The 144,179-nt window shown below is 41.7% G+C and overlaps 1 protein-coding gene and 3 non-coding genes across 5 annotated transcripts; all 4 read left to right on the top strand.

The window, feature by feature from the left end:
• Positions 1 to 2,706: 2,706 nt before the first annotated feature.
• trnastop-uca lies at positions 2,707 to 2,793 on the top strand. Its single transcript has one exon. It is a non-coding gene; the product is annotated as a tRNA-Sec (tRNA).
• An 8,465-nt stretch (positions 2,794 to 11,258) lies between these two features.
• Positions 11,259 to 11,345, top strand: trnastop-uca. The gene has a single exon. It is a non-coding gene; the product is annotated as a tRNA-Sec (tRNA).
• Positions 11,346 to 15,355: 4,010 nt separating this feature from the next.
• Positions 15,356 to 15,442, top strand: trnastop-uca. Its single transcript has one exon. It is a non-coding gene; the product is annotated as a tRNA-Sec (tRNA).
• Positions 15,443 to 68,229: 52,787 nt separating this feature from the next.
• si:ch211-261a10.5 (potassium channel subfamily K member 13) lies at positions 68,230 to 130,951 on the top strand. Of its 2 annotated transcripts, none has more exons than XM_039768059.1 (3): positions 68,230 to 68,289; positions 98,555 to 99,747; positions 129,987 to 130,951. In XM_039768059.1, exons 2-3 carry the CDS (start codon positions 99,408 to 99,410, stop codon positions 130,865 to 130,867), a joined length of 1,221 nt encoding a protein of 406 aa, XP_039623993.1. In that variant the 5' UTR covers positions 68,230 to 68,289; positions 98,555 to 99,407; the 3' UTR covers positions 130,868 to 130,951. The 2 variants fall into 2 exon arrangements, with proteins under 2 accessions (XP_039623993.1, XP_039623994.1); XM_039768060.1 differs by lacking the exon at positions 68,230 to 68,289 and adding an exon at positions 73,445 to 73,676.
• Positions 130,952 to 144,179: the final 13,228 nt, after the last annotated feature.

The following is a 144,179-nucleotide window of genomic DNA, read 5'->3' as shown; positions in this document are numbered from 1 at the left end:
CCAAGAGAGTGGCCGTGAGCCGAAAGCAGGGGGGCGGCGCCTTCCTCATTCACTCGACAGCCTCTGTTCGAGTTGGTCTACGTCTGGTGTTGAAGCGCACCTTACCTCCGCTTAGCTAGCAATTCCTGTTTGTTCAGCAGACATTATCATCTACAGATTGTTAAGGAGTAACGGTTGACGTTTTTGAGAGAGATCAGAGCTCCATGTGTTTTACAGGGTAGCTGCTGATTGCCAGAAATATCACGGCCATGTGCTTTTCTCCCCACGCAGGGAACGCTCTCTCGTCAGAGGTGAACACGATCAGATACAAGCAGTGGTCCCCAACCTTTTTGACACAAAGGACCACTTTACTAGAAGCAAATTTTTCCAGGGACTAGTATGGGAAGGGTTAAGGATTCGAGGTGGGTTTGTACGGCAGTTTTTATACACAATTTACATTACATTTCTATTATTAAGTGATAATATCATAAAAGAAATTATACAACTTACCATAATGTAGAATCAGTGGGGGCTCTGAGCTTGTGTTACTGCAACCAGATGATCCCATTTAGGAACGATTGAAGACAGTGACATACGAAGTATGTTGCTTATGTTCAGTCTATTCCATAATCTCGTTTTGGTTGCTGTCACTGAATATGTTTCCTTACAATGATAGGATGTTGGAAATTGAAGCAGATTTTTCAGTGCTTTGGTGGTAACCTCAGGATATTCCGCCTTGACTTTAATCCAAAACGTATGGAGATTTGAATTTGTCTCAGACATACTTTTAAGGTCACCATCATTTGCAACCTCAAGCAGTTGATCCTCTTCAAGCACAGACAAAGTTGATTCACCTGGCTTATTCACAAATGGGTCACAGATCCATTCTTCCCATTTTGGGGATCTTTTGTGGTTGGGAATAATGCTCAAACTCTATTGAAAGCTAAGATAGGTGATTATGCACCAGCTGGGAGAAAGAGGGCCCTGGCTTGGTATCTTTAACAACCTCTTCTAACGTTTGAAATATATCAAAAATCCCAATGTTGAATGCAGCCACTTTATCTGCCAATTTGAATAACGGGTGTCTTCTGCCTCTGCCCCACGTGCTCCTGCTCCACCACTGCCTCAGATTTTGTTCCTCAGACTCCTCCAGCCTGGCTGGATACGGAGTCTGCAGAGTGGGTAAAGGTGGGGAGCACAATATTGCCTTTATGCCTGTTCATATTGTGAGGTTTCTGAACTCTTTTGGGATCCAAAACGGGAACATCACGCTGAAGTGCCTCCCGAAGTGCGATTGCTTCACAGTAGAGCTGTGAGCCTGCTGTTGCCCCGGCATCAGCTAAACAGTCTTAAACAGAAGTGGTGATTGCACACCGGGATTTACATTTTTTTACAGTGTTTCTGTTTGGGGATCGTTGTGCAAATGTGCGTAACTGAGCTGCGACCACAGATCTGGGATTGGCTCCAGCAGACCCCCATGACCCTGTAGTTGGGATATAGCGGGTTAGATAATAATAATAATAATAATAATAATAATAATAATAATAATAATAATAATAATAATAATAATAATAATAATAATAATAATAATAATAGATTTCATTTGTATAGCACCCAAAGCCTTCAGTGGCGCAACCAGTTAGCGCACGGTAATTCCGTCTCGATATGTATGCTCAGCAATCAATTACCGCAGCTTTCTAAAAACTTCAAGTAGTAGATTACTCTTAACAAATCTCAAACTATATGCTTTTATGCTTAAATTTCAAAGTCATTGCACCGTGTTTATTATGCTCTATTATATTTTATGTCTGTTTCCATGTATAGTCTTACTTGGAAATGTGCGCAACCTTCTGAATTTCAAAGTACTGCATAATAATGGATAGAAGAGAATTCAAGAAAAAATACATGAAAGTGTGGTATAGAACTGAGTTCATTTCTCGAAATTATTTTGATTTGATATGACCGTCTGTTTAGTTCAGAGAATCAGCGGTTTCTAAATCGAGCCTTCTGAGAAGCGGCAGGTCTAATGTGATTCTCTTCTCTCCCCCCAAAGCGCACCCCCAACCTTCTACCAACTGTAAAAGTGCGTCTTCTTCTCAGTGAACTTCGCCCATTCACCCCACTATAGAAGCATACTTCAAAATGTTACAGATTTGAAATCTGTATTGTAAAAGGTTGGCAACTAAATTTCACAGGTTTTTAAATTAAAAGCAAAGTTTCCGTTCTTTTATTTTTAATTCAGTTCTGCACCTCTGATTTATGCTGTTTCTTATTTCTAGTTAGGTCACTCAGCCTTGGGTGTGTGACAGATTTCCAGTCGACTTCCATCAAAAGTTCAGTGATACTGACAATTGTAGACCCGAAGTCAGCTTTAGGACCCTCTCAGATCCAGCGCGTTTCAGATTTTGGCCGCCTTCCCTGGCTGACAAGAAACGTCAGAAAGTCAATCAGTTAATAATTGAGCCAGGATTTTACGAGGACCAATCGGCTTTTCGCTGCTTTGCATTTATTCCCACTTTTACAACAAACATTGCCCGTTTGGTTTACATTCTCCTTTGCCTAATGATCTTTTTTAAACGTTCCCTAAGAGTCAAACCTGATTGTTTTCTCAGACGTACATTGTGGATTGCTCATTTGTTTAAATAATCTTGATGAATAGGTACCACATTGTAAAAGCTATGTTGGCACACCTAGCTATATATACTGAGAAGCCGAGTGTTATCATTTGCCCGGATGACCTTCGGTGGTCCGGGTTACAGGCTTCAAACCTGTAGCTGCCTAGCGGCAGAGTGGTTTAATTCCACCTTCCGGGCGGAGTAGCGTTGAATATTTTCAGTAATTAATTTATTTTGCCTTTTGTAAAATATTGAATGAGAAGTCAATCAAAATGTCACATTTTATTGGCTAACTGAACAGAGTACAACATGCAAGCTTTCAAGGCACCTCAAACCCCTTCTTCAAGCCAGTTGGAAGATTAACATAATGTTAGCCGTTCTGAGATTTGTTAATCCAACACTGTTGCTATACACTTTGACCAGATGAGGTCCTCAGAGCACCACATTTATAAACGCCAGGCGACAGACTGTCACTTTACAGGGTCCTGCTGGGTCTGCTGTAGCGCTAGAGGAAAAATCCTCAAGTATCGAAGGAAGTGCTGGTTGAAGCCTACATGAAACTCTAAATGAGGTCCACCACTGGTACCACCTCCCATCCTAAAAACACGCCAAAGTAACTGCATCAGCAATGGAAATAAAAATCACAGATGCCTCTGCTTAATATGGCAATCTAGTGCTTCACGAGGGAAGAAAGCAGAGCAAGTAACTATTTCTTGAATCTGGTAAACTATTATCCTTTATTCATCACAACACACTTTAATCAGCGAGTGACGCACCTCTGACCTTGTCACCTCGCTCCCTCCCATATTGTAATGCATGCGAATTGTGTTCTTGCACTAGCGCAGCACCTATAGCCACTACACAGGACCCCCAGAATTCTCAAGTACAGACATTATTGTTAACTTGGTTGGGACACACACTCAGGCAGGTTTGGGCTCAGTAGGCACAAGTGCATCAATGGCTGTAGGACAACGGTTATTAACAGGGGACGGATCTGGCTTTAGGTGATCAACTGAAATTGTTTGCCATTTGCTACATTTGTTAAGCACGAAGGCCTCGTTTCCGTGTTTCAAGACTTGGAATGGGCCATTATGTGGTGGTTTCAATGGGCCTCGGTGTGCTGCGTGCCAGACAAACACATTTCTGACCATGCCTGTTGGTATACGGACTGTTTCAATAATTTGAAGATCATACAGTGGTGTGAAAAACTATTTGCCCCCTTCCTGATTTCTTATTCTTTTGCATGTTTGTCACACAAAATGTTTCTGATCATCAAACACATTTAACCATTAGTCAAATATAACACAAGTAAACACAAAATGCAGTTTTTAAATGGTTTTATTATTTAGGGAGAAAAAAAATCCAAACCTACATGGCCCTGTGTGAAAAAGTAATTGCCCCCTGAACCTAATAACTGGTTGGGCCACCCTTAGCAGCAATAACTGCAATCAAGTGTTTGCGATAACTTGCAATGGGTCTTTTACAGCGCTCTGGAGGAATTTTGGCCCACTCATCTTTGCAGAATTGTTGTAATTCAGCTTTATTTGAGGGTTTTCTAGCATGAACCGCCTTTTTAAGGCCATAGCATCTCAATTGGATTCAGGTCAGGACTTTGACTAGGCCACTCCAAAGTCTTCATTTTGTTTTTCTTCAGCCATTCAGAGGTGGATTTGCTGGTGTGTTTTGGGTCATTGTCCTGTTGCAGCACCCAAGATCGCTTCAGCTTGAGTTGATGAACAGATGGCGGACATTCTCCTTCAGGATTTTTTGGTAGACAGTAGAATTCATGGTTCCATCTATCACAGCAAGCCTTCCAGGTCCTGAAGCAGCAAAACAACCCCAGACCATCACACTACCACTACCATATTTTACTGTTGGTATGATGTTCTTTTTCTGAAATGCTGTGTTCCTTTTACGCCAGATGTAACAGGACATTTGCCTTCCAAAAAGTTCAACTTTTGTCTCATCAGTCCACAAGGTATTTTCCCAAAAGTCTTGGCAATCATTGAGATGTTTCTTAGCAAAATTGAGACGAGCCCTAATGTTCTTTTTACTTAAGAGTGGTTTGCGTCTTGGAAATCTGCCATGCAGGCCGTTTTTGCCCAGTCTCTTTCTTATGGTGGAGTCGTGAACACTGACCTTAATTGAGGCAAGTGAGGCCTGCAGTTCTTTAGACGTTGTCCTGGGGTCTTTTGTGACCTCTTGGATGAGTCGTCTCTGCGCTCTTGGGGTAATTTTGGTCAGCCGGCCACTCCTGGGAAGGTTCCCCACTGTTCCATGTTTTTGCCATTTGTGGATAATGGCTCTCACTGTGGTTCGCTGGAGTCCCAAAGCTTTAGAAATGGCTTTATAACCTTTACCAGACTGATAGATCTCAATTACTTCTGTTCTCATTTGTTCCTGAATTTCTTTGGATCTTGGCATGATGTCTAGCTTTTGAGGTGCTTTTGGTCTACTTCTCTGTGTCAGGCAGCTCCTATTGAAGTGATTTCTTGATTGAAACACGTGTGGCAGTAATCAGGCCTGGGGGTGGCTACGGAAATTGAACTCGGGTGTGATACACCACAGTTAGGTGATTTTTTAACAAGGGGGCAATTACTTTTTCACACAGGGCCATGTAGGTTTGGATTTTTTTTCTCCGATAATAATAAAAACCATCATTTAAAAACTGCATTTTGTCTTTACTTGTGTTATATTTGACTAATAGTTAAATGTGTTTGATAATCAGAAACATTTTGTGTGACAAAACATGCAAAAGAATAAGAAATCAGGAAGGGGGCAATGTATGTGTTGTAAAATGACTGATAAAAGTCAAATCCGGACTACAGGGACACTGTTGGAAACATATTTTGTAGAAACATCAAAAGGTTTTAACTCATACAGAAAACCCAAAACACAACGAACAAGTCAACACGTAGTGAGGTGGACAAGGGGAGTTTAGGGACCTTCAGAACTCAACTTGATGTAAATTTGAGGAAATTAGGTAAATAGGATGGGCTATTAAGGTTGTTTTAATGTCCTTTGCAGTATTAAATATAGTTATTGCAACTGTAAATTTACAGTAAATTATTGGCTACTGAGTTGCATTACTTTTACAGTTGGCATGTTAAAATAAAGTAGATTAATAGAAATTGGAAATGGTTAACATACTGCTACATGACAGTAATTTTGTTCCCCAGTTTACTGTGAAGTCACTTTGTGGTATGGCAAATTTATTGTAATATACTGTAATATGATACAGTAAAATACGGTAAAAGTAATGCAACTGGTAATTTTTACAGTGAAAGGTGGCGCACGAAGAACTGAACCATCTCCGACTGGCTGGCTCGAGCTATTATACAGGTGGGTGCCGTTGTGACATGGATGGAGTGACATGTCACACTTCTCGCGAGTCACTTTCTCGAATTCACAACGTCTTCACAGAAGAACGAACTGTCAGCAAAGGTTTGTGGCCACCAAGATCACTGGACCTATCCATTTATCTTTTACCTGTGGGGCAATCTGTAGGGAAAAGTGTATGTCAATAATCCAAAGACATTAGAGGAACTGAAGGATGATATTCGGAGTGAAATTGGAAAAATTGAAGCGGCTGAGTTGCGTAGCGGTTGTGACAATATGGTGCGGCGTGCAGAAAAGTGTATTGACGCACAAGGAAATCATTTCCAGCACCTCCTCTAACCAGTAAATACAGATTTTTATATTGCATATCTTTCGTTTCGTGTACGGGCTAAGAAACGTACGTCGACCTTGAAGTCGGAGATGGTTAAATCGCTTTAAAGGTTTGGCAAAAAAAAATTGAAAAAAAGGAAGCATGATAGAATGTTTTTATGCTAATAATGAATGCTGAACTGACGTTTAATAATAGAAAATCAAATTCTGTTTTCTTTTGGAACTCTCATATTCCTGTTCAATTGACGACAGAATATGGGTCTTATAAAGAAGTCGGGAGCACACGTACCAAAAGACAATGCGAGAACTCAAATAATTTAAATCAAAGGATTTCAACTGAAAGTAAAAAAAATATAAATAAATAAGTGAAGGTCCGCCACGCCACTAATATGTGAGTTCCAAATACAGTTCTTGATGTTAACTTGGCGCCTTTCGAAGATGCGGGTGCACAGTTCACACCATCCATACGGCTCTGGCCAAGAGCAAAGCCAGCAAAGGCTGCAGGGGACGAAATATGAGGGATGAAATCCCCAGGTACATGGAGTGGCTCACCTTACAACCTTAGGAAAGGATGAGGCTTCCAAAGCCCTAACAGCAGCCACTGTGAACAATTAATCCAGTGGTCTTTAATAAGTGAGGCCTTGAAAGCTGACTTTTGTGACCAGTGAAATTGCTTGCAAAGACTGTGAGCTTGAGGGTGGTAGGCGGTGGTATGATGCAGTGTTGTCCTAAGGTACAGTGCCACCACATCCCAAAGTTATCAAGTGAACTTTACACATCATTTGGAAGTAATGAGGGTTGGTATTCCAAACCTTGCAACCCAATAGCTAATTTTAGCTCTGGCTACATTAGCAATAGATGTGGGGATCAAAGGAACTGCTTCAGCCCATCTGGCAGCCCTGTCAACAATGTTGAGCAGGTGTGTTAAGCTGTGAGATGGAGGAAGTGGGCTTACCATGTCTATGTCAACATGTTCAAATTGGTGAGCTGGCAACCGGAATGGTGTCAGTAGATCTTTAACATGGTGGTGTATTTTAGCCTTCTGGCATGCTACACAAACTGCTACCCAGTCCTGAAAATCTTTTTTGAGGCCCTAACACACAAACATGCTCGCCATTAAACATTTGGTTGCCCTCCGTGCTGGATATGAGAGACCATGTATGACATCAAAAGGGCACCTTCACCAGGTGTTAGAGATAATTGGATGAGGGTAACCTGAGGTGGTGTAGGAGCTTAGCAGAGTGCCTGTCCCTCTGACATCCTGGTTCTTAGCTTGGTCAGCCGGTCACTAGGAGTAGTCAATTTCAAAGTGTATGGTGGCAAGTTTGGGCCAGAAGATGCAGTTAGCAACCATATTGTTGAAGTTGTTCTTCTTCAAAATGGTGGACATCCGTGGTGATCTCTGACATGTAGGCCAAGTTTCGTTGCTGCTGGGTGGACTAGGGCTCACTTACTATGCACATTGTGAGAACTAGGGGTTTGTGGTCAAGAAATACAGTAAATGACTGACTTTCAAGCAAAAAGTGAAAATGCTGGTAGACCAGATACAAACTCAGTAGTTCATAGTTGAACGTGCTGTACTTATCCTCGTTGCTTCTTAACCTTCTGCTGAAGAATGCCAATGGCTGCCGAGCATCATTAGCCTACTCTTCAAACACAGCCCCCAATGTATGGTCCGAAGCATCAGTTTTAAGAGCGAGTTAAGGATTGGGTGGCAGGAACTTGAGGATGGTCTCCTCTACTAATGTCTGTTTGGTGTTTTTGATGCCTCATCCCGTTCTAAGGACCACATGACAGGGTGTTTCACTATTTGTCCCCTTAACACCTCATAGAAAGATTGCATAATGAGGCTGCCTGAGAAATGTAGCAATGTTGAAAATGAACCATTCCTACAAATATCTGGAGGGTGTCCACGGTGTGGAATTATGGAAAGTCAATGAACTTTGGAAGGCAAATGAATTGCACACACATTTGAAATTTGATGTCCCAGGAAGTCAATAACAGGCCCTCCGAATGGGCACTTAGCTGGATTAATAATCAGCCCATGTAGGCTAAGACACTCAAACAAGTGTAGGAGATGAGCGAGATGTTCAACCTTGGAAAAGATGGCAATCAGGATGTTATCTAGATAGACAAAAAGGAAATCTTGATCAATCAGGACAGAATCATCGTGATCTGAAGTCAGACCAATTCAGGCTTGACATTTCAGCCTCAGGTTTCCAAGAAATCTGACTTAAGGGGAAATTCTAGTTAAAAATTCCAAGAAGAAACTTGGAAATTCCAACTTCACACTTCAAATGGAATGCAGCATTAGTCCAAGTTCATCCGAAATCACATCATGAAGTCAATCCAAAATAGTGACTTACACCACAATCTTCAGTGTTAGCTATAGTATTACATTGTTTATGAGCACTTCTGTCTATTAGTACCTCATTACATCAGCTGTACACACAGTACTGTCCAACTTCTATTTGAAGACACGCTTTTACATGTTTTGATATGTGAAATACCATAAAATGTTTTGATTCCAGTCAGTCACTCTCTAATCAGCAGTGTCCTGGGGTCTGCTGGAGCCTATCCCAGATAGCATAGGGCGCAAGATGGGGAACAAACCCTGGACAGGATGCCAGTACATTGCAGGGCACACACACACCAAGCAAACACCAGGATTAATTTAGAATCGCCAATTCAATCAACTGCAATTTATTCCCACAATAAAGGTTTTCCTCGACTCGTCCATATTGGTTTCCCGATTTCTTTACTGACACGTGAGAACTTGGGTGTGACGTCATTCCCAGCGCCAACATCTGACGTTGGATGGAACGAAGCATATCCATCCATCCTCTTCCGCTTATCCTGAGTCGGGTCGCGGGGGCAGCAGCTTAAGCAGAGAGGCCCAGACTTCCCTCTCACCAGCCACTTCTTCCAGCTCTTCCGGGAGAATCCCAAGGCGTTCCCAGGCCAGCTGGGACACATAGTCCCACCAGAGTGTCCTGGGTCTTCCCCGGGGCCTTCTCCTGGTTGGACGTGCCCAGAACACCTCACCAGGGAGGCGTCCAGGAGGCATCCTGATCAGATGCCCGAGCCACCTCATCTGACTCCTCTCGATGCGGAGGAAGAGCGGCTCTACTCTGAGCTCCTCCTTAATGACTGAGGTTCTCACCCTATCTTTTAGGGAAAGCCCAGACACCCTGCAGAGGAAACTCATTTCAGCAGCTTGTATTCACGATCTCGTTCTTTTGGTCACTACCCATAGCTCATGACCATAGGTGAGGGTTGGAACGTAGATCGATTGGTAAATTGAAAGCTTTGCCTTACGGCTCAGCTCCTTTTTCACCACAACAGATCAATACAGAGCCCGCATCACTGCAGATCTCACGGCTGTCAATCTCACCATCCATTCTTCCCTCACTCGTGAACAAGACCCTGAGATACTTGAACTTCTCCACTTGGGGCAGGATCTCACCCCCAAACCTGAGAAGGCACTCCACCCTTTCCAGCTGAGGACCATGGTCTCGGATTTGGAAGTGCTGATTCTCATCCCAGCCACTTCACACTCAGCTGCGAACCGCTCCAAAGAGAGCTGAAGATCACGGCCTGATGAAGCAAACAGGACAACATCATCTGCAAAATGCAGTGATCCAATCCTGAGTCCACCAAACCGGACCCCTTCAACACCCTGGCTGCGCCTAGAAATTCTGTCCATAAAAGTTATGAACAGAATCAGTGACAAAGGGCAGCCCTGGCGGAGTCCAACTCTCACTGGATACGGGCTCGACTTACTGCCGGCAATGTGGACCAAGCTCTGACACCAATTATATAGGGACCAAACAGCCCTTATCAGAGGGTCCGGTACCCCATAATCCCGGAGCACCCCACAGGATTCCCCGAGAGATACGGTCGAACGCCTTTTTCAAGTCCGCAAAACACATGTAGACTGGTTGGGCAAACTCCCATGCACCCTCCAGGATTCTGCTAAGGGTGTAGAGCTGGTCCACTGTTCCGCGACCAGGACGAAAACCACACTGTTCCTCCTGTATCCGACGTTCGACTATCCGACGGACCCTCCTCTCCAGAACCCCCGAATAGAATTTTCCAGGGAGGCTTATGAGTGTGATCCCTCTGAAACGCAGCATATGATACCCCTTTATAGATTTGTTTTGCGTGTGTGGAGATCAAATATTTTAATCCTCGTTTATTAACAAAAGTACCGGTGAAAACAAACAAGCTGCATTTTACCAATCCCATCAACACTCTTAAGATGTTTGTAAAGATTTTCTATGCCACTCAAATTAGATTGTTGCGTTGCTTCTGCCTTACTTAACCTACATCGCTCACTGAAAGCGGTTGTTTCGTTTTGTGCAATTACGTGAATGAGCTGTTTAAAAACACTAGGATTATTCGATGATTCTGTTTATCCATTTTAGAAGTTTTATTTATTAATTTAAATTTCAAGAATAACCACTGACATTTTAAAGTAAAAACCAAAGTTCCGTTGTCTTATGACTCGCTAATGTTATCTCTAGTTGCGCTGTTTCTTTTGCTTTTATTTGTTGCAGTCTCGAGGATGTTACACATGTTGCACATTTTAAGTTTACTTTCATCAAATACGCAGCGACGCAAACAATTGTAGAAAGTCGTCGCTCTGCTTTAAGACCCTCACAGGTCCTGAGCGCTTCCGACTTTGGCCGCCTTAGAAAATCAATCAGTTAATCTTTGAGTCGTGATTTAAGGAGAACGAATCGGCTTCCTGCTGTTTTGCATTTATTACCATTTTAATACCAAACATTCCTTACCGCCTGAATTATCTTTATGTTTTAATGTTTTTTTTTAGTAAAGAGTGAAAGAATGAGAGATCGGGACTCGAGTATTTTTAAGTTGTTCAAAGGTGAACAAATTGCCTTGTAAAATATTTTTTGTGTGAAGTGGACACCACATTCTAAAAGTTACACACACACACCAGCTATATATACTGAACAGGTGACTTTATTATTTGCCCGGATGACCCTCGGTGGTCCGGGGTGCAGGCTTCAAACCTGTAGCTGCTTAGCGGCAGAGTGGTTCAATTCCACCTTCCGGGCGCAAGCCACGCAAAAGTTGATAATCGTGTTTTAATCACAAGCGCGTTGTGCTTCAAAGCTATAGTGTTTAGAGGCCTGTTTGCTCAAACTCTGCATGTATACTCTCTAAACACATGAGGTCCCCAGTGCACCATATAATCGTCACTTGGCGGTGTCTTGCCGCACTTTTAAAAACAATCGCTCTAAAACAGACTGACTCCGCCGTTTTCTATAATTTGCTTGAAGTTTCCGGTTGATTTTGCGACTTCTCTCATCACGCTAAGTACCATAGTTCGCTTGCGGTACCGATGTATTTATGGAAATCCAAGAGAGTGGCCGTGGGCCGAGAGCAGGGGGCGGGGCCTTCCTCATTCACTCGACAGCCTCTGTTCGAGGTGGTCTACGTCTTGTGTTGAAGCGCACCTTACCTCCGCTTAGCTAGCAGTTCCTGTTTGTTCAGCAGACATTATCATCAACAGATTGTTAAGGAGTAATGTTTGACATTTTTGAGAGAGATCAGAGCTCCATGTGTTTTAGAGGGTAGCTGCTGATTGCCATAAATATCACGGCCATGTGCTTTTCTCCCCACGCAGGGAATGCGCTCTCGTCAGAGGTGAACACGATCAGATACAAGCAGTGGTCCCCAACCTTTTTGACACCAAGGACCACTTTACTAGAAGCACATTTTTCCAGGGACTAGCACGGGAGGGGTTGAGGATTCGAGGTGGGTTTGTACGGCAGTTTTTATACACAATTTACATTACATTTCTATTATTAAGTGATAATATCATAAAAGAAATTATACAACTTACCATAATGCAGAATCAGCGGGGGCTCTGAGCTTGTGTTACTGCAACCAGATGATCCCATTTAGGGACGATTGAAGACAGTGACATACGAATTATGTTGCTTATGTTCAGTCTACTCTGTAATCTCGTTTTGGTTGCTGTCACTGAATATGTTGCCTTACAATGATAGGATGTTGGAAATGGAAGCAGATTTTTCAGTGCTTTGGTGGTAACCTCAGGATATTCCGCCTTGACTTTAATCCAAAACGTATGGAGATTTGAAGTTGTCTCAGACATACTTTTAAGGCCACCATCATTTGCAACCTCAAGCAGTCGATCCTCTTCAAGCACAGACAAAGATGATTCACCTGGCTTATTCACAAATGGGTCACAGATCCATTCTTCCCATTTTGGGGATCTTTTGTGGTTGGGAATAATGCTCAAACTCTATTGAAAGCTAAGATAGGTGATTATGCACCAGCTGGGAGAAAGAGGGCCCTGGCTTGGTATCTTTAACAACCTCTGCTAACGTTTGAAACATATCAAAAATCCCAATGTTGAATGCAGCCACTTTATCTGCCAATTTGAATAACGGGTGTCTTCTGCCTCTGCCCCACGTGCTCCTGCTCCACCACTGCCTCAGATTTTGTTCCTCAGACTCCTCCAGCCTGGCTGGATACGGAGTCTGCAGAGTGGGTAAAGGTGGGGTGCACAATATTGCCTTTATGTCTGTTCATATTGTGAGGTTTCTGAACTCTTTTGGGATCCAAAACGGGAACATCACGCTGAAGTGCCTCCCGAAGTGCGATTGCTTCACAGTAGAGCTGTGAGCCTGCTGTTGCCCCGGCATCAGCTAAACAGTCTTAAACAGAAGTAGTGATTGCACATCGGGATGCTCTTCAGCATGTTGTCCCACACAAGCTTGAAGCTTGCCGCATTAATAGGAATGTTTCTTGAACGAGCATTAAAACTCTTCAAATGCAGCAGTTCGCATATGTTTGCAACCCGATATTTTTCTTCTTTTTTTGCATATAACAAAGACATATGCATTGCATTTGTCATTCCAACAGATTACACATCACAAACATTAACACTGTTATCGTTTTTTTCGTGTCTGCCGTTTCTATAGGAGGGTGACAATAAGTTAAACTCCAATGGATGTTTTTCAAATGTTGACGAGCAATAAGCAAATGGTATCATTGAAAACCAGAGAAAACCAAAACAGCAAAAAAAAAAAACAAACAGCACGAGGAAAGTTCGAAGAAATCCATTTTTTTTACAGTGTTTCTATTTGGGGATCGTTGTGCAAATGTGCGTAACTGAGCTGTGACCACATATCTAACTGATCTTTGGATGATTCATTTAAGCATTTCAAGGTCACTTCGTTGTAATGGAAGTACCTGCTGAATGTACTTCGTAGTAACGAGATTTCTATAGACTCGTGTCATATGGGGAAACTGTCGGGACCATAAAATTACTTCGTTGTAATACTTTCTCACCTCGGTCTCTCTCCTCTCTCTGTGCCGCTGCAAAGCCCCGTCCGCCAAGCGTTCTGAAAAGTGTCCTCAGTGAAGGGGGCAGCCTTAGGCATGTGCAAACTGTACACCTGCATAGGACCGCCAAATCCCAGGGGCCGCCACGCCAATATATATTGACAATAAAACAGAAAGAGAAATTAACGACACAGCCGACAGCTGAAGCGAAGCTAGTGCAAGTGGACGAGTCGTCTTACTTAATGTTAATATTTCACCTAGTTTTAATAAAGCATTAGTGTTCGAGGTAGTTAAAGGTTAGTCATAGTGAATATCTGGTCGGATAGGGGACACAAGATATTCGCATGCCCATTCTAAGCAAAATGAAGAGATTTCGAGTACACAAATCTGGTTATTCGAAACGAAAGAGAAAGGCGGCTCAGGAGGCTTTCATTGCGTCACAGGAAGGAGCAATCCTGAACTTTATCATAAGTTAAACGCTTGTGTCGTGTCGGCAATCATACAAGGCCATCCGCCGTGCATAAGATACCATATTGGCATTGGCGGGCGAATGGGCCACCGATTCTTTCTCTTCCCGCAGGGCAGCCATGAGCCTAGAGCCGCCCCAAAGGGCAGCCAATTTGCTGTAGCCCTTCACTGAGTGAGTCTCCTTTGCCAACAGTTCTCTCATGTGTCGCGGCCCGGGGGTTGGGGACCCCTGAGATACTGTACCAAAGTCTATTGATTTTTAAAGTTTGTCCTTTTTTATTACAAAGTGGACGCAGCCACGGGGTACAGCTAGTATATATATATATATATATATATATATATATATATATATATATATATATATATATATATATATATATATATATATATATATATATATATGCACATTTATACATAATGCACCCTTTATAAATCACAATCACCTTGTAAAAATGCGTACAGGAACGCGCGTCGGACACCACCCCGAAATATCCATATATATTAAATCTTATACATATGCAATCATGACACTGCAGAACTTAGTTGGTAGAGCGGCTTCACCCCTGACGCGTTGAGACGCCACTACTTGCATACAAGAGAACCGGGCTGTGGTCTTCGACTGACCATGCAAGATTGTGCGCCACATTATAGCGCCTCTCCTCTGTGTCTGAACGCGTAACGACATGACTGATGTCAGTCATTTTCCAACCCGTTATATCCTAACACAGGGTCACGGGGGTCTGCAGGAGCACAGGGCGCAAGGCAAGAACAAATCCCTGGGCATAACGTTATAGTCCTAAATTATTGTGAGCTATTTTTGAAAGTGGTCTTACTCCATAGTTCAGCTTGTTATCATACCAACAAGCCCCCCACCACGTAAAGCACCGTCACATCTACCAAAGCTACTTTACCTCAAAGTAAATGAAAGTCATAGTCCTGTTTAATGACCCTCTCAGATCCTGCGCGCTTCAGATTTTGGCAGTCTTACCTCAACTGACAAGAAATGCTAGAAAACATTTAATCATTGATTCAGGATTTTGCGAGAGCCAATCAGCTCTCTGCTCTTTTGCATTTATTTCGAGTTGTACTTAAATACTCCTGCATTCAGCTCTTATTGAATTGTACCTTTGTTTTAGCGTGTTTACAACAGTCCAAATAATTATTTCCCTGTTATATCAAGGTCGATTGTACATTTATTTAAATAGTGGTAAGCAGTCACCACATTGTTAAAAGTACGTTCATGTATGCCGTTATATATACTGAGAAGCAGCACATTTTCATTCGCCCGGATGACCCTCGGTGGTCCGGGGTGCAGGCTTCAAACCTGTAGCTGCTTAGCGGCAGAGTGGTTCAATTCCACCTTCCGGGCGGAAGTCGACATAGTGAGTGTTACACATCTAAATTCTAAATTGTCGTCCTACCCATTTGTCAGAAAAAGCTTTCCGTTGTGATAATGCTGTTTGGTGGCTTTAAAAGCTTGTATCAATTTGGCCTATGTGGGCAAGACAGAGTCGTGTGTGCTTTATTTTAACTTACATATCAATTTATACGTAGGTCCAGGGGCTTGTAAATGGAAACAGGTTACATAAAAATCTAAAGTATTAGCCGACATCATGTTACCTGGCGAACTAAATTGAGATTCGCGTTATTCTCACCATTTCTTATGTTGATTAAATGTTTACTGCGGTGGGCTGGCGCCCTGCCCGGGGTTTGTTTCCTGCTTTTCTCCCTGCTTTTCTTCCTGTGTTAGCTGGGATTAACTCCAGCAGACCCCCCGTGACCATGTAGTTAGGATATAGCGGGTTTGATAATGGATGGATGGATGGATTAAATGTTTAATTGAGTTTTAATGCTTTTTTGAATGTGTTTACACTAACTGATTCATTTAAGATCGATCTGTTATGTTTGAAGGTCTGGTGAGTTACAGGTTTTGGCACAGACCAGAGTGTTTTGTTGCAGGGATAGTTTGTTGGGAAGAAATAAGTTAAGGAGGAGCATAGAAACAGCGCGCTTCCACACAAATTGCAGCACGCATGCACGCGCGCGCGCGCACACACACACACACACACAAACGCGGGCGCTCTAAGGAACACAAAAATAAGGTGGTCATGTTGATCATGGTGCCTTAAAGTGGCAATACATTGAATGTTGATTAGAACACGCAAGCAAGAATTTCACTGTAGCATGTACTCTTACAGCTAGTTATCACGAGATAATTTTTAATAAATATTTCAAACTCATATTCATTCATTCATTCAGTCAGTCATTCGTTTATTATTTCCTAAATCATCTTATTTTAATAACAGGATGTACAGTTCCGAACCATACCTGGACGACATGCAAGTTTATCTAAGATCACACTCACAGGCCGATGTATATGGAATTAGAATACATTTAAGTGAACTTCTTCTTCTTCTTCTTCTCCTTCTTTCTGCTGCTCCTGTTAGGGGTTAGGGGTCCATATGTTTCTGTCCTCTGCATCTAATTCTTTTACACCCATCTCCTGCATGTCCTCTCTCACCACATCCATAAACCTTCTCTTAAGCCTTCCTCTTTTCCTCTTCCCTGGCATCTGTATCTTTAACATCCTTCTCCTAATATACTCAGCATCTCCTCTCTCGCCTTTCTGAATTTGTCTCCAAACTGTCCAAACTGAGCTGACCCTCTGTCTTCATTTCTAATCCTGTCCACCCTCGTCACACCCAATGCAAATCTTAACATCTTTAACTCTGCCACCTCCAGCTCTGTCTCCTGCTTTCTGGTCAGTGCCACCGTCTCCAGCCCATATAACATAGCTATTGGAGTAATGTAATACATGTTTAATGCAACAAGTACAATATATATAGTTTAGCAGTCACTGTTTATTTTACCACTAGGTGGCAGTGTGTTATTGCTGTTTGCTGGAAGAATGTGGAATGTTCATCTTGAACTGTTGTCACTGTTTATCCTGCTGTTAGTAATAAAAACACACATGGTAGGCTGCAGCAATGCTCAGTTAAAAACATTGAGACTATTTCACTTTATTTTCTGTACTGTTTCAAGAATTCCCAATAATAGCTGGTCTCACTTCCGTCCTGTAGACCTTCCCTTTCACTCTTGCTGATACCCGTCTGTCACAAACCACTCCTGACACTCTTCTTCACCCTGCCTGCACTCTCTTCTTCACCTCTCTTCCACAATCTCCATTACACTGTACTGTTGATCCCAAATATTTAAACTCATCCACCTTTACCAACTGTACTCCTTGTATTCTCATCATTCCACTGACCACCCTCTCATTCACACACATGTATTCTGTTTTGTTTCTACTGATCTTCATTCCTCTCCTCTCTAGAGCATATCTCCACCTTTCAGGGTCTCCTCAACCTGCTCCCTACTATAGCTACAGATCACAATGTCATCAGCAAACATTGTAGTCCACAGGGACTCCTGCCTAATCTCGTCTGTCAACTTGTCCATCACCATTGCAAATAAGAAAGGGCTCAGAGCTGATCCCTGATGTAATCCCACCTCTACCTTGAGTGCATCTGTTGCTCCTACTGCAGACCTCTCCACGGTCACACTTTCTTCGTACATATCCTGTACAATTCTTACGTACTTCTCTGCCACTCCCGTCTTCCTCATACAATACCACAGCTCCTCTCGAGGCACCCTGCCATATGCTTTCTCCAGGTCCACAAAGACGCAATGTAACTCCTGGCCTTCTCTATACTACTCCATCAACATCCTCAATGCAAACATCACATCTGTGGTGCTCTTTCTCGGCATTAAACCACACTGATGCTCAGTAATCATCACCTCACTTCTTAACTGAGCTTCCACTACTCTTTCCCATAACTTCATGATGTGGCTCATCAATTTTATCCCTCTGTAGTTACTACTATCCTGCTCATGCCCAAATTCTTAAATACTGGCACCAGTACACTTCTCCTCCACTCCTCACGTATCCTCTCACTTTCCAAGATTCCATTAAACAATCGGATTAAAAACTCCACTGCCATATCTCCTAAACACTTCCATGCTTCCACAGGTATGTCATCTGGACCAATGGCTTTTCCATTCTTCATCTTCTTCATCATTGTCCTCTTTTCTTCCTTGCTAATCCATTGCACTTCCTGATTCACTAAGTCCACATCATCCAACCTTCTCTCTCATTCTCTTCATTCATCAGCCTCTCAAAGTACTCTTTCCATCTGCTCAACATACTTTCCTCGCTTGTGAGTACGTTTCCATCTTTATTCTTAATTACGCTAACCTGCTGCATATCTTTCCCAACTCAGTCCCTCTCTGTAGCCCATTGGTCCTTTTCTCCCTCCTCAGTGGTCAACCTCTCATACAACTCATCATATATAAAAATTCTATAATTTGCTTGAACATTCTGGTTGATTTTGCGACTTCTCTCATTTTGCTATATATCATAGTTCGCTTGCAGTGCCGATTTATTTACGCGAATCCAAGAAACACACAGCGGGCTGAGGGGAGGGGCCTTCCTCACTCATTTGCCAGCTTCGGGGCGTGTTTCTTAATTAGTGAACAAGAGAACAATTGAATTCAATGTTGTTTGATATTTAAAATAAAGTATTACTTAGGTCTTGATGAGTTTGAGTCCGCATATTCTCTTAAGTGTATGCCACATTGAAAAGATAGATCACAATTCAGATTGTGGATCGTGATATGATTTTTTCGAAGATCACCCACCCCTAATTTGACTAATCAAGTTTTTAAATTTATGTAGGATTCATTAACTCTTTTGCGAGCTACTTTGAAAGGGGTTGTGAGCTACCGGTAGCTCGCGAGCAGTGTGTTGGAAACCCCTGTTCTACATCCTTAGGAATGAATCCTTATGTGCTCCCTCTCTACTGTTACTAACACTTCCCTGTGTGATCGCTATGTACAGTTTTATCATGTTTTTCTTCTGCTTTTAACTATTAGATGCTACAATGCTGGTCATTTACTCACTGTCTTGCCAGCTTATGGTGCCACTCCCTGTGCTCTGTGTAACATTTACAGTACAAGTATGAGCCCAAGCTAACTTATCTTCTGTGTGATTGAAAAAAGAAAAAACAGCAAAAGAACCCTTCTGAAGGGAACAAAGCTGAAATAAGTCACACATGGCCTCATAACAGTAACCAGAAATGAAAAGAAGCAAAAAAAAAATTTTAATTAACGTCCCCACAACAGTAACACTCTGTGGGCCACCAAGGGAATGTACCAGTCACCCTACCCGACACAGAGAGGCAGACACAAGTTCAAGTCCAGAATACATGTTTAGTCCCATGGAGGGAGCCCTTACCCTTTGCTCCTCACTACACAGCACAGTACAGTACACAAGTAGCACAACACAGTCCTTTCTTCCTTTCTCTTTCCCTGCCGCCTCCACTCCTCTCCCAGCAAGCTTCGTCCTCGAATGGAGTGAGGTGGCCCCTTTTATAGGACACCCGGAAGTACTCCAGGTGCTCCAAGACCTTCTTCCGGCAGCACTTCCAGGTATGGCGGAAGAACTGCATCCCAGGGCTCAGCACCTGTCCAGGCCTCCCTGGTGGTGGCCATGGGCCCCAGCAGGGTTGAGCTTCTATGCTCCAAACCCATGACTCCACTGTTGGCCAGGTGGGGATTGCCCTGTATTGTTCTGGGAGAGGTATTGCCCTGAGTATACCCTCTGTCCCAGTCCTTCCGTCACTGGGGCGTCTCAGCTGGGCAAGGGCTCCGGCCGTCCGCCACAACTCAAACCACTACAAGTCTCAGTATATAATCTCAGCTATGCCATGTCTCTTTCAGTTCAATGCAAATCAACACTGAATTTTAAAATTAAAATTTTTTTTTTTTAGTCTAAACAACACGTTAGTTACAGAGTTGCATGCTCCTTATCTGGGCTCACCAAACAGGCAGGGTGGTCTCTGTCCCAGCCAGGAAATGGACAGAAATTGATATACAGTGGAACCTTGGATCACGAACGTCTTTTAACACGTACAAATTCGTCAAAGTTTTGCATCTGTTCACGACCACACACTCGGTATACAAACAAGTCAGTTTCCCTTTCAGTTTGTGCGTTCCGATGATTTCCTCATGTGTTCAGTCTCTCCCTGTATATTCCCTGCGCAGCAAGCGAGAGAGACAGAGAGAGAGAGAGAGAGAGACACACAGACATGCGCAAGAGGGAGACACACAGACATGCACGTGAGAGAAAGACACACGCATGAGAGAGAGAGATGGCTGGCCGCGTAAGGCCGAGAAGGCAGTTAAAGAATGCACCGGGCTTGTTTTTAAAGAGACAGATCCGAGCATTGTTTTAACCTCGTTGTATTTAATGGAGACTTTTTTCCATTAGATTTTAACCTCCACTTCACTTCTGTTTAAAACGATCTGTTCGTAGCATGCATTGTTGCAATGTTATTTTTCTTGGTGGTTTATTAAATTAGGGATTTTTCAAATGTTCATTTTTTTCCCTGTGCTTAAAACTCATTAAAAAAGGGTTTTAATGAGCAGTTTGTAGTGCTGTAGCGCAAACTCATGCAATGTTAGTTTTCTCTGTTGTTCAAGGTTTTTACATTTAGTTTACTATTACGCTGTGCATTCTACGGTATGATTAACTATATTTGTGATTAAAAATCTTAAAAAATAGTTTGTATGGTCTGGAACGAACTCATTGTATTTACATACAATCCTATGGGGGAAATTACTTCAGTTCACAACCAAATCGGTTTACGACCAGAGTTTTGTAACGAATTATGGTCTGTGAACCGAGGTTCCACAGTACTGGAATCCTGAAAAGACTTAATAAATGTCCATGTTTCCAAAAATATTTAACATGAAAATGTATTTATAATAATATTATGTGTAACTTGTATAATTGACCGAGGTTTTTGTCAATAAAGTTTTTTTTTCTATCTATCTATCTATCTATCTATCTATCTATCTTTTTTGGCTCATGATTGGTGTGGTCTGTGGTGGACATGTCTGTGGTTTTGGCCCTGAGGTGATAGATAGATAGATAGATAGATAGATAGATAGATAGATAGATAGATAGATAGATAGATAGATAGATAGACAGATAGATAGATAGATAGATAGAGACTTTATTAATCCCAAGGGGAAATTCACATAGTCCAGCAGCAGCATACTGATGATAAAATATATATATATATATTGCTGCAGATCCCCTGTATTGAAACATGTAGTGTCTTTCAGATGACAGCTTTACAGTATATGATTTTAAATAACTCAAATGATAAGCTTAATGTGGCCTTAATGTTCTGAGCAGAGGGTATGGAGTATGTGTTGTTTGTGAGTTCTGAATCAATGAAATGTTTCAATTGTGGGAGTGCAGGCCATTAAGCTATTGACTGTTAAAGAGAGTTTGTCTATTTAAGTGATGTGGATCTAAATTGTTCAGGAGTGTCTTAAGATGTTAATGACTCCTTTTCCAGGATTAGTTTTTACCTTACACTAGATACCAACAAGACAGAATGGAAGATCCTGTAGTGCAAACCAAAACTGAATTCAGAAAGGAACAAATGAATAACTCCAAAATATACAGTGGAGTCAAAAAGTGTTGTAGATTTGATTTTAAATTAATATATTTACAATTTTTGTCCCTCAATCTACACTCACTAACCCATCCATCCATCCATCCATCCATCCATCCATTATCCAGCCCACTATATCCTAACTATAGGGTCACGGGGGTCTGCTGGATTCAATCCCAGCCAACACAGGGTGCAAGGCAGGAAACAAACCCTGGGCAGGACGCCAGCCCACCATAGGACATCTACACACACACACACACACCAAGTACACATTAGGGACAATTTAGAATCGCCAGTGCACCTAACCTGCATGTCTTTGGACTGTGGGAGGAAACCAACGCATACACGGGGAAAACATGCAAACTCCACGCAGGGCTCACTAACCCATAATGACAAACTTAAAACATGTCTTCAGAAACGTTTGCTAACTTATTAAAAATCAAAAATGGAAATCTCTAATTCCTAGATTTCATGCAGCTCTTCTTGTTTTTAATGTACTTCTACATCATAAAGTAAATCTTACATTTTTATGAACACCTCAAATTAGGGAGGCTTGCGCTGATTCCGATTTTTCTAAAATTAAATCTACGACTCAATAAAGTTTTTACAGAAAGTGAAGAGGTCTGAATAATTTCAAAATCCACTGTAAAAAATATACATGCAAAAAAAAAACATTTTCAATATGAGAAAGACACTACATAAATAAAATGCATTATTATTGTATCATAAACACGCAAAGACTAGTAACAGAAAAATGTAAAAATATTTGCCATCTCTTGCCCTACATGTACGTCCAGCACCTTTCCTCTGTATTTGCGTATGTGCGTCTGAACTTCACTTGACCAGTGCTCCCCATGTCAATTGCATTTCCATACAGCCCACTTCTCGGACTCTGTCATTATTTTTATAGCACCTTTCTCGCCTCCTGTCCACTTTTATAGTTCTGGTCTTTTAAGGTGACTCGACTCTCAGCATGCCTCCTACTCTTTTTATTCTCTTTGTGTATCTCTAAATCCCACTTCCATTTTTGATCGTGTCATGAAAACCATATCGTCCAATCAAACCAAAGCTAAACTTACCAATTGAATTGCTCTGAGGAACTGGACACAAACACACACACACAGACCTTGGTGTTTTATTATTTACTGGATTATTATTTTTACTAGTGTTGTCCTTCCTCCTACGCACACGTCAACACTGCTATCCTTTTCTCTTCTGTGGGCTAACATTCCATGCCTGTGCATTGTGCCATCCTTTACTGTGTCACGCCTGTGCAATCGAGGATCTCCTTGCTGGCTCATTCGAGGTAGATGGCAACCCACCTGGGTGAGAGGGGGCGCTGTCGCTAACCGTGTCTCCTTTTTTCCCCGCAGCTCCCAGAAACTTCCCAATGAGGGAAATTAGCTCCGCCTCTTCCAGACCTCCCATTATAAAGAGCCCGGCTGCCTCCACTGTGTTGTCTTTTTGAGACCGGGTCCAGACGAGTGAGAGCTCGATGGAAGACCTCCAATTGTTGCTATGGCCAATGTTAAAAAGCCACATTTATTTTCTGTTTTGTTCTCTGTGAGGTATTACTTGGTATCAGTCAGGGAATTAAACATGACTAACTGGCTGGTGCCCCAAATATTCTTCATTTGTTCCAGTTCTGTTTGGATCAATGCTCGGCCATCTTACAACTACCTACAACAACCTTATCCACCTATGTCATAGCAGTTAATCATCTATAATACTAGGGGGCTTTGTCCCCTGCTTGCTCGCTTGCCAACCCCTGTGCATTACATGCTAGCCTCTTTGCGGATCTGTTGCTCGCATCTAGGGATGCAGTTGTACAATTTAAACAGATTTTTATTTTCATGGGAATTGTTACTAGGGAATCCATTCCAGGACGGGTTTATCCATTCCCGGGAATTTGGGAATCCCTCATGTCATTCCCAGGAATCCCGGGTTCCCGGGGATGACACAGTGCACGGGCATCTCACACGTGAACGGTTTTAGAATGACCAACACTTATTTTTAATAAAACTATTGCAATATGTTGACACCAATAAAAGACTAACCTTATCTACAAGCAGTTCATGCTGTCATATAAGTACATGTACCTAGTTAGTTGCGGTAATAAGAGCGTAGAAAGCACGTGTCCAGCGTGCGATCGTCCAGGTGAGAGCGCACTTCATGCAGAGTATGCCAGCCGCTGAGAAAGCACACTCTGCCTCCACTGAAGCAGGTGGCACAGTCATCAGATACTGATACACTTGTTCTAAACAACGCCCACGATTGCTGTTGCTCTGAAACACCGCCATTTCAGCTTTTACTGATGCATCCAGTTTCTTGTCATCATTCTGTAATGGCAAGTTTCTTGGCACAGATAATGCGGATGCAACAGACTGATATATTGCAATTTCAAGTTGCTATTCAAAGCTGTTGTCTGACAGACGTCAAAAGTCGGCCCCGTCCTGGCATTCGTGAGCTGCAGAGTGCAGACTCCTCCCAGTCCACTGTGCCCAGTCTTAGTGGGAGTCGGGAGACTGACTGCTGCTGGTCTGTTGTTGACTGAATTAATCAGCAGCACACTACACCGTGGGCCAAAAAACCGTGACACTTAATTATTTTCAACTATAACTCTGTTATTTCTTGATCAATTTTTACACTTTTACACGCTATATATGCGAGCCCAGGTTTCCTGGGAATTACAGCAGTTTCACCAGTAATCGGGAGCCCGGGAATGTATTCCCTAATTGTTACATACTGTATGTATAATAGAACTAAGTATTTTACATTACAAGTAATTAACCACATTAAAAAAGAGTAAAACATAATAATTTGAAAGTAAATTATGTTTCATGCTGTGTTAGAGGTATTCATTGTGTTATATAATTTTGTTCTGTTTGACTTTGAAATTAACGTGCAAATGACGTACATTTTCGTCAATATCGCATTGAATTTTGATTCTGTTTTTTGACTTTCATCGTGACAATGCAACATATAACTGCCCGTGATTGAATTTTGTTTCTTTCTCTCTATTAAATAAAAAGACTTTTTCTAATGTTTGGCTCTGAGATTTGTTAATTGTCTTTGCAAAAGCTATTCTAATGGGAAACTGTTAACGTTTTAATGCGAATGGCATATCAAGATCTCCTTTGTTGTGTAATGTTAACCCCTGAAAATGTACTACATTACCTTGCTTCGATACATCCTTCTTTCTACAGTAATTCGGCCGGTGGAAGAACGGATGGTGTTAACGCATGTAGATATTCTTCGTGATCTTGAAAGTTGATGTTTCACCATCACCACCAACTGTTATAGTCTTTTGAAACGCATTTAACCAATTTTCTGTATAAACGATCAACATTTTTGGTATTAATTTGTTTGACGTCATTGTTTCTCACTGGTGGCACGGTGGCGCAGTGGTAGCGCTGCTGCCTCGCAGTTAGGTGACCCGGGTTTGCTTCCCGGGTCCTCCCTGCGTGGAGTTTGCATGTTCTCCCCGTGTCTGCGTGGGTTTCCTCCCACAGTCCAAAGACATGCAGGTTAGGTGGATTGATAATTCTAAATTGGCCCTAGTGTGTGTGTGTCCTGCGGTGGGTTGGCACCCTGCCCGGGATTGGTTCCTGCCTTGTGCCCTGTGTTGGCTGGGATTGGCTCCAGCAGACCCCGTGACCCTGTATTCGGATTCAGCGGGTTAGAAAATGGATGGATGGATGGATGTTTCTCACTACAAGGATTGCCCGTGAACTCATTTCTTCTGTTGATAACCCTTTGGGGTGAAATTCATCAATAGGATTTTCACATAATACGTCTTCTTTAATTGGGAGCGTAAAGTGAGGAAAACGTTAAAATGTATAAGAGCTTAGAGAGCAGAAAATGTATCTGTCAAAAGCATGAGCGGTGAGAGTACTGTGGTTGTAAATGATTGAGAGGATGGCATGATTTGAAAAAATTCTCAAAGCCATGGTCTCGACTTGCGAGACTTGAAAAAATCTTCCAGAAAGTCTCACCTCGTCGCAGGATTGTTTTATTATAATAGAGAGAAATCATCATGTGTTCTCCTCCGGCCTGGTTATTTATCTCTGTGGTATTTTAACAGATATTGTTCCAGCTTGAGATTGATCCTTACAGCAGGGCCATCTTTTGATATTCACATCATTTTTTAATTTGCCTTGTAAATGGTTGCTGGCAGACTCCACTGCCTGCTCTTCTCCAGTGCATGGCATTCATGGAAAATGGAGTTACCCATCACAAATATCACACTAAATTGTACTCAAAAGGACATAAACAACCTCGAACGAAGAAGGAAGATATTGACAAAATGTCCTTTGATGTTGTCAAGGACTTCTTTGTTGCAAAGATTTAAGTAATTAAGTAGCATCTTCATTATCATATTTAAATAGATTTGTTCATGAGTGACGACGGCTGCCTTCTTTTGATGTCTCTTGCCATGCAGCAGGTGCTGCCTGGGGGTGGGCACAGAGATCACAGGGGGTGTTTTGTGTTTTTGGAGATTTTGAGAATGGATTGAATTGGTCTGCTGCATTTGTGTACAATGTACAGAAACAAGAGGGTTAGACCTGAGGTTTTCCTATGTCTAGAAAAAAAAAGGACTTTAAAGCTTGCATTTCCACATCACACACTCAGAAGATGACATACTTCAGAGGGATTCAAAAATAGAAGCAGCTCTGTCAATGCAACGAAACAGCAGGGATGAAAAAAGGACACAAGTGACTCGGACACTGACCTCCTTTGTAGATTCTTTTGCTTCCATGGAATAGTCCTCGATTACACAGATGTCTAAACATTTGTCAAGAAGAAAAGAGAACATTTAGTTATAAGCAAATATTGACCCATTCATTGTTTAACAATTTTAATCAGTACCTGCTGTAGACATTAAAAAGCCACAAAACATACTAAGACAGTGAAAAGGAGCAGCTGGCTGTGGGATAGAGTATACTGGCCAAAAACAACCCACCGGTGGACCTCCAATCAAGGAGTGCAACCATCTAGCAGTCATCTTAGTAAGGATGGGATAGGGACAAGGACGCCACTAAGACACTGCAGAGCCTAAATGTCAGAAGGAGCCTGGGTGAACAGCGCGGTCATACCAACGTAGACAGTGTCAGTAAGCTTGAGATTCAGCAGTTTGAGGAAAATGGTGTAGACAGTGTGGGGTAGGAAGAGGCAAAAATATTCAGCATTTTAACAGCCTATCAGGAGAACTCACCTTACAGAGTACCTGTACAAGGTAAGCTAATGGCTGCCAGAAATAAACATTCATGATGCTGATTTATAATAGATAGATAGATAGATAGATAGATAGATAGATAGATAGATAGATAGATAGATAGATAGATAGATAGATAGATAGATAGATAGATAGATAGATAGATAGATAGATAGATAGATAGATAGATAGATAGATAGATAGATAGATAGATAGATAGATAGATAGATAGATAGATTTGTTTATTTTTTAAAAACAAACTTTATTGACAAAAACCTCAGTCAACTATACAACAACTTACACATTGTATTATTATAAATACATTTTCATGTTAAATATTTTTGGAAACACAACTAAACCCACAAGCTCCCCTAAAAAACAAACCGCATTAGTACAGTCACACCATATTGTTTTAAACTTGTCCATATTCTTTGTAGATTTGTAAAAATTAAAATCTATCAAAATGTGACTAATGCACAGTATTTTAAAAACTACAGTTGGATCTTAAAGCCACTCCCTAAAATTTTATACTTTCTGGTTTTCTAAATGGCTAATTTACTTTGCCCCATAATAAAGTTTGCCAAATTCACATTATCTATGTTTTGTTTAGTTTTTTTAAAACCGAACAGAAAGCCCACCATAGTGTATACCATTTCCAATCCCCCAACAAGCCTCTTTATTAAATTAAACAAAGGCTCAAGCCTTGTACAAAACATAAAGTAGTGAAGCACGGTCTCTCTTTCCCCACAGAAACAATAACTGTCAGACACTCCTGGTGTAGTAATTGATAAGAAGGAGTTCACAGCTAAGATCCCATGTAAAACCCTCCACTGTAAATCGCCCACCCTACTGGTCAATGGTGGCTTGTATAGCGACCTCCAGGCTGGTTCTGTGAATTCTGTGCATCCGATCTTTCTCCTCCATGGAGTGTCTGGTATCGTCCTCAGGGAGTCTCGATGTCTCACTTTTATGCATATCCAGCACATTTGTTTCCCTGTAGCCGTTAGTAAAGTCAGGTCCATCAGCCTCTCCACTGAAAAATATTTGCTCTGCTCCACTGTTGTCCAGTCAACCACAGGAGATAAAAAAAATTGTTGGAAAGTAAGGATCTTCAGGTGGATGAGTCTGTTCATTGAACTTGTCTCTCAGGAGTGTCGAGCGCTCAGCTGACAGTGAAACCTTTACTTGTGTTAAAAATGTCTGCAGCACTCGGACTGACCACATTCCAATCTGTTGTGCAATTTCTTTTGCATTCTTCCAACAGAAATTCTCAGTCAATAACATGTTTTAGTTTTGTACACCATTCACTTTTAAGACAATTAATAAAAGTTTGAGACAGTCCCGTTGAACTACTGAACTTCACATTGTTAACAATGGGCTCCTCCAAAACCCAGAACAATGACAGGCTGTCCTCATCCTCTTTAATTGTCACCATCTGCCAGGCTCTAAAAAGACTCTTATAAAAGATGATAGATAGATAGATAGATAGATAGATAGATAGATAGATAGATAGATAGATAGATAGATAGATAGATAGATAGATAGATAGATATGAGGCCATGTATGACTTATTTCAGCTTTGTTCCCTTCAGAAGGGTTCTTTTGCTGTTTTTTTTGGCACCATAAGCTGGCAAGACAGTGAGTAAATGACCAGCATTGCAGCATCTAATAGTTAAAAGCAGAAGAATAACCTGATTAAACAGTACATGGTGTGACGATGTGGGTTCAGCTCCATGCTCCCATTCGCTGTTCGGGAGCCCTTCCTTGAACCCTACATCGTCGATAATATCACCCAGATGAGCTAGACAGTGGAGGCAACAACACAGCAAGTGGATGGTACAAATGTGCAAAAGTGCTTTTATTAAAAAGACAATCAAAAACAGTGTTCAAATAAAGTGCAGTGCTTTCAAAACTGTTCAAATAAATAATCCATAAGAAAACGTGGAGGTTGAAAACAACAGAAAAACAATCCTTTAAAATGAGGATAAAACGTTCCTTAGGAAGCAGACTTTAAAACCAGCAACAAGCCCAGTGCCTTCTTTTAACTGGTGACTCCTCTGCTTCTCCCTGTCCAGGCTTCGCAACAGGGGAGCCACTCTACCTGCAGCTGACCTTCTTTCCACAACTGATCTGGTGGTGTCCTGATCCCTGGTTTTGGTTCTGCTCCCTCCAGACCGAGACTTGGCTTCCCTGACAACCAGGACGCTCACGCCAGGGAGTTTACCACCCAAGCCTCCCTACTCCTGCAGCCTCCTTGGCCTTACGTGGCCAGTCATCAATCTTCCCGTCACTTCCGCTCTTCAAAACATGCTCAGCGGGAGTGACAACTAACTACAGCCAATGGGTGTCGGCCAAACACCCCGCTAGGGCTCACTGTCCAGCTGCCTGCGAGCCTAACTCTCACTCGCCCACTCGCTTGCTCTCCTGCACCGACTTGTGCGCACACTTCCTGCTTCCTGCAACCTCCGTCCTTTCTTTTTCTTTCATTTTTCTGATCTGTTTTCCCCCTTCCAACTGACTTGCGCTTCTTTTATACAGCGAGGGGCCATAGCAGCTGCAGTACATTAGCCACGGGAACAGCCCACACCGCAGATCGCCCCGAGGCTTGCTATGACTACTACGCCCCCTCATGAAGCCGCGAGCGCGGTGATTATTTATTTAAAAACTGCCTCTTGCTGAGAGCGCTGTGGACCCGCTATACCACATATAGCGATCACACTGGAAAGTGTTAGTAACAGCAGAGAGGGAGCACATAAGCATTCATTCCTAAGGATGTAGAACAGGGGTCTTCAACACGTCGCTCGCAAGCTACCAGTATCTCGCCACCCCTTTCCAAGTAGCTCGCAAAAGGGTTAATGAATCCTACATAAATTTGAAAACTTGATTAGTCAAATTAGGGGTGGGCGATATTCCAAAAAATCATATCACGATCCACAATCTGAATCGTGATCTATCTTTTCAATGTGACATTCACTTAAGAGAATATCCGGACTCAAACTCATCAAGACCTAAGTAACAAATTTATTTTAAATATCAAACAATATTGAATTCAATTGTTCTCTCGTGTGCTAGCTAAGCGGAACTTCGCGCAAATAAATCGGTATTGCAAGCGAACTATGATACATGGCGAAATGAGAGACGTCGCAAAATCAACCAGAATGTTCAAGCAAATTATAGAATAAAACCCGATCTAAATCCGTTAAGTAGTTCTCTCGTGAAAAGTGGATAGACATTGTCACAAAGATGAGACATACTCAAGATAAAGATTTGGGGCAGCCACTCGTATAATCTGGTAACCCGGCTGCAAAGTCGTTCTTTTTATGTAATACAGCACTGAAGTGCATACAAACGAGTCACGTGTTCATCACTCATTGGATCAAGCCCAGACGTGACATCAGGGGGCTGGAGCTGGTAAGGTCTGTTTCCATTGGTTCGGTCCCGGAAGTGATGTCAAGAGAGCCAGGTGGAGTCTCCCAGGAATGGTCTATAGGGAAGGGAGAAAAAGAGTCAGTGCACTCTGCCACATCCCGGCATGCCTCAGAACTACCTTCACTCAAGCCCTTTAGCTGCCTTCCATGCGCGCGTGACAAGGCCCCCCCCTCAGCCCAGACCTGTCGGGTCGGGCGACCCTAACCGAGAGGTCGGGAACCCGAGAAAGAGCATCACTGTTGGCATGGAGAGCACCCTGGAGATGAATGAGCAAAAACTTATAAGGCTGTAAGTCAAGAAACCACCGGGTGACTCGCGGATTTGACTCCTTGTGCAGGGCCATCCACTGTAGAGGTGCAAGGTCCGTGACAAGGGTGAATTCCCGGCCCAACAGGTAGTACCTAAGCTGAGTAATCGCTCATTTAATTGCTAAAGCCTCCCTTTCCACCGCTGCATACCTGGTCTCCCGGTCCAACAGTTTCCGGCTCAGGAACATGATGGGGTGTTCCACACCATCAACACTTTGGCTCAGCACGGAGCCCAGGCCTGTGTCCGAAGTGTCCATCTGGAGGATGAAAGGCAAAGAAAAGTTAGGTGCCATCAAAATAGGTGCGGACGTAAGGGCCTGCTTTAAGTCATCAAATGCAGAGCCTGTCTTCTCAGTCCATACCACAATGTTTGGGGCCCTCTTCTTTGTTAAATTAGTCAAGGGCACCGCTCTCTCCGAGAACCGGGGTACAAACTGGCGGTAGTTCCCAGCTAACTCAAAAAAGGCTTGGACCTGCTGCTTGGTTCGATGGATGGTTTTGGGCCATTTCAAAATGGCATCAACTTTGGAGCACTGTGGTCTTACGGTACCCCGACTCACCAGGTAGCCTACATATTTGGTCTCACTCAATCCAAAGAAGCATTTCTTGGGATTAATCCGGAGCTCGTCCTCACCAAGTGTCTGCAATACCACTCGGACATGCTGTAGGTGTTCCCTCCACGTGCTGGAATAGATGACGACGTTATCCAGGTAGGCAGCACTTTATGAGTTATGAAGCCAAAGCACTTTGTCCACCAGACGCTGGAAGGTTGCTGGAGCCCCGTGTAACCCATATGGAAGGACATGATACTGCCAGTGTCCGCTAGGGGTACTAAACGCGTTTTTTTCCTTCGTGGAGTCCGTTAAAGGAACCTGCCAGTACCCTTTTGTCATGTCAAGTGTGGTCAAGTATCGAGCCTGTCCAAGCCTCTCGAGGAAGGCATCCACTCGTGGCATTGGATAGGCATCAAATCGGGAGACTTGATTAAGCCGACGGAAGTCATTGCAAAACCTCCAATTCCCGTCAGGCTTACCTACGAGCACAATTGGGCTGGACCAGGGACTATAACTTTCCTCAATCACACCTAGTTCCAGCATGCGCTTTATCTCAAGCATCATTTCAGCCCTTTTTGCCTCAGGAAGACGATACAGGCGTTCTCAGTGGATTTCCGCAAACAGGCAACAGAGCACAACCCCATCTACATCAGAGGGGAGGCTGTGGAGCAGGTCAGCAGCTTTAGATTCCTCGAAGTCACCCTCACTGATGACCTTAAATGGTCAAGTCACACTGCGGAGGTAGTCAGGAAAGCCCAACAACACCTCTAGTTCCTCAGGAGACTGAGTAAGGCCTAGATGTCCCCAGCAACCCTGTGCAGATTCTACAGGTGTACTGTGGAATCCATCCTGACCGGATGCATCACATTCTGGTACAGCAAGTGTTCAGTTCAGGACCTGCAGAGCTCTGCAGCGTGTGGTGAACACAGCCCAGCAGATCCCTGTGATCCATGACATCCACACTACACGCTGTCTCAGGAAAGTGAACCATATCAGGCGGGACCTCAGCTACCCTGCACTGTCACTTTTCACCCTCCTCCCATCTGGGAAGCAACTAATGTCCATTTGGATGCGCACCTCCAGGTTCAAGAACAGTTTCTACCCAACTACAATTAGACTCATGAACAATCAGTAAACTTGTGTCACCTCCACTTCTACCTGCACGTATACTTCTGCCACTGTCTCTATTTATTCCTAGAATTCTGGTTTTATTTATTTACTTATTTATATTCATTTATTTATTGTGTGTTTTTTGTCTCTGTTCACTGTCTGTGGGGGCACATGCAAGCAAGCATTTCATTGTACATGGTACTTGTACACATGACAATAAAGAATTGAAATTGAATGCAGGCAACTGGGAGGAAGTTCCCATGAAGAGTGGTTGGCGGACACTCAGGGCAGATGGATTGGGACGCTCCTGTTGAGCGTTTCAGAGGAGTAGGAATGACCAGGATTATGGATGGTCCTCCGCAGAAGACAGCGGAGGCTGAGGAGGCTTGGGAGGGAGAGCCCCAGTTGGTCGCTGGATGACCCAAGTCTCGGTCCGGTTAGGTAACTGCATATAGCCAGGGGACAGAAGGCAACCGGACCAGAGGAAGGTCTGCTGCAAGGCCCATATGGGATAAGCAGCGGAACTACCAGTTTTTTTTTTTTAAAGGACAACTTCCTGCCATGGTTTTTACCTCATTTTTAAAGGCTTTGTTTTTTTTTTTGGATTTTAATGTCCGCTTTTCACCTGCTTTTATGGATTATTTATTTATTGAAACTTCTTTGGAGCACTGCACAATTTATTTGAACAGTGTTTTGTGTTTTTATTAATGAGGGCATTTGCTCTTTTGCACCTTCCCCTTGCTTTGTGCAGTGTCCTCATTGCACTGCTCATCCGGTCATGACTATCGACAGTGTCGGGTTCAAGATGACCTCAAAGCTGGAAGAGGGAGCATGGAGCAGGACCCTCTTCCATCACTGTCCCTCCCATCGACCAGATGCTACCATGTCTTCAAACTCCCTCCTCCCTTTATCTTGCACTCTCCACATCTTAGTTGATGAGCCATTTGGGAGTCTCCACAGCCCTCGGACCAGCTGCTTACAAGGCAATATTGAGCCAAGCCTATCCTGCCTCATTCCTACCTCTGTCACACCAGCGATCGCTTAGTTATTCTCTGTTTCCCTTGGTAAAACCTACTGAGACCTTCATATTCTTTATGAGAGCAAGTGTACAAAACACACTAGGGAGCCCCAATGAGAGATGAATAAGCTGATCAGTTGTCTACATGTCAATGCCTAATCAGAACATTCCCTTGTTAAGTCTCCATTGCCACATGTTACAGTGCCCTCCAATAATGCTTGGGGATTAAGACTCTTTTTTCCTTGGTTTTCCCCCTCTGCTCCACAGTTTAACTAATCAAACAATTCAGATGTGAATAAAGTGCACATTGTAAATTTTCGTATAACAGGATTTGCAAACATGGTCTCCCCATTTCAGGGCACCATAATATTAGGCACACAGCAATGGCTGGTCTATTAAAGTCACCAGATTTAGTACTTTGTCACATATCCTTTCCATGAAATGACTGCTTGAAGTCTGTGATTCATAGACATCATCTGGGGCCTCATGTATAAACGGTGAGTACGCACAGAAATGTTGCGTAAGAATGTTTCCACGTTCAAATCACGATGTGTAAAACCTAAACTTGGCATAAAGCTACGACCTTTTCCACGGTACCTCATACCCTGTCGTACGAAGGTTTTCCACTCGGTTTTGCAGACTGGCGGCACCCAGTGTCAAAGCAGTGCTACTGTTCCTGTGTGGTTTATCATTTTTTTTCAGATCCACGTCCCTGACACGGCTTTATAAATACACTGAAATTAATCGCATATTGTTTATTAGTTTAATGCATCTGATTGTAATAAACTAGTAACAATATAATGGTCCAAAGGATGGCCAAACTATTCTAAATACCATAACTGCTTTAACGTTGTTACCCTCACTGCACCTTCTTCTTCTTCTTTCAGCTGATCCCGTTAGGGGTTGCCACAGCGGATCATCTTTTTCCATATTACTCTCATTGCACCACTTGGAGCAGCTGATCGGAAAGAGAATTATCGGTATACAGCATCAAGCACACGCTGCCTCAGCCATGCTGTCTATTTGAACTGCTTCTCACATGGCAAATGCTTCAAACCTTTCCTGTACGGACCTCGCGGTTCAGAAAGGGTTTCATCCCAAGAGCTCTAAACACACTCAATCAGTCATCAACTGCTCCTTGTAGAACTGTTTGTACTTATAAGTACAATCACCTCACTGTAAACTTGTGATACAGTTATAATATTGTACAACCTGGTCCACTTTATAAAGCGCGTATTTACATATGATGGCAATATCATTTTTAAGATGAAATGCAGCAAAATATGTTTATCATATTATACAGATAAAAGCACTGTATGCTTTACTGAGACTGGCGTGAAGGATAGAAGAATTAAACACGTACTACGAAGATATTTCAATGTTCCTTAAAAGTTTTGAAGAATCTGCGTTATAAGCTTACAGATGGCTTAACGTCTATTACAGAGCTGATTGTGTGGCGATTGGGTATTTGGAGGAAGAAAAGGAAGGACAGGAATTGGAGGTTAGTACGTTTGAAAGAGACAGTACTACAGGGGCGCCCTTAGATATGTGCAAACTGTGCATTTGCACAGAGCCACCAAATCCCAGGGGCCACCACGCAAATATATATATTGAATATCAAACAGAAAGAGAAAATAAAGACACAGCTAAAAACCCGGCGGCAAATTTTGGCAAAAGTTAAACGCTTGTGTCATAAGCATGAGGCGGCTATGCAGTGTCCACAACAGACTTAGCCATCCACCGTGCATAAGATACCATATTGACATTGGCGGGCAAAGGAGCCACCGATTCTTTCTCTGCTCAGGGCCGCCACGAGCCTAGAGCTGCCCCTGAGTACTGCTGCAATAAATTATTCATCGAAGATTACGCACAACCACTGCACCACCATGTTCCCATGTTTAATAACGTGCTTTAACTCCTATCATCATGAAAATGATATCAAGTATACATCTCAGTATTTTAATTATTCAGAGTGCTGTAATATCACGAATGTAATGGATTCTGTGTCCTGTCGGAGGTAGAGAAAGCCTGTTTAAGAAGCACGTAGTGATTCACGCACATAGAAGAACACATACAAAACAAAGCATTTAACGTGCTACTTTAATTACGATGTGATTTGAGAAACTAGTTAATTAAACAATTTTAAAATGACGTTTATGATGTTCTACTTTAATGACAAAATAAACTAAGTAATTAAAGTGGAAATTTCGAGATTGAAGTTGACATTTTGTGCTTTTTTCCCACTGTTTATACCACTGTTTAAACCAACAAATAGTACATTTTTCTTTGCCTCCACTTGGTATTCTCTGAAATTCTTCCATTTTCCCTCTTGTTTTTCCCATTGTCTTTTCACAGAACACTTATCTTAAGGGCTATTTATATTGATTTGCATATTCAAAGAGGCGTATTTCTGGGTAGAGTTGGGGTGGGACAGCAGGCGCGTGCATGAAGGTTACTTTTCACACTGACCAGGATTTATGTAGCGGAACAACGTGGAAGTTGGCGAACGCACAGATTTATGCATCTGGATTTTTCTGTGCGTATGCACATTTCGGTTTTTGTGCTTACGTCATGTTATAGTGTGAGTTCTACGCATGGCATTATGCATGAGGCTCCAGGTGTTGAGGGTCTTCTCCGGTGATGCTCTGCCAAGCCCCTAATGCAGCCATCTTCAGCTCCTGCTTGTTTCGGGGGCTTGTCCTCTTAAATTTCCTGTTCAGCAAATGGAAGGCCTACTCAATTGGATTTACATCTGGCCATCTTGTTTTGTGATTTGTATCTTGCAGTGAGGCCTGTTCATGAAGTCTTTTGCAGATAGTCGTCTCTGACACATCCACATCTGCCGCCTGAAGTCTGTTTCTGATCTGTTGCACAGGCATTTGGGGGCTTTTTTCGTGACCATAGTGAGGATTCTTCTGTCATTAGCAGTGCAGGTCGTTCTTGGCCTACCAGTCCCTTTGTGATTACTGAGCTCACCAGTGCATTCTTTCTAATTCACCATATTAAAGACAATATATTTAAGTCTTCCTGTGGTTTTACCGATGTCTCAAATGGCTTTATTCTTGCTTGTCAGTCTCAAAATGGCTTCTTTGACTTTCATTGGCACAGCTCTTGTAAAAATATTGAGCAATTACAGAAAGGGTAGAAGCAAGCCAAGGTATCTTATGACGAAATGAAACCCTGTGACACCAATTGCCCCAGACACTATGGTGACTTGAAATGGAGAACTGTGTATAAACCATGAACCATGCCATTTTTACATAATGACCAAAATGTATGCAAATACCCTTAAATTAAAGTCTGCAATGTACACTTTCATGATGTCTGAATTGTCAGTCAGTTTCCAAAACGCTATATCCAAACATGGGGTCACGAGAGTCTGCTGGAGCCAATCCCAGCCAGCACAAGGCAGGAACAAATCCTGGGCAGGGTGCCAGCCCACCGCATGGCACACACATGCGGGACAATTTAGGATCACCGATGCACCTAACCAGCATGTCTTTGAACTGTGGGAGGAAACTGGAGCACCCGGAGGAAACACCAGACACCTGGCTGCACAGCGGGTAATGCAGGTACCTGACGTCCAGAATGCAGTTCACATCAAGCACTGCACAGAGTCTCCATATACTGTCTCCCATAGGTACATTTAACTACTTAATGGTTGCTCTTTGATGGCTCTTGAGGCTTAAAGGAAATTCTCCCTAATGTTTCATTTAAGAATCAACGTTGTCACAGATGTTTCTACTCAAATTTCTTGGAAGAAATAGCTTTGAACATAAAGTGGACATGGGATACAACTCAGATAAAAGGAATTAAAACTGAGAATTTGGTTTGAAAAGTATGGTATATTTTGTGAGATTTCTTTCTAGTCTTGTTTAAATTAATTTCCAGCGCCGCATCCAAGTGGCAGCCTTTCCAGCAGCTCCGTATAAAGATAAAAGATAAGATTAAATCAAAACAACTTGAGAGAAAATGACGTTATAAACCGTCGGTGCCTTCAGTGATCCTGGGAAATGTGAACTCACTACCAAATAAGATCGGCGAACTGGCTGTGCTGGTGAAAAATGTCAGAACCTACAGAGAATGCAGCTTGCTGTGTTTTAGTGAAACGTGGCTAACGTCTACCATCCCAGATGCTAACGTGGAGCTACCCGGGTTTAGCACAGTTAGAGCGGACAGAGACGCAAGTACCTGCGGAAAGAAGAAAGGAGGAGGACTCGCGCTCTATGTCAATACAAAGTGGTGCAACTCAGGACATGTAAACGTTAAAATCTCCAATTGCTGCAGGGACATCGAACTGTTGGCCATAAGTCTGCGTCCCTATTACTTGCCCAGAGAGTTTGGACACGTGATTGTTGTTATTGTTTACATCCCCTCAAGCGAGCGAGATGGCGAGTGACATCATCCATTCCGCAGTTGCTAAGTTACAAACGCAGCACCCTGAGGCACTTGTGCTAATCGCTGGAGACTTTAACCATGTAACGCTGGACAAAACATTACCTGCCTTCTCCCAGTATGTGGATTGTAACACTCGGGGAAACAGGACTTTCGACCTAATATATGCAAACGTTAAAGGCATACAGCGCCACCCCGCTGCCTGCGCTTGGGAAAGCAGATCATAACCTGGTTCTGCTTCAGCCTCGATACAAACCAAGAGTGAAGGCGCTACCTACAACTACACGCTCATTCAGGAAGTGGTCCCTGAGGCAGAGCAGGCTCTGAGAGACTGCTTTGGAACTACAGACTGGGATATATTGCTGGGTCACATAGTGAGAACATTGAAGAGGCTGTTGAATGCACAACTGATTACATCAACTTCTGTATGGACATTGTAGTTCCAGTAAGAACAGTATGCTGCTATGCTAACAACAAGCCATGGGTTACAAGTGACATCAAGGGCCTTTTGAACCAGAAGAAAAGGGCTTTTAAAGGTTGTGATCAGCATGAGCTCAAGTGCGTGCAGAAGGAACTCGAGTCCAGCTCAGGGCGGCGAAAGAGCAGTACAGGAGAAAGCTGGAGCAGAAGTTGCAGAACAACAGCATGAAGGAAGTGTGGGATGGGATGAAGATTATCACTGGCTGCAGCTCGAAGCGGGTGCCGCCATCGAGACAGGCGTGGAGAGAGCAAACCAAATGAACAACTTCTTTAATAGGTTTGATCACAGTAACCCACTCTCACCTCGGTACTGCATCCTCCAACCATCCTTCTGCTGATACCAGCATAGGTGAGACATCCCCACCCACAATTGCAGCAGCCCATGTGAGCAGAGAGCTGAAAAGACTTTGTGCCAGCAAAGCAGCGGGTCCAGATGGTGTATCGCCACGACTGCTGAAGGCCTGTGCGTTGGAACTGGGGAGTCCTCTACAGCGCATCTTCAACCTGAGCCTGGAACAGGGGAGAGTCCCAAGGCTTTGGAAAACATCTTGTATCACTCCTGTCCCAAAGGTATCACGTCCTAGTGAGCTGAATGACTTCCGGCCTGTTGCTCTGACGTCACATCTGATGAAGACCATGGAGCGGCTGCTGCTTCACCACCTGAGGCCACAGGTCCGCCACGCCCTCGACCCTCTGCAGTTCACATACCAGGAGAAGGTGGGAGCGGAGGATGCCATCATCTATATGCTACACAGATCCCTCTCCCACCTGGACAGAGGCAGTGGTGCTGTAAGAATTATGTTTTGGACTTCTCTAGGCCTTCAACACCATCCAACCTCTGCTCCTTAGGACAAGCTGACTGAGATGGGAGTAGACTCACACCTGGTGGCATGGATTGTGGACTATCTTACAGACAGACCTCAATATGTGCGTCTTGGGAACTGCAGGTCTGACATTGTGTTCAGCAATACAGGGCGCCGCGGGGACTGTACTTTCTCGGTCCTGTTCAATCTATATACATCAGACTTCCAATATGACTCGAGTCCTGCCACGTGCAAAAGTTAAGCTGATGACACTGCTATTGTGGGCTGCATCAGGAGTGGGCAGGAGGAGGAGTACAGAAAGTTAATCAAAGACTTTGTTAAATGGTGCGACTCAAACCACTTACACCTTAACACCAGCAAGACCAAGGAGCTGGTGGTGGATTTTAGGAGGCCCAGGCCCCTCATGGACCCTGTGATCATCAGAGGTGACTGTGTGCAGAGGGTGCAGACCTTTAAATATCTGGGAGTGCAGCTGGATGACAAATTGGACTGGACTGCCAATACTGATGCTCTATGTAAGAAAGGTCAGAGCAGACTATACTTTCTGAGAAGGTTGGCATCCTTCAACATCTGCAGTAAGATGCTGCAGATGTTCTACCAGACGGTTGTGGCGAGTGCCCTCTTCTACGCGGTGGTGTGCTGGGGTGGCAGCATAAAGATGAAAGACGCCTCACGCCTGGACAAACTTGTTAAGAAGGCAGGCTCTATTGTAGGATTAAAGTTGGACAGTTTAACATCTGTGGCAGAGCGACGGGCATTAAGCAAACTCCTGTCAATCATGAATAATCCACTGCATCCACTGAACAGTGTCATCTCCAGGCAGAGGAGTAGCTTCAGTGACAGACTTTTGTCACTGTCCTGCTCCACTGACAGACTGAGGAGATCTTTCTTCCCCCACACTATGAGACTCTTCAATTCCACCCGGGGGAGTAAATGCTAACATTACTCAGTTATTGTCTGCTTTTTTATTTTTATTTTTTCATTTTATTACTATTTAATTTAATATTGTTTCTTTGTATCAGTATACTGCTGCTGGATTATGTGAATTTCCCCTTGGGATTAATAAAGTATCTGTCTATCTATCTAAATCTATTTCTAGTCTTCATATTTTCTACTTATTAGTGGACTGATGCTTTTATCCAAGGTGACGTACAATATCTAAGATACAATCAAATCCATTACTTTTGTTTTTCAAGTTGGAGCACAGGTAGATAAAGTGACTAACTTGTGGTCACTCAGAGTAAGCAGGGGAATTTGAGCCCACAGCAGCATGTTTTGAAGTCCAAAGTCTTACTACCATGCCACACTTCCAGCTCTTCAAGAACACAGTTGTTTAATGTTATATTTCACACAAGCAGGAGGTTTTTCTTCACAGAGAGATCCATAGACACATGGATTAAGTGACCAAGTAGTGTGGTAGACAATAAGACTTTAGGGACCTTCAAAACTCAACTTGATGTTATTTTGGAAGAATTAAGTAGATAGTACTTGTGAGCTTTGTTGGACTGAATGGCCTAATCTCATCTAGATTGACAGTCAGTCATTATCCAACCTGCTATATCCTAACACAGGGTCACGGGGGTCTGGAGGAGCCTATCCTAGCCAGCACAGGGCACAAGACAGGAACAAAACCTGGGAAAGGTGCCAGCACACTGCAGGGCGCACACACACCCACACAACGGACAATTTAGGATCACCAATGTACCTAACCTGCATGTCTTTGGAGTGTGGGAGGAAACTGGAGCACCTGGAGGAGAACCCATGCTGAGAACATGCAAACTCCACACAGGGAGGACCCGGGAAGTGAACCCAGGTCTCCTTACTGCGAGGCAGCAACACTACCATTGCGTCACTGTGCCGCCCTTGTCTGAATTGTTTGATTTGTAATTTTACATTTTTTGGTGCAAAGAGGAAAAATGTGTCTTTTTCCCAAACATTATGGAGGGCACTGAAGCTCCTACACACCCCGACAGAGTCTGAGCTACATAGATTTCAAACTACTTGCATCGACACTCATCTGCCATGGACCCCATACACACTTCATCACAGGTCCTTGTGATGCTGGGCAGTAACTCTGAGGTGTTAGGCAGGTATGAGGAGCTTAAAGCCAGTCTCCAGTATGAGAGAGACAGTGATGGTTAGGGGAGACACAGGTTACATGGCTTTGTAACAGATAGAATGATCATTTTAGGTGGAGTATTACTTTAAAAGTAATGATTAAAGGATAAAAGAAAGGATTCCTACTTGTCATTAAAACTGCCCTTTATGATCAAAGTATTGAATCGGAGTAAATGGTAAGTTAACACTTCTTGAATGCCTCCCTTTATTTTGATGGGGTTTCTGTGAGCTTCAGTCGACTGCAGTCAGAGAAGCCTTCTACTGCTATTTTTTTTTTTTTGAGAATGAGAAACTGACATGATTAGCCCTTATCGTCATGAAAATATGTACTCATTGCTCTATAAAATAGATTCTTGTTTCATGGAAATTAAGTGCAAATAAGCTGTTCTGAATTGGCCGAAGCGATCTGCTAACAGCGTTGAGGATTGGGGGTAACCGTGGTAACCACAGACAACAAATCTGGATGTTACCACTGATCGCTGCACCCAGTGGAGGCGTTTCTGGGACACACCAGCTGAAAGTCTTCTTGTTCACAATTCTTATAGTCGCCTAAGAAGGAGTAAACGGCAATACCATTCATTTTTATTTAGTTAGCAGGAGATTTTATGTGTCCCATAATCATGTCTGTTTCCCTTAGAAATATCTCTGAGCCAGGGGATAGTCTATCCCTTGATCCAGGACACCAGTTTAGAGATATTTTTTTGCAATTTCTCAGGGGCCCATGTGTAAAGTACAACAGGGCCCTACTCATAAAACAAGGTGCCCCCAATTTGGATGAACCGAACACCACTTAATTCAATTTCTCAATTGCTCAAACAATGCAAACATCATAGGGCGGGTCCCAGATGGATGGGACATTGTTCCATTGTATGAGACACTCATGCGGACACCAGTTTTGGGCCAGTTTACAGCCACTAATTAATGAAACATGCCTGTCTGTGGGATGTAAGAAGAAAAGCAAGATGGACATGGAAGGAGAGTGTAAATCATACACCGATTCATGATATATAGTGGGAATGTACTGAAAAATAATGCTGTGCAGAAGTATTCATTCCCTTTCAAAGTCATCCTTATTTTCTACAAAACATAAGATTTTCACACATACTTATCCATTCAGCATTTTTAATGTGAACTCTTATGCTGTAGCAAAGCATTTCCAAAGTCAAACTAAACCATTTGTCACACACGTGGGAGTAGGAGGCAGCTAAAGGGCTTACATAATTGTAATAAATCACCCGACTAGGGGGCAGTGGGGGGGCACTGATTGTCTTTCTCAGTTCCCCGCAGACCTTTCCCGGGAAATCCTGCAAGGTTTCAAAGATGTTACTTCCGGTTCTGCCCCTTTTAATGTGGTAACTTCCGGTCCAGGCGACGTCACTGCTGTTTCTGCCCCATTTGATTTTGTCACTTCCAGTCCAGGCGATGCCACTTCCGGTTCCTGTCACTTTGATGACATCACTTCCTATATGGGCCTTTAAAGCCGCCATCTTTGCCACATTAAATAATCAGTTCTGTTTTGGACTCAGTCTGGTGAACATCTCTGTTACTAAAAAATCTTTTGCAGCCAGGGATATTATACAGGTGGCTGCCCCAAAACCTTTTTATGATGTCTGCACTCATTTATTATCACATATTGTCTGCAGATATTTAACCAAAGACAAAAAAAACTACATAAGCACTGAAGCCCTCCACATTCATACTTTGTCGAAAACCCCTTTGATTCCATGACAGCTTTCATTTTTTTTAGGATAATTATGTCCCAGTTTTGTACATTCTTCAGGAGGAATTATTCCCCATTATTCTTGGAAAAATTTAAGACAACCTCTAGGTTGGTGGGATGGCACCTCTGGACAGAAGTTTTCAAATAGTGCCACAGATTATCAAAAGGGTGAAGATCAGGGCTTTGACTTGGCCATTCCAGAAGATTCATCTTTATGTTTCTGAGCCATTCCAGTGCTGCTTTGGCCTAATGCTTCGGGTCATTGTCATGTTGAAAGATGAATTGTCTCCCAAGCTGTAGATTCATAGCAGACTGGAACAAGCTCTCCTGCAATATTTGCATCCATCCATTGTTTCTTCAACTCTGACAAGATTCCCAGTCCCAGTACATTACAAACATCCCCATATGTATGGTGTTTCTTGGAGCATGGGGTAGTGTTAGTTTCACGGCACACATACCTCTTTGAAGACTGTGTCAAAAACTTCTATTTTGGTTTCATCTGACCATAAAACTCTTTCCTACATCTTCACTGGGTCTTTCTCGTGCTTTTTAGCAAATACCATACATGCTTTTATGTGGCATTTCTTATGGAATTGCTTCTTTCTTGCTACATGTCAAGAGGTTGCTCTGCACACTCTGTCAGATTTTGATTTTGTTTTATTTTTGATTTGACATACTTGGTCTAGTTTTGATGGTCCCTGAAGTCTACCACACTATGTGGTCACTTATTCCAAATGTGTGGTTCTCTGTGTTCTTCACAGGTCACTCAGGTCACCTCTTAATCTTCTTTGTCTTAAACTTTAAAGGTTCAGCTCTTTTAATCTTTCCTCATAATTCAACCCCTGTAGCCCTGAATCAGCCTCGTCGCTCTTCTCTGGGGCTTTTCTTGTGCTGTTATGTCCTTTTTGTAGCCCAGAGACCCAAACTGCACCCAGTACTCCAGATGAGGCCTCACCAGTGTGTTATAAAGCTTGAGCAGAGCCTCCTGTGACTTGTACTCCCCACATCCATCCATTTTCCAACCCGCTGAATCCGAACACAGGGTCATAGGGGTCTGCTGGAGCCAATCCCAGCCAACACAGGGCACAAGGCAGGAACCAATCCTGGGCAGGGTGCCAACCCACCGCAGACTCCCCACATCAAGGCGCTATATAACCTGACATTCTGTTAGCCTCCTTAAAGGCTTCTGAATACCATCTGCATCGAGTCCTAAATCCTTCACATAAGGTGTACTTTCACTTTTCACATCTCCCATTGTGCATTCAAACCTCACATTTTTACTTCCTATGTGTAATTCTTCACATTTAGTGACATAAAATTTCATCTTCCTAAAAACTGCCTGAGCCTGTATGCTGTCCAAGTCCCTCAGTTCAACAGACATAAGATTATCTGCTTATCTACCTAGCTTGGTATCATCTACAAACTTCACCAGGTTGATATTTATATTCCAATATGTTGTGAAGTGAAACTTTGTATTGTGGGGAACAGCCCAGACACAGACAGGTAGACTTCGTTGATTATAACCCATACACATTTATTATACAATATATACAATAAGTGACACAAACAACCCAGTGCCACAGCACCAATCACCCCAAATTCCAGGCCTCACAATGCCTCTTCTCTCTTCTCAGGTCTGCCTCCACTCTTCTCCTCCAAACTCTGTCCTCTTCCACCTGACTCCAGCCATCGAATGGAGGGAGGCGGCCCCTTTTATAATCACCCGGATGTGCTCCAGGTGCCTCCCGACAATCTTCCACCAGCAGTCCCCAGTGTGGCAGAAGTGCCGGCTGCGCACCCGGAAGCACTCCGGGTGTCCCCAATCCTCTTCCCCCCAGCACTTCTGAGTGTGGCGGAAGCGCTGAGGGCCAGGTCTCCAAAGGCTTTGGGGTGCCCCCTGGCAGTGACCACGAGCCTGTATAGGGTTGAGCTTCCAAGCTCCGTTCCCCGTGGTCCCCAAAGTCACCAGGGCGGTCGCACCTACGTGGTCTGGGGAAGGCGTAAGCCTTCCTCAGGTCCTCCTGGGCTTCCCGGCTGGGTACCACCCCCAGCCACCTGAGACAGTATATAAGTTAATATTTTGTATGTCTTTAATGACAATGTAATATTAGTGTTTCATTGTTCAGAGGCTTCCATGTTTAAAGACCCCCCCCCACCTCAATCCTTTGGACTAAATAAGGAATTTTATGGCGGAGTTGATGGAAGTGCCTAAAACCAGTTTGGCAAGTGATTCTCTGCAGGACTTTATTAACTAACCCCCTCATGGAGGCCAAACTACCCAGCTGGCAAGCTTCACTTTATCAAATGGCATTCAGGTGTCAAAAAATGAGACACTGAGCGTCCAGTCTAATTGATCCTGGCTGCAAAGTGACTGATTTTGATTGATTTTGTGTACAATTGTGAACAGATTGTAGTCCAAAACAGAACTGCCTGGTGAGGTTGAAATGAAGGCTTTTTAAAATGCGGAAGAGGAAGTGAGGTAATTATGACCGGAACCGGAGGTGGCATCATCAGGCTCATGGCCGGAAGTGGCATCCTCTGGACTGTAGGTGACACCATTAGGCTCGTGATTGGAAGTGGCATCCTCTGGACTGGAAGTGATGTCTTTGGGATCATGACTGCAAGTGGCATCGTCTGGACTAGAAGTGACATCATGGAGTCCAGGCGGAATTTCCTGTAATGGGCCTGCAGTGGAAAGAGAGAAATGATCATTGGACTTTGTCACCCCCTTGGCATGGTATGGAATTATTTTCCTTCAAGCCCTTTAACTGCCTCCCATGCACAGATGTGTGACACGGGGCAGGTGTGAAACCCATTGTATTGCATCAGAATCCTATTGGTCTAAAGTTGGCCATTCTATACCACAACATCCTATTGGCATAATGGTTTGGACAGAGAATCTATAAATGTGCTTGCTTTATCTCTCCCTCTTTCTCTCTCACTCACACCATCATGATGAAGGAGCATCTCACAAACCATGGACTGCAAAAGAAAACCACACTGAGAAGCACAACTTGGCAGCCGCATTGAGACAGGCATGCGGCCTGTTCTGAAGAAATCGGACTAAAAATGATAACTAGGGATATTTAAAGTAACTAACAACTTTTTGTGCCACCTGAAACTACGCATTTATCAGATTGTATGGTACTTTGCTTATTGTTATTATTTTATGAATATTATCAATAAATAGCCGAAGCCCGCCGTTGCATACGGTGATATAAGAATAGGCACAGAAAACAGTGAGAAAGGAATTCATTATAACAAAAGCTTAGGAAACCACCGTCGCAGTACAACGAAAATAGCAAGGAGGGAAACCAATATCAATGGTCAAGAGAGTACCTTCCTGTAGCAGGGTATGGAAAACATAGACATATATAGATAGACGCCGCATTCACTGTGTTGCCCAGTCGACACGATAAGTCAGCGCGTCCACCCTATTGCGAGTGGTAAAAGTGCCATTTAAACTAATACAGGTAGACGTGGAAACAGGGTTTTCTGATGAAAAAGCAATAACTTTTAAACAAGTATCGTTTACATACAACAGATTTTGGCGAATCGTTTACATGCAATTATTTATATCCATTTATACACTAAATGCGTGCATATCCCATGGTCTTAGAGTTGGAGGGAGGGGCTCTGTTAATTAGCGGGCGTGGCTCACTGTCTTGCGTGCGCTCTCTGTCTTTCTTGCCCTTAGTTAGAGTTGGTGGGCGGGGCTCTGTGAGTTGGCGATCGTGGCTCTCTGTGTTGCGTGCGTTGTAAAGTCAACGTGGCTCAGAGGTGCATGTGGACTTTTGCACAGACACAAGCGACTAAAGCTGTGTTTGGTGAGTTGTTGCATGCCTCGAGAGCGACGCTGGACTCAGGAGGACGGTTACAGTTGGCGTGCATGGCTCTGTCGTGCATATCCCATGACACGGTAGGAGGGTTAGAGTTAGCGGGCGGGGCTCTGTCGAGCGTATCCCATGGTCTTAGAGTTGGTGGGCAGGGCTCTGTGAGTTGGCGGGCGTGGGTTACTGTCTTGCGTGCGCTTTCTGCCTTGCTTACCCTTAGTTAGAGTTGGCGGGCGGGGCTCTGTGAGTTGGCGATCATGGCTCTCTGTCTTGTGTGCGGTGTAAAGTCAACGTGGCTCAGAGGTGCATGTGGACTTTTGCACAGACACAAGCGACTGAGGCTGTGTTTGGTGAGTTGTTGCATGCCTCGAGAGCGACGCTAGACTCGGGAGGACGGTTACAGTTGGCGTGCGTGGCTCTGTCGTGCATATCCCATGACGCGGTAGGAGGGTTAGAGTTGGCGGGCGGGGCTCTGTCGAGCGTATCCCATGGTATTAGAGTTGGTGGGCGGGGCTCTGTGAGTTGGCGGGCATGGCTTACTCTCTTGCGTGCGCTTTCTGTCTTGCTTACCCTTAGTTAGAGTTGGCGGGCGGGGCTCTGTGAGTTGGCGATCGTGGCTCTCTGTCTTGCGTGCAGTGTAAAGTCAATGTGGCTCAGAGGTGCATGTGGACTTTGGCACAGACACAAGCAACTGAGGCTGTGTTTGGTGAGTTGTTGCATGCCTCGAGAGCGACGCTGGACTCGGGAGGACGGTTACAGTTGGCGTGCGTGGCTCTGTCGTGCATATCCCATGACGCGGTAGGAGGGTTAGAGTTGGCGGGCGGGGCTCTGTCGAGCGTATCCCATGGTATTAGAGTTGGCAGGCGGGGCTCTGTCTTGCTTGCGCTCACTGTCTTGCTTGTGCTCAGTGTCTTGCATGCCTTAGTGAATTATATATATAGATACATTATTTAAAGTTGTAACTTAACTCCTGCTTGTTTTTTACTCTGTGTAATTGCCTGAAGTCATAGATGTATAACAGAAAGTGGGGAGAATTTATAAAGTACAATACCTTATAAACAGCGGTAAGTCGCAAAGGCAATAATAGAAAAGGGGAAAGTAGAGGAATATAGAACTTTGCCAAGACAAAACACTATCCGAATCATTTATATATAGTACGGTATGGTGAGACAGCATTCTTAACATCTGCTGAGTTTCTCTTTAATTGGGAAGGAGCCTTCAGGAATTAAATTGGGAAAACCAAGTTGCTTACCTAACATTTTTTCTGTCTAGTGTGTCATTCCTCACTCAACCACAGTACTAAAAATGAAAAGAAAAATCAGCCAGTAATAAGATTCTGACTATTTCCTTACATTGCCCTTTAATAACACTGGCCAACACATTTTATGATAAAATTAGTTTCCTCTTCAATCGTTGGTGAAACCAATGGAACTGTATATGCTGAACACAAATATGTAATTTTTGTATCACGTCGGGTTTTCAAGAAAACTGCAGCTACGCATTTAACATTGTAATGTTTCCAGCAGTATAGGCCTGCACTATGATGTGTGCATATGTTATGTAAGGGACATGAGAGAAAACTAGAAATGTTTTGCCGCAGATTTTCATTTGTAGTGACTGTCTGGTGCTTTGTGTATCAGTGTCCAAAAATGGTCAGCATAGACAAACTCCATTTTCCCTGGTAGCATTTCTCCATGTTGGCAATGTCTTGGTGAATCCTTTTACCATGTTCGTTACTGATGGTGTCAAGGTTGGCTGGGAAAAAGTCCAAATGGGAATGAAGAAAATATTTCAGTGACATGTTGCAGTTCATCGAATTGTGTGCCTGGAGCAGACTTCCAACCTGTTTGACATTGTGTGGTGCCTTGTAGTTGCCCATAAAATTAGAAATGACATTCTTGAAAGTGGCCCATGCAATATATTCAACACCCTGCAGAAGGCCATCAAAGTGACTATCCTATGTCACCTCTCAGATCTGTGGGCCAACGAAGACACCTTCTTTAATCTTGGCATCACTGATATGTGGAAACATCTGTCGCAAGTATGCAAAGGCTTTACCTTGCTTTTCCATTGCTTTAACAAAGTTTTTCATTAGCCCAAGTTTGATGTGCCAAGGTGGAAGAAATATGTCAACCTGTGAGTCATGTGAGTCAACATTCTTCTGGCCTGGAACCTATTTCCTGCAAGGTGCCCAGTCCTTTAATATTTAATGTGAATCCCTCATTTGGCTGTCCTACATGCAAAGAAAACAGAAGTACTTGGAGAATCCAAGCTGCAGACTGAGTAAAACTGCAACCACCTTCAGATCGCTGCTTATATTCCAGTTGTACTTCGAGTACTGAACATGTTTCAGTAGCAGCTGCATGTTCTCATATGTTTCCCTCATATGAAGGGCATGTCCAACAGGTATGGGAGGGTAGATATTGCCATTGTGCAGCTAAATGGCCTTCAAACTTAACAATGATGAGTCAGCTGCCATTCTGTTGGATCATGTTCACATCTGAGAGCAGAAAGAAATCTATCGATATCACTGCAAAATGTCAGACCATTTCTCAAAACCCTTGCGTGATGGGGAAACTTCTAATGCTATTTCTGTGGTATTTATGTTAGGTAGAATGCCCAGAGGGGACTGGGCGGTCTCATGGTCTAGAATCCCTACAGATTTTATTTTTTCTCCAGCCGTCTGGAGTTTTTTTTTTGTTTTTTCTGTCCCCTGGCCATTGAACCTTACTCTTATTCGATGTTAATTAATGTTGATTTATTTTGTCTTATAATTGTGTCTTTCATTTTTCTATTCTTTAATATGTAAAGCACTTTGAGCTACTGTTTGTATGAAAATGTGCTATAGAAATAAATGTTGTTGTTGTTGTTGTTGCTGTGACCAGCATCACAAAATCTATCTTGCACATTAGAAATTATCAAGGAAACAAAAACCATATGAACCAGTGTAATATGCCATCCATTGAGAAATTGGCACATACGTTCATCACAGCACTGCTCTAGCACAACAAAAATATTAGATGACACCAACAAACACCAAACGGATATGAAAAATATCTAAAATCAAAATTCAAAAACATGAAGTGCAAAAAATATTCCAAACATTCTAAGAAAGTCAGAAATGACAGGCGTCTCCAAATAAAGTGCAGTCAGTTCTGTTTCATTATTCATTCAGTTTCATTATTTTAAGAGAATCCCGACTGGATTTTGAGGTTTTTGATGGACTCTTTCAAGTGCTTGTTCTTACTGTTTCTTTGTTTGTTTTCCTTTGTGTAGGTTATTGACCCTTTCCTTGTATTTCTGACCAGGCTCTTGTGTGTGTGTTTTTTTGTATTAGTTTTTTTGCCAATTGGCTACTGACCTATTGTATTTTTTATTCCTTTCCATTTCATCTTGTCCTCTTTGATGATTTTGCAGGCCATTTCAGTTCTTCTCTTAGGCTGAGGTATTTGCGCGCTTTAATCTTCCTACTAGTACATTTTTATTTGAGCTTAAGCTTCAACCAGTTTTACATCTTATAGTTTGAGCTACTGAAATTACCTTTGCATCTGCTATATCTATTTCTAAACCTTTTCCTTCAAAGTAAGGTCTCTGCCATTTAAAAAAAATAATTCTGCACAGCCTAAAGGGGAAACAATAAGAACACCTCTGTTCATTTCTTTTGTTGGTAATTCGTTTTTGAAACAAACAACCCAATGTGAGTTCGTTTATGGGCAAGAAAAGGAGCGAGTCATTAGGTTAGCAAAGCTCGATTACAATAAGTCAAAAATGTTTACTATGCAAAACCCAGCATGTTAACCAAAATTCATATTCTAAACTCAAACTCCTTGTCAATAACCCCAAGAGTGATTCAGTCTCAGAATGCTACCTTTTTTGAAACTGCAACTCCCAGCAGTCCCTGCAGTGACTCTGATTTTTCTTCTGCTGAGGGTGCAGGGGCTGTTGAAGTCAAAGGAGGTCAGCGCAGCTTTTAAAAAGGGGGCCGATGACCCAAAAAAAAAAGAAAAATGTTTATGTTTCAAGTTCCTGTGTGTCTGCCTTCTGCTGGGTTACCGGTACTTATTCGTTTTGTCCTGGATCGTTTCGTGGTTGGGGTCTGGGTTGTCTGCCGTCTACCTGTGAGGACTGTAAGTGGATTAATGGCCATCCTGCGAAGGAAGGAGTGCTCCTGAACCCACCCACCTGTCTTCACCATTTCGGGAACTACCGTTAGGACTATCTTTATATTCCCATTCAATGTGCGGATCTCTGGATGTTTTCCTATAGGGTGCACTAGCTACCTGGCTGAAATAAGTTTTTATTTAATTGCGGCGTCTTAAGTAATCCAAAACTATGTAGATATAATATTAAAAGGTGATACACCTCCCATAGTGATACGGCGGAAAGAAATCACATAAGAGAAAATAACTTAGCTTTCTTTTATGATGATTTACGCAGCATTACAGATGAAGGAAGCCATAGCAAGACCTTTGTGTAAAGTCTGCCATTTTTGTCGCTGCATTGGAAGGATTTTCAGGATCGGGTGACGTTATCTCTCATCTGTCCATTGGCTTCAAAGGTGTGCTGGGCAATGTTCCAAGGCTTTATACTCTTTTTCCATGTGCAGGCCCTTACTTAGGTAAATCATGCCATTCCAAACAAGGCAAAGAGAGGATACAGTTTCATGATGACTCTAACACACAGAAATAGTGCACGTTGCCCATTTGTCTTTGTCTATCTTATCCTATGCTTGGCCTAGCAGTTTTAAATGCTGAGCCCCAATTGTGCTAAATCTGGCTCAGCTGTGCATGTAGAAAGAAACGAAAAACAGATTTAAAATATTTGCGCAGAGCACAGTGACATTAAACTTATGTTCTGATTACACTGTACTATCTATCTCATCATTATATTTCATTTCAGTTATATTGCTGTTTTTCATGGACTTTACTGTGTGTGTTTTGTGTAGTTAATGCAGCGTTTCTCAACCTTTAAGTATTTGCGAACCATAAGTTTTAATCACGCCCCCATAACGTTTTTTTGAAACCCTAATAAAATGTATTCCTGCATTTTTTGCTGCCGATACACCGCTACAAGTTTTATTATACCTATTTAACTTTTATCGACATTTATCTAACTCTATATTTATTTTTCTAGTATCAGAATGCAGTTTAAGTTAATTTGTTTTGGTTTCAATGGATGTATTTTTTCATATTTTCGATTCTTGTTTTCTTTTTTTCTCATCTTCTAGGCCCACAGGTTGAGAACCGCCGATTTAATGCATGATCGCATTTAGGGGACCAGGGGTGGTATTGTTGTTTTCATTTATTTCATTTGTTTTCATTACATTCTTTAATTGCTGTTTGATTAATGGTTTGCTTTGATTTGTCTCTGTTTGTGATTGCTAAGGCTGGGTGCGTCCCTGGAATCTCCACCATAAAAATAAATAAATCACCATCTTCTCGATGGTGTGAATCTTAGTGGCACCGGACCACTAATACCTTGTTATGGTTAAGGCCGAGTCAGAGTCGCGTGATTTTTTTCTCAAAATTCTATGGAATTATGGTTAAGGCCAAGTCAGGCTCATGTGACTCAGAAATCTACATTATTATGGGTAGACGTGAGTCAGACTCGTGTGATTCAACCTCAGAATTCTATAGTATTCCAGTTAAGGCTCTGAGACAGGCTTGTTACATTCACTGTCAGAGTTGTATATTATTAAGGTTCAGCCCGAGTCAGATGTGATGTGTAATGATCTGCTTTACAGTGTTAAGTCTGAATAACTCTCAGGTGCCATGAGTGTACACACATTTATGAACACATGAGGTACGAGTTAACTCATATGTCATTGTACCTACTAAGGCGTGACGTACAAAATCACTCATACCTCAGTACGCAGCCAGTACACATGTTGCCAGTATGCAGGAGAGCTCTACTGCTGCGTCTCAGTTGCCTTCTGCAGTGTTGCCATCTTGTGGCTAACAATTGAATATTTTTTGTTGGTAACAGCACACAAAAAATATTGTAACAAATAAACATGCTGTTGCATAAATGTTATAAGGCTGCTGTTGTTTTGAAATAACTAGACTTGTTGCCAGATGAATATTTTGATGGTAATGACTGGAATTGATTCGGAAGTTGTAGGCTCTGGTATTGATGCAGAAAATGAGGTGACTGAGGTCTTCGATCCCTCAGTTGCAGATGCTGATAAAGACAGCAGCTCTGGTTTCATTCTCAAATCATTTACTCTCACATTATTACTCAAGGTGGACACAGCTGATATTTCAGTTGGCCCAAAGGTATTTCTTCATCACAAGTTCTTCATCTTGTCACAAGTGTTAGGACAGCACTACATGTTGTCACACATGTGCGAATAGGGGGACGTTGTGTGGAGCAAGTAAAGGTAATTCCACGCCAGGCCAGGGGAGGGCGAGGTGCAGTAAACCTTCTCCTGCTACCTCTACAGACCAGTCGCGGGAAAACCTATCTGAATCAAGAACGTCACTTCCGGTTATGGCGCCCAGAAGAACGTCACTTCCAGTTCCGGCACCCAGAAGAACATCACTTCCGGGTCCGGTGACCAGAAGAACGTCACTTCCGGGTCCGGTGACCAGAAGAACATCACTTCCGATTCCGGTGACCAGAAGAACGTCACTTCCGGTCCCGGCTCCCAGGTTGATGTCAGAGAAACATTACTTCTGGTCAACCTACATCACTTCCAGTTAACATACATCACTTCCTGTCTGACCATTTAAAACCGCCATCTTTTCCAACCTTCTGTTCTGTCTTGGACTGTCTACAATCAACTACTCTGTTGAATGAAAAAACAAACCTTTGCAGCTAGGAGTATTATACGGGTGGCTGCCCCAAACCTTTTTTCGTTTGTCGAGTCTCTTCCTTTTTACAATGTACATTTCACCACCCGTTGAGTGCAAACGGTCACCAACTATGAAATGTGTTGTGTGCAAAAAGCGTGAGCAGCGCAAAGAAACATGTTTTATTTGAGGCACATGTGTTCCTAAGGCTTCACTCTGCAAGGTGCCAGGCTTCAAGGACTCTCATTCACAGACTTTTAGCCAAGCTGCTAGTGAAAAAAAATAATTAATAGTTACTTTACATTTTTCATTGAATTTATTTACCTTTACAGAGATATGATGCTGAAATTAGAGGCCTAATCTGGAGTGTTCCAAGCAGACCCCCCTGCCCAAATAGGAATAATGAAATAGGACTCTGGTTCTATTTTGTAGGTTTCCCAAACTGGGGCCATGATTAAGAAGAACTGCCGAGGGCATTCATATTGCGCCACTAGTGGTGAAAATCTTGGACCAGCGCAAGACGAGTGAGAGCAAAAGCATTTGACAAGAAAGTTTTCATTACTCAATTATGAAAGTCAGGGGTTTTGAGATACTATTAATAATAAAACTGATGCTTTACAATAAATTTCTTTACATTTTTTATGAGTTTTGATAGAGTTCATTATTAGAACAATCTAGATGAGAACAGGCCATTCAGCCCAACAGGGCTCACCAATCCTATCAAACTTAATACTTCTAAAAAGTGACTACAGTTCTCTGTGTGAAGAAAAACATCCTAATGTTTGTGTGAAATTAACCCTTAACAAGTTTCCAACTGTGTCCTAATGTTCTTGTTAAACTCATTTTAGTCATAGTCACAGGACTACAAAAAGGACATAACAACACTAGAAAAAGTCCAGAGAAGAGCGACGGGGCTCATTCCAGGGCTACAGGGGATGAGCTATGAGGAAAGATTAAAAAAGCTGAACCTTCACAGTTTAAGACCTGATTGAAGTGTTTGAAATTATGAAAGGAGTTAGTCCAGTGGATTCAGTCTATTATATTAAAGTGAGTTCATCAAGAACCTGGGAACACAGTTGGAAACTTGTTACGGGTAAATTTCGCACAAACGTTAAGAAGTTTTTCTTTACGCAAAGAACGATAGACACTTGGAATAAGCGACCAAGTAGTGTGGTAGACAGTAAGACTTTAGGGACTTTCAAAACTCGACTTGATGTTTTCTTAGAAGAAATAAGTGGATAGGACTGGCGAGCTTTGTTAAGCTGAACGGCCTGTTCTTGTGTAGAGTGTTCTACTGTTCTAATCTCATATTCCTTTCATAATATGTTAAAATACTGCTGTGGCCTTAAGAGTTTTCAAGCAGAAAAGTCCCAATAATTACTCAATATGCCCCCAATATGTCAAACTTTGGCTAAGAACAAGTGTAACAACACAGGATATATATATATATATTCTTCAAAAAGTAAGCTCTACAAAGCATTAAAGGCAAAAAGGAGTTGCCTGAAAACCACAAGGCAATCCAAGTGTACAAGTCCAAAAATAATATCCAGAAAGCAAAGTCATAAAGTTGAGCAAAATGGTCAAAACAATTCCAATAAATAAGAATAAACACAGAAAGGAAAAACAAAATCATTCATCAGCTACAAAACACATAAATGAACCATAAAGGACTGTTGTTCTCCTCACCTTTATAGGACTGATGGCATTCCCTTGACAGGGATTGGCACGTGGCCCACTTCCTTGTGAAACCACCCAGAAAACACATGGCACATAATAAAAGATGCTTAAACATTACGAATCCAAATAATCAACAATGTTTATATAAACAATGAACAAAACAGACATAAAAATTGTATTTGAACCCCAGCCAGAGAGACGGTCCTTGAAACAAATAGGAAATTTTATGGGAAGCATTAGAGCATTATAATGTGTGGCAAGTGGCTGGGGCTGCTGCCCAGCCGGGATGCCCAGGAGGACCGGAGGAGTGCTTGCGCCTCCTCCAGACCACAAGGGGGTGACCGCTCTGGTTGCTTTGGGGACCATGGGTACAAAGCTTTGAAGCTCAACCCTGTAGGGGCCCGTAATCACCGCTGCGGGATGCCCCGATGCCTTTGGAGCTGGCTGGGTGGAAGAGGACTGGGGACACCCAGGGTGCTGCTGGGTGCACAGCCAGCACTTCCACCACACAGGGGAGTGTCAGCGGAGGAGTGTCGGGAAGCACCTGAAGCCAATCCGGGCATGTATAAAAGGGGCCGCCTCCCTCCATTCGATGGCTGGAGTCAGGTGGAAGAGGACAGAGCTCGGAGGAGAGGAGTGGAGTGGAGGCGGACCAGAGAGAAGTAAAGGCATTGCGGAAAGGCCAGGACTTAAGGGGTGATTGGTGCTGTAGCACTGGGTTCGTGCACTGTAACTGTAAATAATAGAGTGTAAATAAAGGTGTGTGGTGATAAACATCATGTCTACCTGTCTGTGTCTGGGCTGTACCCCACAAACGTTATAAACATTTTGAAGAGATCATGCCATTCAGATCAACAAAGCTCACCAGTCCTATCAACCTAATTCCTTCAAAACTACATCAAGCTGAGTTGTAAATGTCCAAAGGTTCTACTGTCTTCCACACTAGCTGGTAACTTAACAATTTTGCAGATTTGTTAAGAAGAACACAAGGTCAATATATCCTAAAATGCGCAGTACTTAACACACAGAACATTATCCTGAAAAGCATTTTAAGATATCTAAAAAGTGATTTTGATAACCTTGGAAGCATGTAAGTCTGGCATTGTCCAAACCGCTATATCCTAACACAGGGGTCTGCTGGAGCCAATCCCAGCCAGCACAGGGTGCAAGGCAGGAACAAATCCTAGGGCAGGGCACACACCCACTAGGGACAATTTAGGATCGCCAATGCACATGTCTTTGGACCGTGGGAGAAAACCGGAGTACTCAGGAAACAAACCCAGGTCTCCTAACTGCGAGACAGCAGCGCTACCCACTGCTCCACCGTGCCACCCAGTACATTTCAGAGTTCTTAAAATATAAAGGCACTTCTTTTGAGATAATCTACAATGAGCTTCACATACCTGAAAAGGTGAACTGCAGTTTATAATATCTGAAATTTATTTAACAGTATTTATAAATGCCTTCAATGGTAGTAACATTTTCAGGGTAAGCACTGAACACCTTTATGCACGTGGTTTCTTTGCTTGTTTTAGGATCAAAAGAGACACATGACCTTAACTAATCAGATATCCTATGATTTTGAAGCTATTGAATTAAACATTAGGAAGATTGCTTATTTCAGCATATATGCATGAAATCTTCCAGTGAAAAATTGACCCATAGGACAGCAAACAAGCAGATGAGCAGCTCTAGCTCTGGGAATGTTGCTTTTGTGACTTACTGTGCAGTTGGCAATGGCCCCCGAAGGTCACATTACTAAGTGGTATTGACTTGAAATTTCATGGATGAGATGCTTTACTCACTTTGAAGTTTTCTGTTTGAGGTTAACATAATATTGTTGTCAATAACATCAAGCTTGTCATTACAGAACAGCTGTTTAACAGTTTCTCATATGGTAAAGTAAGAACCTTATGCATGAAGGCACACCATTTATTTTGGTGTAGTCAACAGATTGATTTTTCCTGGCAAGGTAAAAAAGCAGCTTTTTGCAAGGGTTTGGGGGTTGGAGGGGCTGGATGCTTCAGTGACAGTGGCCCACCCAACAGGGTAACACATTCCCAAAGGATTATAGACAGGAGGCAGAGACTTTTGGGGATATGAATAAATAAAAACCTATTGAGAGGCCTATGGCTTGAGCCCCAGAGACCTCCATTCCTGAAGACCTACCTCAGTACATTGTAGCTCACTCATTAGAGCACACGTGTCACACAGGACACACATCTGCACACACAACCTTAAAAGAATGTTGAGAATTATAGGGAATATATTTGAATGGAATCACTTTACTAGTTGGGAGGCATGGTGGCGCAGTGGTAGCGCTGCTGCCTCCCCGTAAGGAGACCTGGGTTCTCTTCTCAGGTCCTACCAGCATGCAGAGGCGTAGTTAGGGTTTTCAGGGACAACTGAAGATTTTGCGCCCCCTCCTGTTTGCCAAAATGCAATGGGGAAGGGAAAGAAAATGTTAAAAAATGTATTTAAAATAATAGTAGGGCGGCACGGTGGCGCAGTGGTAGCGCTGCTGCCTCGCAGTTAGGAGACCCGGGTTCACTTTCCGGGTCCTCCCTGCGTGGAGTTTGCATGTTCTCCCCGTGTCTGCGTGGGTTTCCTCCCACAATCCAAAGACATGCAGGTTAGGTGGATTGGCGATTCTAAATTGGCCCTAGTGTGTGCTTGGTGTGTGGGTGTGTTTGTGTGTGTCCTGCGGTGGGTTGGCACCCTGCCCAGGATTGGTTCCTGCCTTGTGCCCTGTGTTGGCTGGGATTGGCTCCAGCAGACCCCCGTGACCCTGTATTCGGATTCAGCGGGTTAGAAAATGGATGGATGGATGGAATAATAGTATTTTAAGAAAAAAAGTCATATTTTTATATATATATATATCTTCTTTCTTGCCAACTCATGGTTGTTAAATAAACGTAATAAAGTTTGTAATTTTGTGATTTTGCAGCATCTTTTCTTACAAAAATCAAGAATATTGATATACAGTAATAATTAAAAATTTATATATTACTTACCCCTTAAACTATGTTGTCTGAAACAGTGAAAAAAATAGATACCACTATGTAAGAATGCATGAGAACCTGATTATTTTATTGTAGTTAAAAAGTCAAATGTTTGTACGTGTTTGTATAATTTAATAGATAAAAAGTCTCCGAAAATGATAACGCCGCCTTGTGTTCTTCTAAATGCGTTATTAGTTTTTGTAAGAAAAAAAAAAATATTTTTCCGCATTTAAAAATGATTTTAAAGAAAGTATATAGCAAATTATAAAGCAAAATAATTATATATTTATAAAAACTGCATTACTTACAATTTATTTGTATGAAAATATGATGGGGAAACATCTAGACTTCTGCAGCCATCTACTACATAACTCCAGTTCTAAATCCTCACACTGGCTCCCGGTTAAGTTTAGGGCAGATTTTAAAATCCTCCTTTTAACATACAAAGCATTAAATGGCCGAGGTCTGGCTTACTTGTCTGAACTTATCATGACTTACAAAACACAATATAATAAAATACAATTTATTTTTGCATAGCCCAAAATCACACAGGAAGTGCCGCAATGGGCTTTAACAGGCCCTGCCTCTTGACAGCCCCCCAGCCTTGACTCTCTGAGAAGACAAGGAAAAACTCCCAATAAAAACCTTGTAGGGAAAATGGAAGAAACCTCGGAAAGGCAGTTCAAAGAGAGACCCCTTTCCAGGTAGGTTGGGCGTGCAGTGGGTGTCAAAAGTAGGGGGTCAATACAATACAATATACAGAACAGAACAATTCCTTAATACAGCATAATAATACAAATTTTAGAAGTACGGTTTAACAGTAGATGATATGACATAATGATATGTCAATGATATGACAAACCTGAGCACACATTAGGATCTCAAGATGCCGGTCTGCTTATGATCCCAAGGATTAATAAAATAACAGTAGGAGGTCGAGCTTTTAGTTACAGGGCCCCTAAACTGTGGAGTGGTCTTCCTGCTTCTATAAGAGATGCCCCTTCGGTCCCAGCCTTTAAATCTCGGCTGAAGACTCACTACTTCAGTTTAGCACACCCTGACTAGAGCTGCTGATTAACTGTACAGACTGCATCTCTGTTGTTAGTCATTAGCACTAAAACATAAGTCATATGATATTTATAACTTGTTACTAACCCTCACCTTTTCTGTGTCTCTTCTTCATACTCTAATGTGGCACTTGGTGCCACGGCCCACGTGCCACCTGCCTAAGGTAAAGTCATCTCTGATGGAGGATCGCAGAAATCATGGAAAAAAGGGGTCCTTTCATCGGATTGGCTGGCCGAGCAACGTTTCAGCCGTGGAATGGCCAAATGGGGAGGCAGCTTGATGGATGAGGTCTCCAGGACTCTAAAAATATCCTGATCTTATTATGTGATATCATCTACTGTTAAATTCTGCTCCGTACTTCTAAAATTTGTATTATTATGCTGTATTAAGGATTTGTTCTGTTCTGTGTATTGTATTGTATTGACCCCCCTTTTTCTTTTTGACCCCCACTACATGCCCAACCTGCCTAGAAAGGGGTCTCTCTTTGAACTGCCTTTCCAAAGGTTTCTTCCATTTTCCTACAAGGTTTTATTGGGAGTTTTTCCTTGTCTTCTCAGAGAGTCAAGGCTGGGGGGCTGTCAAGAGGCAGGGCCTGTTAAAGCCCATTGCGGCACTTCCTGTGTGATTTTGGGCTATACAAAAATAAACTGTATTGTATTGTATTGTACTAGAATACTACACCACAGCCTAATCAATTTTCAATCAAACACATAAACACAAACCACTTGACACACAGAAATGGTGTTTGCAACAACTTAGACAAGGATACACTAATGACTGACAATGTCAGTCGCGCGACCTGTTTAATAACGTCAAAAATGTTTCTGGGTGGGAGTCAAGCATGTTAGAGTAGTGGAGGGGATAAATTATTGTCTGTTGGGTATATAGAATTTATACGTGCTTCGAAATCAGAAAGAGACAAAAAACACAGGAAGAAGATCTCCTCATAATGATGGAGTGATGGACTGAGTATGCAAATGTTTTTTATTTTCTTTTTAGTGCATTTAAGAATGGAGAACATTTCATTCTAAAATTTCGTAACATCAGTTTGGCACCCCGTGGATGCTGTGCCCGGGGACAGATGTCCCCCCTTGACCCCCCCTAGCTATGCTACTGCCTGCATGGAGTCTGCATGTTCTCCTCGTGTCTGCGTGGGTTTCCTTCCAAAGACATGCAGGTTAGGTGCATTGGTGAGCCTAAATTGTGCTTAGTGGGTGGGTGTGTGTGCCCTGTGGTGGGCTGGTGCCCTGCCCAGGGATTTGTTCCTGCCTTGCGACCTGTGCTGGATGGGATTGGCTCCAGCAGACCCCCCGTGACCCTGTGTTAAGATGTAGTGGGTTGGAAAATGACTGACTAACATGACTAACTTTACTAGTCAAGTCCATTTGCAAATTATTTTTTCATGTTTTCAGGTCACCTATGGATTGCACCTAAAACCAAAGGTACCAACTAACCTGTTAAGTTGTTTTCTACATGGAGGTGTGACCTGTAGGGGGCATCTCAGATCATCAAACCCCAAACATAACCTCATCACAACAGTTCTGTGTTCAAATAAACTATTTTATTAAACAAAATATCTTCTCAGAAACTTCTTTACAATATAAATCCCTTTTCTTTCTTTCTCCTCCAATCCTCCTAGGTGAGCATTGTCCTTCTCCCCTCTGCGACGATGCGGGTTCATTGCATGCTCCCATCTCCTGTCTAGGAGCCCTTGAACCCATCACCGTCGGTAATGTCACCGATGAGCTCGCAGTGAGGCAGCAACAATGGAGCAAGGGGATGGTGTACAAAAGTGCAAAGTGCTTTTATTAAAACAATCAACAAAAACAATGTTCAAATTAAATAAAGTGCAGTGTCTTCCAAAATCATCATCAAATAAATAATCCATAAAATCAGTTGTGAAATGGAGATAAAAACCAATAAATAGAAAAACAATCCTTTAAAAACAAGGTTAAAACACAATGCAGGAAACAGTTTTTTAAAACACAATCCAAAGCCCGGGATCTTTTACCTGGCGTCTCTCCTGTTTTTCCCGGCTGGGCCCTTGAACAGGAGAGCCGCCCTCTCAGCAGCTGAACTTTTCTCTACTCAACTGGACTGGAGGCCTCCCGATCCCTGGCTTCGGCCGTGCACTCAACCCAGACTGAGACTTGGTTTCCTTGATGACCAGGACGTTCACGTCAAGGACTTCACCAACCAAGCCTCCCGACTCCCGCTACCTTCATGGCCTTACGCGGCCTGTCGTCCTTCAACTGGTCACGCCAGCTCCTTACTCACCCAGCTGGAGTGACCGCCACCTTCTGCCCCCACCGAGTGGTGGCCAAACACCCTTCTTGGGGCTCACCTTCCAGCTGCCTACCTGCGAGCCTATGCTTGCTTGCCACACTGCTTCCTGCTCTCCAGCAACCTCCATTTCTTTCTTTCTCCCCTTAGCCGACTCGCACTTCTATATATCAAGAGGGCAAATCAGCAGCACCAGGAACAATCACGGAGGCGGACAGTTTCCCACCTGTGCACTTAGGTGAGAAATGCCCACATTGCGAATCACCCAGAGAACCGCTTCAACCACACAACCACCAAGCCCCCTCACCAAGCCCCGAGCGTGGTGCTTACTTATTTAAACCTGGATTTGACGGAGCTGTGGACACGCTATACCACACCCTTCTGATTCCAACTTCTTGGATGAGATAGAAGGTTCCTTTTAACCTCGACCTGAAAGTGTTTCTGGTGTCTCAGCACTTTAATGAGAATGCACTTCCAGGGAACTTCCTCCCAAAAGTCGCCTCTAGCATCTTCCAAGGAGCCCATTGGGTTAACCCTATAGAACTACAACTCCCATACAGCCCTGCAAATGTCCAAACATTAGCTATGCCAGAAGCATGGTTCCACTGAGTGGGCTGGAGGAACACACAACCCTAATGGGCAGTCATGCCTTGCCCATTATATCTTCCAGCTTGGGAATGGGGACTCCAACCATCTTGGACACCATGCTTAACCACTGTCCATTATGAAGGCCTCCCAGCCTCCTCATCCTTTTCTTCCATCACAGGGGAAAGGTATAAATGTCAAAACCAGCTATGTTTATGCCACCAGTAACCACCTGTCTTGCTATCCACACTCCACTCTATGTGTTTAAACTTCGGGACATCGATGGAAGGCTGCCTTCAATTTCAAATCTCCTTTGAAGAGGTTTATGAGATAAAGAGAAACCCCATACTGTCTGGACCCCCTTCATCTTGCATGAGACCAGCACTGGTTTGGTGGGAGGCTGGAAAGCCCAGACATCTGCAACAACAAGCCAATCCTTCTCTTCTAGCCCTCCATCTTAGTCCCCCACTGCAAACTTATCCTTTGTGGCATCCCTGATGGGAGGCTTTACAAGCAAACGATCAGTCATCACACCCTTAGCTTTTCACAATCCATAATAAAAAAAATGATGTGTGTTTATCTGGTTGCTATGTCTCTGTCGTTCCAACAGATGGCACATCCCACACAATAACACTGCTTTTTCAAATCCCATACTAAGTGGTATATAACAAGAGATATACTGTATTTGTCATTCCAGCATCAACAACAAAAACATTTATTTATATAGCACATTTTCATACAAACAGTAGCTCAAAGTGCTTTACATATTAAAGAATAGAAAAATGAAAGACACAATTATAAAACAAAATAAATCAACATTAACATCGAAAAAGCATATGGTGCTTCACAAGCATTAGTAGTAATGCATTTTATTAGAATGGCACATGCAATGCATTTGTATTACTGCATGCATTACAAAAGACATTCCAATAGATGGAGCACTGCAAACATTAATGAGGAGGCCTACATTGAATACTTAGATTTCAATTAAGTTTAATTAGCAGCAAAAACAGGTCATTAATTAAGAAAAGGGTTAGAAAGAAAAATTGCAGCCACTGGGGCCCTCCAGGACTGGAGTTGGGGACCCCTGCTCTGTAGTGTTCTAACAACACAGTGCATATTTTTTTGAGAAATTTACAAGAGAGTATTTTTAAGTGCGTGTTTTAGTAATTTTAAAGTATTCTTGTTTTTTTGCATCAGTTGTACTTTTAGAATACAGTATAAGTACAGTGGTGTGATTTCCTGATTTCTCATTCTTTTGCATGTTTGTCACACAAAATGTTTCTGACCATCAAACACATTTAACCATTAGTCAAATATAACACAAGTAAACACAAAATGCAGTTTTTAAATGATGGTTTTTATTATTTAGGGAGAAAAAAATCCAAACCTACATGGCCCTGTGTGAAAAAGTAATTGCCCCTTGTTAAAAATCACCTAACTGTGGTGTATCACACCTGAGTTCAATTTCCGTAGCCACCCCCAGGCCTGATTACTGCCACACGTGTTTCAATCAAGAAATCACTTCAATAGGAGCTGCCTGACACAGAGAAGTAGACCAAAAGCACCTCAAAAGTTAGACATCATGCCAAGATCCAAAGAAATTCAGGAACAAATGAGAACAGAAGTAATTGAGATCTATCAGTCTGGTAAAGGTTATAAAGCCATTTCTAAATCTTTGGGACTCCAGCGAACCACAGTGAGAGCCATTATCCACAAATGGCAAAAACATGGAACAGTGGTGAACCTTCCCAGGAGTGGCGGCCGACCAAAATTACCCCAAGAGCGCAGAGACGACTCATCCGAGAGGTCACAAAAGACCCCAGGACAACGTCTAAAGAACTGCAGGCCTCACTTGCCTCAATTAAGGTCAGTGTTCACGACTCCACCATAAGAAAGAGACTGGGCAAAAATGGCCTGCATGGCAGATTTCCAAGACGCAAACCACTGTTAAGCAAAAGAACATTAGGGCTCGTCTCAATTTTGCTAATGATTGCCAAGACTTTTGGGAAAATACCTTGTGGACTGATGAGACAAAAGTTGAACTTTTTGGAAGGCAAATGTCCCGTTACATCTGGCGTAAAAGGAACACAGCATTTCAGAAAAAGAACATCATACCAACAGTAAAATATGGTGGTGGTAGTGTGATGGTCTGGGGTTGTTTTGCTGCTTCAGGCCCTGGAAGGCTTGCTGTGATAGATGGAACCATAAATTCTACTGTCTACCAAAAAATCCTGAAGGAGAATGTCCGGCCATCTGTTCGTCAACTCAAGCTGAAGCGATCTTGGGTGCTGCAACAGGACAATGACCCAAAACACACCAGCAAATCCACCTCTGAATGGCTGAAGAAAAACAAAAGGAAGACTTTGGAGTGGCCTAGTCAAAGTCCTGACTTGAATCCAATTGAGATGCTATGACATGACCTTAAAAAGGCGGTTCATGCTAGAAAACCCTCAAATAAAGCTGAATTACAACAATTATGCAAAGATGAGTGGGCCAAAATTTCTCCAGAGCGCTGTAAAAGACTCATTGCAAGTTATCGCAAACGCTTGATTGCAGTTATTGTTGTTAAGGGTGGCCCAACCAGTTATTAGGTTCAGGGGGCAATTACTTTTTCACACAGGGCCATGTAGGTTTGGATTTTTTCTCCTAAATAATAAAACCATCATTTAAAAACTGCATTTTGTGTTTACTTGTGTTATATTTGACAAATGGTTAAGTGTGTTTGATGATCAGAAACATTTTGTGTGACAAACATGCAAAAGAATAAGAAATCAGGAAGGGGGCAAATAGTTTTTCACACCACTGTATGTACAGTATATTAATGGCATGCTAAAGCAAAATCCTACAAACTAAACTTAAAATTAACAGGCATAAAAGTAAAACAAGGCTGCAAAGCTTCAACCAGGCGCCACACTATACAGGGCTCTGTGTGCAGGAGCTCCATCATGTAGCAGGTTTGGGTAAAGACTGTGACGCCTATTTCCGGGTACGGCCGCCTTTATATGGTTGTGACAGAAAGGGGTGGGGCATCTTGGAATCATGGAGGGCGTGGTTACTCGTGCTCCTGCGGAGGGAAGAGACAAGACTGTTTGTGACAGCGCCCTCTCTCATCCCAGAGTGCTATTGCATACTTGATCTGGGCCAACAAGATGACCCTCTGGTTTGCATGTTGCGGCTGACGGCCGGGACACCCCTTTGACTCTGGGACTGGGGGAGCAGCTATGGGATGCACACTATGTCCCCCGGAACGCATGGTGGCAGCCCTCCTAGGTTACATCGGGGCCACAGGTGTGGGACTTAAGGGCTCAGCCCTATTGGGCTCTATGGCCACCACCCGGTGGAGCTGCACGGCTTAACAAGCCCATGTGGTCTGGAATGCAGCCACACTCGGAAGTGCAGCCTAGTTAGGCCAATTACCACCTGAAGCACTTCTGAGAGGGCTACAAAAGGAGCCTGCAGCCACTACTCAGGGCACCAGAGTCGGGAGGATGACGATGACAACAACAACAACGATAACAACTAAGCTGCCTAAGAGGAGTGGAGGAGAAAGAAGAGTGATCTTCTGGTGTTTTTTCCTTTTGGTATGGTTTTGGGGACTGTGTATGGCCAGTGGGACATGAGGAAGATGTGTCCCATGGCGGAAGACAATAAAATCTTTTGTTATCCTTTTTACATGCCTCCAGTGTCAGGTCTATGCCTATAAAGTATGGTGCCTTTGCCACAATGATATTTAACAATTAGTCAGTCATTCTCTAACCCGCTATATCCTAACATAGAGTCACAGGGGTCTGCTGGAGCCAATCCCAGCCCATGGTGGAAGGCAGGAACAAATCCCAGGGCAGGGCACACACCCACTAGGGACAATTTAGGATCGCCAATGCACCTAACCTCCATATCTTGGGACTGTCGGAGGAAACCGGAGTTCCTGGGAAGCGAACCCAGGTCTTCTAACTGTGAGATAGCCACCCAGTACATTTCGGAGTTCTTAAAATATAAAGGCACTTCTTTTGATATAATCTACAATGAGTTTCACATACCTGAAAAGGTGAACTGCATTCTATAATATCTGAAATTTATTTTACAATGATATATAGTATTTATAGTTTATTAGCCTTTTTTATATGTTTCTTTCTAATGCAGTCATAGAGTTTAGCAACTAAGCATTTCACTACATGTTATACTTGATATAAAAGAGGAGGAGACTTTGTAAAAGACAGTGACCCCATATTTTGTAAAGGCAAAATTAATCGAAGCTTTTCACCAAAAAAAACCATCAGTAAGAATGTGATGTCGGAGGTGATGAGGTTCTCAATCATCCAGTCTATTTACGGAGCAAGAGAAGAGGCGTTAGAATACGGCACCACCCTGTGGATTGGCAAGGAATTACCACCACCAGAACTTGTCCCCAAGGTACACGTGAGTGACATTGTATGTGACAAATAAAATTTGATTTGTCAAAAGTATTCACCCCATTGACGTTTTCACATTTTATTGTTATGCAACCGTAAATAGCAGTGGATTGAATTTGGATTTTTTGACACTGATCAACAGAAAAAGACTCTTGAATGTCAATGTAGTCTAAATAAATTAAAAATATAAAACTGAAAGTGGGTGACATGGTGGCGCAGTGGGTAGCACTGCTGCCTCGCAGTTAGGGGAACTGGGTTCGCTTCCTGAGTCCTCCCTGCATGGAGTGTGCATGTTCTCCCCTCCTACAGTCCAAAGACATGCAGGTTAGGTGCATTGGTGATTGTGCTTGGTGTGTGTGTGTGCCCTGCCCGGGTTTTCTTTCCTGCCTTGCACCCTGTGTTGGCTGCGATTGGCTCCAGCAGACCCCTGTAGTTAGGATATAGCGGGTTGGATAATGGATGGAAACTGAAAGTACTTTATCACATAAGCGATACGACACCCCCAAATCCTAACTGATACGACCCATTGGTTTTAGAGGTCACAGACTTAGTTTAATGGACATTAGCTGGCGGGTGTTTCAGTTAATTACAGTCTGAAATGCACCAGAATGTGGAAGGGCCAACTTGTGCTGAGTCAGTATGGCAGCCTAACCCTACACACTGAAGTAATAAGAATTCTGAAGTCAATGAATATCCAGTTAAATTGATCATTAAGAAATGGAAATAGTATGGCAGGGCTGTACACCTACCAAGAGATGGCCAACTACAGAAACTGAGTGACTGTGCAAGACTAAGATGAGTAACAGAAGCCATGAAACCTCTGAGAACTCTGAAGGTGTTACAAGTTACAGTGGTTATGACTGGAGAAACTTTGCATTTGCACCTTCCATTTTACAATTATTGAAGTGCTTCTGGGAAACCTCAAAGCTTCAGAAATGGTTTTATGGCTCTCATCTACAGTATGCCTCACCACAATTTAATCTTGAGCGTCCACAGAGTTCAGTGCTTCCTTTTTGTCTTGACATACAGTATAAATTGTTGGACCTCATATTCACAAGTGTGTGCCTTTCTAATCAATTCAGTTTGCCACAGGCGAGACTCCAATCCAGTTCTAGACACAACTCAAGGAAAATGAAAGTAAACATCCATCCACCCATTATCCAACCTGCTACATCCTAACTTACAGGGTCACGGGGGTCTGCTGGAGCCAATCCCAGCCAACACAGGGTGCAAGGCAGGAAACAAACCCCCGGCAGTGTGCCAGCCCACCACAGTGAAATTAAACAAGATGCCTAAATTTGGAGTGCCACTGAAAAATGTCTGAATAGTTCATAATTCAGAGGTTTCAGTTTTTGATTTTTTAAGATATTTGCAGACCTTTCTGAGAAAATGTTTTCGCTTTGTCATTATGGGTTATTGAGTGTAGATTGATGGGCAAAATTGTCAATTTAAAAATTAAGTTTACAACACAATAAAGAGTGCATAAATGAAGGGGTTAAAAAACTTATTTAGAATCCACTTTAAATTGTATATAACGGAAGGCATAATGACATGAATCTAAAAATGTATGAGTATTAATAAAAACACAAATATTGTCAAGAAAAATGAAGATGATAACAAAAAAAAAAAAAAAAGGAAAACGATAGACTTAGTGGCTGCCTGTCATTTTTTGAAATATGTCAGATTCATATAATTGAATCAGAAAGGACATTTCATATCGATGCCTGAGCACAAGCAGGTAGGACCAGTGGAGCCCCGCCCACCACCCGGAGACTGAAGCGCCACTTTCGTGGCAGACGCACAAGGCAAGCGGAGGCGGCATGAGGTGTGAGCCGACTCTCCCAGAGCCAGGCAGCGAGGAACAGGCTGGTACGTGACGTGAAATTATTCTGTTTTCTGTACGTGTAACAATGTAATTAAATAAAGTTACAGTGCGTGTTACGCGTATAACTAATTAGAATTATTTTCCTGTTTACCAGAGTTAACGATTTAAGACGAGGAGCAAGACAACTAGGGATGAATGTTTTTGTTCTTTTACCCTGTCTGTTGTGGCTTTTACTGTTTTAGTAGTTGGTAATTTCAAAAGTAGTAACATTTTCATATCGAACTTGAACAGAAGAAAGCAGAGGGACATATGGTGGCGCGGTGAATAGCGCCGTTGTTCTCGTAGCTCGAAAAGACCGTGTTCTGCCTGGGGTGTTTCTCCGACATCATATGATGTTTGGATTACCGTAACTAGTGACTCAAGACTGACCCATACTAATGGCCGATAGAGGGAGCAACAATGACATGCGTCCCGTCCAGAGTTGGCTCCAGCCTTGCGCTTAAATTTGGAGAGGGATGGGTTCGGGACTTGTGGTTCCTGAATTGGATTACGCGGCGTCCGAATAAATGGATGAAACACAAAGAACAGTAAAAAAGCTACCTAGCCGGGGGCGCAGACAGATGTGTACTGGGAGATAAAAGAAAACACTCACTTCATGTCGACTGTATTTTGCTATGGAAGATAAGGCAGTGTGTCTATACTAACGTATCTACTTCTGTAAATTACATACTGACTGCCATTAAAACAAATGCAAGGTCACGTTTAGTGCGCGCTTTGTTTATGCACTGTTTTAAATCGGTCGTAATGCGTAGTACTTATTAAAAGGTCTTGATCGATATTGTCTAAATATTTACATTAGTGAAATGATCGATAGATACAAAAGACACTATATAATTGATACGAAAGGCACTGTATACTAAAAACCCAGACTGCCACTTGAATTTAAACAATAAAAACCGTTAATTGGATAATTATTCCAGTAAGTATGCTTCAGCAGGAGATTATTCTTTGAACTTTAACTGATTCCGTATGTGGCTTCTCATTTCTGAAATAACCGTGTCTGAAGACGTTCCCCGTGGTCCCTGAAAAGATGTTCCTGAATTTTAGAAGGGGTAAATTCCTGGCCTGCATCAAGTAAAGTAACAACTAACGGGATTGCTGATATTGAAATCTGGAAGAACAGCGGTGAAAGAAATGTGGTCGAAACAAATCTTGAATGATTGTGACTGAAGATCATTGACGCTTAAAAAAACAGGGTTGTTCACTTTATTTACGTAGTTGAAGTTAGTATAACTTAAAATAATCATGTTTATTGATATTACGTATAGTCTTTTATATTTATGATGACACAACTCTCTTAAATTAACAGTTAATCATGTTTAAACAAAACCATTACATTATTTTCATTTAACAGAAGTGTAATTAGCCTCAGGGAGTGTTGTGTTCACTTACCTATTTTTATGTTCTTCCTATTCCAAATTAACACGTTTAATACTCATCACATGGTATGCTCATGTTTTCACTGTAAACAGTTGAGTTCAATTGATTTAGCTTAAAATGAACACGTGTTATGTACGAGGAAACTATATATTTGCATAAAGATCCGCCCTTGTTGTTGCATTGTGGTCCAAGGGATCCCCACCCCTTTTTAGCATTGCGAGATTGTATCAAAGTGCCCTGTGCCGTTGTGACGTTCTTTTGAGTTAATAAAGTTATATATACACTCACACTCTGGCAAATTTGTTGCCCACGCCATTTCACAAAATCATCTCTTTCTTTACTTCATACATTACAGGGTTACCTATGTTAAAATTACACACAAAGTGTAAATGGACAATGGAATGACCTTACATATGCACCTTTTCTGGGAATGCCCAGTTGCGCAGTCATTTCTGGACGCCCTGATAGAGGAACTAGAAAAGTCGGTACCCACACTCTAAAAATACAGATTATTTAATGACATCCAAAGGGTCTTTACTGGGTTGTATGGTCTCTCGTAGCTCCTTTGTTTGCTAATGGACTAATTAATTCTGGTATGGGTTATCTGCATATGAAGTTGGGTTTTTGTGGAGAGAGAGAACCTGAATCTTTTATGTATTGTAGCCAGCCTACCTATAGCAGTATACTAACAGATTAAGAAAGCCTGAACTCCGCCTATGTTGCTCTTATTTAGTTAGAGTCCTCTTAAAATCATTTAATAAATCTGCTGCTATCTATTAATGGTTATTTAAAGTATGAACCCTGTTACTAAATACAAGTTCTCTCTGGAAACGTCAGTGTTTTGGTCTTTTGGGAAGCAAAAATGGTTCCACTGTGGAATCACTCTGAAGAACCACTCTGGCACCTTGATTTTTAAAAGTGCGGAGAAAACTGCAATCGCACCATGATGTGGTGTACAGGCTGTTCCCAGGTACTCGCTCACAAGAAGCCACCGAGGAGGCATGGCGTTTAGTATTCTGTGTGAAAGGAGCTTTCAGGCTCGCCAGGAACCACATCGTATACTCAAAATAATCGGGAGTGGTCTTCCTTTATTCTTTCTTGTATACTCAGATATGGAGATGGATATTTGAGGAGTAAACTGCAGGGTGATGATTGTATTTTTATATTATGTACATAAAAAAGCGGCACGGTGGCACAGTGGTAGCGCAGCTACCTCGCAGTAAGGAGATCTGCAGGTTCGCTTCCCGGGTCCTCCCTGCGTGTTGTCTGCGTGGGTTTCCTCCCACAGTCCAAAGACATCCTAAATTGTTCCTAGTGTGTGCTGGCGCCCTGCCCAGGGATTTGTTCCTGCTTTGCACCCTGTGTTGAGTGTCTTGACTGGAAAAACAGGTGACCCTGTGTTAGGATATAGCACGTTGGAAAATGACTGACTGACATCAAAAACAAATCAATTGAATAACATATTGAACAATAAACATTAATGTGAATAAATCGAAATCTGCAACTGCATGGGTGAAAGGAAAAGTACCACTTCCGGTTAATAGACACAGCCCAAAAGTTGATAGAAAAGTACGTTTTGTACCTAATACCTAACACTTTTTGTATGTAAAATTTGGTTGATCTAAGTAAACGCATGCTCAAGTTATCGTGTTCACACACACACACAGACAGACATAATTCCAAAATGGTATTTTCGGACTCAGGGAGGTTTTAAAACGTCGAGATTCATGAAAATCTTGAAATGGATTTTTTTGGAAGATTCCAATACTTTCCCTATACTTCGTATACGAGAAAGTAAAAAGGAAAAGATGACAATCCAGGACTGCTGGAGCAGTCTACTCGGAGACTATTCTATCCTGGACAATTTGAAGAATAAGAATATAAAACGTGCAGACCCTAAAGGAGGAGGGCGACAGCTCCCCTCCCACCCTGACATAGGGAGGGCAGGGGACTCGGCTCTTTCACCACTAGAGTCGACACCATGTTACAAATGTATTATATTTCTCTGCAAAGCAACCATGTCTTTGTAGCAGCATTCAAAGTATGGGACCCAGTCACGACTGCAAATAGGTTGTTCAAGAATGTAAAATGAAAAGATTGTGAATGATTGTAGCTGATTATAGGCGATTCTAATTGATATATTTAATATAGATTGTAATACTCTCAAAGATTTTGTGCCTGTCCTTGTTGCGTGTGTATTATATATATATATATATATATATATATATATATATATATATATATATATATATATATATATATATACTCAACAAAAAAGAAACGTCCTCTGACTTTCAACTGTTTTTACTTTCAATAAACTTAATGTGTAAATATTTGTATGAACAGTAAAAGAGTCAACACCATAAGACATAAACTAAAAATGTTTCACAATGTGTCCCTGAATGAAGGGAGGCTCAAAATCAAAAGTACCAGTCAGTATGTGGTGTGGCCACCAGCTGCTTGAAGTACTGCAGTGCATCTCCTCCTCATGGACTGGACCAGATTTGTCAGTTCTTGCTGTGAGATGTTACCCCACTCTTCCACCAAGGCACCTGCAAGTTCCTGGACATTTCTGGGGGGAATGGCCCTAGCCCTCACCCTGCGATCCAACAGGTCCCAGACGTGCTCAATGGGATTGAGATCCGGGCTCTTCCACTGCGAGGATGATCAGCTGTCCTTCCTGTCTGCCTGTATCGCTGTCTTAGGCGTCTCACAGTGCGGACATGGCAATTTATTCAGCAGTCCTCATGCCTCCCTGCAGCACGTTCTAATGCACGTTCACGCAGATGAGCAGGGACCCTGGGCATCTTTCTTTGGGTGTTTTTCACAGTCGGTAGACAAGTCTCTTTAGTGTCCTGCGTTTTTAGAACTGTGACCTTAAATGCCTACTTTCTGTAAGCTGTTAAGGTCTTAACGACCATTCCACAGGTGCATGTTAATTAATTGATTATGGTTAATTGAACATGCATGGAAAACATTGTTTAAACCCTTTACAATGAAGATCTGTAAAGTTATTTGGATTTTTAAAACATTATTGTTGAAATACACAGTCCTGAAAAAGGGACGTTTTCCTTTTTTGCTGAGTATATATATAGATATATAGGGGACTGGGCGGTCTCTTGGTCTGGAACCCCTACAGATTTTATTTTTTTCTCCAGCCTTTGGAGTTTTTTTTTTTTTTTTTTCTGTCCACCCTGGCCATCGGACCTTACTCTTATTCTTATGTTTATCTTTTATTGTGTCTTCTATTTCTCTATTCATTTTGTAAAGCACTTTGAGCTACATTTTTTTGTATGAATATGTGCTATATAAATAAATGTTGATTGATATATATATATATATATATATATATTTTTTTTCAGTTTTTAACTATATGTATTGATACAGTATACAGTAACCAACCATACTTGCTTGGTGAATTTCCAATCATATAATTTCTACTGGTGATTTTCTAAGTCTGTGCTTAATCAAACATTTCCACACGCACAGTGAGACGAGACATTTCAGGGTGGGAATCAAACAGCTTTGTGACCACCAGAAAACCACTTCTGAGTGAGGTCAATTGGGAGAAAAAAAACGAGCAAACAAGCATACAGATTGGACAACGGAGCAGTGGAAAATGAGCCCAGATTAAATTCCACAGCAAACAAAGGGAAATAAGCATCTGGAGGCAGCGTTATGAATGGGTTGCTTTAACCGCTCTGGTCTCGGCTCTGCAACGTTATACAGCAATGACAGGAAGTCAGCCGGGTACCTGAATCTACTGATCAGTGGATTTTTTTTTTTTCTTCACTGACGCCACAGGAATATTCCGGAAAGATCAAGCGAATATTTATCGGGCTTGTTCAGGAAGCATGAAGAATTATTTTCATACATGAATGGCAGTCCTATAACCTTAACCCTATTGAAAGGCTTCGGGATGGGATGTGGTGGAGAAGTTTATAGAGTGGTCCGACTCTGCTGTTGTCAATTCAAGTTCTCGGCAAAAAAGGTAATGCAATTCTCGACGAAATGAAATGCCAAGACGTTGCAAAAGCTCGCCGAAACAGCACAACGAGCACGCGGTTTCATTAAAGCTAAATGTGGACCAGTGGGCTCTTTTTTTTTTGTTTTGTTTTTGGCCAGTAGCGTAGATGCATTGATATGAAAGGTAGAATTTAATTGATGACTGCACTGTAGTTAACATTCGTGTCGTCTTGAATTTCCTCCACTTCGTTCAGTTTCTTCGTGTAGTCAAAGCAGCAGTTTACTCCGCCTGGTCACTCCAGATTGTCACCTGAGAAGTTGCGATTCTTTCATTGGACTTCATTATGTCAGAAAGATAGGATTCTGGTGCCGAAACACGCGCGATCAGAACGTGATACGTGTTGATGAAAATAATAACAGAATTGTCTTTTTGATTGTCATTTTAAAGTTTTATTTATTTATTTTTCACAAATTTAAAGATAACTCTAAATAACATGTTGTTTAATAAACGAAGTCAGAATAGGTTATAATTAATAGACCGTTTTGGCTGGTGTATACCTTAAGAACAGAGTGTGCTGACGAGGAGCGGTCTATTAAAAATATCCAGCCAAAATGATAAGCGAGACATGTCAGATTAGCGGGTTTGCATCTTAATTTTAAATTTTGATCCCAGAACACACTCACTAAATCGCAGGTAATCCTAGCAATCCTGCCTTTTTGAAATCATTCTGAGAAGACAAAAGGAGAAGAAGGAATCTCCGGGCAGAATTCTGTACCCCAGCTCAGGGGTCGCCAGCTCGCCAAATGGGTCATGATTTAAAACGGGCTCTTGCTACATACATACTGTATACAACACGGGATACGTTCAGGTTTCCTAATCTGTAGTCTACTATACATTATAGATTTTTTTTATTTGATTTGATTTTTATTCTTCTCCATGTTAGGCAGTTTTTCAAAGAACCAACTTGACATGACAAAGAACCCTTCCCAGAATGAATTACCATTACAGCATTTTTAAGAGTGGCAGAGAGGTGGCGCAGAGGACGCTGTTACTTTATCAAAATGTCTGTTCAGCGGTTTGACTATCAGCTGGGGCAGAGGTCGCCAGCTCCACTCCTCCAGGAGGACCACCGTGGTTGCAGGTTTTTTATTCTAACCCTTTTCTTAATGTTTTTGCTGCTAATTCACTTCATTGAACTGATTTTAATTGACTTGCTCTTGAAGACTCAGACCCCTTAAATGTTTGTTTCTCCTGAATTATGAGCCAAACAATAATGAGATCCAAAATGATCCAAAACAACTGGTGTCCATCATATAATATCAGAAAATAAAGAACGATGAAGGTCTCGGGAATGTCAACCTGCTTAGGTCCCCGAAACATTTTAACAGTGTGCTCTTAGAAAGAGAAAATCAACAATTTCAGAAATGTCTGCCAATGCACCACAAGAGCAGTGACAAGCCACAAAATTAAAGAACGAGTTTAATCAACGACAAGAATCGGCACCTTATTAAGCAGCTGGTTGGAGTGAAATTGGTTGGAGTTTGAGGCTCTGACTGAGTTGGTCTTCTGTTGGCTCCCTCACTTGACATTTCATTTCTGTCTGGGTGCCATTTAAGGAAAGAAGTGAAACAATTTAGAGGAACGATGAAAAAAAATTTAGGGGAGCAAATCTTAAAAAAGCAATTCAATTAAAATGAATTCACAAGAAGTTAATTAGAGGCACAAACAGGGCACTCATTAAAAAAAAAAAAGGGTTAGAATGAAAACCTGCAGCCACAGTGGTCCTGCAGGACTGGACTTGGCGACCCCTGCCCTGGGTGATAGTGTGGAAGCAAAAGAATACACTGAAGATCCATCCAGTTTCCATCCATCCATCCATCCATTTTCGAACCCGCTGAATCCGAATAGGGTCACGGGGGTCTGCTGGAGCCAATCCCAGCCAACACAAGGCAGGAACCAATCCTGGGAAGGGTGCCAACCCACTGCAGGACACACACACACACCAAGCACACAATAGGGCCAATTTAGAATCACCAATCCACCTAACCTGAATGTCTTTGGACTGTGGGAGGAAACCCACGCAGACAGGGGGAGAACATGCAAACTCCACACAGGGAGGACCTGGGAAGCGAACCCAAGTCTCTTTACTGCAAAGTAGCAGCGCTACCCACTGCGCCACCCTACACTGATGATTCTCACTTTAAATGAAGGCTCTAGGAGTCAAAGGATAGGCAAACAGAGTAATTAGATTTATTGCAATAAACAATAACACGGACTCAACCCAACTAGGCGAAATCGAGCTGAGCCCCGAACAGGCCAAATACCACAGTTTATATAATCATTTCTTATCATCCTGACTTCTCTCAAAACTTCTCATTTGCTGCTTTTTCTGACCCCCCAACTTCTGTATCTGGCCTGTCAACTTTTTATGGGAAGCACCAGTATTTTTATTTTCTGTTATTCGCCTTCACTTTGTTGCTTTGCTTATTTTTAGGTCGGCCTTGAGCTTGCAGGTGATCCCCCTCTTCTGTTCTTGGGCTGTCTCTTATCTATCATTCTCCCCCTTCCTTGTCCCTCAAGCTAACAAGACATTGGTGGCTAGAGCTAAGCTTTAATTAAAAAAGAAATATGGCATGTGCCTTTGTTTAACTATTATGCCTGACTTGTATTAATACTTGCACAAAGGTTAATGCTTATAAGTTTTCATATCTGTTTATGCCAATACATCCATCCAATATCCAACCCGCTATATTCTAACTAGAGGGTCACAGGAGCCAATCCCAGCCAACACAGGGCGCAAGGCAGGAAACAAACCCCGGGCAGGACTCCAACCCACCGCAGGGCACGCACACCAAGCACCATTTAGAATCGCCAATCCACCTCACCTGTATGTCTTTGGACTGTGGGAGGAAACCACGCAGACACGGGGAGAACATGCAAACTCCACACAGGGAGGACCCAGGAAGCGAATCTGGGTCACCTAACTGCGAGGCAGCAGCACTACCCACTGTGCCACTCATGCTAGTACATGAATATAATAATTTCTTTTTTTTTTTTTTTTTTTATTTTATTAATTTTATTACAATCAATACATAGCAATCAAGTTTTACAAAAAAAAAATTATGCTAAGAACAGATCGATCCCCACCCTTGAGAGAGAGAGCAAGCCAAGCGGTGTAAAATTTAAGGCTTTTAAAAAAATACCTAAATCAACAAATTCTCTGTGCTTTATAAACATTTCAAAATATTACTGATTAGATCCTGCCATGTTTTGAAAAAGTCTGCACAGATCCTCTAACTGAGTATTTGATTTTTCCAATTTTAAATAATATAACACATCAGTTTCCCACTGACTTAAAGAGGAGAGTTTGGGTTCTTCCAGTTTATCAGAATAAGTCTGCGTGCCAACAGTGTAGTGAATGCAATCACAATTTGTTTGTCTTTCTCCACTTTAAGACCCTCTGGAAGAACCCCAAACACAGCTGTTAATGGGTTAGGAGGGATTGTGAGTCCAAGACTGTCTGAGAGGTAATTAAAATTTTTGTCCAGAATAATGTTAATTTGGTGCAGGCCCAGAACATGTGACCTAGTGAGGCTGGGGCTTTTGCAGCGTTCACAGGTTGGATCATGCCCTGGAAACATTTTGGAGAGTTTTAGTCGAGACAGATGTGCTCGATATATAATTTTGAGTTGTATAATTGTATGCTTTGCATATGGAGCTTGAGTGAATTCTCTGCATTGCTACTTTCCACTCCTTTTCTGATATATTAATTGAGAGGTCATTTTCCCAGTGTCCTCTTGGATCTTTGAAAGGAAGGGATTGTAAAAGGATTTTATATATTGTAGAGATGGAGTCTAACTCCTTGAAATTGAGCAATAATTTTTCCAGCGTGGATGAGGGTGCAAGATGAGGAAAATCTGGAAGGTTCTGTTTAACAAAGTTCCTGATTTGAAGATAGTGAAAGAAATTTGTAGCTGGAATGTTAAATTTGGAATGTAATTGTTCATAGGATGCAAAGGCGTTGTCTATATAAAGATCTCTAAGCAAGTTAATTCCAAATTTTTCCAGATATTAAAACTGCATATGTTTGTGAGGGTTGAAAGAGGTGGTTCTTTTGCAGGGTGCCACAGAAAGAAGCTTCTCCGTCTTAAAATGCTTTCTACATTGGTTCCAGATTCTAAGTGAGTGGAGCACAATTGGGTTATTAGTGTATTGCCGATAGCGTGTGTTTATTGGAGCACAAAGCAAGGAATACAAAGAAGTACTGCAGGATTTTACTTCTATTGCGGTCCATGCCTGTGTATGTTCTTCTATTTGTGTCCAGGTTCTTATCGACTGTATATTTGCCGCCCAGTAATAAAACTGGAAGTTAGGTAGAGCCATGCCGCCTTCTGCCTTTTGTCTTTGTAGGGTCGCTCTTTTGATGCGTGGATGTTTAGAATTCCAAATAAATGAGGTTATTGTTGAATCTAATTGCTTAAAAACGATTTATTAATGTATATTGGTATGTTTTGAAATAAAAAAAGGAGCTTAGGAAGAGTATTCATCTTAACAGTGTTAATTCTTCCAGCTAGTGTGAGATGAAGGGTTGACCATCTATGCAAGTCTTGTTTAATTTTTTCCATGCAGGCGACAAATTTTGTTGATAAAGAGCTTTATGTTTACTTGTGATGTTTACCCGAGGTATTTAAACTGTTCTGCAATGATAAAAGGAAGGGTGTCTAATCTAATATTATATGCTTGCGAATTCACGGAAAGAGTACACTTTTATTCAGATTAATTCTGAGACCAGAGAGCTTTTGAAATTCTGTGAGTGCTGCTAAGACTGCAGGCACAGAATTTTCTGGGTCCGATATATACAGTACCATGTCATCTGCATATAATGAGATTTTCTGTTCCAGTCCTTCTCTGCTAATCCCCTTTATCTGATCAGTATTTCGACAATGTATTGCCAGTGGTTCAATGGCAATTGCAAACAACAGTGGTGACAAAGGGCATCCTTGTCTTGTGCCACGTTCTAGTTTAAAGTAGTCTGAGCAAATGTTATTGATGCAAACTGAAGCTTCTGGGTTAGTATACAGTAATTTAATCCATGCACAAATGTTGGGCCAAACCCAAACTTCTCCAAAATAGTAAAAGGTATTTCCATTCAATCATGTCGAATGCTTTTCTGCATCCAATGATAATAATATTTCTGGGGTGTTTGATTTAGTTGGTGAGTATATTACATTAAACAGGCGTCGAAGATTTGAAGATAAGTGTCGGCCCCTAATAAATCCAGTTTGGTCTTGTGATATTACTGAGGGAGCACTTTCTCCATCCTTCTAGCTATGATTTTAGAGAGTATTTTAACGTCGTTATTCAGAAGTGAAATTGGTCTGTATGATGCACATTGTAATAAGTCCTTATTTTGTTTTGGAAGACAGTGATTAGTGCTTGGCGAAAGGTTTGTGGAAGAGATTGGTTATCTCTGGCTTCTGTAAATGTTGCTAATAGGAGGGGAGCTAGCTGAGCGGAGAATTTCTTGTAAAACTCTGCAGGGTAGCCGTCAGGGCCTGCTGCTTTTCCACCTTGGAGTGACTTTATAGCATCCAGTAATTCTGATAATGACAGAGGTTTATCGAGCTCCTCCACACTAATAGCGTCAATTTGTGGTATCTGTAATTTATCCAGAAATGCATTAGATTGTATATTGTCTTCTTTAAACTCAGTAGTATATAGGGATTTATAGTAGTCTCTAAAAGTGTACATTATATTTTTGTGTTCGATGATTTTATCTCCGTTCGTGTTAGTAATTACGAGATTGCGTTGCTACATCTTGCTTGTGAATTTGTTGCGCTAAAAGCTTATTAGCTTTCTCTCCATGTTCATAATAATGATGTCTGGATTTGTAAATTAGTTGTTCGGTTTCTTTAGTTGTCAAGAGGTTTAATTCTGAATGTAGAGCCTGCCTCCTCTTATGTAGAGTCTCGCTTGGTAGTCTGGCATGTTCTTCATCTATTTTAGTAATTTAGCTTTTTATCTCTGCTACTTTCTTAGCGGATTTATTTCTGTGGGAAAGATATGAGATAATCTGTCCTCTTAAGAAGGCCTTAAGAGTTTCCCAGAGTATTCCTGCAGAGATCTCAGGGGATGTATTTGTCTCTAGAAAGAATTCGATTTGTTTGGATATAAATTCAGTACAATTCTCGTCAGCTAATAGAAGCGGATTGAGGCGCCATCTGCGGGGTGAGTGTATGGGGCTTAGTAATTTCAGCTCCAAGATCATCGGAGCATGGTCTGAAATAACAATAGCATCGTATTTACAAGATTTAATCTTAGGCAAGAAGTTATTATCTATAAAGTAATCAATCCTTGAGTAGCAATGATGTACTGGTGAGTAGAAAGAATATGTTCTTGAATTTGGGTTTAAAAACCTCCAGGGATCTGATAAGTTGTGATCAGTTATAAACTTTGTAATTATCTTTGCGGTGTTAGTTGCGTTCCCCTGTGGAGGAAGTCTTATCTAAAAGTGGATTTAGAACACAATTAAAGTCCCCAGCCATTATAAGTTTATGAGTGTTCAGATTGGGAATGGATGCAAATAAATTTTGTATAAATTCCTTATCATCAACATTAGGTGCATAAACATTTATCAAAATCATTTTACAGTTAGATAAGTCTCCCATGACCATCACATATCTCCCTTCAGGATCCAATACTACATCTGATGCTACAAATGGTACTGTTCTATGTATGAGAATTCCCACCCCTCTAGTTTTCTTTGTAAAACTAGAATGGAACATTTGGCCAGTCCAGTCTTTTGCAGCGGAACTGATCCTTACTTAGTAAGTGGGTTTCCTGTAAAAATACTATTTTAGCATTTAGACCTGTTAGGTGAGAAAGTACTTTCTTTCTCTTTAATTCGTGATTCAGGCCTTTAACATTCCAGCTTACGAAGTTAACTGTCCCATCATGGAGACACTGATTCTGAGTTTTTGGTGTCATATTATAGTCTTAACTGGAAGTGAAATAGTTTAGGTCTTAATTTCCTATTCCCCCAAGAGTTGTTGCCATGCAGCTTATTATTACGTTGATAGTTATAATTATAAAGATTGAGATGATAGATTAGATATAGATCAAGCCTGCTCTCTTTCTCTTCCCCTTAACCCCCACCCTCCCTTTTTGCCTCCCCAGGTGAGGCTAAAACCCACTTCATGCAGTCCCAGTCCTCTGACATACCCAGAGACAGAGCACGTCCAAAGCACATCAAGCCCCCATGCAGTGGCTTTAAGGTTAAAAGATAGAGATATCTGTTACCAATATAGTCTTTAAAAGAGGAAAAAGAAAAAAAAAAAAAGAATTTTGCACTTAATATATATACATATATATATATACATATATACATATATATATATATACATACACATACACATATACATATAATCTTCATCAATTTTAGTGCATTAAGATGATATCCCCAGATAATAAACCCAGGTGATGGTGTTAAAGATGTGTCCAAAACAAGCATAACAAGTCTTAATGCAGTAATAGCAATAACAGCAAACCAAGGGTATGATATTGAACAGTCTCATTTAGGGTACACATGAAATAATTAGAAAAGAAAAAAGAGGAGGAAAACGTAATTAAGCACAATAAAACATAAACATTTAGCGCCCTAGTAATACTAAGTAATGATAAGTAATAAGTAAGTAATAATAATATAAGAATATGAGAATATATGCTGATAAAAACCCGTATTTTAAAAAAACAAATAGATCAGACAGTAGATTATTAATCCTAGCTTTATCATTTACCGCCATGACTCACAATTATGTATCAGAATAGTCCGGGATCAGCTTTCTTAACTCATTTTCTGCCTCCTCCTTGCTAGCGAAAACATAGAAATGACCCTGCCATTCCACTTTCAGTTTTGCGGATACAGGAGGCCGTATTTGACATTGGCTTGCCGTAGCCCTGTTTAATATTATAGAAGGCGCGTTTATAGCTGTTGCTGGAGAGAAGTCAGGAAGACGTGAATGTGGCAATCTTCATATATAATATCTTCCTTTTTTCCTGAGGAGTTCCATCACCTCTAACTTAAATGATAATCGTTCAAAACGAACTATAAAAGATCTTGGTCGGGGTCTGACGGTGTTTGATCCGCGTACGCGGTGATGCTCCAATCGATCAGCAAGCGTGCTCAGTTTAACTGAGTTTTTCTCAATGCGCTCTTCGATTTTACCCAGCACCTGTCGAAGTTCTAGTTGTACCTCTTGGCGCAGCCTTTCATTTTGCCTGTTGGATTTCCTGTTTTAATTCCTGTTTCAGTCTCTCAAGTGCCTTTGCCGTTGCTTTCTCATTAGCCTTCTCGCTTTTCTTTATATCTTGCCTTAGCTCAGCGAGCAACACTTTCAGTTCAGATAGCTGAAATGTGCCTTCTTGTGCCGTAGATGAAGCAGCAGACTCTGCTGAAGCCGGTGTCCCCGCTGCTCCAGTCCCGTGTAATTGCGTAACTGAAGCCGCGGACCTCCCGGCCTTTTCCAGTTTCAGGTAATCCTCTCCAATCGGCGAGCTATCCACATCTGCACTCACGATCGCACCTTCGCTCCCTTTTAAGCTCTCAGCCGGCGGCGATGTAGCGGACCGTGGTCGAGGAGTCTGTACTTTCGCCCATCTGATCCAGGTCTGTCTCTGAGAGGCCGTATCTCGAACTAGGGCTTGCTGATCGCAGCTTGGATGTAGCTTTCGTCTTCGATTCTTTCGGACCCCCCTTCTTGTTGGCCATGTTTATATGTGTTTACATATACTGTAGCGGTCCCTCTCGGGTTGAATAAATACAGGATATCTCTGAATAATAAGCAAATAATATGAAAAATAGCACCACTGCTAGCGGAGCTCCACTTCAGACGTCCATCTCTCGCATCGGACGAGACCAAAGAGTATGAATAGAATAATTTCTTATTTTCCATAATAGTCAAACCGCTGAACAGGCATTTTGATAAAGTAATGGTGTCCTCTGCGCCACCTATCTGTCACTCTTAAAAATGTTGGCTCTGTAATGGGGCTTTATAGTTCTTTACTGGGACATTTGGTTCGTCGTAGAACTCTTGCTTGACAAAGCACCATTTCATTCTGGGATGGGTTCTTTGTCATGTCAAGTCGGTTCTTTGAAAAACTGCCTAACGTGGAGAAAAATAAAAATCAAATCAAATAAAAAATCTTTAATGTATGGTAGACTACAGATTAGTAAACCTGAACTTAGGCCGTGTTGCATACAGTATTTAGCATGAGTCCATTTTAAATCATGACCCATTGATATTTCACAAAACCACTTCCTATATGGAGCCTGTTATGGATCTCGATAAACTGAAGGTTCTTTCTGGAACCTTCATGTGGATGGGTCTTTTCACAACCAAACACGTTTTCCCTGTGACATCACTCTGAAGGACCACTCTGGTACCCCGATTTTTTTAAAGAGTGTATGTGAGCTTTGATGCTGAAATGAAAAGACAAGCCTGAAACAGACAATCTGAAGAAGGCTGTCAACTAAGTGTTGGCAACAGGAAAAAGAATCCATGAAAAATGCCTTAAAACTTTGTGTGCAGTTTGAGGGGGCCTGACTGCCTCCAATGGATATAAAAATATCTTTATTTGTGCCCAGAGAGAAATCTGTCTTTTTACCAAAGCATTTTAAATGAATAAATAAATCGATACATTCATACAGAAAATATGCTCTGAATGCACACAGCAGAATGACTTAGGAAATTAAGAAAAAAAAAAAAAAACAGATAAACTATCCATCATCCAAAGCACTATATACTAACTACAGGGTCGCGGGGGTCTGCTGGAGCCAATCCCAGTCAACACAGGGGGCAAGGCAGGAAACAAACCCTGGGTAGGGTGCCAGACCACCACAGGGCACACACACACTAGGGACAATTTAGGATCGCCAGTGCACCTCACCTGCATGTCCTTGGACTGTGGGAGGAAACCCATGCAGACACGGGGAGAACATGCAAACTCCACGCAGGGGGGACATGGGAAGCAAACCTGGGTCACCTAACTGCAAGAAAGCAGTGCTACCCACCATGCCACCCAGAGAAACTAAACACTCTAAAAAAATTAATTTGCAAAAGAGGTTCTTCAGGGTGATGTCATAGCATGGCATATTCACATAAAGGTCCCAGAATTAAGCCTTATTTATTTAGACCTGTAGAGAGTTAAATAAAACAAATAACTATGGACAAATAACAGATTTGAGAAATACAACTGGACTCATGCTTTTATAAGGACTTCTGTTACTAAGTTCTAGTGGTCTTGGTCTGCCGTGTTCTGCTAGGTCACTTACTCTAAATAATAATAAAAAAAAAATTGGTTTTGTCCATATATTAGGAAACATTTTAACAAACGTCATAGAATCCTTTAGAGAATACACCTTTTGCTCCCTTTTGATGTCCCCCTTTTTGTGGGGAATCTACAATTTTGTAGTCCTGAAGCTGGAACTGTTATGGGGGGCTGTTATCTGGTAACAGCCGTTATCTCCTTTGATGGGATTTTTCCACGACAGATTACCACAATTTTAAAAAATCGGGAGTGGTCTCCCCTCAACTTTCTCGTATACTCAGATATGGGGATGGATATTTGAGGAGTAAACTGCAAGACAATGATTATATTTTTATATTAATACATTAAAGCACCATAAAAAACAAATCAAATTAATAATATATCGAACAATTATCGTAAAATTAAAGTTGAATAAATAGGACTTTGCAGCTGTGTGAATAAAGAAGTAACACTTCCAGTTAGTGGAAATACCTCAAAAGTTGATTGAAATCTATGTTTTGTACCTGATTCTTGCATGCAAAATTTGGTTGACCTAAGATAAAGCGTACTCAAGTTATCGTGTTTACATGCTGTGATGGACAGCCGGCGGTTCAGTCCGGCCGGGATATCACTGAAAGAAAAGAATGGAGGAAGGCAGTCTTTTTAGGGCACTGCATCCCCCGGGACACTAGGTGGCATCTGTCCTGGTTTCTCTCAAAGCATCCTGGGTTATGGACTCTGTTTCCTCAGCCCTGTTGGGTACCGTGGGTGCTGCCAGGGGGAGCTCACAAAAAACCTGGGGACTACTACTGTTACGACAACCCGAAAGTACTTTGGAGTCACGAGGACGGAAGCCCGCAGTTCTTCCGGGCTACTTGAGCACTAATGATGTGTTTTTTGACCTGGAAGAAGAGTAGGAGCACTTCTGGGTCGAGGACTATTTAAAGGACTGCTAAAGACCCAGCAAGGAGAGCCAGAGTTGGGAGGTTGGGTGACGAAGCTGCTGGGAGAGGAGGATTGTATTATTGTTATTATTACTATAATGATTGAAGAATTGTGGCGAGTGTGGTGCTTTGTGCACTTTATTTGAAGAAAATATGAAAAGATTCTTCTAGGTGCTTTTACACGTGTCTTGGACATCTGTCTGGTGGGTTTCACGGGGCAACAGTGACCCCTAGCATCCACAATACACACACACACACACACACATACGCACAGAGACATATTTCCAATAATGGTATTTTCAGACTCGGGGAGGTCTAAAACGTCAAGACTCTTCAAAACATTGAAAGAGAATTTGAGATGATTACAATACTTTCCCTACGAGAAAGTCAGGGAGGTCTAAAATGTTGAGATTCCTTAAAATCTTGATTTTGAATTTTTGGACAATTACAAAATTTTCCCTATCCTTTATATACAAGAAAGTAAAAAAAAAAATAGAAAATAGTTAACTACATCTCAGATTTTAAATAAAATTGCTTTACTTAATTACACAATAGTAATAATATTATTTTAAAACCTCATACAGTAAACACCCAAAATATTTAAGCAATGTGGACTAAAGTCACTTATGGAGGCCCCTCCAGGATTAGGGGCCCTGAAGCTTATGTTTCATTAAATTTATAGTAGATCAGCCACTGGCCCCCTTGGAGTTTTCATGGTGTTGAGGATCATAGAGGTCCGTCTCTCTGGTAGTTTTCGAGGGTTTGACAAATGTTGGTCCCCCTTGGAGTTTCTGGGCTGCTGACAAGCATTATGAGAACTCCGAAACTCAGAGGAACAAGGGCTGGACTTGCCAAAATCAGGGGCTAGAAACCTTAACGGTACTGGACAGAAGAGGGGAAGGCTCTCATTCATCAGGAGCTGAATGCCTGAGATCAAGTATTAAAGCCTGGAAGTTCTCCTAAGAACTCCGCAACACAAAAGAAAAGTGCCTTTAAACAGCCATTATTATTATTATTATTATTATTATTATTATTATTATTATTATTATTATTATTATTATTATGATGATGTGAGTTGATAATAAAAATAAATTTACAACAAAGTGTATTTTTTTTCTCAAAAGCATTTTAAAGGTTCTAGCTAACGTAAATATGTTAGCAACTACTGAAAACAGCAATAAAAAATCCACCATATTCTAACAGAAATTCCGCTTGCAAGTCACCTATCTCTAAAACCAATAGAGGAAATTCTGTAAGACCTTAATTACAGATTCGTTTACAGTTTCAAATTTATTTATAGACTTCAGCTTGTTTATTTTGTACACACTATTTTGCTCTTTACATGTCAGGGAGCTGCTCCGTCACCAAACAGATCGTCGATCAAAGCCGACTGGTTGAAAAAGCCGGACGCAGGGTCGTGCGCGCGCGGGCGCGTGTCCGCGGCTTATTGTGCTGACGGAGCGAAAAGCAAACAGACCTCAATGACACGTCACACATACTAGCGTGACAACACATTTAATAAATACAGTCGTCTGCTTGATGAAGCAAATATAAAATGAAAAACACTCAAAATGGTTAACCGAATATTAGCCCTGTGTACATTTTCAACAAGTAAGAAAGTACTTTTGCTATAATTACAAGAATTACACAAACTGAAGACTGTATTACTTGAAAATCATTAACGTTTTAATGAGATTTAGTTTATGTTGTAACTTTATTTTACTTATAGTATGTGACTTGGAATATGATATATGTAAGAGTTTAAGTGTGACTTAAAAAATACAGTTATGTGTAATGGCTCGTATGACCCCCTAGTCCCCAACCTAAATGTCAGAATTGTTTAAAAACTTTTATTTCACATGCTTGCGCAAGCCTATTCAGGTAATTTTGAATTTGAAATGCTTAATCCTTTTAAGGTATTTGTTACACTCAGAAAGAACCCTTTGTTTGAACAATTTGGAAACTTTGAACTTAATTTTAGTTAATTTAATATTCCATGTTGAAAAGTCAAGCAAAATGACACCTTTTATTGACTATAACTAAAAAGAATACAATATTCAAGCTTTCGATACAGGTCAGGCCCCCTCTTTAAGCAAGTAGAAGAAGGTGCCCAAGTTGCCTCGAAACCTTGCATATTGTAATCTTTCTATAGTTCGTCAATAAAAGGTGTCATTTTGCTTGTCTTCTCACTAATCCATAATGGCTAACACGGTACAACACCCATGTGAACAAACCCAGTTATTTATATGTGCTGTGAGTGCTGTGCATGTTGAGGGAGCTGCGTGGTGTTCAGCGCTGCTGATTCGCAATCCGTTCCTCGTCACGTGGAGTCAATGCGTTTCTCATCTTGTGCGCCTGGACATTAGCCGGCTGCACTGCCTTCCTTCCATCATTTTAATGCACTCCTTTTGGATCTGCATTGCTATTTTCCCATGGATTTTTCTCTTTTTTCCCCTTACTTTACAAAAAAATGCACAGTGGTTTAATAGATGATTCCAGACTGGCAGAAGGTGGATGTGTGCAAAAGTGTGCCCAGCAATGGCCTGGCATCTTTTCCAGGGTTAGGCAACGCCTTCATTTTGAGGAAGGCTGTGACTCTTGCTGGACTGGATTTAATAGGTTTAATGCACAAATGTGTGTGTGTGTGTGTGTCAAATACTGAATTGAAAGAGTACACGACATAACTGAAACACTACAAGCAAATCCACTAAATGAAATGAATAAACAAACTCCTCTCATTTTTCCACTGTGCTACCTGCTTACTAGGTCTCTATTTTATCAAACAGTAAAGGCGGACTTTGTGACTTAATAAAAAGAGAAATAAGGTAAAGCTTTTTGATTAGGAAATGACTCAAGTTTGATAAATGAGGCAGAGAGCTATCAAGGATTGATTACTCAAAGCTGAAACTGTCAGAGAACAAAGGCTTTGTAGCTCACATTTTGGCCTCAACGTCTTGAACAGAAAATAATATTTACTGATTATTATAAATAACACATTGGATGTGCTACCTAAATCATATGTGCATAACTGAAGATAGAGAGAGAGAGAGAGAGACTGGACTTTATTTGTTCTCATAGGGAAAATTGGTTTCAGCGGTGCTGAAGCAGTTACCAAAATTTCTCTAATAACCAATTAACATTTAAACATGAAAAAATAAAGATAGACTAAGCTCGCCCATCTCCCCAATCCCCCCCTAGGGGTGCACTTCACGCTTACCACTTCATGTCTCTGCCACTCGCGTTGTGAGGGGGCTGAATTCACGCTAAGGAGATGCAGATGGACATCTGCTGCTACCGAGCTGCGTGTTCTGCTTGTCGCGTTGTGCATCAATCATTTAAAAGCCTGTACAGCAGCTGTCCTTTTGCCTCACTTCCTTGTCTCATGGGAGGTTAAAATGTCCCCGAGAAATTGTTTGGAAGTAGGGCATGACGTGCAAGTAGGGACTTCAAAGTGTCTCCCCGAGATGATCATGTCTTGACCCCAAAATTTTTTATATAATAGATATATATACTGTACATATTCATATACATATATCTATATATCTACCTATTATATAAAATAATTATACCTATTATATAAGAAAATGTTCTTTCTATTATATGAAAATATATACAGTTTGTATATACTGTATATTTCTATATATATATAAACAGCAAAAGAAGAAACGTCCCTTTTTCAGGACTGTGTATTTCAACAAGAATGTTTTAAAAATCCAAATAACTTTACAGATCTTCATTGTAAAGGGTTTAAACAATGTTTTCCATGCATGTTCAATTAACCGTAATCAATTAATTAACATGCACCTGTGGAATGGTCGTTAAAACCTTAACAGCTTACAGAAAGTAGGCATTTAAGGTCACAGGTTTAAAAACGCAGGACACTAAAGAGACTTGTCTACCGACTGTGAAAAACATCCAAAGAAAGATGCCCAGGGTCCCTGCTCATCTGCGTGAACGTGCATTAGGCATGCTGCAGGGAGGCATGAGGACTGCTGATGTGGCTAGGGCAATAAATTGCCATGTCCGCACTGTGAGACGCCTAAGACAGCGCTACAGGGGAGACAGGAAGGACAGCTGATCATCCTGCAGTGGAAGACCACGTGTAACAACACCTGCACAGGATCGGTACATCCGAATATCACACCTGCGTGACAGGTACAGGATGGCCACAACAACTGCCCGAGTCACACCAGGAACACACAATCCCTCCATCAGTGCTCAGACTGTCCGCCATAGGCTGAGAGAGGCTGGACTGAGGGCTTGTAGGCCTGTTGTAAGGCAGGTCCTTACCAGACATCACCAGCAACAACGCCGCCTATGGGCACAAACCCACCTTCGCTGGACCAGACAGGAGTGGCAAAAAGTACTCTTCACCGATGAGTCACGGTTTTGTCTCACCAGGGGTGATGGACGGATTCGTGTTTATCGTCGAAGGAATTGAGCACATCTGGGACCTGTTGGATCGCAGGGTGAGGGCTAGGGCCATTCCCCCCAGAAATGTCCAGGAACTTGCAGGTGCCTTGGTGGAAGAGTGGGGTAACATCTCACAGCAAGAACTGACAAATCTGGTCCAGTCCATGAGGAGAAGATGCACTGCAGTACTTCAAGCAGCTGGTGGCCACACCACATACTGACTGGTACTTTTGATTTTGAGCCTCCCTTCATTCAGGGACACATTGTGAAACATTTTTGTTTATGTCTTATGGTGTTGACTCTTTTACTGTTCATACAAATATTTACACATTAAGTTTACTGAAAGTAAAAACAGTTGAAAGTCAGAGGACATTTCTTTTTTGCTGAGTGTATATATTTATATATATATATATATATATATATATATTGTTACAGACGGCTGGGATTCTTACCCGGCCGGGATGCCTAAAAGGACCAGAAGGTGACATAAAAAGCATCCGGGTCACAAGAGGGCAACCGCCCTGGATAAAAAGAGGACCACGGGAAAGGGACAAAAAGATTTGAACCCGTTGGGACCCGTGGCCACCACCAGGGGGCGCGTTAAGTCTCAACAGACCGGGAGAAATTTCCGCCACACCAAGAAGTGCTGCCAGAAGATCTTCACCAGCCACCTGGAGCACATCCGGGAGGGAATAAAAGGCTCCGCCTCCTTACACTCGAGGAGCTAGAGTCAGGAGTGGGAGCAGGACGAAGCTCCCAGGAGGAGATTGGCGGCTAAAGACTGAGTTATTGAAGAGATTATTGAGGTGATTATTGCTGTGTGCATTATGTGGTGTTGGTTGGGACTCTATTCCTGTGATATTTGATGGAAAATAAATGTGTGAACTTTATAAAGATGTGGTTTTCGACGGGCAAGTCTCACAATATATATATATATATGTGTATATGACTCTTCTTCTTCTTTTGGATGCTCCTGTTAGTGGTCACCACAGCAAATCATCTTCTTCCATATCTTTCTGTCCTCGTCATCTTCTTCTGTCACACCCATCACCTCCATGTCTTCTATCACCTCATCCACAAACCTTCTCTTAGGCCTTCCTCTTCTCCTCTTGCCTGGCAGCTCTATCTTTAACATCTTTCTCCCAATGTACCAAGCATCTCTCCGTGGCACATGTCCAAACCAACACAATCTCGCCTACAAACTGTCCACCTTGATCTGACCCTCTAATGTCCTCATTTCTAATTCTGTCTATCCTTGTCACACCCAATGCAAATCTTAGCATCTTTAACTCTGCCACCTTCAGTTCTGTCTCATGTTTTTCTGGTCAGTGCCACCGTCTCCAGCCCATATAACTTGCTGGTCTCAATGCCGTCCTGTAGACCTTCCCTTTCACTCTTGCTGGTACCCGTCTATCACAAATCACTCCTGACACTCTTCACCACCCACTCCACCCTGCCTGCACTCTCTCCCACAATCCCCAATACTCTGTACTGTTGATCCCATTAAATAAAAAAATGAATAATTTCAAGCAGCAATATCCATTATAAGCACTAGCAATGCCTTGGATATATTTTTAAATCAAACGGTATCTTGATAATAAAAGGTAGCAATTCTGAATTAAACTTTTGAATGTTGGTGTAGATGAAATGTGCTATATAAAAAGAAAACGATAAATTAAAGGTAGTAGATTGATTGATTGATAGATGTGAAATGCACTATATAATATAAAAATAGATAGGTAGACATGTTTAATAGAAAGATGTCATATAAGTAAAATTTATTTTTTTAATTAATTTGTTTGATAAGGAATACCAGGCAAAAATGTCATAGAGGGCCACCATTGGGACTAAAAGCAATCTGAATGTAATATTTTACTGAAGAAGAACTGGTTCTGATTCAGTGCATTATTATTAATTGTTAAATCATGTACATTGTATGCTTTGCTGTGTTATGACCATTGTGTTAATGGCCAGTGTCGATTTTTTTTATATAAAAAGAAAGACTATTAGATAGAAGAAAAGCACTATATAAAAATGTAACTAAAAAGAGATACATTTAGAAGGCACTATATTAAAGAAAAAATAGAAAGAAACACAAATAAAAATAACTATATGAAATAAAGAAATATGAAAGGCACTATATGATAAATAGATAAATGAAAGGCACTATATAAAAAGAAAAAACATGTGAATGGCAGAATATGATAGATTGATGAAAGCCCTCTGTTAAAGATACATATGGAAGTCATTATATTAAACATAAACAGGTAGATATTAAATGTACTATCTGATTAATAGATAAGAACAACACTATATAATAGAAAGAACTTTATTCCTCCCAGGGGTGATGTTTAGTTTTAGCAGTGCTAATGCATTTGCAAAGGTTTCTCTAATAACCTCTTAACGTGTAAACCTGACTAATTACAGATAAGCTGTGAGAGTTGACCATTAAGACACTAAAAGAGCGGCTGGTGAAAATGGAGCTCTGCAGCCATCAGTGAATATTACATTAAAAATCTGTCATTTCAAACAGTAAGAGCCATTAGAAACACTAATAATGCCTTGGTTTTTAAAACAGTTTAATGGGATCTTGATAATAAAAGGTTTCAATTTCTCTCAAAAACATGAGCATTTCTGTCTTACCTTGAAATTTTTAGATGGATAGACAGATGAAGGCACTATATAGAAGGAAAAAGCAAACAAAAACAACTGATGAAAGGCACTATAAAAGTAAAAATAAATAAATCTGAAAGGCGCTATATGAAAGACTGATGACTGGAAAGCCCAAAGATTTTAGATGAGTGCCCTATGTTAAAAATAAATATGAAAAGTGCAATATGAAAGATCGATGACTGGAAGGCCCGAGGTTGTTAGGGCATTCATGTATGTTAAAGAATTTTATGAAAGGCACTGTATTAAAGAATGATGGATTAAAGGAGAATGTCAGACAAATAGAGTAAACAGAAAGATAATATTGGGAATTTAGGTCTTTTTATAAAATTTTTGTGCCTTTCAAATTTCAAATTTTCACATCACAGCATTCGTTGTGGAGTGTTCTTGACCCAAGGAATCTATTTTTTATATCAGCTTCTTCATTACATGTATACTGTTTGATGTAATAATGTAGTTATTTTTTACTGGGTGTACATATATAATAATAATAATAATAATAATCCATTAATCCATCCATTATCCAACCCACTATATCCTAAATACAGGGTCACAGGGATCTGCTGGCACCAATCCCAGCCAACACAGGGTACAAGGCAGGAAAAAAACCTTGGGCAGGGCACCAGCCCACCTTAATAATAATAATAATAATAAATATAAAATACATAAATAACATAAAATAAAAAAACAAACACAAATAGGGCAGCACGGTGGTGCAGTGGTAGCACTGCTGCCTCACAGTATGGAGACCTTGCTTTGCTTCCCAGGTCCTCCCTGCGTGGAATTTGCATGTTCTCCCCGTGTCTATGTGGATTTCCTCTGGGTGCACTGGTTTCCTCCCACAGTCCAAAGACATACAGGTTAGGTGTATTGGCGATTCTAAATTGTCCTTAGTGTGTGTGTCCTGCGGTGGTCTGGTGCCCTGCCCGGGATTTGTTCCTGCCTTGTGCCCTGTGTTGGCTGGGATTGGCTCCAGCAGACCCCCATGACCCTGTGTTAGGATATAGCGGGTTGGAAAATGACTGACTGAGTGACTGACAAATATAAATAAATAAATAAATAAATGTTTTTATTTCTTTTCATACCGGGCTGTGCCATCTTGTTTCCTGCCATTAGACATTACTAAGACAAATCTGCAGTGTCATGACCTGCTGCTGCCTGCTCACACAGATTTATTCATAAGGAATGTGGGGCAGAGATCTGTGTGATGAAGCAAAATCATACTGAAGAAGAACAGGTTCTGATTCTGTGCATTCTTTGTAGTGTTCTGACCATTATATTAATGGCTCCGCTGTCTAATTTGATTCAGTGTGCAGTCGATGAACGAAACAGAGAAATGCACTGAAGCTATGCACTTGGTGGGAACTGAAGGGATCAAAGGAATCCATGACCACTGAGAGCCACTTTCATGGAAATCACACAATTTTATGAAAGGAGAGATTTAAGGTCACTGCCTCCCCTCTCCCTTCACGTCCTAAAAACACCATTGTTAAAACATTCCTGTTGCCCCCTGCATCGTTGAAATCAGCATCACTTTGCCATCCTGAACTGGATTGAGCCTTTTTATTAATGGATCAATACTAGCTTTGCCAGGTTATTGTCATCCACTAATAGGATGTGGGAAAAAACTGCAGAATTTCAGGAAAGCCCATATGAGAGAATGAGCAAATAATGGACGGGTACTTGCATGGTCAGGTTTATCACCATCCATCCATCCATCTTTTTGAAGCCATTTTTTCACTTCCTGAGGTGTATGGAGTCAATGTGTCTGCAGTGGCTTTGTGAGTTACTCTGGATGGGATGCCTGTCAGGTAGAGAACACACTTGCAATCAGACACAAGGTCTTCAGATTGTCAAAGACATTGATAATGTTGACCAAGAGCGATCCATACGGTTAGGTCCTGTATCACATATTAGGACTAGCAGAAGTTAAATGAAAGTGAATTCATAGTAAAAAAAACCTGGAATCTGGTTATGGGAATCTGTGGCAAACTGTTAAACCAGAAAGATAAGGTGGACACCATGGCAGCTTTAATACTGTTTGAGTTAAATATTGACACAGCTACATAATTAGCTCAGCAAACACGCTTGACCAACTGGATGGTTTGCTTTCTTTTACACAATTAACGTGTTCATATTGTAATGTTTTAAAGTGATAGGTACAGGTGTCACCCTTGGTTTTTCTACCATCTGTCAAGTCTTGTTCTACCTGTTTAATCCATCATATGGTGGTGGTCAGGTGGTGTCTTTTCCAGCAGCATGAGGAAGGACCAGCTTTGAATGGGACTTGACTCCATTGCAGGGTTTATTCTCTCACACACACCCATATTCGCTCATATATCCATCCATCCATCATCTAGCTGTTCTCATTTGGCACTTAGTCCAAAAAGACTGATGTACAAACTGAACTCAATACTGAATATATTGATGAGCCACCATTGATAGGATACCTGTCACATTTTTGCATACTCCCATCCCAATCCATCCATTCATTCATCTGTCTATCCATTCATTATTTTAGGAATGTTTCTCCAGTTAGTATCTGTAACCCATCCTGGAACCTTCAAGCATAAAACAGGGCACAAACTGGATGAGATACCAGTCCATCACAAGATCCACTCACATGTACATCCTGACTCACCCATATATCCTTCCATTTGTTCATGCATCCATTATCTAGCTGTTCTAATTAGGCACTTAGTCCAAAGAGGTTGATGTGCAACTGAACTCAATACAGAATATATTGAAGAGCAACCATTGATAGGATACCTGTCACATTTGTGCATAAACCCATACCAGTCCATCCATTAGTCTGTCTATCTATCTATCTATCTATCTATCTATCTATCTATCTATCTATCTATCTATCTATCTATCTATCTATCTATCTATCTATCTATCTATCTATCTATCTATCATGTTAGGTAACATTTCTTCAAATGGTATTCACTGGACACTGAAACGCATCCTGGATCCTTCAAGTATAAAGCAGGGCCAACCCTTGATGAGATGCCAGCATACATCCTGTGACAGAACCACTAGGGGCGTGCCAGCCACCCAATCCAACACAAACAGACACAGGAGGTACACTTTGTGATGGACAGCCGGGTCCCATGGCCGGCCGGGACGCCCCTGCTGCATATGTTCCGGGGGAGCCACCATGGGCAGCTCAATACCTCCCCCGGGACGCTTGGTGGCAGCCTTCCTGGCCAATGTTCATTTCCCAGTCTCCCTCATGGCTCCATGGAACATGGAGTCCTCCATAACCTGGTAGGGAGCTGGGGTGGGCGCTAGGGGGTGCTGCAGAGACTCGAGAACCTGGCTGGATGAGTCATCAGCCCCACCCGGAGGTACAATTGGGACCAGGTGGTCAAGCACCTGGATCACTTCCGGGTGGGCTATAAAACGGGCCAGCCTCCACCATTGAAGGGCCGGAATCGGGAGGAAGAGGACCAGGCTTGCTCCCCCGATCCTTCCAGAAAAGAGGTGTCCCGGCTGGGTAAGAATCCATCTGTGACAATCCAGACTCACTCCTATACCCATCTATCCATCCATCCATTATCTAGCTGTTCTGATTATGCACTTATTCCAAAAAGTCAGTACTGAAAATACTGAAGAGTAACCATTGACATGACTCCTGCAACACTGTGTATACATCCATACTAATCTATCCATCAGTCTATCTACCCATCCCCTATTTTAGGTAACATTTCTCCAAATGGTATCCACTGGACACTGGAACCCATGCTGGGGCCTTTAAAAATAAATCAGGGTACAATGAGATACCAGTCCATCACAAGGCACAAGGCGCACTCACATATACATCCACACTCACTCATATATCCATCCATCCATGTGCTATCCTAACCCAAAATATGGTTATGGAGAATTAGATCCCATAGTGGAAGTATAAGCTGGGACCAACCCTGGGTGGTATGCCTCTTTGTTGCAGACAAAAATGTCTTCTTACCCACAATCACCATAACATTTTCACTTTAGATCCACCTGTCATCTTAACCCAAAGACTTTCAGATATGTTGGGAAAATATAGTATGTGGCAAAAACCTGCACAGAATAAAAAAATATATAAACCACATGCATTAGAATTTGATTCCAATTCCAACTTGATTCCAAGTCCTTTAATCTCCAAGTGAATAATGCTAACCACTGTGCTACTCTGCTATTTTTTCTCTAAAACTCCATCTATCTAACCATTCTTCTTCTGAAGCTACTTTATTAAAGGCCTTGGGGGTGCAGAACCTTTCAGTGCAGCCTGTTGAGCTTGGCAAAGCCACACCTTTAAGGGGCACCAGTCCTTTAGAAAAAAAAAATAGTCAAAGGGACATGAAGTAAATGTGATGTCACCTATCAACCAGACAAACACATTTTTGAGATGTGCGAGAAAACAGGAGAGCTTGAGGAAAGGCCATTTGAACAATAAGAGAAGGTGCAGACTCCATGCTCATAGTCCAAAGGCTGGACTGGGGTCTGCGTACCATTTAACATTTCAGGTTTATTTATTACCTTTAAGCACTGGTTTGTAAGAATGACACTGGTTGTGTCATTCTGTCTGAGACTAAAGTAGAGTCATGTCTGACCCGCTTTGTATCCAGACAGTACACTGCAATTTAATGACCTGCTAAGACTTTTATGATCAATGAAGCATAAATGAGCTTCAAAGAAATAGATAATCCTTCTTAGAGAATACACAGGAGCTTCTTAAAACAATAAAATCTAAAAGGGGGTTAGAGACCAAATAGTGAATTTTGAAAAAGAGTCTATCTATCTATCTATCTATCTATCTATCTATCTATCTATCTATCTATCTATCTATCTATCTATCTATCTATCTATCTATCTATCTATCTATCTATCTATCTATCTATCTCTCTATCTATCTATCTATCTCTCTATCTATCTATCTATCTATCTATAGCACCTTTCATATCTATCTATCTATCTATCTATCTATCTATCTATCTATCTATCTATCTATCTATCTATCTACTGTATCTAGATACTTTAATTTATATCTTTCTATTTTCCTGTTGTGATATTTGGCTTGCATGGGATGTCGTCATCTGTTGAGAATGCCTGAGCTGAGTTATTGGGAACTACAAATTAGGACTTCAAAGACATGCTTTCCCTCTCTCATGGCTGCCATATACAAATGAGCCTTGATGCCTGTTTCTGCCTTTCCATCCAAATAATGAATCACAGCCAGGGTTCTTCCTCTGACTGGGGTACAAAGCAATAGTGGGCCCCTAAGAAGTGGGACTACCTGCCAGTCGCTGCCAGGAGATGACCTCCAACCTTTAAAACTGGAGTGTTTCCAATAATTCGTGATGATTTATTTCAAATGCGCTAGGGAGTTGGTGAGTGGTACTTGTGTTTTTGCTGTGCTTTGTTATTTTGATTTTTTTTTATCATTTTGACTTCACCATTGGATTGTGTATTTGGATTATCTTTGCTAGTTACTCCTTTTTACCTTGCGATGCTCTACAGAGATTTATGTACGTAGAGTGTCACACACTTGTGCATAGGAGGCAGGTAATTCCATGCCAGACCAGGGGATGGCGGAGTGCACTAATCCTTACTCTTTTTCATTGGCAAACCGACCACAGAAAATTTCACCTGAATCTGATGACATCACTTCCGTTTCAGGGGTCCCCGATGACATCACTTCCAGTTCCTGCCCTGATGACATCACTCCCCTTACCTTCCTTTTAAGCCGCCACGTTTCCTTGTCTTTTTGTTCTCGTTTTGGACTGAGTTCTGTAAACATTGAACTGCAGTCTTTTTTTAAGCAGCCTAATTCAGTGCAGCTGCCCCCAAACCTCTTTCTCTTTGTCCGTTGAATCATTAGAACATTAGAACAATCTAGACGAGAACAGGCCATTCAGCCCAACAAAGCTCGCCAGTCCTATCCACTTGTTTCCTCCAAGAAAACATCAAGTCAAGTTTTGAAAGCCCCAACGTCTTACTGTCTACCACACTACTTGGTCTCTTATTCCAAGTGTTTATCTTTGTGTAAAGAAAAACTTCCTAATGTTTGTGCGAAATTTACCCTTAACAGGTTTCCACTTGTGTCCCCGTGTTCTTGATGAACTCATTTTAAAATACATTTCCTAAGAGCATTTAAGATTCTGTGTGGCCCGTTTTGTATCTAGCCAGGGGTTTTGAAGGGATTTCTTCCTCTAGTGTGCATTTTGGAATGGTGCTTTAACACAAAGGACTATGATGTGCAACCCTGGACCAGAAACCAAACCAACATGCTAAAACAGAAAGCCCCCTGATAGCCCATTATCCAGGTTGTATCATTTTGCTAATAATTCTCCTGCTTGTTCTGGTAGTCTATCTAATTGCTTCAGAGTGCAGATATAAAAGAAAGTGAGAAGTGTTGAACTATAACAGCAATCAATCCTGATATTGTGATAAGAGTATAAGATTTGGTGTATTCTGCTAAGGTCTGTGTAATAAAGAGCCTAAAAGGGAAACAGGGATCATCTCACGATGCAATACCTAGTATGAGTTTAATAGAGTGATATTTGTTTCTTTACTTTGTTTCAGGTCTTACAGGTACACTTCAAGAAACACCAACAGGATCTGATCATTCATGACTAATCACACTCTATTTTAGAAATAAAATCAACAAGTGTCTGATAAACACCTAATCAAAACTCTCTGCAAAGATCACGAACAGCAAGAGACGCCGAGACATACAGAAGACCTCATAAAGGGGGCTCACCCGGTCGCTCATAAGAGACATGATGTAGCTAGCAGGCTGCACTTTCTCTATTCAGTTAATTCAGATTTTCCCGCCTAGAGTAAATGATTTTTTCCAAAGAAAAGGGATGAAGAAATTGCCTGTTTTGACTTTTTCCCTGGATTCCACATTAATATCGAAGTGGAGGGAACAAGAGAAAGGAAAAAGAAGGCTCAATAACGAATTGAAAGCAACAAATGAAAAGAACAAATAAAACCCGAGTAAGAAGGCATGTGGAATTAAGAAAGGTGGATGAGTATAATCTATGAGATAAAGGCTGATGTAAAAAAATTGTAATACCAGGATATAAATACAAAAACATGGCAGAGGATCAATCACAACTTTATCAAAGAAAACAAAACCAGTAAGAATGGAACAAATGAATCCTGCTGATTTCTATATGTGGAAGTTAAGTTAATCAGTTATTTTGGTAATTTATGGAAACATCCAAAAACGTAACGTGAGATTTTGTAATATCGCTTGAGTTCCATTTATTTAAGAGTTCCCCTCTGCATAATTATTTTTCAGATTTTTGAGCATTTCAAGAAGACTCATAATCTCCATGTTATAGCTGCATTTTGCACAAGTCCATGAAGATGGCAGCGGTAAAGCCGGGGTGGTTTTTAAGGCACTTAGGCTGACAGATTCGTCCAGGGCATGGCGAGGAGGAGTAAAGAAGGCTGCTGTTCTGTGCTGCAGATGAATGAAGACAATGCACGCTTTGGTTTACTGGCAACGCTGATTCTAATTTACCTGCTGTGTGGAGCAGCAATCTTCTCGGCCATCGAACACCCCAGTGAGCTACAAGCCCAAAAGCTCTGGAAGATGCGTCTTCGAAATTTCACACAGACCTTCAACGTCAGCCCCACAGAACTGATGGCCTTCTTGAGGCAATATGAGGAAGCCAATGTGGCGGGGATTCGTGTTGATGCCCTGAGGCCTCGATGGGACTTCCCTGGGGCATTTTACTTTGTGGGCACTGTTGTTTCAACAATTGGTGAGTTTTATTCTGTCTTAAAGTGAAATATAATACGTAATGGAAGTAGGGGGCTTAAGAAAGGTTTCTTAGTTTGATAATGAACTGATCTTGTTGCCTATTTTCTCAGAAAGCCAGCTTCTCAGAGAAGAATAAGGCATTGCATTTCCATCCATAATTTTTTTGAAGCTGCATATGACAGTTTAGGGTTTCCATGAGTTCCCAGAACCCATCAATCAACACTGGGTGTAGGAGTGCAATAAGTTGTTTTGAGGGGGTATGCCAGATTTGTTCTTGTGCCCTATATTTCTGCATGCATTTTATAAAAAAACCAGTAATATTAGTGAAAAACTGTAGTTAAGGACTTGGATGTTGGCTTATCATGAACATGGGAGTTGACTACAACATAAACAATAATAATTCATCAATAACAACACCAATCACATTTATCAAACTGGTACAGCATTGATGACTGCATTTCTTAAGGGTGATTTAATTCAAATTTTTCAAATGAGCCCCGAATGAGGCACATTTACCAGCACTGTGAAGGCGCGTCAGTTACGGCACTACGGCCATGTGGTACGATTCCCCGAGGGTGATCCAGCTCGTAAGATCCTCATTGTTGAGGACCCAAGTTGCTGGACCAGGCCAAGGGGTCACCCACGTAACACCTAACATTGAGAGATAGATGGTCATTTCCGGAGGGTGGGAGTGGGCCACGTGTCTGTCTGGAGTTTGCCAGCTGTTTCGTTGTGTTGTGGGCACGGCAACGTGCTGTACCAGTGCATGCTCCTCAACCTGACCTGACCTGACCCGATTTAACTCAAAGTACAATTCCTCACTAGCTGCAGATTCCACTCTTGCAGATTCACTTATCTTCTCTCATCACAGTCTAATTGTGTCTATCCATGGCAAAGGTCCTAGCTGCAGGCCACGGGAATGGAATAGGGAAGGATATCAAGGGGTAGTATTCACAGCCATGTGCAGCAGAAACAAAAATTCCAAGAGGCCAATCGTGCATGAGCAACATGTGAAACTGGGCAATGACTGGTGTGTGATGTCCTTAGACGTCAGGCTTGCACGTGCCCTGAACTGAATGGATCAACATGCGTCTTCCCGGCAACGCGAGGTATGGGTAAGCCATTGAACCCTATTCATGATGGAGAATGGGGACTGCAAGTGTTCCCCATGAATAAGAAATTTCCAGTAAGTGCAGGTCATAGGCTCACACTGATTTAGCTCCTGTCCTTTGAACACACCACCCATCACTACTACTGATTGAATGGTTTATTGAGGTCCTTGGTATCAGTCCTACTGCAGTCGCTTTTGAATTGAATAATTGGACTTGAAGATTGAGGAAGTAAAAAACGTAATAAGATTTCAAAAGGTGAGCCTGTGGAAGAATCGATTCTGGGCTTCGAGGGATGTGAGAAGGGGGCTGGCGCATCCATCTGACTCCATTTCCCCACTGCTGGTCCTCCCCTTGAGCCAGCATCCTGTCTTAACCTAACCCCATTTTTTCCATACGATCAGTGGTTCTGTATCCATGATTTCTATATTCCCAGAGTTTATTTCTTAGAAACGCAACCCCATGGTTAACAAGAATTAACCGTATAAGCATTACTAAAATAGTTTTATATTAAAACTCCACAAAATAATATCTTTCACTGTTCAATACTGTCTATGCCTTGGTAGATTTCGCTCTTCATATTCGCTCCTGGTACTCTTTGTAGCCAGATGCACCGGACCCCCTCTCTCGACTCTCGAGGCTCAGTAAAGATCCTGCCATAGGCTCAATTTATTGATAAAAGAAAAAGAAAACACTCTGATGTTTACTGATTGGATTGGGGATATCACACGATTTGCCAATGTTGACAAACAGGAATCATTAAAGATTGATCCCATTGAATATTATGATAGTCTGATAGTCAGAGACCTTTTTCACATTTATATATTTGTGATTTAGGAGGTTGGTTGATGAAATTATGATTATACAGTCACCACCTCTGTAAATTACCATTTAAAGTGTAAGGCTACCCTGACCAAACCCAAGCATGTAGCACTTACAGTAGCACTGTTGTTCTTTCATTTATGTGACACAGGTTCAGTCTTTTAATAGAAGTATGAAATGCAAATAAAAAGTAGGGGAAAAAAAGCCTGCCAATACTATTTAATTGCTATGTGTTTCAGAAAAGTCGCATCTTAAGCATGTATGTATATGAGTGAGTCTTGCAATCAGATATTAGAAGAAATGCCTCCTCATTATTCTGATATTGTGAAACCTCTGTTTCCCATTAAATCCCTCCATATCTTGTTCCCACCAGGAATGGCTCCTCCTTTGTATCTAAAAGATCTGGCAGTGATGATCCCACTAAAAGTACAGTCATATGAAAAAGTTTGGGAACCCCTCTCAGCCTACATAATAATTGACTCTCCTTTCAACAAAAAAGATAACAGTGGTATGTCTTTCATTTCCTAGGAACATCTGAGTACTGCGGTGTTTTCCATACAAAGATTTTTAGTGAAGCAGTATTTAGTTGTATGAAATTAAACAAAATGTGAAAAAACTGTCTATACAAAGATGTGGGTCCCCTTGTCATTTTGCTGATTTGATTGCCTGTCACTGCTCCATGCTGATTACTTGGTTGGATGAGCTCGTGAAGCCTTGAAGTTTATAGACAGGAGTGTCCAATCATGAGTGGTAAAAGGTATTTAAGGTGGTCAATTGCAAGTTGTGCTTCCTTCCCTCTGACTCTCCTCTGAAGAGTGACAGACAGCATGGGATCCTCAAAGCAACTCTCAAAAGATCTGAAAACAAAGATTGTTGAGTCTCGTGGTTTAGGGGATGGCTACAAAAAGCCATCTCAGAGGTTTAAACTGTCAGTTTCAACTGTAAGGAATGGAATCAGGAAATGGAAGGCCACAGGCACAGTTGCTGTTAAACCCAGCAGGTCTGGCAGGCCAAGAAAAATACAGGAGCGGCATATGTGCAGGATTGTGAGAATGGTTACAAACAACCCACAGATCACCTCCAAAGACCTGCAAGAACATTTTGCTGCAGATGGTGTATCTGTACATCGCTCTACAATTCAGCACAATTTGCACAAAGAACATCTGTATGGCAGGGTGATGAGAAAGAAGTCCTTTCTGCACTCAAGCTACAAACAGAGTTGCTTGTTGTATGCAGATGATCATTTAGACAAGTGAGATTCATTTAAGAACAAAGTGCTTTGGACTGATGAGACAAAAATTGAGTTATTTGGTCAGAACAAAAAGCGCTTTGCATGATGGAAGAAGAAGACTGCATTCCAAGAAAAACACCTGCTACCTACTGTCAAATTTGGTGGAGCTTCCATTATGCAGTGGGGCTGTGTGGCTAGTTCAGGGACTGGGACCCTTGTTAAAGTCGAGGGTCAGATGAATTCAACCCAATATCAACAAATTCTTCAGGATAATGTCCAAGCATCAGTCACAAAGTTGAACTTGCGCAGGGATTGGATATTCCAACAAGACAATGACCCAAAATACACTTCGAAATCTACAAAGGCATTCCACAAATGGAGAAGTACAATGTTCTGGAATGGCTGTCACAGTCCCCTGACTTGAATATCATTGACAATCTATAGGATGATTTGAAGCGGGCTGTCCATGCTCAGCAGCCATCAAATTGAACTGAACTGGAGAGATTTTGTATGAAGAATGGTCAGAAATACCTCCATCCAGAATCCAGACACTCATCAAAGGCTATAGGAGGACAGCGTCTAGAGGCTCAAAGGAGCAAAAGGAGGCTCAACTGAGTATTGATGTCATATCTCTGTTGGGGTGCCCACATTTATGCACCTGTCTAATTTTGTTATGATGCATATTTTCTGTTAATCCAATAAACTTAATGTCACTGCTGAAATACTACTGTTTCCATAAGGCATGTCATCTATTAAAATTAAGTTGCTACTTTGAAAGCTCACCCAATGATAAATAAAAATCCAAAGAATTAAGAGGGATTCACAAACTTTTTCATATGACTGTATTTTTAAGTACTTGCAAGCTGACAAATTCAGATATGTTCTGTACTGTAAATGATTTTAAGTCAGCAAGTCACTGGTATTTTTGGTGGTCTATTAAGTTGCTTCTGCCTAAAGAATTCATTTGTGATAATTTTACAGATTAAGGAAAGATTTCCATACACAGTTGTGTAGGATTTGAATTACTTGCTTAGTTAATTTGAACATTCAAACAAAAAACAAAAAAAAAAAAATCAGATATGAGCCAAACTTTGGAACTAAGTCACTTGTACCTGTGGGCTACTGTTAAAGTTGTTTTAGTAGGTTGTAGCTACAGATAGCCACAAGTGAAATCCAAAAAACAGAAGTAAAAAAACCCAAACCAGAAAATATAAAAAAAAAAAAAAAACTTACAAATTCTTCAACAAACAACTCAATTTACTCCTTGACTGGCTGAATTGCACAAGCCGCCAGATAAAGGCAGAGGGAGAAGCCTGTGGCACTGTGACAATGCGGGCTCTCCTCCATTGCTCCCATCTCCCTTTTGGGAGCTCTTGAACCCGACACCGTCTGTAATGTAACCAGATGAGCTGAACAATGAGGACACAATGAAGCAACGGGATGGTGCAAAAAGGTTCAAATGCTTTTATTAAAAAAAAACAACAGTAGGAGCAACCACTACTTTCTACACCACTGAATACCGGCCAAACAATCTACAGGGGTAGGGCTGCCCATTAATACCGTGAGCGACACTCACGCACACACACACACACACACACACACACACACACACACACACACACCGGCTTTCAGTTTTCTGCTTTCCGCTTTCTCTTCTTCTTCCACTAACCTCAATATATATAATGGTGATGTAGCTCAAATACGGAATGCGACGCTTCCTCACCTGTGCACTTTAGCAAGAAAATGCCCGCATCACACAGAGTCCAAGAACTGCTCCGGCCACTCTACCATGCCCCCTCTTTAAGCCATTAGTGCAGCGATTATTTATGTAAAAAGTGTCTTTTTGTACTAAGCTGTGGACCCGCTATATCACAGGCAGTGACATCAGGATGACCCCGCCTCCTCAGGGCTCCACCCATAATGTGTATGGAATGGAATCATATTTAAAGACGCACAGTACATAACTTTTTATTACAGATCCCTCTGTTTATAATAGAAGATAATCTCAAACCGGCTTAATCCAACTCCTTTCTTGACAGAAGGGGGCACATTGTCCCTGGAGAGGGAGCCAATATTGTAATATTAGCTTGGTAGAAGGTAAAAACCAGATAACCCCCCCACTCCCCACATCATTTCCCTACAAAAAAATCCCGATTAACAATAATTTAAAATTTACATCTAGTTGGTGTCACTAAAGTCTCACTTTGTCATTAGGAACAGCTTGTTTTTATGGGCAACTTCATGTCAGCCTCATCTTGTTTGTTCCACTGTGTTCCCTAGGGTTCTGTGTTGGGTCTGCTGTCTGCTTATCAATTCTATGTTACCTCAGACAGACAGATCATTTCAGAGGCAAGGCCTGAAAATTCATTTATGTGCTGATGACATTCAAATGTATACCAACGTTAAACCAATTCAATTGGTCCCTCTTTGCATATTAACAAACATTCTCATATATAAACATCTACGCATGTAAGTGCGTGTGTCTGTCCTGCCCGGAAGTGAGAGGTGGAGTCGGGGTGAGGGCTCCGCGTCCGAGGAAACAGAAAACTCACCTAGCCGCTAATAACACAAGCGAGGTGAGCACGTCGGTAGGAGAGAGATGCCAGAGTAGTTCCTTTCAATTTCCTGACATCTCAACATTTCAGTTTTTTTTTCTGATGATGTCAATAGTTTCTAAGACCTTTGGCTTTTTACAGCATGGGCTAACACGGCTAGTTTATATTTTAATGTATGGATGTCTGAAAATGTTTTGAAGCTAAATTGCGAACGTCTCTCTTTGTTACTCTTTGTTGTAGGATCTGAGTGAGCGAGAGGAGTGTCAGTCTGGAGGAGATCAGTGAGGTTATGGAGAGCTTTAAATGTTCAGAGCGGTATTTAGTATTGTATTCAGTAGTGAACAAGGAGCCAGTGAAGCTGAGAGAGAATTGGTGTGATATGATCAGTGGATTTAGAACAGCAGGTTATTATTCTGGCAACAGAATTTTGAAGAAGTTGTAAGCGGTGGATACGTTTTTGTGTGATGCCACATAGAATAGCATTACAGTAATCTATACATGAGGTGACTCGGGCATTAACCAACTTAATTAACGTTTATTATTTAATAATTGACATTATTAGTGTATAAATGGATGTAAATAATTGGATTTAAACGATTCGCCAAAATCTGTTGTATGTAAATGATACTGTTTTAAACGTTATTGTTTTTCATCAGAAAACCTGGTTTTCATGTCCACGTGTATTAGTTTAAATGGCACTTTTGCCATTCGCAATTAGGCTGACGCGCTGACTTATCATGTCGACTGGGAAACACAGTGAATGCGACATCTATCTATATATGTCTATGGTCTTAAGAGTTGGAACAGGAAGTGACATCATGAAGAGGTGGGTCTTGAGGATGGGATACGAAAGTGACATTACTGGGTGGATTCTTCAGTTGTTCTGCTGGGAGAGAGGAAAAAGAGTTAGAGGGCAACGCCAACCCCAACCAACGCTAAGCTCGAAAACTGACAACACGTATGCAAATAATTCCACAGTTCAAGCGTCTTTGTATTAAATGTTTTAAGTAAAATTCAAACCCAATCAGAAAGGCTTACATCGCAGAATTTCATTGAAGTGGATTTTTCAGACATTATCTCAAACAATATGGTGCATTGAAATGGGCGGAGGAACCATGTAGAAAAAAGTGTTGTCATTTCTACTTGCTGTTGCCTCTGTAAATCCCCTTAAATGAAGGTCTGCAATGTGCACCTCAATCATGTTTGAAGTTTTTGATTTCTAATTTTTAACCATGGAGCAGAGAGTGTGGCCTGCTGAGGGTGCTCCAGCTCCCCAAACCTGGCATAGATAAATGCAGACACAAGTTCAGAAAAATAACACACTGGCTTTATTCAGCTGTGGTAAAGTCTTCCCAACAGTTTCCCATCACCACAGTACACTACAAAGCACATGAAGCACAGTAACCAATAAAGCACACAGCAATTCTTTTCTTTCTCTGTCTTTCTCTCACTCTTCTTCTCTTTGTTTCTGCCTCCACTTCTCCTCCAGCAAGCTTCGTCTTCTCCTTCCCGACTCTGGCTCCTGGAGCATTGGTGGCTGGCTCTTTTTATCCTGCACCTGGGGGCTCTTCCAGTGCTCCAATAGCATGGTCTGGAAGCACTTCCGGGTGAGGATGGAGCCCAATAAAATAGGGCTTTGCAGGCGCTGGCGGCATGCGCAGAACCCAGCAGGGTGGTGCCAAACTCCAACTCCCATGAGACCCTGTGGGAATCTGAGGCACCACTGCAACCTGGGTAGCTGCCATTTAGCACTCCAGGGGAGATAATGCCCTGTGTATGTTCTCTTCCCGAGTCCTTCCACTCCGAAGACGTCCCAGCTGGGTAAAAGAAGCAAAGAATAAGTGACCAAGAAGTGTGACAGACAGTAAGACTTTAGAGACTTTTAAAATTAGACTTGATTTTTACTTTCTTGTACACGAGGAATAGGGAAAGTATTGGAAACCTACAAAAATTCCATTTCGAGATTTTGATGAATCTCGATGGTTTAGACCTCCTTGAGTCCAGAACTACCATTTTTAAAATTACGTCTGTCTGTGTGTGTGTGTATGTAAACACGATAACTTGAGTACGCTTTCACTTAGGTCAACCAAATTTTACATACAAGTATTAGGTACAAAACATAGATTTCTATCAACTTTTGGGATATTTCCATTAACTGGAAGTGGTACTTTACCTTTTATTCATGCAGCGGCAGAGTCTGATTTATTCAATTTTACTTTAATAATAATTGTTCAATATATTATTAATTTGATTCAAGTTGTTGTTGATTGTTCTTTAATGTACATAATATAACAATATAATCATTGTTTTGTGGTTTACTCCTCAAATATCATTCCCCATATCTGAGTATACGAGAAAGTCGATGGGAGACCAGTCCCGATTTTTTGAAGTATTAAGTGGATAGGACTGGACGATGGATGGATGGACTGGTTAGCTTTGTTGGGCTGAATGGCCAGTTTTTGTTTCGATTTTTCTAATGTTCTCATATTCTAATGATATCTAACACCACTCAGTAGCCAAATTTCATCCAGAAAACATAATATACTTAAAGCCACTCGATCCAGTTCAGGTCTACTGGTTACAAATGTCTTTCCATTAACAACGGGCACAAGGCAGAAACCAGTCCTTGAACACCATTGTCAATATAAAGACAAGAATGTAAGACAGTCTTCATTAGCTTGTAGTCAGATGGTGGATTTCTGTTTATGACTCCCAAGTAATGTGGATTGTGTAGTGGAGATGACCAGAGCTTCTGACAGAAATGTAAGAATTTTTTAAAAGAAAGAAACATCCTCTAACAGGACAAATCAGTAATCAGGCAGGAGAAAAGCTGTTCGTGGTATCTTTTAATTACTCCTCAGGAAAATGTCTTGGAGGGAGCATTCATCAAAAGCAGTCTGTTACAGCCTGGTCAGAGAAGCAAAGAACAGAGTTTTGTTTTATAAGCTGTTGAATTTGCCTACAATGTCAATCAATGCATACATGTACTCTGATTGGTTCGTTGCTTTACACCCTGTGGAATATAACCCAAACAGATACAGGCACAGTGACACAAGTCCCAAAAGCACACACTTTTATTTTTCTTCTGATGCTTTTTACACAACACACAGCACACAATTCATCTCAATAAGGCTCAGTCCCCACCTCTTCTTTCTCTCTGTTTTTCTTCTCTATTTCTCTGCCTTTTCTTTCCTCTGCCACCTCCAGTTCTCTCTTCGCAAGTTTTGTCCTCCTCCTCCTGACTCAGGCTCTCTGAACGGAGTGAGGTGGCCTCTTTTATACCTGCAGTCCAGGCACCCACAGCTGGTGACCACGGGCCCCAGTAGGGTTGAGTTTCCAAGCTCCCAATGCAATCCAGGGGGATTGCCCTTTCGTGTTCCAAGGAAGGTATTGCTGTGAAGATGTGTTCTCCCCCAGTCCTTCCATGGGCATCCCAACCGGGCAAAGGTACCAGCCGTCCATCACACCCAAATGACTTATATAAAATAAAAATTTGTTATATTATATTCTGGTTCTTCTTATACCTTTCAGTTGAGCCACCACTCTTGACATTTCTGAGCATATAACAAAAGTTCATTCTGGTTCTTTACAGGACATCTGCTGATTTGATAGTCATCTCTTAGTCATCTTTCAGTACATTTTGTTGTTCACTTGACCGTTATCTGGTTTCCTGATATGCCTGCAAATGGTTCTGACATTTATTAACCCTTTAATGCTATTTCTTTAAGATGAAAGCTATGTTACCCTAAAATTATTCTTCCACAAGGTCAAGGGTCTTCTGTTGCATTTATGGCTTTGTAACGATAGTAGAAGCAGACAGATATGTGAGTCTTTTGGTCCCATTCCACATCCCTCTCCCTTAATGCCCTTTCCTTAGTCCCAGTGGGCTCACACAGATAATCATCAATTTCTCCATCCCTTTATGAAAATGTTTAACCCAAAAATGATGCAGAGGTGCTGACTGAACTCATGATGCTCAGTGAATTTCCATCCTAAGCCATGTCTGAAAATTCCTGACCTGCCTTGATGATTAATGCAACTCAAAAACAAGACCTCAGTGACTTTTTCTGACTTCTAAAACTTTGGGGATCAGTAACGGTAGTGAGGATGGCTCAAACTTTTAACACTTTAATCACTTGTCTAAGGCCAGCAAAACATTACAGGACCTCAAAGAGAGTGTGTCACATTTAATGGCAGTAGTTGCCGACTCTCATTGCCACTGATGATGTTAAATTATATGATTGAGAATTGCAGGGGAGAACTGCTAACAAAATTCTTGACATTTCATCATAGTTCCAGACACCTAAAGTACCACTGTGTCATCTCGTTTTGCAAGCCAATCAATGTGGAGCACACTCTGCAACTTCTTTTTTGTTTTTTCTGCTTTGATGCGACACAACACTGAACTGACATCTGTGCTGGATTTAAAAGTTCATTAAGACACTTTGCCGTTTGAACCATTCCAAACACCTTCATTGTCCTGCAGCTGCCAATGTTCCTCACTGTTTGTGGCACTGCGTGCATCACACTTCAAGTTGACCGCTCACTGGCCACAACATCCCACTCCTACAGTTAGTGACTCACTGCTATAATATCAAAACAGTTTCATTTTAAAATAGTGAGATGCAAAGAGTTGCTGGGGTTGCCACATGAAACAGCTTTTAGAGATGCCTACACACTTGCACCCATCTACAGACAGGGAAGAAAATATTAATACCATTGCATTTAATTCAAATAATGGCTATTCAAATACTGAAACGACAAGATCTTTTGTCATCCATATTTGCAGTTCTTTGGTTTGCAGTGGAAAAAACAACATTTTGGACTTGAGTGTCAATAGGCTTTGCACCCTAGGAACCAAGATACCCAAACTATTCGCTAACATTTCACTAATTATTTACAGCTCTCATGCTGATCTTTCTAATCATAAAATAGGTCATTATGATAACAATTGATAAGAAGAATTCATTATTAATTGCAGAATTATGTTCCTGTACAGCACTTCTTTCTCTTGGCTTAAAATCTAAGCAGTACATCGTCATCTCATAACAAGCTAAAGTTTCGAGTTTGGTATTTTTTCTATCCAGCCATTTTAGCTCTAGACCATTGTGTTAACTTGGTATTTCCCTCTACTTACCATTTATCTAGGGGTAAGTGTACTCATCAGGTTTGTTACCCGGTTGGTCTACTGTCACACCTTAAGATTATCGCATACCTACATAGATATACGCAGTGATGGACGGCCGGTAGCTTATCCCGGCCGACACATCCAAAATGCTAGATGCCGTCTTCCATGCAGCATGGAGGTGCCCCGGATTCCCTCAGGGCACCATGGGAGGTGGAGTTCGGCTTCACAGCCCTGCTGGGTGCCGTGGGTACCATCATTTTCTCTGTAGCCCAGAAGTACTCCCAAGTCACTGGGACAGAAGAACAGAAGTACTTCCGGGCTGAAGAAAAATATAAGTCTTCATCTGACCCGGAAGTGCTATTGATTCACATGAACAGAAGGACAGACACACTTCCGGGTCGAGGACTATTTAAAGGACTGGTCGAGACCCAGCAAGCGGAGCCGTAGTTGGGAGGTTGTGTGACGGAACTGCTGGAAGGAGAGGAGGATTGATTTATTGAAATTGTAATCATTGATTTATTGTTAATTGGGGTGATTGTGGTGTACTGTGGCACCAATTCAATCAAAGAAGAAATTAAAATATTTCTAGTACTTTTACCTGGTGTCTGGACATTTTGTCTTTGGGGTTTGAGGAGCGACAGCACCCTCTAGTGTCAGAACGTATACACACAGACCCTAACCACAGCAGTACCCCATGAGTGACATACACACAGCTGGTAAATCTTTAGCACTTTTAAACCACACAAGTGTCTTGGGAATAACACAGCCTGTCACTCTCTCAACACTTCAAGAGACTTACTTATTATCTGCACAAACAATATACAGTGTTTTAACACTAGAATTACCAGAGCCTACGAAAAAACTCGTAATTCCGTCCCACCTTAAACTGCTTCTTAAATCCCTTCACACCTCTCCGCCAGCGTCCTTTGTCTTCTAAATGTGCTGATAAAGAGAAGCTTGGAGCAGCCGGCTATTCCATCCCCCCACCAATTTAGAACGTGCACGAACTTCAGCTTGATTGAGTATCTGGGAGTGAAGTGGAGTTTTAGAGTGGAAATAATAGATCGTTATTTGGAACACACGCATTTCATGTCTGTTCAGTTTCTACAGTAATCTGTGTCAACACATTGTTAAAACAGAAACGTTTTTTACAGTATATTCTAGTAGTAGATGACAAAATGTAGGCATAAACTATATAATGTATGAAGCCTGAAGTCCAAATAGCAAAGAAACATTTTCACAAGAATAACACAATTGCTTTTATTCAAAATATAGCTGCAGAAACAAAAAGCCGCCTTAACATGCGACATTGACAGTGCTTTATTGTAACTGCCTCCGTGGTTCAATAGACTCAGCCCCCGCTTGGGAATCAAGGGGTCACGAGTTCGATCCTGCGCCCCTCCGTTTTGAGAAGTAAACTGCTCTTATTCTTACTGTTTTAGAATAAAAGCATACATTTGATTTCAGTCTGTAACAGCTGGTGCAATTTATGATCCTTGTAAAGGTTAGCTTTTTTTTTTTATTCACTTTTCATTCTCTCAGTCGCGTTCAGAATCAATCCATACAACCCCATCTGACACGGCTGTTTTCACTAAAGACGCGCTATAGCTCTGCAGTGTACCACGATGCATACTAACGCCCCCCGGGTTCTGACACACAAACTCTGGCGAAGCTGCCTTCTTCGTATCTCACCGTCACTTGCTTTTCTTTTTATTCAGTTTTATTGAGTGTCCCCGCATGTTGCTGTATGCTTTTTCTTTTGTACTCCAGGACATGCAGAGGAAAGAATGGTAAAGACCAGTAACTTCGGCGCTATATGCAATCATCAGACACTCCCCATCTGCCCGTGTCGTTCAAACACAGGAACATATATTGGTGTAAAAGTATAACAAAAGTGCACTTTTATTCAAGTGCACTTTTTCCATCGCCTTTTCCTGTAAGAAGCAATGTACACACTTCTCTCTATGCTGTGGTTTCTATTACACACCTGAAAGAAAGAGACAATACATGTGAACATATCCAGCATACAGCAACATGCGGGGACTGGCAGGAACACTCAATAAAACTGAATAAAAAGAAAATCAAGTGACGGTGAGATACGAAGAAGGCAGCTTCAGCCAGCGCTGTGTGTCAGAAGGGGGGGCGTTAGTATGCATCGTGGTACACTGCAGAGCTATAGCGCGTCTGTATTCTGTTTCTTTTGTACTCCAGGGCACGCAGAGGAGAGAATAGTAAAGAGCAGTAAGTTCGGCGCTATATGCAATCATCAGACACTCCCCATCTGCCCGTTGTTTTGTTATACTTTTCAATACTTTTGTACTGCTCAAACGGGCATGCTCAAAAAATATACATGTAATGCCACGAAAAGTGCACGCAGACACTTCATTTCGCAAACAAAACAAGTGCACTTTTATTCAAAACTATCTGTATAACCGAAGAAAAAAGAAAGCAAGTTACAGTAGGCGATTGATACGACAGCTTGCATGGTGCAATGCTAAGAAGTGCAGATTTTCATTCCGTGCTATATAAAATCATCACATTCAAATATTAACAGTTCCCACACACCCAAGGACCGTCCTTCCTACATTTACGACACGTGTACTTGTTGCCGTGTACACACCTCTCTGTGCTATGGTTTCTATTACACTGAATGAGCACCTGACACTGTACTTTCTTCCCTGGGGGAGGTCCGCATCAGAGAATTTCCAGTTCCTGCATAAATTCACACCCGATCTGACGCTGTTCGTTTTCAAATAATATTGCATTAGTGCGATTATATTTTCACATATATTGTCTCTTTCTTTCAGGTGTGTAATAGAAACCACAGCATAGAGAGAAGTGTGTACACTGCTTCTTACAGGAAAAGGCGATGGAAAAAGTGCACTTGAATAAAAGTGCACTTTTGTTATACTTTTACACCAATATATGTTCCTGTGTTTGAACGACACGGGCAGATGGGGAGTGTCTGATGATTGCATATAGCGCCGAAGTTACTGGTCTTTACCATTCTTTCCTCTGCATGTCCTGGAGTACAAAAGAAAAAGCATACAGCAACATGCGGGGACACTCAATAAAACTGAATAAAAAGAAAAGCAAGTGACGGTGAGATACGAAGAAGGCAGCTTCGGTAGCGTTTGTGTGTCAGAACCCGGGGGGTGGTGGTTGGTGTTTGGCGTTAGTATGCATTGTGGTACACTGCAGAGCTATAGCGCGTCTTTAGTGAAAACAGCCGTGTCAGATGGGGTTGTATGGATTGATTCTGAACGCGACTGAGAGAATGAAAAGTGAATAAAAAAAAAAGCTAACCTTTACAAGGATCATAAATTGCACTGGCTGTTACAGACTGAAATCAAATGTATGCTTTTATTCTAAAACAGTAAGACTAAGAGCAGTTTACTTCTCAAAACAGAGGGGCGCAGGATCAAACTCGTGACCCCTTGATTCCCAAGCAAGGCTAAGTCTATTGATCCACGGAGGCAGTTATAGTAAACTGGTGTCAATGTCGCATGTTAAGGCGGCTTTTAGTTTCTGCAGTTATATTTTTGAATAAAAGCGCAATTGTGTTATTCTTGTGAAAATGTTTCTTTGCTATTTGGACTTCAGGCTTCATACATTATATAGTTTATGCCTACATTTTGTCATCTACTACTAGAATATAAAAAACGTTTCTGTTTTAACAATGTGTTGACACAGATTACTGTAGAAACGGAACAGACATGAAATGCGTGTGTTCCAAACAACGATCTATTATTTCCACTCTAAAACTCCACTTCACTCCCAGATACTCAATCAAGGCATGAGCTGAGAGAAGTTCGTGCACGTTCTAAATTGGTGGGGGATGGAATAGCCGGCTGCTCCTAGCTTCTCTTTATCAGCACATTTAGAGACAAAGGGGCTGGCGGAGAGGTGTGAAGGGATTTAAGAAGCAGTTTAAGGTGGGACGGAATTACGAGTTTTTTCGTAGGCTCTGGTAATTCTAGTGTTAAAGGTATCTCAGACCTAAATATTACTTTTGGTCTCCAAGAATATATTCAAACATACAAAGGCTCAGCATCTTTGACTATAGGCCATTTATCAACCAAGAATGCCTTACTTTACGCACTGATCCCTACTATTGGGTGGAGCTCACAGCCTTAGCCTTAATAAACCTTGCAGCACAAAGAGTATGGCAAACCTCTGGCTGTACAAGGTGCTCAAAGATATCTACATCATTACTTCAATCACTCTAAACATGAAGACAAAGCAGAGAAAGTTAAAAGCAGTGTGGTATTTATTACAGGAATAATAATACCAGTTGAGAAAAGCATAAAAGAAAATGTGCATAGCAAAGTCTAGATATATATAGTCTTTAGAAAAATATTACAAAAAGATGACAAGAATGAATGTCCTAGGTGGCTTGTGATCTAGCACTCATAGTGGTTCATGAGATGTTTTGCCAATGATCAGATGGAAACGGATACATGTTGCTAGCGCCTTCTTCAGACATCGCTCTCGCCCTCCTCTGATGTCGTTCTGTTTTCCAATTCTCTCTTCTTCTCCTCTCCTCTTCTGTAACTCTTCAGATGAGGTATATTTGTTATAAAATTGCATGCCGTGGGTTTCCCAGCACATGATTGTTGCATACACCTGATTGGCTGGATATCAATATGATGGATGAATTTTGCTCAAACTCTTTAATCTATATTTTCCCCAAATGATACAGTTTTTTTGATGTTGCCTAGTACCTATTGGCATGTCTTCCTTTCCCAGGCTGTAAACCAATTTAGCAATTTGTTTGAAGATCTGTTTAGAAAGTAAGGTTTAATTTGGGAAAAGGATATGCTTTTGATGTTAAAATGCCTATACAAGTGTCCTGCATTTGAATTCATCTTGTTTGGCTTGAGCAAAATATAATGAAAATATAGAACAAAATTTACCCACAAAAACCGTCCTCAAGAAACTGTGACACACAGACACACGCATGCACAAAATATCGATGTTTTTCATATCGGGGACCCCAAAATGTTGATATCCATCGAAAACCAATGATCAAAATTTTTGCCGAATCTAAACCTTTCGCTCCTCTCCCATAGACAATAGGTTATGGTCATGTAGGGTATAAAGCAAAAAACAAAAAAGGCATGAGAAGAATTTGGTTCTAGCTTTGTTTTAAGAAGACGTCTCAAAATAGCTTGGACAAAATTACTGGAACTTTTAGAAATTATAAACAGTAATTGACTTGTGGTGACCCTTCCAGCAGAAATTTTAATGATTAGCATAGGTGTCTTCAATTTTTATAATCAATCCTTCAACTAGTACAAATGGAGAAAAGAGCACACTTGACCATTTTGAGTCACACTTAAAATGTGAACAAGAAGTAAAAGCAAAGAATTATCTGAGGAGCTAACTGCCAAGCATGGTCAACATAAAGATGACTCCAAAGAGACTGATGATCCTTTGCCTGCTGTTGCCAATATTATCAAGAAGGTTAAAGACCATGTAATTTCAGGCAAGATCCGTGAAGGGTGCAGTATGAGGAAAATTATATTGAGATTAAAGAAAAAGACTTTTTGAACGATGGAGAACTTCAAAACAGTTGAAAGTTGCTCTTCAAGCTAAAGGAATAAAGATTCAAGTCACACAATTTGTTATTTTTGGGATGAAAATTAATTCTGCTCAATAAACGTAATTTTTGTCTCATCAGATCGGAGAATCTGTTTCCTCAAGCTTTTAAGAATACTCTTAGTGCCGTTTGTCAAACTCCTAGTGGGAGTTAGCCATTCTACCATAAACTCCTAATTGATGAAGTGCTGCTGAGATGAGTTCTTACAAGAAATGAAAACAATAGACTGTTCTGGAGAGGCCTTCTATGAGGCTATGCTTTGAAATATTAGGTTAAGGGTACCAATATTTTTGTCCATACTATGGTGTATTTGCTCAATTATTTTAAATAAATATATCTGGACATTAATCACACCTGAAAATCAGAACATTAAAAAAATCTTTAAGCAAAAGAATGTTAAGAGGTGACATGATTGAAATGTTTAAAATCATGAAGGGAATTAGTCCAGTTAATTGAGACGGTGACTTTAAAATAAGTTCATCAAGAACACGGGGACAGACTTGGAAACTTGTTATAGGTAAATTTCGCACAAACATAAGGAAGTTTTTCTTACACAGAGAACCATAGACAGGTGGAATAAGCTACCAAGTATTGTGGTAGACAGTAAGACTTTAGGGACTTTCAAAACTCAACTTTTTTAGAAGAACTAAGTGGATAGGACTGGCAAGCTGTGTTGGGCTGAAAGGCCTGTTCTCACCTTGATTGTTTTAATGTCCTAATGTTCTAATCGAGACGAAAACAGGCCATTCAGGCCAGCAAAGCTTGATAATCCTATCCACTCAACTCCCTTCAAAATAACATCAAGTCAAGTTTTGAAGGTCCCTAAAGTCCTACTGTCTACACACTACTTGATCACTTACTCCATGTGTCTAAGTTTCTCTGTGTGACAAACTTTCTTTTTGATTAACTGTGATTAAAGGATTGTGGAGACTAAACATTTTTGATAATTTCAACTTAGTTCACAGAAAAGTGTTTTTTTTTTTTAATGAAAGTGTACCAATATGTTCAGCCATGTTTGTACAACTCTCTAGGATCTTCTTAAGATTATGCAGATGAAGGCTCTAACATACAATCATTGGGAAAATGATACAGTGTTACACTGGCTGGTCCTGAAGATGCACAGAAACTTTAGGCTCCTAGTCAAACCAGTTTCTAAATTAAAATGGAACTTTATGAATGTAATGCACGTGGTTCTTTTCATGGGTGCACCAAACCCCTCTTAATGGGACACTTTACGAATGAGTTTACTACTTTGTTTACTTCACCCCTGAAGTTGCCCACAAAAAAGTATTATAAGTTGAATGAAAAACAATTGATTAGTGATAGTTCAATTATATGGGGACTAGTTTATTAAAATGGGCTTACTGGTAAATCCACCTGTTTCAATGTGTCTTGCATTTGTGAGCCTCTGTTCCTATTCATCGGACATTCTAGCCCTTACATTTCTTTGTGCATTTTGTTGCCTCTCTTCATCAGACATTCCAGCAATATTTTAGACAATGTGACTCACGGACATGTGCCATTATGTATGGCCAGTTGCCTTTGCTACCCTCTTGTGGACACCGTATGACACTACATCCAAGGAGGGTCACGGAAGTCAGACAGATGGACTTTTATCTTTTTATATACAGTGCCTAAATTGGGTTATTGGCATGGCCATTCAATAATTTTCAGTTTTATAGATTTGAAAAACTCCTGTGTTGCCTCAGCAGTGTGTTGGGATCATTAACTTATTGTAGGAGGAAATGCCGTCCACGGAGTTTTGGGGCATTTACTGAAACTTGAGCAGATCAGATGTTTCTATACACCTTTAGAATTCATTCTGCATCTGCCATCAGCAGGTCCATCATCAATAAAGAGAAGTGCGCCAGGACATGTGGCAGCCATACATACACAAGCCATAACACCCCCACTGCCATGTTCAACAGATGAGATGGTTCACTTTGGATCTCGGGCAGTACATTTTTCTGTACAGTAATGTATGAACATAATTACTTTATTATTATTATTATTATTATGTACAATTCTTTATGTTTTAAGATTTTTTTTAAAATTTGGAAGTCTTTCTTAAGTGTTTTTTATGGACAAGATCATAGTCAAAGAAGATAATCATATCTAGTCCTATATAGATAATCATAGAAGATACATCCATCCATTTTCTAACCCGCTGAATCCGAATACAGGGTCACGGGGGTCTGCCGGAGCCAATCCCAGCCAACACAGGGCACAAGGCAGGAACCAATCCTGGGCAGGGTGCCAACCCACCGCAGGACACACACAAACACACCCACACACCAAGCACACACTAGGGCCAATTTAGAATCGCCAATCCACCTAACCTGCATGTCTTTGGATTGTGGGAGGAAACCGGAGCACCCGGAGGAAACCCACGCCGACACGGGGAGAACATGCAAACTCCACGCAGGGAGGACCCGGGAAGCGAACCTGGGTCTCCTAACTGCGAGGCAGCAGTGCTACCACTGCGCCACCGTGCCGCCCATAGAAGATACATAGTAAGGTAAAATAAATACTAGATTGAGGCAAACATTTGACTAAGTGATATTTAATAAGAACAGTATGTATGTGTTTGAACTTACATACAAATTTAACTTCAGGACAGACGGAAGAACGGATCCTGTTCTTAACCCTATGGACCGCCTGTATTCTTGTTTTTCAGCCTCATTATGGCTTCTTTGCCTTTTCCTGGCACAGTTCTTGTCCTCATGTTGAAGAATGGCAACAACAGACTCCAAAGGGTAGAAGCAGGCCAAGGTATCTTATGAAGCCATGAAACCCACCTGAGGAATCACAAACACCTGTGACGCCAACAATCCCAAACATTATCGAAGGCACTGTATATAGAGTGTATTCAGAAAAGGTTGCAAATTTATTAAAAATTAACTGTCCCCCACGGCTCCACCCACGTAGCAGTAAAACAGGACAAACTTTAAAAATCAATAAAAAAAATAATAATAATTCTGGCCAAGTGGAAGGGAGGTTCAATCTAATGTCAAACGTTGTCACTGTATCTGATCGTGTTTAGCTCTGACAGGAGAGTGTCCCCCGGTACTTTGAGCAATAATAATTTGCTCTGGTTACTTGATCGCTTAACACTGTATACGACATATTTGGAATTATTTGACTTTTCTTTAAATGCACCTTGGGGCTGTCACAAAAAGTAATTTTGATGCCTTACACAATGACAATCAAATGCTTGAACTTGAACTTGAACTTGAGAGAAGTCGCAAAATCAACCAGAATGTTCAAGCAAATTATAGAAAAATCCCGATCTAAATGTAGTTCTCTCATGAAAAAACGAACAGACAGACAGACGAATGTTAGCTTTTGTACATAGATATAGATTAAAACCTGAAATCTCTCCTTCCTATAAGTGATCAGACCCTTAATACAGTATTTTGCAGAAGCCCATTTGGTGGAAAATCCAACTTCAAGCATTCTTGTATACGTTTCTATAAACTTTGCTATTTGCAGTGTTCAGGGCAGCATAGTTGGACTGAAGGTGAACAACGGCGATGTGATCAATGATCGAGTCTTCACTCACTTACCCCCTAAACTGACAAGTGCCACTACACACTTCAAGGCCAGTGTAGTTCCTGAAGGCAAGTAACAAGGACTGAGCTCGATTTGCTCAAAGTAGCAATCAGCCCTATAAATTATAAGAGCAAGTTAAATAAGAAGTAAAGTTTAGGACTGATGGTATCACACATTGAGCTTACATGTCATAAATTCTATTTTTATTGCTCTATCTTTTGTGGATGCAGGTGGCCATATATTTACAAAATGAAAAAGGTATTTTGGAGCAAGGTGTAAAGAGATCTATTAGCTAACCCTTTAGAAACATCTCTTAACTTTTATCTTCCTCAGCCATAAATATGGGTACAATTTAATGCCATATAAAACAAGTGCACAGGTGAGGAGTTGTCCGCATCCATAATTGATGCCGGGAGGTGCTAATTGCCACACCTGATCCATTTCCCCATAATAAATAGAAGCACGAGGCAGATGAAGGGGGAACAGAAAACAGACAGAAAACAAAGTGAAAGGAGAGTGAATGAAGGTTACAGGAGAAGAAGAAGGCAGGAAGCAGGGAGGAGAAAGCCGGTGCATGTTTGAGCGAATGCTCACTCACTGTATAGAGCGGTTGGCAGCTGGACAGTGAGCCCTTATGGGGTGTTTGGCTGGCACCTTGGGGTAGTTGGTAGTGGTCGCTCCCGCGGAGCATTAGTGAGGAGCGGGAATGACTGGAAGGAGGATGGCTCACCACATAAGACCAAGAAGGAAGTGGGACTTGGGAAATGAAAGCCCCAGCATGAGGGCCCTGGTCACTGGGGAGCCCAAGTCATGGTCTGATGATGCCCAGGGGTCGGAAAGGCAAATAGACCAGCAGATGAAAGCAGAGAGAAGTTCAGCTGCAGGTAGGGTGACTCCCCTGGTGCATAGCCTGGATGGGAGAAGCAGGGGAGACACCAGTAGAAAGGCACCGGGATCTGTTTTTAAAGGACTGCTTCCAGCCATTGTTTTAATCTCATCGGATTTTAAAGAAATTATTTATTGTGTTTTTTATGCTCCACAGTTCACTTGTTTTTATAAGATTATTTATTTGAAGATTTTGAAACACTGCACTATTTATTTGGACACTGCTTTTGTTTTTGTTGTTTTTAATAAAAGCACTTTCTGCACCATCCCCTTGCTTCATTGTTGTGCCTCACTGCCTAACTCATCGGTGACATTACCAATGGTGTAGGGTTCAAGGGCTCTCAGAAGGAAGATGGGAGCATGGAGTAGAACCCGTGTCGTCACAGTCTGTCCTTCCATTTTCTTTGATCATGGCATCACATCCAGGGAAGGAATCACCCACTGGGATGCTCGCTTATCTCCTGCAGCACTCACAGCTCCTCGGAGTGATATGTGAGGTCTTTCCTACCCTCTTACCATCAGTCCCTATAATGACTCACCCCTTGGCCGAGGTGGTCTTGTTCCCAGTGTGCTGAATGGCACCTGAGCTGGCCTAGCAGATAATTTAACAGACAATGACACTGTGTTGAATATACTGCGCCCATACTATAATGCCATACTATATTTTATTATTACTGTGAAGCTGTTAAGGATATTTGTAGTTATGATTACTTTACACTCGGTAAACATTTACGCTTTGTTTATATCCTTATAGATATTTTTAGTTATATGTACAGTATATTTGTTCCCTTTTTGTCAGTTACTCTAACCCAGTAATTTCCCTCAGGATTAATAAAGTTCCTTCTTATCTTTTTTTGCTGTGCAAACAAGAGTAGAAAATCCTCAACTGTTAACCATAAGCTATATCTGATGTTGTCTTGATAAGCTGGCCTCTTATGTCAATGCACTATTTCAGGATTTTTCTTCAGCATACCACACCTCACATACTGACTGAGAATGTGAGCAGTATAAGTGTTTACCCGTTTAATACATTATGGATTCAGGACTTTCTTTCAAATAATTTGTATAAACTAATAGTTCATGGCACTTGTTTTCAAAAGCCGTTCTTCTCGAGTACAAGGACTCTTCAAGGTGGTGTTCAGCCTCCTTTAGTAGATAGATTGAAATCAAAATACCAGCTGCAGGGTCGGTACCTGGCTGCCAACCTTCCCAGGTGTTTCATCCTTTTAATTCCAGAATATCTCAGGGTGGTATTGCAGTGGTCAGAGATGTCTCCCTGTCATTCGCGGCAGCTGGTTTGGAATCCTACAGAACTTCCTTTGCTCTCAAGCTGATGTCCCTAATGGTCCAGACCTTATCTTTCCTTTGTAGCGACAGTCAGAAACTTTCTTTCTCTGCCTCCTCCACAACATCTTTAATTGCCTTTTTAGCTGGGATGAAGTCATCCCAATGGCCTCCAAAATGCATTTTGTTGAAAAACCCACGTAGTCACGACAGCTACCTTCCCTCTACACCCTGATGCTAGCTCAGCATACCATGCTGTCTTCCATCTATTGATAGATGTGTTTACCACTTGCCATACCTTGGCAGCCATCTGTCCCAGAAGGCAACCATTAAGGAGGAAGTTCAGTGCCTTATCAGCTGTGCCAGCACTTGCTTTAGCAAACTACACCATAAAGTTTTTGAAAACTCTGGTCTTAAGAAGAACACCAAGACACCTTGGTGTACAAGGTTGCCTGTGTCACTACTCTTCTGTATGACAGAAAGACCTGGATCACTTACACTGTCACCTCAAACATTTGGAGAGATTCCACCAGTGCTGTCACACACATACTATATAATTCTATATAGTACATGAAGATTGCAGCACCAATGCTGGCATTCTCAATGAGGCAAACATGGCCAGCATCAAATCCATCAATTTCTTCAGAAATAATTCTGCTGAATAGGTCATTGCATCAGAATGTCCAACTCCTCTACTCTCAACTCACAACTGAGCCAAGGGCAGAGGAAGTGCTTCAAAGATACCCTAAAGACCTACCTTCAAAAATGTCAGATATCAGACTACTGCTAGATGGGGAGCCCTGGCCAAAGAACATTCCCTTGGGTACTGTATGGACCATCAGGCAGCAACCTAGTTTGAGGCCAACTGTCTTTCTGTCAAGTTAGGCAAAACATCATCGCAAAAGAAGATAGATAGATAGATAGATAGATAGATAGATAGATAGATAGATAGATAGATAGATAGATAGATAGATAGATAGATAGATAGATAGTGTCGGAGATGGCTGTGATGGTGACCCAGCCAGGACATCCAGGCGGACCAGAGGAGGGTTTGCGCCTTCCCCAGACCATGTGGGGGTGACCGCCCTGGTACCTTTGGGGGCCACGGGTACAGAGCTTTGAAGCTCAACCCTGTAGGGGCCCGTGGTCACCGTCAGGGGGCGCCCCTAGGCCTTTGGAGCCCTGGACCTCAGCACTTCCGTTACACCCGGAAATGCTGGGGGGAAGACGAGCAGGGACACCCGGAGTGCTTCCGGGGATGCAGCCAGCACTTCCGCCACACTGACATGTCCATCTGTCTGTGTCCGGGCCAGCTACCACAATAGATTGTAAGGCACTATAAGATAGATAGATAGATAGATAGATAGATAGATAGATAGATAGATAGATAGATATGAAAGGCACTATATAATAGATAGATAGATAGATAGATAGATAGATATGAAAGGCACTATATAATAGATAGATAGATAGATAGATATGAAAGGCACTATATAATAGGATAGATAGATAGATAGATAGATAGATAGATAGATAGATAGACCATACTTTGTTTGTAGGAATTAAATAACATCAAGTAGAGTTTTGAAAGTCCCTAATTTCTTACTGCTTACCTCACTACTTGGTCACTTTTTCCATGTGTCTGAGGTCCTGTGCATGAAGAAAAACTTTCTAATGTTTGTGCGAAATTTATCCTTCACAAGTTTCCAGCTGTGTCTTAATCTTCTTTTGCTTAAACTGTAAAGGCTCAGCTCTTTTAATTTTTCCTCATAACTCATCCCCTGTAGCCCTCAATCAGCCTAGTTGCTCTTCTCTGGACTTTTTCTAGTGCTGATTTGTCCTTTTTGTAGCCTGGAGACCAAAACTTCACACTGTACTCCAGATGAGGCCTCACCAGTGTGTTATGAGACAGAGTACATAATCTGCTTTTGTTCAGTGTAGTGTTTTTAATGAGACTGATGGAGAAAACATTCATGGTCAAGAAAAATTAAAAAAAAAAAAAAAAATTGTTAGAACAGCTGACAAAATTAGGCCATGAGGTAAAAATGAAAGTCAAAATACACCTTGGATGAATGAAAGCTCTAACAGGCAATATAGATAAACAACAAGTTCTCTTATCAGCAAGGTCTAGCTTCTAATAGGAAACTGGCTTTGAATGAAAACCTGCAGTCACTGTGACCCTCTAGGAAGTGAAGATGTCTGGTTTAAAATAAATTCTCACGGATACTGGGATTCTAGAGACCAACTTCTTTACTGATGATTTGAAGGTAATTAAACATTAGTGTAAAAATGCAGAATTTTAGATGAACAGGACAGAAATATGTTACATAGTCAGAGCAATAAGCCAAAAGCCAATAGCAAGAAGTAATTACTATCTTTTAACAATTCCTAATAGTAACCAGAATTATAATCAAGAAATTAGAGCAAAAAGGTTCTTCAACAATAAAACAAAAGTGAGAAACAAAGCACATCTTAGCAAGAGGTGTTATTTATATCCACAAAACTCAGACAAGGATAAAAGCTATGTACACAGATAAGCAATAATGACAATGCTGAAAGACATTAATGATTTTTAACACTGTGGAAAATATTCTGAATTTGTTTTGTCCACACTAGCTACAACTCAGCTGAAAACCAGATTCAAAGTGAAGTTATACATATATATCTACTTTCTATACTGTATATATAAAATCCTAAGCCTAAAAGTGCAATGATTTTGTGCAGTGATTTTATGTGATGTTTTATGTCATGTTTTTTGTCACGCTTTAAATCGGGCTTATTTTAAAACCTACATATATATGTTTGAAATCATTCATTTTAGAATTCGTCGAACTTTAATGTCATGTTTTTAGATTTTCAGATTCTTATTCCGTTTTTAAATTATAAACTAAAATATCAAGAACTCATGTCCCGCGAGACAAGACTTTGTGCCAAGACATTTAACCACACCCGGGGTTGGAAATAAAAGACAAAGAGTAGATGACAAAGACAACTGCTGTGCAGGCTTTTAAATGTTCACAGTGCTGCGCGAGATGTAAATCCAGCAGCAGCACCAGCTGATCAAGCAAAGCAAAACTCTATTTTTTGTTTCCCATTGTATCACCGTATAAGAGGGGGTTTCAGAGGAGCGATTACATCTCCCTGGGGTGTGTTCAGCCCCTCTCTTCACAACATGAGCTGTAGAGACGCAAAGTGGCTGGCGCGTAGTGCAGGCTAGGAGGGTTGGCAAGCGAAGTGAGCGATGGGTAAACCCCTATTATATATATATATATATATATATATATATATATATATTTATATATATTGTCACGCATGCGCGACTAGGAGACTTAAAACACATCGAAGGATGTTCGCCGGCGGGGAATGGCGGGGTACTAACCTTGTTTCTTCACTTAAGAAACATAAGTAAAGTTAGACCTCTTTTATCACTGAAAGATGCTGAGAAATTAGTTCACGCGTTTGTTTTCAGTCGACTAGATTACTGTAACGCACTCCTCTCAGGACTACCCAAAAAGATATAAATCGTTTGCAACTAGTGCAGAATGCAGCTGCTAGAATCCTAACTAGGAAAAGAAAATCAGAACACATTACTCCAGTTTTGATGTCACTACACTGGTTACCTGTATCATTCAGAATTGACTTTAAAATTCTGCTTATGGTTTATAAAGCCTTAAATAATCTCGCCCCATCTTATATATCGGAATGTCTGACACCTTATATTCCAAATCGTAACCTCAGATCCTCAAATGAGTGTTTCCTTAGAATTCCAAGAACAAAACTTAAAAGAAGTGGTGAGGCGGGCGGCCTTCTGCTGTTATGCACCTAAAATCTGGAATAGCCTGCCAATAGGAATTCGCCAGGCTGATACAGTAGAGCACTTTAAAACACTGCTGAAAACACATTACTTTAACATGGCCTTTTTAAAACTTCATTTTAATCGTAATTTAAATTAATCCTGATACTCTGCATGTTCAATTCATCATAACAACTATTCATGGTGGCTCTAAAATCGGTACTGACCCCTACTCTCTTTTCTGTTTCTTTTTCCGGTTTCTTTGTGGTGGCGGCCTGCGCCACCTCCACCTACTCAAAGCTTCATGATGCTCCAACAATGATGGACGGATTAAAAGGAAGAAGTCTACGTGACCATCATCATCATCAAGCCCTTCCGTGAGAATCCTAAATCCAAAGAGGACTGTTTCATTTATGTTAGGTAGAATGCCCAGAGGGACTGGGCGGTCTCATGGTCTGGAATCCCTACAGATTTTATTTTTCTCCAGCCGTCTGGAGTTTTTGTTTTTCTGTCCCCTGGCCATTGAACCTTACTCTTATTCGATGTTAATGTTGATTTATTTTTTATAATTATGTCTTTCATTTTTCTATTCTTTAATATGTAAAGCACTTTGAGCTACTGTTTGTATGAAAATGTGCTATAGAAATAAATGTTGTTGTTGTTGTTGTTGTTTCTTTATTTTCCAGGACTGAAGATGCTCCGCCATAAGACCTTGCCCGTAGTACGTTCACTTCCGCCCTTCCTCCGCCATCTTCTCTGACGTCAGCAGTCCCATCATCCATCACGACTCCTTCCCAGCATTCCTGCACTTCCGGCTCCTCCCATATAAAATGGCCGCCGACGCCTAGTATGGCGGCGCGCATGAATGTATTTTTGTTCTTGTGTTTTGACCCTGCAATTTTCTGTTAAGAGTCAGGAGGGTCGACAATATAAGGGGCCGGAAAACCCCAAACCTTTTTGCTGTCTCCTATTGAGTCTTTTACAATATATATATATATATATATATATATATATATTGTGGCAGACACCCCTTCAATGTGTATTCAGGGGGAGCAGCCCTGGACGGTGCAATACCTCCCCCTGGATGCTGGATGGCCGCCCCCCTGGGTTGGAGCGGTGCCTCAGTCTCTCGCAGGGCTTCAAGGGAGATGGAGTTCTCCACAGCCCTGTTGGGGTCTGGGGTGGCCACCAGGGGGCACGGCATGGGTCCCCAAGCCCAGCTGGATTAATCTTCAGTCCCACCCGGGAGTGCAACCGGAAACAGGTGATCAAGCACCTGGAGCACTTCCGGGTGGGCCATAAAAGGAGCCAGCAACGACCACTCGAGTCGGGTGGAAGGATGGCAGTGCTTGTGGATGAGTGGTGGTGGTGAAAGAGAGAAAGAGAAAAGGAGTATTGTGTGTCTTGTGCTTGGGACTGTGTTGTGTCTGTGGGAACGAGGAAGGCGTAGCCCACAGACGAAGAAAATAAAAGTTTGGTTTATTTTTATACATGCCTCCTGTGTCAAATCTGTGTCGGGTCAGGTACTATATAGCATCTTCTTACTATATATATCAAAAATTATGCATGCATGCACAAAGCGGAGGTGGAGCAAACTTACAGTGGACATTTATGAAAATTCTGTGCATGCTTGATGCCAATCAGTACAGATTAAGTAGTGATGTCCCATCCAGCATTGGATCCTAGAGCTCTATGATGTCAAGCTGGCTTTGCAAAGCATCATGTGGCGCTGGGAAAAAAAAAAGTTGTCCCAAGTCTGGCTTCCCAGGTCTCTGTGAAAAATACTTTGATGAATTTCATTGATGAATGTTACTAATTATGAGTGCATGTGGTGTTGCAATGTTTCACATCATTGTGTTATCACTGCTTAAGATGGTGGTGAGGAAAGACAAACATCTGCATACAGAATCGATGGCCTTCTTTTTTCCTCATGAGTGTTTTTTTTGCATTAAGAGTCAGGGAAAAGCTAATAGACTGGGAATTGAGCATTTTTTACTTTGAGTGCTTTGGGTTTAGGGACTTGTTTTTAAAGTCTTCTATGTTATTTAACCTCTTAATTTTTTTTTGTTGCCTTTTCTGTCTAAAAAATATCAATTTCCTGGTCTACCTGTCATTGCTTGCAGATTCTGCTGGTCCATATTACAACGATTTGTATGGAAACTCTTGAAAATTATAGTATGTGTTTGGTCTGTTGAATAAACTGATAAAAATCTTGTTGTTGCTAAATACACAAAACAAATATGCTGACTCAGGGCAGGACAGTACATTTTTTAATGTGGAGGACAGGTAGATATGCACAGTCAAAAGACAGGCTAAGGTTGGCACAAAAATCAATCCTATCTTGAAAACAAACTGGAAACGTAATTAAAAACTAGTAGTCAGAAATGTGAGCGAGAGATCAAAAAGATGGGTAGTCAAAGGTTTTGAAAGTCCGAGTAGTCAGATAGTACGGAGATGTCTGGAGTGACCTGCCACTGCTATCACGTCACATTCATCATTTTGAGAGAATGTCACTGCAATGGGCAGAGGCTGCCTTAGGGGTGTTAGGGCCTAGGGCTGACTAAACCAACGTGGGGCTGGTTACGTTAAACGCTGTTACCAGTATATGTGGACTGTATAAATCTGCGCATAAATTTAATAAAAATAATGTTAACATACACCGGATTTTCTCATTACAGTATTCAGCCAAACTTTTGCAAGATAACACACGGACTTTATCAAAATATAACTGGAGAATATAACTTGACAAATCAGCTTGAATGGGACATGCGGACCTCAAAATCAGGGCCCCCTTAGGCGCAGGGCCTGGGGCGGTCGCACCACTTACCATCCCCAAATGGCAATCGGAAACACCAAAAACCTTGAAACAGCAGTGCCATAGGAGATGAAGACAGCATCATGTCACAGTGGGAAAAATCCTGAATCTTCTCAATTTACAGCAAAAACAATAAAAGAATGAGCCGATTGTGATCTTTGAAATGTAAGATCCCTAGATCAGTGGTTCCTGAACTTTTATTTTTCTCGCAACCCAATTTTGCCTGTAGCATGTCTTGCATGACCCATAATCACCATCAGAACAGTGGCTGGATGTCGTGCCGTTGCCCCTAAACATCGCCCTTCAACCTTGGAGAACCGCTGCTGTCACACACGGTTAGGAGGCAGCCAACAGGTTAGAGATGTGAGTACAATATCACAAGATATGGGGTTGGAACAAGACATTGATGCTTCACTCCTTCTTTCAACAGACCCGCAGGAGATTAACAATCCCGTTTTTATCCCTACCTTTGTCATGTCCGGCTCCTGCTGATGACGCCACTCCCAACGCAGCCTTGACGACATCACTTCTGACTCCCAAAGATGACGCCACTTCCGTCCAACCACTATAATGCCACTCCCAGTCCAACGTTGATGACATCACTTCAGTCAAGCTCTGATGACATCATTTCCTCTTCCGCTGCCATTTCCTTCCTTTCACCATTATATAAATTCTCCCTTTGTTTCATGTCAAGTGGTCGATTGTTTTTTGAATATTTTGACCCCGTTTTTTGCATCTGTTCTTCATTTGTCCGCTGGACATTATAAGGGGACAGTTCTTTCCTGGAGTTTTGGGGTTCCACCTTGTATGTATGTGTGTGTGTGGTATGACTTGAAGATTCAATAGTGAATGGCATCTGGGGAGTTGTTTCAGGCATGCAAGTGGCGACCGAGTACAAGGCAATTCTTTCTCATTCACTTCAAATGTAATTCATGACTCAGCATGACCCAATTAGAGATATCTCATGACCCAGTATCTCGCGACCATTTTCTTCAACTTCTCTCAGGGGAATGTTGTCCAACTCCTCTCCCGACTCCAACTCCCTGAGCCAAGTGGAGGGCTCTCTTTTAACTCTGGACCTGGGAATACTTCCGGTGCTTAATCACTTGTCACCAGGAAGCATTTCTGGGTCGGGCAGGCCTACAGTGGTCCTTGTATCATTACTATCCAGCACGACAGCTCCCCTTGGAGGCCCCCACAGAACCTAAAACTCCCATGCAGCCCTGCAGGCATCCATAATGGACTTAGCAGAAGGGATGCTGTCACCTCACAGTATAAATCACAAGAACCAAATGTGATCTTTATTGAACCTGATCTTCAGAGAACAAGTAATAAGACTTTTCAATGTGTGGCACAATAAATGACGCCATTGCACCCATCTAAAATATTTCATTATATTTCCTTAATCAAACTTTTCAGGTCAAAATTCTCTAATTAAGATTTTTATTCTGTCTTTCTTTGTAGGGTTTGGCATGACAACACCTGCCACCATCAGTGGAAGGATCTTTCTCATCTTCTATGGGCTGATTGGCTGTGCCGCCACCATTCTCTTCTTTAACCTCTTCCTGGAACGCATTATCACCATGTTGGCATACATACTGAGATGGGTTCATGAAAGGCAGCTGCGTCGCACTGGCGTCCGCATGTCGTCTGAGCACCGCCGTGGTTCGGCAGGTGACGTCGATAGCCTTGAAGGCTGGAAGCCCTCTGTCTACTACGTGATGCTGATCTTAGGAGTGGCGGCCTTGCTCATTGCCTGTTGTGCTTCTGCAATGTACTCTTCCATGGAAGACTGGAGTTACTTTGATTCTTTCTACTTTTGCTTTGTTGCATTCAGCACAATTGGCTTTGGCGATCTAGTGAGCAGTCAAAAAGAACATTATCAAAACCAGAATGCTTACCGTTTTGGGAACTACCTGTTCATTATAATGGGCGTTTGCTGCATTTATTCTCTTTTTAATGTCATTTCAATTGTCATCAAGCAGATCCTCAATTGGATATTGGCCAAGATAGACTGCCGCTGCTGCAGGCGCTGGCAAAAAAAGCATCTCCGTCATCATCGCAATGCGGTGAGACCAGCACCTAACAAGACTCGCCAGAAAAATGCCTCCATTGATACGGTCTGTGACAGCGAAACTGACGGGCGCCGCATGTCAGGGGAGATGATATCCGTCAAAGACTTTCTAGCTTCCAATAAAGTCTCCTTGGCAATTATGCAGAAACAGCTTTCAGAGACTGCAAATGGAGCCCGACAAACTTATATCCACCATAACGGCTTTTCTGGGGGAATTGGAGCTCTGGCTATCATGAATAACCGGCTTGCTGAGACCAGTGTGGACAGATAGCATTTAACGGAATAAAAGTTGACAGTAACTGAAGATTTTCTCAGATTTTTTTTTTTTTGCAAGCGACATTGTCTTTGAAAACCTGTTGAATTATTTTGTTTCTTGGGTCATAGTAAATAAAGAGACTTTTTTTCTACAGATGTTGTTCACAGGACTTCTCTCATACAATAAAATAAAGTGGTTTAGTCATGTAAAAACTATGCAAAAGGATGAAGGTCCAAGTCTTTAGAGTCCTGGTGCTTCCTGTCTTGCTATGTGGTTGCGAGACATGGATGCCATCCAGTGACCTGAGATGAAGACTGAACTCCTTCGGTACTGTGTCTCTCTGGAAAATCCTTGGGTACTGTTGGTTTGACTTTGTGTTGCTCATGAAGTCCCGAATGAGGCACATGACTTGCATTGTGAGGAAGCGTCAGTTACGGCACTACGGCTATGTGGAGCATTTCCCTGAGGGTGATCCGGCTCGTAAGATCCTCATTGTTGGGGACCTGAGTGGCTGAACCAGGCCAAGGGGTTGCTACGACAGATAGAGGGTCATTTCTGAAGGGTGGGACTAGACCGCATGTCTGCCTGGGGGGTTGCAAACAGGGATCATTGTGTAGTGGGTGCAGCAACTCACTGTACCAGTGCATGCTCCCCAACTTGACTTGTGGCTAAAAGTTTTGAGAATGACACAAATATTGTTTTACATAAAGCTTGCTGTCTCAGTTTTTATGTTGGCAATTTGCATTGACTCCAAAATGTTAAGGAAGAATGATTAGATGAACTGTAATTAATTGCAAAGTCCCACTTTGCCATGAAAATTAATTTACAACAACAACATTTATTTATATAGCACATTTTCATACAAACAGTAGCTCAAAGTGCTTTACATAATAAAGAATAGAAAAACAAAAGACACAATAAGAAAACAAAATAAGTCAACATTAATTAACATAGAATAAGAGTAAGGTCCAATGGCCAGGAGGGACAGAAAAAACAAAAAAAAAACTCCAGACGGCTGGAGAAAAAAATAAAATCTGTAAGGATTCCATACCATGAGACCGCCCAGTCCCCTCTGGGGATTCTACCTAACATAAATGAAACAGTCCTCTTTGGATTTAGGGTTCTCATGGAAGGACTTGATGATGATGCTCACGTAGACTTCTGCCTTTTAATCCATCCATCATTGTTGGAGCCTCATGAAGCTTTGAGCAGGTGGTGGTGGCGCAGGCCACGACCACAAAGAAACCGGAAAAAGAAACAGAAGAGAGAGTAGGGGTCAGTACGGATTTTAGAGCCACCATGAATAGTTATTATGATGAATTGAACATACAGAGTATCAGAATTAAGTTAAAGTGAAGTTAAAGTGAATTTATGAGAAGGCCATGTTAAAATAATGTGTTTTCAGCAGTGTTTTAAAGTGCTCCACTGTATTAGCCTGGTGAATTCCTATTGGCAGGCTTTCCAGATTTTAGGTGCATAACAGCAGAAGGCCGCCTCACCATTTCTTTTAAGCTTTGTTCTTGGAATTCTAAGGAGACACTCATTTGAGGATCTAAGGTTACGATTTGGAATATAACGTGTCAGACATTCCGATATATAAGATGGAGCGAGATTATTTAAGGATTTATAAACCATAAACAGAATTTTAAAGTCAATTCTGAATGACACAGGTAACCAGTGTAGTGACATTAAAACTGGAGAGATGTGTTCGGATTTTCTTTTCCTAGTTAGGATTCTAGCAGCTCCATTCTGCACTCGTTGCAAATGATTTATGTCTTTTTTGGGTAGTCCTGAGAGGAGTGCGTTACAGTAATCTAGTCGACTGAAAACAAACGCGTGAATTAATTTCTCAGCATCTTTCAGTGATATAAGAGGTCTAACTTTTCTTAAGTGAAAAAATGCTGTCCTAGTGATCTGATTAATATGCGATTTAAAATTCAGATTACAGTCAACAATTACCCCTAAGCTTTTTACCTCCGTCTTGACTTTTAATCCTAATGTATCCAGTTTATTTCTAATAACCTCATTGTATCCATTATTGCTAATCACTAAGATTTCAGTTTTCTCTTTATTTAACTTGAGAAAGTTACTATTCATCCATTCTGAGATACAAGTCAGACATTGTGTTAGTGAATCAAGAGAGTCGGGGTCATCAGGTGCTATTGATAAGTACAGCTGTGTGTCATCAGCATAGCTGTGGTAACTCACGTTGTGCCCTGAGATAATCTGACCTAACGGAAGCATGTAGATTGAGAAGAGCAGCGGACCCAGGATAGAGCCTTGTGGACCACCATATCGGATATCATGTGTCTTCAAGATGTGATTATCACAACTAACAAAGAATTTTCTACCTGCCAGGTAGGATTCAAACCAATTTAAGACACTGCCAGAGAGGCCCACCCATTGACTAAGGCGATTTCTAAGAAGATTATGATCAATGGTGTCAAATGCAGCACTCAGATCTACGAGGATGAGAACAGATTAATGGCCTCTGTCTGCATTTACCCGCAAATCATTTACTACTTTAACGAGTGCAGTTTCTGTGCTGTGATTTGTTCTAAAACCCGACTGAAATTTATCAATTTAATCCCAAAAAACCCATTTCCACTGCATTTCAGCCCTACCACAAAAGTACCTGCTGACGTCATCTCAGTGATCCTCTCATTAACAAGGATGAGAGTGTCGACGGGGACAAGGCTGGAGATCACTCTGTCATGCTGACTGAGTTACAATGAGAATGTGAAGAAGGCTTCAGGATTCCCAAGAAAGTCCAGCAAGCGTCAGGACCATCTCCTAAAGTTCATTCATGGCTCAGGCCACCAGTGCAGGGCTTGCTTAGGATTGGCAGCAGGTAGGTGGGAATACATCCACACACACACTGAGGTGAAGACTTTTGGAGGATGGCCTGGTGGGTGTAAAAAGGGCAGAAAAGAAGTCAAGACAAATTTCAGGGACAAGACTGATATTCTGCAAAAAGTATAAGGATTGGACTGCTGAGGACTGCAGGGGTCAAGTCATTTTATCTGATGAATCCTTTGCTGATTGTGTGGGGTATCTAGATAAGAAAAGGTGTGTGGCGCTACCATCAGTCCTGTGTCATGGTAACAGTAAAGCATCCTGTGACCATTCATGTCACATGGGGTTGTTTCTCAGCCAAGGCAGTGGGCTCACTCACAATTTTGCCTAAGAACACAACCATGAATAAAGAATGGGACTAAAACATCCACTGAGAGCAACTTCTCCCAACCATCCAAGTACAGTTTGGTGACCAACAAGGCCTTTTCCAGCATGATGGAGCACCAGGCTATAAGGCAAAAGTGAGAACTAAGAGATTTAGGGAACAAAACATCAAATATTGTGGTCCATGGCCATGGAACTTCAATTGAGAACCTGTGGTCAATCCTCAAGAGGTGGGTGGACAAACAAAAGCCCACCAATTCTGACAAACTCCAAGCATTGATGATACAAGAATGAGTTGTCATCAGTCAGGATTTGTCCCAGAAGTTGATTGACAGCCTGCCAGGGTGAATTACAGAGGTCTTGAAAAAGAAAGAAGGGCCAACAGTGCAAAAATTGTCTCTTTGCATAAACTTCATGTCATTGTCAATAAAAGCCTTTGAAACTTATGAGGTGCTTGTAATTCTACTCCAATACACCATGGAAACATCTGACAAAAAGATCTAAAAACACTAAAGCAGCAGACTTTGTGAAAACCAACAATTGTGTCATTATTAAAACTTTTGGCAGCGACTGTACACACAAAAGATAGCCTCGTGTCTATCAGAGTGGCTGGCTTTGGCCTACATCTGGCCAGTTTGTGGTTCCTTAATAATAATGTTCAAAGAATATATTCCAGAAAGTCCAAAATCACTCTCAAAATGTTCCACAAGGGATGGGATCACAATCAACCTCTGGCTTGTGCAAAGCAAGTCCATGCAAATCTTTATAACCACAGGAATTATTGATAGAAATAGGAACATGCAACATAAATAAATAAATAAATAAATAAATAAATAAATAAATAAACGTGCCTAAAAAAGGCAATCCAAGTCAAATGAGATCTAAATTGAAAAAGTAGCAAAATAATCAAGCACCAGAGGGAAAAAAAAGAAATTCACAATACTCATAAGAACCACCTAAATCCACCAGAACACATCCATAATGAACTGCACTGGACCTCAATCTCCAACATTCCTTTTTAGGTAGGGCTGGGGCATTCCCTTAGTGGTGATGGGAAGGTCTCATCCCACCAGATGGAGAACAAGCACAACCCCGACATCAAGGACCTCATCAATTTGGGGATGCAGATACAAGTCTTTCTCAATCAATGCAAAAACACCATTCTCCTGATTTCTTTTTATCCAAAACAACAGGGGAGCATGAAGGAGAATCTCATGGCTTGATCATTCTGCATTCAACATATCAAGTACCAATCAGGGGGATGCACCGCTGAGGTTGTTTGATTGGGCATGCATCTCCTGTGTCAATGTGGTGGCGGATGTGATGGGTATGGCTGATGTCCTTAAGGAATGCGGCAAAACAGTCTCCAGATTCTTCCAGTACATCCCTAAGTCGTTGTGGCTGTGGTTCCATCAGTTTCTGGCAGCTTCTTTCCTAGAGGTCTTCCAGACCGTCATTCCATTGCCAACCATTATTGATATGCGAAGGTCATGGAGGTTCCCAGGTAGCTGATAGAGTGGGGAGGAGGGCCTAATTGAGACTGACAGTTCATCAGGGTTCACTGCCTGGTATCAACAGGGTCTCTTGGCCAAAGTCAATCTGAGCCTGGACTTTTGCTACAAAAGGGAAATGTCCAAATGTGTCCTTCTATTCTTAGGAAAGCTGTGGTGCCACTCTCCAATGTAGCTCACGCACCTGTGGCGGTAACAAATTGGCCGGGAATGGCTTGTAGGGGATAGTTGTTAGGCAGTTGGTAGCATCACATTATAGTAGACGTAGTCCCAGTATTTACCAAAGCCTTCACATCAGTGTCCCAAATCCAGTGAGGCAAATGACAAAAATCTCCACAGCCCAACTGTCCTACAGGGATCAGTGGCTCGTCCCTGCTTGCATTTGTTGTTCGCTGCAACAGGAGTTGCATCCAAAAATGCCCCATCTACTCCAAAACCTGGCCTTTTCCCGGTGTGTCTCCAGGCCCCAAGAGGGTTGCTGGGTGGATAGGACAAAATCAAAATTAGCGAAGATGCTTGGGTTGGCCGCATAGCATGTAGGTAGAGGGTGTAGTTGAGGAAGATGATGTTCTAACAAAGTTCTGTCCCACCAGGGGATTTCTTCCACTGGCCTCCATTCCAAGGTACAACACATGGGCGTGCAGTGGCTGGCAACGCATTCTTTCCCACCATCTCTTGCAACCCTCAGTATAGGTCGATTCCCCCTCACATACAAGTTTAAGCTCAGCTGCACACTCAAGCGCATCTTTGGGTTAGAATATTGCACATGGTGGCGCAGTGCTTTAGGCTCAAATCAATGGGGAAATACGTCACGGGAAAAATGATCAGAGGGTCACCTCAACAGCCCTTGTACTTCCATGGCAAAAGTTCCCAGGCGCTCACCAGAGTTTGGTCGTGCAGTTGCCTTTGCAATCCAAATTTAGTTTCTGTCCTCCCAACGGTGATTAATGGCCTTCAAAAGCTGTCCCAACTCCGTTACATCCTTCCGTGGAACATTCTCAAGGACTTTAAAAGCCTTTCCTTCCAGTGTCGCCACCAACTGCAGTGCTCTATCCTTGGTCCCCCAACTATTTGCCCCTGCAACAACTTCAAACCTTTTCCAAAAGGCTTCAGAGCTACCACTCCCATTGTAGTGCCCTGGTTTCCCTTGAAGATCTCGGTTCTTCAAACAGTATATGATCATGTATAAGTCGGGTCTTGAAACCTGAAAAATCGATCATAAAATCAGACCCCAACTTATACGTCCATTCAAAAATGCGACACTTAGTTTTTATTTTTCACATCTTCTCGCCTCCTCCATTCTCGGATCAGTTTCTCAGACGCATCTAATTTTGTTGCATCAGCGCAGTTACCAATTTCTCTCTCTCCTTCAATGACGTTTAATTTTAAACCAGCTTTAAATTTTTTTCTGATCGAACGCTCCATCGTAGGTAAGGGATGCTCTTATGATAAAGGTGCATGAGGGTGTGAGATACAAAAGACACGAATCAGTGCAAATGTCTCTTCAGAATTGTTCGGGTCACATAGGCACAATAGAAGGAGAGGGAGAGGTTAGGAGCACATGCTGATATAGCGCATTGCCACACCTACATAGAAAAAAATAGGCCGTGTGGTCCGTGATTACTCTCTCAGGTGGGCGTTAGCATATCATCATCTCTTGGACCAATAGCGTGAGTTTTCTGTATTTGACTTATACGACCAACATTATAAAATACCAGAAATTATACGATACAATCAAGCCCCGACTTATCTATGGGAGAACTTATCTATGAGTATATATGGTATTTGTCAGCAGGTTGTTCTTTGCATTGCAGTAACCACCAGAATGAAGGGGGAAATTCGCCATTAGCCATTCTCACACTCTTTGTTTCCTGTGGCAGCGGTTTCAATGGGACAGCTTTTCATGCTTCTGACACCGTTATAATTCCCCTTTCCTAGGGGGAGAAACAAACCAAATGACCAAGTGGTTGTAGCAATCCAAAAGAAGGTTTTATTGCTCTTCTTCCTTAATTGAAAATGCAAACTCAAAAAAAAAGACAACTACATGTCCACCACCAAGAATACCAGTCCACAGAATTCTTTTTTTCTCTTTTGGTATAAAAACGTTCCTTAACAATTTCTGCATCAAGTATGTTGCCAGTGGCTGCTTTATTTGAGAGTAGCAGATGGGGCTCCTCTCCCTGCCCCTCTCACAGTACTCTGAATAACCCCTGTGACAGAATAAGAACACAGGAAACAGGTTGGGGAGCCTCTCCATATACTGGTTGTAGCGTCCAGTTCCAAATTTAGGTCAAACAATAATAAAACATTCGACAAAATAAAGTTTGCTCCTGACTCTTTTATATAGAAAGGAAAGGAAGTGCAATTAGCAGGGAGGAAATGTGGAAAATGGGTGGCACAGTGGTAGTGCTGCGTGGAGTTTGCATGTTCTCCCCGTGTCTGTGTGGGTTTCTTCCAGGTGCTCTTGTTTACTCCTACGGTCCAGAGACATGCAGGTTAGGTGCATTGGTGATCCTAAATTGTTCCCTAGTGTGTGCTTGGTGTGTGTGTGTGTGTGTGCCTTGCACTGGGCTGGTGCCCTTGCCTGGGATTTGTTCCTGCCTTGCGACCTTGTGCTGGCTGGGATTGGCTCCAGCAGACCCCCGTGACCCTGTGTTAGGATATAGCGGGTTGGATAATGACTGACTGACTGACTGACTGAAATGCGGAAAATAGTGGAGCTGATGCTGATCGTAGTGGCCGGAGATGATGTCAGAAGCAAAGGTTCGGAACCGAGGTCATCAGGGTGGAATCCAAAAGTGTGATGACTCCACGGAGCCGGACGAGGAGTCTTTTGTACAGACAGGATGTGATGATCAGTAGGACTGCTTTATTCTGTTGTTTTTCTGCAGAATGAAGGGGAGGAAAGCATTAATGCTTCATTCCAGTCCCCCGTCCTTTGTTCTTTCATGTGCGATCAAGCCTTTTGACTGTCCCCTAAGCATGTGTGTGTGACACCCCATTTGCATGGCTTTTAGGTCACACTGCCTTAATAGTAAATTTCCTGACTGTTACAAGTGGTCAAACAGCAGAACAAACAGGTCAAAGATCCAATAAATCATAAAAGCAAAGCACAGAAAATTCATAGTAACACACCAAAAATTCCCAAATACATTCAGATGAATCACAACAAACTGTGGGATACCCTAATAGGGCTAACGTCTATCCTTTGCAAAAATGGGCAGGTGGTCCCGCCTCTTGTGGGATGACACACAAAACATATGGAACATAACACAGGCATAGAGAATAAAGCAGATAATTAACAAAATAACATGAACATAAATTAATAACACCAAAACAACAACAAACTAAACCCCAGCCAGGTTAAGGAACCCTGGTTGAAAACTGTTTTACTTCTATTGAAGCAACACGAACGCTTACAGCTACAATGCCTGGCACCCTTACTAGAGCTTTATAGAAGGCTTGTTAACCATTGAGCTTTGCATCTTTCTTGCATTTCTGCAAACTTTTGCCATCCATTTCACACCTCACTGCACCCACTTGTAATGGTGTGGGTCCCACTCCATGCCCCCTCTTTCAGATTTTGGGAGCCTCTTAAACCCGACACTGTCCATAAAATAACTGAATGAACTGACAGATGGGGACAAGACTCATGCTAAGCAACAGGATGGTGCAAAGTGCTAAAGCGATTTCAGTTGTGCAAGCATGCCCACAGAGAGTGACACAGCCAGAAAGATTATTTATAAAAAACTGGCCGTTAGTTGAGAGCGGCGGACCCACTATATCACACCACTTAATGTGATTATGTCTCTTTTTTCCTGTCCAGGACACCAGCACTTCTTCATTTTGTCTGTCCACCCTATTGGTTAGTGTTGTTGTTTGCATGGCCAGTCAAGCACTTCTGCTGCATCCTTCATTTGCATGAAGCTCCTCCCAGCATAACTCAGATAAATATCGACAAATAAAAGAGCACAGGAAAGTTTATTTTAATTATTCTTTAACGTCACCAAATTTTGTTCTATATGCTACATCCACAATTATTGAAGACTAGCAAAATACCCGCACTTCGCAGTGGAGAAGTAGTGTGTTAAAGAAGTTATGAAAAAGAAAAGGAAACATTTTAAAAATAACGTAACACGATTGTTAATGTAATTGTTTTGTGACTGTTATGAGTGTTGCTGTCATCAAGGATTTGATTATCATTATTTCTTTCAATCAGGTTCGTATTTGGATGACGTGTTGTGTTCAAGTTACATTCCGTGTTTGTCCACCGTTGTAAAGATAACTGGTTTCATTCATCGTTCAGTGTTCAGTGTGTTCACTACCCAGATCGGTACTCATGAATCTAAGATGTTTAACAGGCATTCCCGGTATTAAGTTGTTGATTTGCTTGCGAATATTTAGCGGCAGCGTGTCTATGAACTTGTGGATTTGCCTGCGAGTAATTTAGCTGAATCGTGTCTATGAACTTGTGGATTTGCCTGCGAGTATTTAGCGTCAGCGTGTCTATTAACTTGTGGATTTTTCTCCAAGTATTTGGCAGCAGCGTCACAAAGTTGTTTCAATCTAGCTGCATCAGAAAATGTACCACGACGTCTGAGACGCCTCCTTTTTACTGTTTTCTCACAGCTTGGATTGCTGCCGTCATAATCGGTTTGAGTTTCATGGTTTGTTTCAATTACGTTAGTATTTGCAGGACTTGTGTTGAAGTGACATTCGGCATCTGTCAAGCGTTGTAAGCATACAACCAGCTTGATCGATAACTTCGCATCCAGCTTTTGAAAGTTGAAACATTCATAAATATCAAAGTGTCCACTACTCAAATCGTCACCTGTGAATGTTTAAGAGGCATTGGCAGTTCTCCAAAGGTGTAAAATATTTGGCCATTTCGGTACACTTGAAAGCGACAACCAAACAATTTAATTTAATGCAGCCATCAACTCACATGCAGAACCATAGGTGAAGGGCTTAAGCATTTCACTCTTCTAGTGCTCCTGTGTAGTATAATTATCTCCTGTACCGTCATCAGTCCACACCTTGAACCTGTCCCAGTCATTCAATACATAAGACACAATATTCCTCCGGATATCAAGAGTGAGCCTGATATGGCCGTGCAATATGTAACACAGAGAATGGAAAAGGTAGGTGCCATCTCCGGGCATGGAAACCACTCGGTAAGTGACAGTTCTTTGATCGATGGTGATCACCTCGATAGACATGTTAATGGGGGTACGGTTGGAACGGTAAAGGAAATGGGTACCTGAACGATGTAAACGATGTCTAAAATACTTACACAATAACTATAAGTGTAATAAACGAACGATAAAACAGCAGATATCCGTGGATTAAATAAAAAGGCTGCAGTTATCAGCAAAGAGACATGAATACCGCGGCAAAGCAAGGAAGGGAATGAAGAGAGCGGAGCGACGGACAGCCTTAAATGGGCAGGCAGCCAACAACATGGGAGGCGTGGTGATGGAGGATGCAATATTGGCAGGCAGCCAACTACGTGTGAGGCGTGGTGATGGGTGACGCTACTCCGCCTCATACGGCGACCGAGCTGCAGGCTATGGACGTATATATGTACGTAAGTAGGATTAAGTTATGACCATTACGCGTAGAATTTCGAAATGAAATCTGCTTAACTTTTGTAAGAAACCTGTAAGGAATGAGCCTGCCAAATTTCAGCCTTCTACCTACACAGGACGTTGGAGAATTAGTGATGAGAATGATGGCAAGAAAAAAGTATGGAGAAGACGTGGAACAGCTCATTATAAAAAGCATAGCACATCATCTGTGGAGTCAGGCAGTGTGATGGCTTGGGCGTACATGGCTGCCAGTGGCACTGAGACACTAATGGTTATTGATGATGTGGCACAGGACAGAAGCAGCCGAATGAATTGTGAGGTGTTCAGAGACATACTGTCTGCTCAAATCCAGCTAAATGACATCAAATTGATTGGGCGTCATTTAATGATACAGATGGACGATGACTCAAAACATACAGCCAAAGCAATCCAGGAGGTTATTAAAGCAAAGAAGTGGAAAATTCTTGAATGGCCAAGTCAGTCACCTGATCTTAACCCAATTGAGCAGGCAGTTCACTTGTTGAAGACTAAACTTCAGACAGAAAGGCCCACAAACAAACAGCAACTGAAAGTAAAGGCCTGGCAGAGCATTAAAAGGGAGGAAACCCAGCATCTGGTGATGTCCACGAGTTCAAGACTTTCAGGCTGGCATTGCTAGCAAAGACCAACTATTAGAAATGAACATTTTATTTCCAGTTATTTAATTTGTCCAATTACTTTTGAGCCCCTGAAATAAAGGGATTGTGTTAAAAGAATGCTTTAGTTGCCTCACATTTTTATGCAATTGTTTTGTTCATCTCACTGAATTAAAGCTGAAAGTCTGCACTTCAACTGCATCTGAGTTGTTTCATTTAAAATTCACTGTGGTAATGTACAGAACCAAAATGAGAAAAAAAGTTGTCTATATTTATGGACTATAAGAAGAATGAGTCGGAGACATTATAAAGATTTGGGGCAGCCACCCATATAATTGAATCGGCTGCAAAAGTTTAAGTGATTAAGTAGCACGATGTGTTTAGTTCAGAGTCCAGAACAGAACTGCCTGTACTGAGGCAAGATGGCAGTTTTAAAGGCCTGGAAGGGAAATTACATCATCTGTGCAGGAACTGGGAGTGGTGTCCTTGTGCCTAGAAGTGACGTCATCCTTGGGACCGGCAACAGGTGGCATTTCCCGGGAAATGTCTGCAAGGGACTGAGAGAGATAGTCAGTACACTCCATCACCCCCTGGCCTGGCGTAGAATTACTAGTGTTTAGGCCCTTCAGCTGTTTCCCATGCGCACGTGTATGACAGGACCTAACTCTATCTATCTATCTATCTATCTATCTATCTATCTATCTATCTATCTATCTATCTATCTATCTATCTATCTATCTATCTATCTATCTATTATATAGTGCCTTTCACTCTATTTTAGGGTCATGAACACTCTATGGAGGCCCCAGTGCTGTGTATTTAAAGCTTCTGGAGGTCAATACTTTTATGTTTTATCCACTATAGAATGTAAGTTCTGCACTCACATTAAGCTGCTCTCGTCAACATCCTTTAGGGATTCAAGTCTTTTTTTTTTTTGTCAGTATCAATATTTTAACCAAAAAATATCAAAGTAAGAAACACAAGTCTTAGATTTTTGAACCAAGAAAAAATAACAAGGAAAATCATAATAATTCCATGGTTATCTACCAACTTGAACAACAGGTAACATGTGGAAAAACTAAAATTCTCTGATTAAAGTTTGTAATAGGGTATTTAAGGGATGTGGGTTTCCTCCGGGCGCTCCGGTTTCCTCCCACAATCCAAAGACATGCAGGTTAGGTGGATTGGCGATTCTTAATTGGCCCTAGTGTGTGCTTGGTGTGTGGGTGTGTTTGTGTGTGTCCTGCGGTGGGTTGGCACCCTGCCCAGGATTGGTTCCTGCCTTGTGCCCTGTGTTGGCTGGGATTGGCTCCAGCAGACCCCCGTGACCCTGTATTCGGATTCAGCGGGTTAGAAAATGGATGGATGGATGGTATTTAAGGGATGGAGTTATTACCTATACAGTTGTCGTTATAGAGAGAAATGATCCTCCTATCTGCTGTTGGTCATCTGATGGCTACTTCCTGTGTTGAACCTTTATACTGTATTTCTCCCAGACCAGAAGACGAGGAGTAAGGCAACACCAGAAGTGCTGTCAGTTGGCATCTGACCGGACTTCCTCTTCCATTGTATCTTACTGACTGGGAAAGGGGAAACCAACTATTCAAGCAAGTAAGCCCAACCACTGATGTTCTTCGTCCATTATGAAGGCCTCCCAGTTGGGGAACCGATCACTCATCCCAGCTGGGATGGCAGCCCATCTTTGCCTTCCATTATAAGAAACATTTTACCCAGCACGGGCCTGAAATATGATAACATTTTTAGCATTGCAAGTTTTTCCTTCAAAAAAATGTAAACTATTTTCATTTCCATTTCACTAAATTATGAAATGCCTGAACATTTTCTCATAAACATCGAGAATTAATGGCAGCTTAGTAAGTTCAGTCTTAATTTGTGACATTGCAAATGGATCTGTAGCGCTAATGCCATGGCTGCTCCTTTTTATGCCGACTTGAAGCGGCTCTTCAGAGGTTGCTAGGTGATGCTACATCAATGGAGCACTTTGGAGTGACTCAAGTGTCACATCAGCCCAAGGCAGATTCTGACCGCAGTACAAGGTGTTTGTGTCTCTTAAGATCGGGCGGGCGAGGGTAATTTCATCAGAATGAAAGGGTACTGAAATGCTGAGTCAGAAAGACAATTTAATAAATTCATTTCCTAATGGAAGTGAACAGAAAAGAAAATGATGGAATATTTGGTGTATTAACATTTTTAGGTCATACACCAATAAACACATGTTAAATAAAACATAGTAGTCAAATAGCAGCAATAGATTTTTAAATTAAAACCTACAAAAAAAAAAAATCAATGAAAGAATCAATTTCTTATAAAGTGTTTTGTAATTATGGCATTCCATTTTACAGTGTCACACACGTGTGCCTTGAGGATCAGCTTTAAGGCTGTGGTGGTGGTG

The sequence above is a fragment of the Polypterus senegalus genome, chromosome 11 (genome assembly GCF_016835505.1).
Source record: "Polypterus senegalus isolate Bchr_013 chromosome 11, ASM1683550v1, whole genome shotgun sequence".
In the NCBI taxonomy this organism is placed as follows: domain Eukaryota; kingdom Metazoa; phylum Chordata; class Cladistia; order Polypteriformes; family Polypteridae; genus Polypterus; species Polypterus senegalus.
Note: the sequence above shows the minus strand (reverse complement) of the source record. Positions and strands in the feature narration are given on the sequence as shown.

Coding starts and splice junctions, on each gene's coding strand:
- si:ch211-261a10.5 (XM_039768059.1), top strand. CDS start 99,408: ATGGCGAGGAGGAGTAAAGAAGGCTGCTGTTCTGTGCTGCAGATGAAT. Junction 99,748..129,986: donor CACTGTTGTTTCAACAATTG/GTGAGTTTTATT, acceptor CTTTCTTTGTAG/GGTTTGGCATGACAACACCT.